The sequence below is a fragment of the Pseudonaja textilis genome, chromosome Z, assembly GCF_049901715.1.
Source record: "Pseudonaja textilis isolate UNSWEBS1 chromosome Z, rPseTex1.2, whole genome shotgun sequence".
Taxonomy (NCBI): Eukaryota; Metazoa; Chordata; class Lepidosauria; order Squamata; family Elapidae; genus Pseudonaja; species Pseudonaja textilis.
In genome coordinates this window covers 28,199,460-28,343,638 of record NC_142008.1, presented here as the reverse complement: position 1 = coordinate 28,343,638, position 144,179 = coordinate 28,199,460, and the positions used below count along the sequence as shown (strand labels likewise).

Genomic DNA, 144,179 nt, shown 5'->3' with positions numbered 1-144,179 from the left:
CCCAGCAAAACTATTATCTTCCCAGTCAAAATCAGTGTGAAATGCATTTCTGTCAGCACTGTAACTTACTGCATAGACAGGGTGTAACAGCTCAGAATTGTTTTTGATTAAATTTTCAAAAAGCATTTTGACATGTTTGAAAGCGTGAAAGAGGCACCTATTTGTAACCATTTATAGCAGTGGTATCTTTTTTCTGGAATTGCACTACCGTTTGCAGATGCTGCACAATCTTGAGAAAGTACATGGGTGTTTTAAGGACCTGTTATGGCAGATGCTACATTTATAGCTTATGTGCTTCAGTTTTGGACATGAAAACTGAAGTATTGCATGGCCATAATATCTTGTTCTGACTCATAACTCAAACAAACTGCAACCCTTCCCTCCAGAGGTGGTATTCAGCAGGTTCTGACCAGTTCTGGAGAACCGGTAGAAGAAATTTTGAGTAGTTCAGAGAACCGGCAAATCCCACCTCTGGCTGGAGATTTTACAGTATCCTTCACCTGCCACACCCACCAAGCCACTCCCACAGAACAGGTAGTAAAAAAATTTGAATCCCACCACTCATAATTCAGAATGTTTAAGATGTAAAATTTTGTTTTTAAGAGATATAAATACCATACCATACCACTTTTCCAAGACAGCTGCATTATTGGCTATATTAACAATGTAGATATTCCAATTTATCTTTCTGTACTTAAAAACTGTATCTTTGCAACAACACTGATTTTGTTCTTTATATGTATGGACACATCATGGCATCTGAATATCTTTTTCCAAGGTCTCCAAATGCTAATCTAATTGAAAACTGGTGTCTTTACTATTGATAGTTGAATCTAAAAAAGAAGAAACTACCCACCACTTCAACATTTCAATTCTCATTTTCCCTTCTGCACCATTTTTTAAAGGCACATGCATAGTCAGTCTTGCTTCTGGTCACGACCAAATCAGGTTGAGACCAAAGTTATGGAATGAATTATGGTTCTGAATGGATGTTCCATTGAATCTGCTTCCATGGAACCAGGACACTCTTTATTGGTGACAGACTTTTCCATCTCATCACTTTTCATCTTGCAACCACCAATCCAATGTCATACACTTAAAATAACATAATACAATTTTTGTGATTATATGGGTTTATCTTTCCAGGAAGAAGAAGAAAAAAGTTTATATTAGAGATCTGGAGTCAAGTACTTTAAAACTCAGATAACTAGTAATTCACATGGATTATTCACAAAGGAGACAAGAGCCATGGTGACACAGTGGTTAGAATGCAGTATTGCAGGCTACTTCTGATGATCACCAGCTGCCAGCAGTTTGGCAGTTTGGCTCTCCCCAGCTGATGATTGACTCAGCCTTCTATCCTTCCGAGGTCAGAAAAATGAGGACCCAGATTGTTGGGGGAAATATGCTGACTCTATAAACCTCTTAGAGAGGGCTGTAAAGCGGTATATACATCTAAGTGCTATTGCTTTTATCCCAAAATTTATAGAAAGGTGTTGTAAGGTAGTTTTCACAACAGAAAACAAGACTGAGCATAAGACAGAAGTTTGAAGTCCAGTTTTATAAACACACTCCTATATCTCTGGAGAGGACCTCAGAGATAGACTGACTGACTCAGAATTGAGGAGAACCTTATGTGCAAAGTGCAATTTGATGCTTGGAAACAGAATTCATCCTCCTGAAAAAGTTACTGCAGAAAGTCCACTAAGAAGCAGTATAATTCACTGCACAGGTAAAAAATAACAGTCCAGTCCCCGCAGTACTAGGTAGTTTGCCAGGGAGTCCTACTTGCAATCCTAGAGAGTCAACTAGCAATAGCAATAACACTTAGACTTGTATACAGCTTCATAGTGCTTTACAGCCCTCTCTAAATGGTTTACAGAGTCAGCATATTGTTCCCAACAATTTGGATCCTCATTTTAGTGACTTCAGAAGGATAGAAGGCTGAATCAACCTTGAGCCAATCAAGATGAAAGGAACTGGCAGTCTGGCAGTCAGCCTACAATACTGCATTCTAACCACTGTACCACCATATTTCCTGAGCCATAATGATCTGCATGGACTTCTGATCTAATTAGGTATGAGTTTTCTCGTATAGCTGGGTTTCTTCATATTGTGAATACATACACAAAAATACACACTTTGTATTCTGCAACTTGCTAAAAGAAGTCAAAGTATTGAAATGGCTTGATTCCACAATTTCTCCTTAGTATTTGCTCTCTATTCTAACTTTATAATTTCTAAAACAAGTCTAAGTATTCCTTAGGTTTATGTTGCAAATTGCCAGGCTCTGCATCGACCAAAATAAAGGAGAAAAAGAAGAATTCTGACAGAAAATTAGATCTCTGCCTCAAAGTAATTGTTTTGGAAAATTGATTTCAAGAGACTTGTAGATATGCAATTTTATTGCTATTATCCCGAAAGAAAGAGCATAACGGCACATTTAAGTTAACCTCAACTCTTAGTGGTTGGGGAGAGATACTCATGCATTTCCTTAGTGAAAAAAAGTAGAATGTGTTTTTTTAGTTTGCTTTGGTTTTTTTCTACTTCTCTCATGAGCCTCCAGCTTTAGCTAGTGGGTTTTCACCAACCAAATCTGGTTAGTTTCCAAGCTCAGAACAAGTCAGCCAGGTGTTTGTTTAATTATTTATGGAGATTATAGAACCATGCATCTGAAATATATAATCTTTGGTGGCTAATAACATTGTACAAAAATACTTACTAAACCTCAAACCACACTGATGCTAGCTAAGATCATAATCTAGCGGGAGAAATAAAAAAATGTTAACGTAGACATCATATTCCAAAATGGCAACAAGTAACTATATAAACCCTTAGAATTTACAGGCAGAAATATATAAATATTCTTATCTATTTGTCCTGCCTCCAATTTTTCCTATTATTGTTGCTGCTTGTGATGGAATGTGCATCTAGAGAAGGAGTCTGTGTATGGAGGAGGGAGGAAAGGGAATTCTTGGTAATCGCACTATGACTTCTCAGGGAGAAAGCAGCCTATTACAGAGAAAGGCCCAAAATAGGAAACTGCACAGTCCTGAAGTGGACATGGTGACTGAGTAACCATATCCTGAAATCTCTCAGGGTAAATCTGTAAGATTAGAAGATTATAGCTTTAGATTAGCAAGATTCTACCTATTAAATGTAACCCAGTAAAAAAAACTGGACTCAGTTGAAATTCACAGTGTTGTCCTTGGGTTGACTCTGTTTCACTTCTGGTTACCATTCTTCTCCAGCTTAGGTTTCTGATTGACTGCGCTGAAACATTGAATAATATTCCACAGTTGCCATTCCTATTTATTTCCCAGAATGTGAAGGAGATAATAACTTTCTTTAGATTAATGCATAATGCATGCAGATACATTTTGCTTACTTGAATTTAAGAAACTTTTCTCAAATAAAAGTGATTATTAATAATTAATCCTGTTGTATCATGGGTGAAAGAAACGCAGGAGATTCCGGTCAAGTAACTTCTTTATTTGGTTATATTGCAGACTGACCAATGGAAGCTGCGGCAGCTCCTTTTATAGCCGAGCTGTTCGCGGCTTCAGCCGCTGCTGGCTGATTCGAACTCTCCGCCACTATTGACCAACCAATCAGAGGTAAGTATCATAAACCTAACAGCCCTCCCCTCCTGGTTCGATCCACCCAATACTGAGTCTAACTAACTCATATAATCACGTAAGTAGGCAGGGCTTTTGAGGGTGCAACTGGACCTGCGCAGCTCAGTCACAGGTTGGTTTTTGAACTGTTCAGATGGATTTACTGTCTTTCCTGTTTCTTCCCTTGGAACCTCCTGGAACGTTCTGGTTGGGGCAGCCATTTTGTCTCCACTAGAGGTCGCCCTTTTGACTTCTGCAGGAATCTGTTCCTGCCTGGCTATGCTGCCCTGCTCTTGGGATTCGGGTATGTGCCTGCTTGTCTCATTCAGTGCTAGTTTTAAGTGTTGAGGTTGTGTCTTGCTAGTTGTTAGGGTCTGTCTTTGTTTGTTCTTGTTTGTGAGGGGTCTCCCCCTCCTCTCTGATTGTGTTTCACCTGATTGAGAGGTCTCCCCACTCCCCTCTGCTTACGTCTTGGCCACCCGTTGTCCCTCGGTCTCTGAGTTGATCTATGTACATTCTCCAACTTCACCCATCTGTTGTATCCACTCTGTAAGAGTGGAGCCCAGTTACTTGGGCCACTTTTGTGAGTATCCATAGGGGTTCCCCCATTAGATTTTTGGTGTAAACTGGGTCCCCTGTTTGAAATGTCCAGCATTTGCTGAACAAATTTATTGGTTTGTCTGGGTTATATATGAGGTGAAGTCTGTTAGCTTCCTTCCCATGAGTAACTCCTTGGGACTTTTATTAGTTTTTATGCAAGGCATTATGTGCTGTATACTTAACAGCTTGTCTATTTTGGCTTGTGTGTCCCTGGGCCCTAGCTTTTGGAGAGTTTCCTTGGTGTAGCGTATCATGCATTCTACTTGTCCATTCACAGACGGGTGCCCTGGTGCTGTTAAGGCATGCCTTATCCCGTTCTGTGCTAGGAACCCCTCAAATTCGGTGGCCATGAACTGGGGCCCATTGTTGGATACAATTATGTCCAGCAGGTTGTGTGTTGCAAATAGTTTTCTCAAATTTCTAATAATTGCCTCTGTTGTGGTGGACTGCATTATGCTGACTTCTAGCCATTTAGAATAAGTGTCCATTATTATTAAAAATGTGTGTCCCTTAACTAGTCCTGCGAAATCGATATGAACCCTAAACCAGGTTCCCCTGGGGGTTTCCCACTCGTGAGTGGGTGCTATGGGCGGTGAAGACTTGGATCCCTGGCAGGCCTTGCAGGGATGGACAAACAAACCCTATTTGTTTGTCCATCCCTGGCCACCACACATAGCTCCTTCCCAGGGATTTCATTTTTACTATCCCTGGGTGTCCCGCATGCAACATCCCCATTATGTCGTCCCTTAGGCTCTCTGGAATTATCACCTGGTCCCCCTACAGTACGCACCCTTTCAGTATGGATAGTTCTTTTTGCCTGAACCTCAATGATTTAGTCTCTTCGGCTGTTTCTGTCTTGGCCATCCCCTCACTACTCAGTTCAGTATTCGTGCCAGGGTTCTGTCCTTAATGGTTGCTCTTGCAATGTCTGTTGCAGTCAACGGGCATTCCTCCATAGTCTCAATCAGGAAAATGGATGTGGCTGGCACTGGGTCCTCATCCAGGTTTGGTAGGGGCATCGACTGAGTGCATCGGCATGGTCAATGTCTTTTCCGGGTCTGTAGATTAAGTTGTAATCGTAGGCGGCTAGGAACTCTGTCCATCATGTCATTCTGGGTGACAGGATATTCAGTGTTGCTCTATCTCCTGCAATGATTCCCAGTAAAGATTTGTGGACATCCAGAAGTATGTGACTGATGATTGCACCAACCCCAAAAAGTGATGTGTCGCAGGTTAGGATTAGGGGTAAGGTCTTCCTGTACTGGATTAGTACAGTCTGATGTGATTATCTTTTTTATTGTTTGGAATTCTGTTTCTTCCTTTTTCCCCCAGGCCCAGGCTGCCTTCTTGTCAAGGAGACCGTGGAGTCTGTTGCCTTCTGTGGTAAAAATATATTGTAAAAGTTAATGAGACCAAGGAAGGCTTGCAAGTCTGTTTTGTTTGTTGGCCTGGGGGCTTCTGTGATTGCTTCGTTTTTACTGTCTGTGGGGTGGATCCCTTTGCTGTCTATTAATTAGTCCAGGAATTCTATTTTGTCAGCTGCCAGTTGGCATTTTTCTTTTTTTTAGTCCCACCTCTTTGAATCGGCTTAGGATTTCCCTTAAGTGTTTTTGTAATTATTCCTTGTCCTCTGCTAATATGAGGACATGGTTGAAATAAGGGACCACCCCTTGTAATAGATGTTCCATGAGGCTCTGGAATAACCCCAGGGCAATGCTCACCTCAAATTGCAGGCGCTTACATTTGAAAGCCCCTCGGTGTGTTACGATTGTCTGAGCTTCTGCTGTCTCAGCGTCTACCAGTAATTGTTGGTAAGCTTGTGCGAGATCAAGCTTTGCGAAGATCTTCCCCTGCCCCAGGGAATGTAAAAGGTGTTGCACCACTGGGACAGGTAACAGACTCTGTTGTAGGGCGTGGTTCAGGGTGGTCTTGTAGTCTGCACAGATGCGCTGAATTGATTCAGGTTGGGTTGGCTCTCGGGTTGGCTTTCTCGGCTTCGTGGAAGTGTGCTCTCTTTATTTTCTGGTGCTGGGTTTGGATGCCCGGCAGGCCCTTGCAATGTGGCCTTGTTGCTTGCATTGTTAGCATATAGCGTCGCGGAAATGGAATTCTGATTGAGGGTGGTTTCCTTTGCATCCTGCACGCTGGAAATCTTTTCTCTTCCATTCTTGGCTTCTTTGGCACCTTTCTGATCAGAGTTGGTTCACTTCCTCCTCCTCATCTGATCCTGAATCAGACTCAAGGTCCTCATGGTGAATGGCTGCTGCGGCTTCTTTCTGTAGGGGTTGTGGTGTCTTATTCATTTTTCTCATGGCTGCGGCGTACTTCTGGAATGCTTCTATGGCTGATGCTTCTTCAATTGCCTCTTTTAGTGTTATTTTCGTTTTGTCAGGAGTCGGCTCTGTAGTGTCAGGTCCCTGAGTCCCAGGACTATGTGATCTCTCATTGCCTCATCCACGTTCAGAAATTCACAAGCCCTGGCAAGGCCCCTTTAGGCTCGCAATGAAATTGTTGATGCTCTCTCCATCCTTCTGGTCTCTCCAGTAGAAATCATGTCTCTTGATGAGACAGGACACGTATGGAGTGGAGTGAGTCCTCAGGATTCCCTCTAAGTCCGGCCAGGCCATCGTTTTTACATTGTTGGTACCAAGAGAGCTTTGGCCATTTTGAAAATGGTGGGGCCACAATGTGTGAGGAAGACAGCTCTCTTCCTTTGCTCTGAAATGTTCATCAGGTTGCCTCCTTCCAGGAACATATGGAATCAGTCGATGTACAATTCCCAATCCTCAGTTGTTGGATCGAACGGTGTGGGTGGCGTGTTGGTCCTGACCATTTTGGTTCTTGTCTGGTCTGTTGCCATGTGCTTGCTGGTCCCATTTGCTTCAGAATCCCACCTTTGTTGCCAGTGTTGTATCGTGAGAGAAATGCGGGAGACTCCGGTCAAGTAACTTCTTTATTTGGTTATATTGCAGACTGACTAATGGAAACTGCGGCAGCTCCTTTTATAGCTGAGCTGTTTGCGGCTTCAGCCATTGCCGGCTGATTCGAACATCCCACCATCGTTGACCAACCAATCAGAGGTAAGTATGCTAATACCTAACAAATCCTGGATCTATTAATAGAATAATATATTTAACACATTCTACACGAACAGCTTACATACTTTTTCCCCATTCAATTCTCTGTTCTTGAAAAGAACATGGTAATTACTGGATTAATATAGGAATATCTTATATTGTGATACTTCTAATGAGAACACCTTCCTGGGAGAATTCCATGGGGAGAATGTCTCAGCATAAATATGATCTTCTGAAGTGCTGAATACAAAATTCAAATAATAGGTAATAATATCTGGGCAATCTTGTCTAGATTAAAAAGCTAAGCAGAGTTTGGCCTGGCTAATAATTCAATAAGGGGCTTTGAGGAAATACAAGACAAGGAAAAAATTCTTCCAAAGAAGGTAACAGCAAGCAGCTCTTATAATGTCAAGTAAAGAATTCAGTTATGTCCATCAACAACTAGGAATCAAACTCAAATTGAAAGAGTATTTACTTTATATCAGAGTCTTGTTGGCACAGTGGTTAGAGTGCTTTTATTGCTGACTTTCGGCTGTTCAAATCCCACCAGGCTCAAGGTTGACTCAGCCTTCCATTCTTCCAAAGTGGGTAAAATGTAAACCGCTTAGAGAGGGCTGTAAAGCAGTATATAAGTCTAAGTGCTAATTGCTATTACCTTCATCACATTTCCCCGTTTTTATTTTATTTTTATCCTATCTTAATTACTTTATAAGTAACTCAAGGTGGCAAAGATATACCATACTCCTTCCTACTCTTATTTTCCCAACAAATACCCTAAGTATTGTGTTTCTAATAGAAAACCAATAAAACAATAAAAATAATAAATCACAAAAGACATAAAAATGTTCTGTTTTATCGAAGATAGAATAAAGACCAGAACATAAAGAACCTACATCAACCAATAATCTTCAAAAACTTCTCAATATGTGAACGCTTTCACTAATAACATTTGTACAAGGAAGCTGGCAAAACAAAGCATCATTTGCAAATTCCCCATCTCAATTTCCTTTGTTGTTGTTTTAATGATGAAATGAGCAGCAACTTGTCATGTTGAGCCATTCTAGTTAAATACCGATAACAAATTTCATTGCATTTAAACATCCATTTTAAGCTCATTTTGGGACAACCCCATTAATAAAATTAGGATAAATTCCTCATTGATATGGAGCTATGTAAATAACCATACTTAGTGGAAAATTTTTAAAAAGCCATCAGACTAAAAATGCATATTTATATGAATAAATGATCAGTGATGCAGGATCTTTGTGACAGATCTAATTCCTAGAAACAGGAATATGTTAGAAATTATCATAATGATCTAGAAATTCAATGCTCTTTTTCAAACAGACAGGAAGACATAGACAAGAGAGCTACATAAGGATCTCAACAAGAAGCTTTGACCTTTTTTTCTGGGAATGATTCTGAGTGTTGTCTTTTCTCAGCTTCATATATAAATAAGCACAGAACGGACAGTATGAAACTACAGTAAGAAGCCTTCTTAAGCATTTTCAGGGAAATAGAATTAACAGTGTTCTCTTGGGGAATTGTCTTTAAAAGAAGCAACCCTATATGGGGATTTCTTATGAGGTTAAGCTTAGTAAAAAGGTGAAGATGAGCTATTATTTCAGATTGACTCTTATCAGTCAAGTCCTGAACATGATCCTGAAGTTCATAAATTATTGTTTGGAACTTAAACTGAACTGGTTTCAGCATCTTGAAAACTGAAAATATTTGATCATCAGTTTATTCAGAGCATGAGCAAAATGAGGTTATGAAACTCTCTGCCACCAAATATTGCATTTGCTGCTAGCATAAATGTTTTTAAAGATGATTTGATAAAGTTAAATCAAAATGTTATTAAGTAGTGGTAGAGAAAATGAAGACGTTTCACATAATATTCCTATTGATTTTTCTTTAACATTAACGGTGGGATTCAAATGTTTTTACTAATGGTTCTGTGGGCGTGGCTTGATGGGCGTGGCAGGGGAAGGATGCTGTAAAATCTCCAGTCAGAGGTGGGATTTGCCCATTCTCCGAACTACTCAAAATTTCCGCTACCGGTTCTCCAGAACTGGTCAGAACCTCTGATAAAATGGAAAAACAAATTGCTGTAGAAATTCTTCCAAAGAAGAAAAGAACTTCAGAAAAACTGTTGGATTGTATTTTTACATTTATTTAATTAGAAGGTGACCAAGATACCCTATCTTATAGTGGTCAATTATCTCTGCAATGGTCAGCAGCTTCCTATCTTATTTGTCTGCCCATGACTCTGGTGCAATGTTTTTCAGCCTTGGCAACTTTAAGATCTGTGTGCTTCAACTCCCAGGATTCCCCACCCAACATGTTCATATGCTCTAGTGCAGGGCTGTCAAACTCCGGTCCATGGGCTGGATGCATTGCGCACTGGACACGCCTACGCCTGGTTTAGCAAAGGGGAAAAAAGTCCCGATATATGATACCACTGTGACAACATGAGTTTGACACCCTTGCTCTAGTGGAGTCTTCCTGAAGAATTTATGTGTTTTGCTTATCAGCCATTGCAGCAGCCTGATTTCTCTGGCTTCAAAAACAATACGTTTCTGAAATTGAGCTCTGAAGTGATAATAGAAGAAATCATTCTTGATTGGATAATACTCTGGGATATTGAGGAAACTTATTTATTAGATAAAATGTTCTTATGGTTACTATTTACCTGTGCATTAAAAGATAGGCAGGCAGGTAAACCATTAAAATGCACTATAAAGGATTAAAACAATAAATATGGATCTTAAATGAAAATTCAATTAAAATAAAACTGACCAGGAAGGACAGGGAGGGAGCAAAGTGCATACAGGGAGGGTGTGAGGTGTTACCTAATCCATCGTCTACCTCAAAAATGCCACACTCTCATTGGAGCCTCATGGTTGTTTGAAAAAGCTACATTTTTCAAGGCCTTTTGGGAGACCCGAAAGGTAAATTCAGAACTCCCCTTGCAGAGCATACTGCTCCAAAGTGTGAGAGCCACAATAGAAGAGGATCTTTTCTGACTTTTACCATTCAAAATTCCATGGCTGATAGGGTCTGCGGAATGCATCAGTGCTGAATTTTTGCTGCTTCAGTGGAGAATTGCTTTGGTTTTTCAGCTTCAGCTACAGGATATGAAAAGGTCCATCTGTCCTTTATAGATCCCTTTAGATCTCTGGAAGAACTTGCATTTAATAGTAGTGTAGGAAAGCTTTTCCTGATTCATTTCAAAAATGAATTTATATACCCCTTTCCCCCCATGACAGTATATGTGTTCATTGCATTATGAGGAGGTGTTTTTTTTTACACCTTCTCTTGTTTTTCTGTTTTTGTTTGTCTTCAAAATGCAATAATCTGGAGATGTGCTCCTCAACACGTATCTATAATCCCAACTAAGAATATCAGAGAAGTAAAACAGAAATCTGAATCTTGCATTCCTATTCAATCAATAGCCTGCTGTTGTTAGGTAGTGGAAGACCATGGGAAGGAAACGGCTACAGTCACCTGCAAGATTCTTGAGTCATTCAGACCTCTCTTCTGCATTAAAACCAGCAACACATTCTCTGTAGGATGATGGCACAGCAGCAAATTCCTGTTGGAGACTCACTCTAGTTTCCTACAAGTGATAGTTATGAACAGGAAAGATTATGGGCATGTGAATGTGTTTCCAAGTAACCAATTTATGTCATTTTCTATCACAAAGACCTCAACAAAGCTAGGAAGAATGATTAATTCATGACAGGAGAGAGGAGAAAACAGGCTAGAACAGTGGACAGAAGCAGATAGAAATTGTATAGGAGCAAAGCAAAGCAAAGCAAAGCAAAGCAAAAGCAAAAGCATCTAAGTAAGAACAACAGGAAATGTACAGAATGGGGGAAATTTGGCTCAAGACCTGTGACGAGAACTTGGGGGTACTAATAAATCACAGGCTCAACATGCTCCAGTAACGTAATGCAGCTGCAAAAAAGGTCAGTGACATCTAAAGGAGCATCAAGGTGGCTGTAGAGCCCAGATTGCAAGAAGTAATTATTCTGCTCTACTCAGCCATATTCATGCCTCACCTGGAGTATTGCATTCAGTCATGCCTATCACACTTAAGTCAGTGAGAGCTGTCAGTCAGGTTGCCATGTGAAATGGTTTCTTCCCCTTTATTGGAAGTTTTCAAACAGAGGCTGGATTGTCTCCTGTCAGGTATGGTATAGTGAATCCAGCAGGAAGTTAGACTTGTGACCTCTTTAAACTGTATGATTTTATGAATTCAGAAATACTGTGACACAGTGAAATGTTAATAGAATTTTTTTTTTGGTAAGAGGTTCTACTTGTTACTTTCCCCTTTTGTTGTTAGCATCCTTTTCTTAACTATTTTTGTTCTTTCAAATTGAAAGAATAAAAGCAAGAGGAACTCTGGGAGAGTTCCACAGGATCACCTTGTCTTACTATGGCTTTTTAAACTTCTGTCGCTCCCTTCTTGGTGCCTTACAAACCCACTTCTCTTCTTTCCAGAGTCTCCTTACTGCATCTCCTCTTGTCTTCCTCCTCTAATATAAATCCCTCCACAGAGTAAGTATCAGAGCTTTCAAATGTCAACTGTCAGAGCTTTCCATAGAAATTTCATGTTCTCCATGCAAATTGTTAAAAGCAAACAACAAAAAAGAGCACCCAGCTTCATAAAGGTTCTGGAGTTTGGGATTCAGCTTACTATACATACAGCTTTATCCTATCATCCTAACATCCTATCCTAGGCACCATGGCAGAATCATCTGCAGTCATTTTTTTCATAGTAACAACTCAAGTTAATTACCTTGAGAATTATGTAATAATTCACACCCAAAAGGAACAGAGTGGTATGAAACTCATCTATCTAGTCAGATACTTCAGCAGTAGAAAGCTAAAATATTTTTCATGTAACTTCTTATAAAAGAGAGTATAATAAAACCTAGCTATTGTTTCGATTCCCTTTGTTTCTCACATGAATTAACACTCTGACAAATGCATCTTTTCTTTTATGTACACTGAAAGCATTTGCACCAAGACAATTCCTTGTGTGTCCAATCACCCTTGGCCAATAAAGAATTCTATTCTATTCTATTCTATTCTATTCTATTCTATTCTATTCTATTCTATTCTATTCTATTCTATGAATAAACAGCTTTATCCATATGAGTTTTGGAGTATTTATCATTTTAAAACCTGGATGGAAGAATGTTATATCTGGTCCCCAAGCATTCTCTTGGCAGCTTTACAGTTTATTTTTGCATTAGCTTGTCAGCCTCCTTTGAAAGACTCATAAGTAAAACCCTCTGGACATCTTCCATCCTTTGTCTCATGACCACTTTCCAGAAATGTTGTTCTAAGGCTTTCAAAATGGCATAAAAGTACATAGATTGATTTACAGATTGCTGTATGTAGCTAAATGAATTGTATATATTTCAAAGAAAGGGAAATATTGTCCATCTGTGATGGTGGTTTTAACTCTTTGTGCTTGTCAATCAATGATTGTTTACTGCTACCCATCCATAATTATCTCACCACTACACCTCAGCATATACAGATAATAGAAGTAAATGCATATTTCTGGGAAAAATAGTCATAAATTACGGTCAAGTGACCATGATACACTGCCAGAAATGCAGGCCAGTTTTTCAGTGCCCAAAATGCACTCATGGGACTGCAAGGGGAACAGATACCATAACTCTGAAATAAGTTCTTAAGTCCCATTTTTTTTTACTTTTAATGGCCACTAAGGGGGTGGTTATAAATCAAAGACTACTTGTATCCTCATTTTGATTATCAGGGGAAAATATAGAGAAGGATACAAAAATACAAGGCTGCATATTGAGCAATAGGGCATCATTTGGTAGTAAAACTAAGACATTCTGGTAGCACAGTAAGTGATTGTCCAAAAATCCTCATGTGTATTTGAGTGAATAGAAGCACCAAATATTAAGATGCAGAGAGATATAGCTTTAGCACACCTGGAACAATCCTGATTGAGGAAGGATGATTTAATTCAAGCAGATTCTTTCATAGTCAAGGGTATACACTATTAATTGCTATTATTTTTGTTCTCTGTGGTAGTCATCAGATGTTCTTGGCACTTCAGCTTTCTGTTAGACTAATCTTGTTGAACATTTTTTCTCCCATGAGCTGTTCAGAGCATCCAGAAGTGGGAGGTGCTTCAGTCTCTTCTGGAAAGGCTGGGCTTAAAACTCCGGGACGCTCCTCCTCCTCCATAGGACACCTCCCCAGCATCCCCAAGTTTTAGCTCAGCCTTCGTGGTAACAGGTTGTGCACTCCCTGACTGGAACGGTTTTCTGATTCAGCTAGTCAAAATTCAGGTTTGCTCTTGGGTTAATTTGGCTTGTAAATTTTTCCCCAATTAATTTGGCGATTTCAAGGCTTGTGGCTCTATTAGATCATCCCCCTGATCAGTTTGAGAGCAGTTCTTTGTGGCTGGCAGAGCCTGCCACTCTGCAGGCAGCCTGAGACGGCTGCTTCAGGCAATTAGCTTATCTAATCCCCTGATTGTCTTATCTCTGCGATCTTGGCAGCCGCGGCTCACTTTTCCTTGCCATTTTGACTGACAGGATCATTTATTTGACAATTTAGAGAGTCAGCAGCAGCGGCTCGTTAAACTGCTCAGGCAATTAACATAGGAGATTCTGCCTTCCCGCCATTTTCAATGGCTAGCTTCAAGTTTGCGCCTAAATATCACAGGCGCCATATCCCCACTGGTTTCCCTTCTTGGGGACCATGGCAGGTACCTTCCCACTCCACTTTCCTGGCATTATTTCTCTTTTATCTTGTTGGCGTTGGATAAGCAGGCTACTCCTTAAACAGGAATTTTTTTCTTTTTGCAATTGCTTTTGGATCATTACATTGGAGTGAAGCCGCAAGTGCCATTTCAAACAGCAGAATGTTTTTGACAGGAAAGGATCCATCCAGGCCCTGTATAGCTCGTTTCCCTTGTTGGGGACCAGGGATCCAGAATATTTCTGGCTTGGAGCGCTTGGGGGTTTCCCTTGTTGGGGACCCTTAGATACTGTTTCCGATATACACAGTTTTACATGTAGATAGAGGTACATATATGTATATGTGTGTGTGTGTGTGTGTGTGTGTGTGTGTGTTTTTCTTAAGTTTCCATGGTACTTACATGTATGTTATTCAGCTTTGTTGGGTATTTTCCCACATCATTGTAGTTGTGCTTTTAAAGTTGCAGCAAGCGTTTCAGCAGAATCTCATCTGCCATCATCAGGCTTCTGTATTGTGTTCATCTGTTAGTCAGATGAACACAATACAGAAGCCTGATGATGGCAGATGAGATTCTCCAAAACGCTGCTACAACTTTAAAAGCACAACTACAATGACGTGGAAAATACCCGAACAAAGCTGAATTACATACATACATACATACGTGTGTGTGTGTGTGTGTGTGTATTTGTGTGTGTATATAGATATATATATAGAGAGAGACTTACACTCCTGGAGAAGTGTTCTACTTTCAACTACAGGGGTAGGCATCACCCCTAAGTTCTACTACTACTACTACTACTAATAATAATTTTTTAAAAAATTAAAGTTAGAGGCACGAGAATCAGTCCTCCACAATGGAAGGTGACAACGTCTTCCGCTCCAAGACAAATAAGTCCCGAGATAAGTCAGTGGGTCCCAAAAAGGCCTCTACGGCAGCGGATAAGGATGCCCATTGATGGCACCAAGCCTTGGAAAGGCAGTTGCAGAAACGGGCCAGGGAGGCAGACAAGTTGGCTATGACACAACAATCGAATCAGGGCCCAAGTACATTGTTGGGGCCCTTGGACTTATCCACCCAGCCCAGACAGGCTATTTCTGGACAGCCTCCCATAGGCATATCTCCTCCAATGAGTACTGCCTGGCGAATCCCAGAGGCAACCTACGGCCGCCAGTTTAAGACAGGAGGAGGGATTACCTGAGACTATTGCCATTGAAATGAGGCACTGGATGGAGATGGCCATACAAAAGGACATTGCGGCTGGAGTTCAGCAATCCATCCAGACAGACACTTTTCGGATACTTCGGAAGCGGTATCCCTGTCTGCTTGATCCTTTGTGCATATGGGACATCATCAAACTCAGGTATTCCCCAATATTCCTGACATACCAGTCCAGGGTGTTTGGAAGGAGGTGGAATTAGATGACCAGGATGTTCCCATGGAGGTGGGGTCGATCCATCAGATAGACTTGGGGTTGTCAGAGGCTGACCCACTAGAACGAGGAATTTCAGATGACGAAGGCCTCATTCTGGACCAACCTACCTTTTCTGGCCTTTTTCGTCCCCACCTCTTTAAATCTTTACTGTTCAAAGCAAAGAACACTGCTAAACTAGGCACATCAAGCCCTCATCCATTGTCAACATTGTCACAGGACGAATCCGAGGATCTAATATTCTCACAACTGGCCAATGAGGCAGAAACTATTCCTGTCCCTTGTATGTTTGCTGAATTAGTACAAAATCAATGGGCATCAGCAGCATCCTACCCAGCCCCAACAGGATATGATAAACAATATTATAATTTGACACCAGATTTTTCAAATTTTCTCAAAACACTGGAGGTGGATGAGCCCATTGTGGCACTGGCCTCTTCTTCAACCTTTCCCAATGAGGCCGAGGAAGCCCTGAGACCGGAGGAAAAGAGAGCAGCGTTGGCACTCCGTAGGGCACATGTTTCTGATGCTTGGGCCATTAGGGCAGCTACAGCTGCATCCTTTTTTACACGGTCCTCCCTATGATTGCTCTTCCACTTGAGGGATATATTGCCGGCGTCAAATGTCAGAGCCCACCAGGACATTGCTAAGATTATTGCAACAGCAGAATTCTCCACCAACGCCACATTTAATGCAGTCAAATTCTCATCTAGAGCCATAGCATCTTACGTATCAGCACGGAGACTGCTATGGCTCAGATATTGGCAGGCAAATACCAAGCATAAATGTAAGCTGGCATCAACCCCAATATTGGGAGATAAATTATTTGGCAGTGTGTTGGAGCCCCTGCTTATTAAGAATAGAAACAAGAAAAAAGTGCTTCCCCCTCTTTTTTCAGAGGTCTGAAAACAGAATGCCCCAGTCATTTCGAAGGGGTTCCTTTTGGCCCTACTATCAAGGCCCATACGTTCCCAGATCGCAGAGAACACCAGGCTACAGGCCCAGTTTTAGACAGGATAGGTCGGAATCTTCCGATAGAGGTCAGAGGGGAGGCCAAAACAGAAGAAAACCCAGAGGTACCGGAGGCCAATTTTTTTGTCACCCCAAGTGAGTCCTTGACAGCAGCTCCCATTGGAGGGCGGCTAAAATTGTTTGCTGATCAATGGGACAGCTCCACCTCTGATGCATGGGTCAGGGGGACTGTTAGGTTTGGTTTGGCATTAGAGTTTCAATCCTCCCCTCCCCAAACTTTTTCATTAGGAGCCCTAGGTCCACGGACCCCATGAAGAGAGCATTGATGCAGGAGGCTATCAATCATCTTCTGCATATTCGGGCCATTAGAGAGGTCCCATCTGAACAATGGGGTCAAGGCTGTTACTCTCTATTGTTTGTGGTCCCAAAGAGTTCGGGGAGCTGGAGGGCAATTCTGGACCTCAAACATCTGAACAGATCATTGGTTTATCGAAAATTCAAGATGACTACTCTCCAGTCCATTCTGCTCAGCATCAGAGAAAACAATGTCCTGACCTCTATAGATCTGACAGAGGCTTATCTACATATACCAATTAGACCTGCTCACTACAAATGTCTTAGATTTTGCTATTGTGATTGGCACTACAAATATATCGCCCTACCATTCAGTCTGGCTTCAGCCCCTAGGACTTTTACCAAGGTCCTAGCAACTTTGGTTGCCTCCCTCAGGATCAAATCTATTCGTTTACAATGTTATCTGGATGATATTTTAATTTTGTCATCTTCCAGACATCAAGCAAATTTGGATACCAAGATTACTCTGGAGACCATTCAAAGTCATGGCTTTTCCATAAATTAGGATAAAAGCCATTTGATCCCTTCAACTAGGTTAGTTCATTTAGGTGCAGTGATATATACCATGAAGGGCAAGTTTTTCTCTCTCAGGACAGGTTGAATAGTATCCAGTCTTTGGCCAGAGAGATCAGAGCCTTAAAGAGGGTTTCCCTGGCAGTTCTGTCTCAACTGTTAGGGAAACTGATTTCTTGTATTTCCATTGTGCCTTGGGCTCGATTCCATTCTAGAGATCTGCAATGGTTCCTGCTACCTTTCCAGCAATCCAGAAGAGCCACTTCCAATGTCTGGATAAAGGTACCGCACAATGTTCTCCGATCGCTCCACTGGTGGTCGGAAACATGATAAACAAGGGGTGTCCTTTCAAGGAACCTTGCAGGGCAATGATCACAACCGATGCCGGCCTGGTAGGATGGGGAGCTCACTTCCAATCCCACACTGCACAGGGAAGTTGGACTATTTCCGAACAACCACAAAGCATCAACCTGTTGGAGCTGCAAACAGTTCATCTGGCATTATGCAGTTTTCTACCCCTTTTCCAATCATGCCACTTTCTGGTCTTGACAGACAATATCACAACCAAGGCCCACATAAACAGACAGGGGGGTACCCACTCCAAACTTCTGATGCTGGAGATGGCCAGTTGTTCAAGTGGGCCAAGGCAAATATGTTTTCGCTCAAGGCAGAGCACATAGCAGGGGCCTTAAACACACAAGCGGACTGGCTCAGTAGATAGATCAGACAGAGTGGCGCCTACACCCGTCTTTCTTCCAGGAAGCAGTGCAGAGTTTTGGGCAACCGGTGATCGATCTATTTGCCTCTCCCCTCAATGCCCAATTGCCCCGGTATATTTCAAGGTACCCGACTCAGGGGGTGGAGGCCGTCAACGCCCTGCAATGTCAGTGGCCTCCCGGACCTGTGCGTGTTTCATGCAGACAGAGTGGTTCTCAGATTGGATCCATCGTTCACCCCTAAAGTAAATTCAGTCTTCCACAGAGCGCAGGAGTTTGTGCTTCCAAATTTTTGTCCGAAACCATCTCATAGACTGGAGCATCAATGGCATCGACTTGACGTTCGAAGGGCGTTAAGCATCTATCTAGACCGCACGGCGGCATTTCAAAAATCTGAGGGTCTATTCCTATCCTTCAACCCAAACAACTTAGGACACAAGGTGTCGACGACGACCATTGGTAGATGGTTGAGAGCCACCATAGCTAAAAGTTACGAATGCCAGTCCATCTCAGTTCCTAAGGGCATTACAGCCCACTCAACAAGGAGTGCGGCAACATCAGCAGCATGGGCCACACGGGCTTCCATAGACGAATTTTGCAGAGCGGCAACTTGGGCTTCACCATCGCCTTTTGTCAGAAATTATAAAATTGATGTCTATGCCTCAGCGGACGCTTCATTTGGCAGAAGAGTCCTGCAGAGGGTCCACAGAGCTTAGGAGTGGATTTCAATCCAGACGGAGTCCCTCCCTAAGGACAGGCCAAGCTTTGGTATGTCCCACTTCTGGATGCTCTGAATAGCTCATGGGAGAAAGGGCATCGGTACTTACCTGATACGCCCATTCTCTGTGAGCTGTGAAGAGCATCCAGCCCCACCCATTTCTTTCCATCTGGTGGGATTCCGTTCCAGTCAGGGATCTAGATTAGGTGAACAGTCTTCGCAAAACTAGGGGACGCTGGGGAGGTGTCCTGTGGAGGAGGAGGAGCGTCCCGGAGTTTTAAGCCCAGCCTTTCCAGAAGAGACTGAAGCACCTCCCACTTCTGGATGCTCTTCACAGCTCACAGAGAACGGGCAAGTACCAATGCCCATTCTATTTAGCACTTGGAGCAATCGGCCCTTGACGCATGTACACTTCATCCAGCTTTTCCTATGTCATTTATACATACAGTTTCAGGAAGTATATTAAGAGAGATTATTACCCTTGCTGAATTCAGTAATGATGTTATCTCTTTCACTAAGCAACAGGAATCCAAATGTATGATGTAAAACAAGATTGAAAACTTGATTTGATTTTAGAAATTGCAACTTTATTGTGATTTAGCATGACTCTTGAAAATCACAGTGAATTTAAAAGATTTAAATATTTATTTAAATGATTTAAATGGTTGTTCATCTTAATTCAAGGTAGTTTATAGCAAGTTGCAAGTTGTGGTTTTCAGAAGATAAGTTAAATAGCAATAGTAATAGCAGACTTATATATTGCTCCATAGTATTTTACAGCACACTCTCAGTGTATTGCCCCCAACAATCTGGGTCCTCATTGTACTGACTTTAGAAGGATGGAAGGCTGAGTCTCCAAGTTGTGACCAGTATTTGCCTGCAATACTGTATTCTATCCACTGTGCCATCAGGGCTCCTAGGTGACTGTTCAGATTTATTGTGTAAATGAATAAGGTAGGACAGGACAAAATAGTTTCATAGACTGGTTAATCCACATATGTTTCCAGAGCCTTCCTCCAGTACAGTAATACTAGGGAAAGAAACAGAAAAGGAATCTGAGGGGTCCAGCATAAATAACATCACTACCATTCAGGATCAGCCACACTTCCTTGTTCCCGTAGCATCATCTGTCTTCAGAAGCACTTCTGCAGCTCAGCCATTAACTGGTTGAACTCCAGCATTAGTAAAACACAGTTTGGTAGCCATTAACACTGAGTTGTGGAAAGCAGGATCCACACTGGAAGACCTCCTGTCAAATGCCTTTTCCTGCTGCCTCTGCATGATGTGTCCTGCCTCCATATCACTGGACTTAATTAAACTGCTGAAATCAAGAACATCATTCTATCCTCCTCTTCATAGTGAGATTGGCCTCTTTTGTTTTTTAGCATGATGGAAACATAGTGCAGTAAAGAATGGAGGCAACACTGAATAGATACCAATTCCTATGCTTCACCTGAAGGGAAAGCTGATTGTGTTGTAAGAAGGCCTAAGTGCTGTGATTGTGTCAACACAAACATGTGTCTGAGGATGTGGAGACTGAAGCCAGTATGGAATACTAATGTCTCATAGTTTATTTACACAGTGTATACTCATATTGTAATTTTATTTTTGAATATCCAAAATATTTCCATACCATGTGACATTAACATTGATCTTTTAAGTATCAAGTATCAGTATGATAGTTAATATTGATATTGATAGCTTTTCTTTATTTCTATCTTTAATGGTCTATATTTTCCAAACATTATAGAGTGTTTGTAATTTCCTGTTGATAACTATACAAATACTACTGAATCCAAATAAACCATGTATGATCCATGTTTTCCAACAACAAACATAAAAGAAAAAGAGTCAAGGATATATTCATTTCCTTGTTTTTAGAAAAATCAAATTTAAATAAAACAGTAAGATATATTAATACATTTATACATATTTTGCCTTCTTCCCCATGTTTTTAATTTATTTTTTTTAAACAAATTTTATTGATTTTACAAAACAATACTCAAACAAACAAAACATAAAATATAATGACATAGGAAATATTTTTCTAAAAAAACCAATACAACATCTTATTTAAAGACAGAATTATTCCAAGTTATCACATTTCCAAACAAACACAATTTAATATATATATTTACCTTATCTATTCATCTTCATATCTTATCCTGAACTTCTCTTTATTACTTCCTTTCCTTCTATTTATTCAAATGATATCTCTTTAACTTTAGATTGTATACATTTTTATCTCCATCTGTCTTATACATTTTCATTATTCTCTTCCAATACAAAAACAAACAAGACATAAAACATAAAAACATAAAACATCTTTTCTGAAAGTTGCTTGATCCCGGGTTAAAACTCATCGTACAGACATCACTTCAAAAATCATGTTCCTTTTATATATCTTTCCATATCTTATTACTGTTTTCCATTTTCTATATAGCTTCTTCCTTTTTTTAACTGTCTTAGTTTTATTCTACTTATCCCAGTTCAAGTCATAATACTTATCATTCTTCGTCTGTTCTCAACTATCCATTCATTTTTTCTCTTTAAACAAAACCTCTCCTGTACACTAATTGGAGTATGACACCTTTAACTCTTTCCCCTAACCTAATAATACTTAATATCACACATAACTTGTATTGGGATTCTGTTTAGCACATCCTAAAGTCACACAATATATTATAGAGAGAGAAAAAGAAAAAAGAAAGAAAGAACAACAATAACAAAGAAACAAATTTATAAATATATAATATAGCTAGTACCCCTGTCAAAACCATTTTAATCATACATATTAATACTCATTTATATCTTAAACATTTTATTCTAAAAATGCCTATAATAACACAATCTTATGTACCTTACAGAATCCCTTTTTCAATTAGATTTACCCATTGTCTCTAAATAAATTTTGTTTCTTTAAATCTTGCTTCCCATCGTTGAGACTTCTCACCCCTTCCTTTCTCCCTTGCTTATTCTTTTCTTTACCCCTTTTACCCCTTTGTCTCTCCACCTCCCTTTCACCTCCCTTTTCTTCTTCTGCTTTCCCCCTTCCTGTTGTTTTCTAACCTTATATCCACCTTTAAACTCATTTTTATCTTTTTTGGTTGTTTTTTTAGGTTTTAAAATCCCTTTTTCCTTTTCCTCTTTCTTCTTCTCCCCAAATAGGATCACATGTTCATCAAAAATAGTTTCTTCTTTGTCCCAATTATCCTGCTGCGCAATCAATTCTCCATAGGAATGCACCGCCATTTCTAGAGATTGAAAAAGAATGTCCAAAGTATCTTTCCAGTCTTGTTCTTCCTTTTTATATTTTGGATATTCAGTTTTAGATTCATCCAAGGATGATGCCATTATAAAGAGGAAAAATTTTTCCCAAAACAACCACCCGAGTGTTTTTAAACAAAGAAAAAAAATTTCCCAAAAGATCCAAAGTCACCAAACAATCCAGATAGACTTTCTTTTAGCACTTTTTCCCTTCTTCCATTTCTTTTTCTGGGGTTGCTATTAAATCACAAAATTCCAATTAAAATATGTCTTTTTGAAGTCTTATTAATGTTCAAATGGCTCTTTAAATTCTAGGCAGTCTGCTCCTTATTTTCAACTTCAATTTTTTTCCTCTCCCTTCCCACTCACAGCAAAAGAAAAAATTTTCTTTAAATATTTAGAAATCCATATAACACAGGCAGAGACAGTGCACAGTCACAGATTCCTGCCTGCACCGAAGCACCACAAGCCGGAAGTTTTTCCCCACGTTTTTAATTTAAATGTAAATTTTAAAAAGAGCTCAAAAATATTTAATTGCATGTAGCCTTCTTAATGGAGTGATTAAGTGCTATTTCATGGTTATAGTGTGTTGTTTGTTCATTTTCCTTTCTTCAAGCAGAAAAAATGGGAGGAGAGGAAAGAGAAATTTTTTATGTAACTGTTGGTTAAAATATGATATTTTTGTAATGATGGGGAATCAGCCACAGAAGGAGGAAAATTGGATGTAATTGCTCTGTATGAAAAATTAGCTCTGTAGAATAGCAAAAACCATTGCTGCTAATACAAGCACATAACATAACTATTATTTTTAATTAAAATCCATGGATAATCTATAGGAAAAGAATATTGCTCTCATTTAAACAGCTTTGAATAATCATTAATCATTAATCCATCCTATATTCAGGGAGTCAATGATAAATATTTCAATTCTTATGGCATTTCATATATTTCAATTATTGGCAAAATGAAATCTATCAGAACTGATTTGGTCATATCTGATCAATCATTTCTTTTCTGTTACTTCTTAAGGCACTACTCGACGGCAGTTGAAACAGAAAACAAATACAAGAAAACATATGGCTTTTTATATCAGCCCTGTTAAAATCTGATTTATTTGCAGCTTATCTCATGAGAAGTCATCAGCAAAACTCATTTTGGAAAGCAATAATGCATGGACATACTCATTACTAACATTACTCACTTGCATCAAAATAAGTCCCTTACATATAAAAACAGTAGAAAGCGATTAGCAAATTTCATTTACCTAACTATAGAGCAAATAATATAATGTTCAATGATCAATTATAACTATTTGTTCATTGTCAAATCAGACTGTAGTTCACCCTGGACAAAAAACTGATCCCTTTTCTGCATATAGGGCAATGGTGGAATTCAATTTTTTTACTACCTGTTCTGTGGGTGTGGTTTGGTGGGAGTGGCAGGGGAAGGATATTGTAAAATCTCCAATCAGAGGTGGTATTTACTGGTTCTCTGAATTACTCAAAATTTCCACTACCGGTTCTCCAGAACTGTTCAGAACCTGCTGAATACTGACTCTGATATAGGGTAAGTATATTATACATCAGCTATGAATTATTTTCTTTCCAATTACCAAGACAAATATTCAGTATTCAATAATAGCAATATTCAAAAGTTAAAAGATAAGCTTATACTTTCTTGCATTTGTGGAAAAAAAAAACCTCTTACAGACCATATTTTTAAAATATTATTGTGTAATGGTATCTCTTCATTGTGATAGTATTAACAAAATATTATATTGTGTTATTATGTAACAAGATAATGTTCCCAAGCATATTAAAATTCCAGTAAACTTCCATTACTGCAGGAGTATTTCTAGATTACAGCCAAAAAAATTCAAGGTCTTGGCTGTGATGAGATGGCGAGATCCATTCCTCCTTGTTGAAGCTACTGGAAACGGCATTCCCACAAAGATGGTGCTGAACTGAACACAGATCAACAGTTGTCAGTCTTGGATGATAAGCTGGTTGTAAATTTTCATTATAACTAACAGATTAGAGGTGGTATTCAGCAGGTTCTGGCCAGTTCTGGAGAACCGGTAGCGGAAAGTTTGAGTTGTCTGGAGAACCGACAAATACCACCTTTGACTGGAGATTTTACAGTATCCTACCCTGCCATGCCCGCCAAGCCACGCCTACAGAACCGGTAATAAAAAAAAATTGAATCCCACCACTGTAACAGATGCAACTAATGGTACATTGTTGATCTGTCCCAGAAGGATGTACTTTCTGTTCAAGACTTCCAGAGCTTGGGGTATGAACTTAGTCGTATGGGCTGTAGGCTTATCTTTTCAGAGATATGATATACCGTAGTTGGAATATCAGAAACTTGGTGGAATGAAACCCATGATTGGAACATACTGGTAGGATACAAACTGTTCAAAAAAACCAGACCCCATAAAAGAGGAAGTGGAGTCGCACTGTATGTAAAGGACCATTATATTGTTATAGAAATCCATGAAAACAAAGATGAAAACCACCTAGAATGCATATGGGTTGATATAAAAGAAAAAAAAAGAATGACATGGCCATAGGTGTATATAGGCTACCAAATCAAGCAGAAAAAATAGATGTCCTTTTTGCCAACCAACTAACAAACATATGCAGGAAACACACAGCAATAGTAATAGGGGACTTCAATTATCCTGATATCAATTGGAAAACTAATTCTGTACCAAGTGAGAAATCAAATAAGTTCCTAACCAACCTAGCTGACAACTTTGTTGTCCAAAAGGTAGAGGATGGAACAAGAGGGACAGCCATACTGGACTTAATTCTTACAAACAGAGAAGAAGTGATAGAGGGAGTTGAAACTACAGGAACCTTGGGTGAGAGTGACAATGTCATACTAGAATTCAACATAATACAAGCAACAGAACATAATGACACCAGAATCTTGGATTTTAAAAGAGCTGATTTTAATAAACTCAGAAAATTGGAAAGATTTTCTTTCTTAGGAAAGATTCCATGGATGAAAATCCTAAAGGGAAAAACAACTCAAGAATCTTGGGAAATTCTGAAAACTACGACCATAGAAGCCCAGACCAGCACAATACCACTGAGAAAGAAAAACAAGAAATCCAAGGAGAAACCAGCATGGCTGCACAAAGATCTCTCTGGCAAATTGAAAGAAAAAAAGGACAAGTACAAAAAATGGAAAGAAGGACATACAACAAAGGCAGAATATCAGCAGATAGCCAGAATCTACAAAGATAAAGTCAGGAAAGCAAAGGCTCAGAACAAACAAAGACTTGCAACAAAAGTCAAAGATAATAAAAAAAGTTTCTTCCAACATATAAATAATAAGAAAAAAATCAAGGAAACAGTTGGTCCACTAAAGAAAGAACATGGCAAGGAAGTAACAGGCAACAGAGAGAAAGCAGAACTGCTTAACTCATTCTTTGCATTGGTCTTCATGCAAAAAGAAACTATAGCTCAACCCACCAAAAATTTAATTGTAAATGACAGACCAGAAATAAAAGTTAAAATAAGCAAAAAAATAGTAAGAGAACACCTGTCTGATCTTGATGAACACAATCACCAGGACCTGATGGATTACATCCCAGAGTTTTAAAAGAGCTGGCAGAGGTCATCTCAGAACCATTGCACCATATCTTTCAAAAATCCTGGAGCACCAGGGAACTATCAGAGGACTGGAAAAGAGCTGATGTGGTTCCCATCTTCAAAAAAGGAGAGAGAAAAAACAGACCCAGGAAACTATAGATCAATCAGCCTAACATCAATACCTGGGAAGATACTGGAAAAGATAATAAAAAAACAGATCTGCCAACAACTAGAAACTAGTAAAGTAATAACTAGCAGTCAGTACTGGTTTGTTGAAAACAGATTATGCCAAACCAATCTTACTTCATACTTCAACACAGTGACTAAATTAGTAGACCAGAGAAATATTATTTCAGCAAGGCATTCGACAAAGTAGACCACAATCTACTTCTTAGTAAGCTAGAAAAAAGTGGAATAGATAGCATCACCACTAGATGGACTCACAACTGGCTGACAAACCATACTCAATGAGTAGTCTTTAATGGGTCTAAGTCTACATGGAGGGAAGTAAGCAGTGGGGTACCACAAGGCTCTGTCTTAGGCCTAGTACTCTTCAATATCTTCATTAATGACTGAGATGAGGGAATAGAAAAGGAACTCACCAAATTTGCAGATGATACTAAACTGGCAGGAATAGCTAACACCCAAGAAGATAGGCTCAAGATTCAAATTGATCTTGACAGACTAGAACACTGGGCAGTATCTAACAAAAGAAAAACCAAAAGTACACGTACAGACTGGGTGAAACCAGGCTCAACAGCAGTAACTGTGGGAGGAATCTTGAAGTCTTATTGGAGAACCAGCTAAATATGAACCAACAGTGTACAGCAGCAGCCAAAAAAGCTAACACAATCCTAAATTTAATTAACAGAGGGATACAATCAAGATTAAGTGACCATTCTATAAAGTCTTAGTAAAACCACACCTAGAGTACTGCATCCAGTTTTGGTTACCACATTATACAAAAGATGTTGAGACTCTAGAAAAAGTACAGAGAAGAGCAACTAGGATGATTAGGGGACTGGAGACTAAAACATATGAAGAACGGTTACAGGAACTGGGCTTGGCTAGTCTAGTAAAGAGAAGGACCAGGGGAGACATGATAGCAGTCTTCCAATAATTGAGGAACTGCCACAGGGAGGAAGGGGTCAATCTATTTTCTAAAGCGCCTGTAGGCCAGATAAGGAATAATGGATGGAAACTGAACAAGGACTTAACCTGGAAATAAGGAGAAACTTTCTGACAGTGAGAACAATCAACCAATGCAACACCTTGCCCTCAGAAGTTGTGGGAGCACCATTACTTGAGACTTTCAAGAAGAGATTGGACTGCCATTTATCAGAAATGATGCAGGGTCTCCCGCTTGGGTGTGGGGTGGGGTTTAGACTAGATGACCTATAAGGTTCCTTCCAACTCCGATGTCTGTTATCTGAACAATGCACATAAAAACAGGAAAAATCTCAATGGTACCATCACAGCTGCATCTTAACTTTTTTAACCATCCTTGTTGAGTGGAATAATATTAATAATTATTAATAATTAATGGCATTCATATTAGGATGATGATTGATATAAAGAATATATATGTGTGCTAAGTTACAGTTTTAATCAATTTTTTATTTGATCACAGACCAGCTTTGCTGAATTATAATTTACATATATACATGATACATGCGTGCACACAGACACAGACACCATAGGCTATCCATTTTAACAAGATAATTGAAAAGGATAAGTTAACACTAGCTATCCTTTTCAATTAATTAAATTTAGATTAAATAGCAATCCAAATTTCTAAAAACTAAGGGAAATCTGAAACACACCGGACAGGGAAATTCTACCTTGAATAAGGTCCAGAAATGAAATCCTACATCATATTTTGTTTGCTTACTTTTCATCAAGGTGAATGGCATTGTCAATCAAATATTTAACACAATATTCTATGTCAATTTTGTTTTGCTTCACTGTGACTCAGTGTTAAGCATCTAGGCTAAGAGGTAAACACATGACAAAAAAGTTGAAGCACTCAGGGATTTAATTATAATATATCAACCTTTTGTATGCTTTCCATAATGTTCTTAACCTGAAAGAGAATAAAGTGATGGATCTGTCTATGTGTATGGACTTCTGACTACAACAAAATAAAACAAACTGACAAATAAATTTCTAAATATTCCTTTTGTGGCCGTTTCGATAATTTAATACAAGAAAAAAATACTGTGACCTAATCAAAATAAAAGGATAAATACAATAATGAAATATGCAAATAATTTGGAAGCAATATCAAGATTCATGAGGATCTTTGCACTTTGGAATAAGAAGCCAATAATACAAAGTAAAAAAGATATGAGTATAGAATAAAAAGAACCTTAATATGCAGCAGTACTTATGAAAAGATCTGGATATCTTGAAGAATTATACTGAATATAAGACAACCATGCACTGTAGATACTAAACAAATGAACAAATAAATAGCATTTTAGATTGCATCAACAGTAGTATTGTTTTAAGACTGAAAAAATACATTTTTCCTGTCCTTTCTGTACTAGTCAGACCATACCTAGCTGGAGAATTCTGGCCCTGAAGTCCACAAGTCTTAAAATTGCCAAGTTTAGACATCTCTGAACCAGATCATACTAAGAAGAAAACAAGATAAGAGCATGGATGGTAAGGTGACCAACTTTTTTACAATGAAAAGGAGGACACAAATAAATTGAAGAAAAAACCCAAAGCTTCTTACGTGTGGCACAATCTCTCAAAACAATTCCCCTGTGCCTAGCGCATGCATCTCATAATCGCGTCTCGCCACACTGTACCAAGCCTTGACGAATCATCATGTCAAATACAAATACATCACATCACACACAACGGATCGGATCAGCATCGATCAAATACAGAGATTTACAGATTAGTCTTCAAATAACAAAAAGGAAGACATGTAGGAGGACACTTTTCGAGACAGAACTTACAAAAGGAGGACTGTCCTCCCTAAAGGAGGATGGTTGGTCACCTTATGGATGGAAAGCCTCAAGTATGAAAAATAATAAGAGTCCTTAGGCATGTCAAATTTAGAGAAGAGAAGATTATAAGGACACGTGATAGCTGTCTTTAACATTAAAAAAAAGCTGTTACATAGAAGCTGAGGATAAACATTCCAAATCATTCCAGAAGATAAAAATAAATGGCTTAAATTAAGAGGAAGTAAATTTCAGGAAGAAAAATTTCCTAACTGTGTAAGCTGTTAAACAATGGAAAGAACTGTCTGGGTGGTTGTGTCTGTAGTGGATTCTCCTTTTATAGAGGTATTTAAAAAGAAGTTCCCAAGATTGATCTTTTGTGATATATTAAAGGAGGATCTGGTTGAAAGATCCAACCTTCCTTATACTACTTGGAGGACTCTGAATAGGTTGAGAGTTGAAATGAGACTTGTTTGATAACAGCATGCTGTGTGAATATGGTAAGACACAGAGCCTCCCCCCACCATCTGTTGGTATGTTGGCTATTACCCAAAACGTGTATCAATAATGATTTATTTTTAGCCAACAACGCAGCCAAGAAAATGGCTTCATTCTGGCAGTTTAAAGTTTGATCAACATATGGAAGAAGAAGAAATAGAAGTTGGACAGCCATCTGTTATATATGCTGCAGTGCAATAATATATTTCTACACTTGGTAGGAGATTTTGTTAGATATCCTCTTAGCTACCTTCCAATCCTATATAGTTTTTTGACAGTGTTTCTCAATCATAGCAACTTTAAAAGCGTGGACTTAAGTTCTCCAGAATGCTAAGTGGGAAATTCTGGGAGAGAAAATTCACATATCTTAAAGATGTTAAGATTGAGAAATGCTGCCATCAGATGATAATTGAAAGGTTAGGTTTTCTTTTCACTCTCTTCCAATGTTTAAAAGAAGAGATCGGGCTATCACACAGTTCATGACAAAAGTATTTGTTATGTGAAGAGAAATCTGAACACAGTGTATTGTATTTATTGATGTGAGGCGGATAACTAAGAGATATTTATATACTTACACATTTAAGGTAAGAGTTTCTGCTTTTGTCTTTCACCTTGATGAATACTTTCATTGCAAAGTGATTTAATAGTCATAATGGCCCAAACTGAAGCCTTGAATGTATTTCTTGGAATAAAAATCACCTTGGAACAGCTGTCTTTATTTGAAGAAAACATTAATATAAAGCAATCTGCTCTTACGGAGCTCTATATAGTCAAAACAGTACCATCCAAGCATATCACATCTGCTATAGAAGTATTTATCCCTAGAAAATTAGCAGGCTGTTAGTTGCAAGAAATTGGGATTAGTTACAAAATGAGTACTAGTTTATTGCATGCTAGCCAGAGGTGTGATTCAGATTTTTTAACAACAGGTTCTGTGGGCATGGCTTAGGTGGTGGACGTGGCTTGGTGGTCATGTGACTGGGTGGGTATGGCTTGGTGGTCATGTTATTGGCTGGGTGTATCTAACTCAATATCACTCACATCGAGGCCTCTCATGACTGTGGGGATGTTGCAACAGTCGTAAGTTTGAGAAATGGTCATAAGTCACTTTTTTCAGTACCATTGTAACTTTGAATGGTCACTCCACACAAGCAAAGTACCAGCAAAGGAGAGGGAAAAAACTCCAGAGAAGTTCCTGAGACAGGAAGTCTAGTCCTGCCAAGAATGTAATAAGGATTAACAGAGAGACAGTTTCTGTAAGCAACACCAGAATGTTTCCTTCCTGCCTTCCTTACAAGATTAGGCCAGTAATTTCTTCTAACAACCAGTTCTCCGAACTGCTTAGAACGTTAACAACCGGTTCTAGCGAATAGGTGCGAACTGGTAGAATCTCACCCCTGATGCTAGCTCTAAACAAGGATCTGAATTACTAATTATCAAGACTAACTGGCAGTAGATCAGAGTTGATGGAATTTAAGGAGAGCTGAACTTAGATCTTATAGGAAGGATTCCAAACTGATGATATATTTGACCACTCCCTTGGGCTCAGCCTGGTCATCTCCTACACAGGCCTATGGAACTCCAAACTTTAAAGCAGCACAATCCTTTTAATTGGGGGGGAGGGGGAGAGATGGAAAGACTCTTTAAGGGGAGGCGGAAACTCGCTAAAGCTCTTCAGTAGTCACAGAAATGATGTTTTCAATGGGGTCTTTTTTTGTATTTTTGCTTGTGGTTAGACACTTTTAGTGCTTTTAAACTCTAACTGATGCACAATTAGAATTCATTATTTTTATTCTTTTTACTGCTCTTATTGCTTTTATTGTCCTGTGTGTACTGGTCTTATACCAAAGTAAAATCACTGCTACTGCTGGTTATAGAAAGTTTATTAGTAAATAGTGGGATTTGTTAATAGTGGGAGTTGTGAAAACTGTGTTGTGACTAAGAATGTAATGCAGAATTCTAAAAATGACTAAATTCTTAATGGAGTCCATACTACAATTTGCTTGTAAATTCCATTTCTCCAGTTTAAGCCCCAGTTACTCTCTCTCATTAGCTGAAGGAAATATGGTAAATATATTTATAGAAGCTAATCACATTTAGGCTTACAGATGTTGCCCTGAACTAACTAATGACTACTCAGGCTCTGGCTGGTTTTTATTGTGCACATTAAAAAAACCCCGAGGATTGTATTTATATTTACAGGCATTTCAAATGGTTGTGTTGGGAATTACAAGGAAAGACTGTCTATTAAAGCACTCAGTATAATCTATAAAAAGAAAGGAAAAAACACCACTTGCTTTTGTTGTTGTTTTTGAAAGTGAACTATCACTTAAAATTATGGCAGAGATTCACAATATTCTTTCCAGCAAAATTAATCATGCTCAGTGACTGTAAATAATGTCAAAAGATTTCCTCTAGTTTAAAAACATTTTAGATGTAAAAAAAAAAGTCATCCTGAATTTCAAAGCAGCTGATTATATTTCTGAAAAAAATTACTTGCCATTTTGTAAAAGAAAGAGTGGCTTGGTGGTCATGTGACTGGGTGGGCATGGCCAATTTGACATCATTCACGACAAAGGGTGCTTCTCCTCACCTGGCTCTCATGACAGTGGGGATGCTGCAATGGTCGTAAGTGTGAAAAACAGTGATAAGTCACTTTTTTCAGTGCCATTGTAACTTTGAATGGTCACTAAATGAACTGTTGTAAGTCAAGGATTACCGGTACAAAAATATAAAAAGCTTCTTTGCTTGCAAAAAGCTGCCCTAAATACCAATCATTAGATTAAAATACCTGCAAGCTGGAGTTACAAATCAGGCAGGGTACAAGAGCACTTTGAGGAATTAAAATAGTTAAAATGCAATGATAACTATCACAGCCAACTCTTGCTCATAAAGTGAAAACCTTTAGCAGACAGATCATTTAAGCTCTCCAGAAAAAGCACACCCACGAAAAGCAATCCTTAGATCCATTTGCACCACTTAAAGATACCAGCCAGTCTCACCCACCTCACAAGATATCCTAAGGAAATCAGCCAGATTTAAGAAAAGGTCACATGCCCCCCAGAAAGGCAGTAAAAAAATCAGTGCCAAGCTTGTATCCTGCCTCTTGGAAGTACACCCCAAAAGGACAGTGTCAGATATGCAAAAGCAGTGAAGGAAGACCCCCTCGCCAAATAGAAAAAGAAACTATGAGCCAGGAAAAAATTCAAACACAATACAAATAATTAAATCACAACAGTTAGCTGTTGCTTGTTAAGCCAATTACCAGAACAAATAAACACAGGAACTAGCCAGATTTCTCAACCCAGTTTCTTTTCAGGAACAGATATTAACCTTTTTCCTTCCAAATAAAGCTGAATAGGAAAAATTATCCCATCAATAAACACAGAATTAAATGTCACCAAGGACAGAATTAAACTTCACCAAAAACCAGTTTTAGACCAAAACTCAGAAAGAGTATGTAAACTCATGTTTAAATGTCAAACTTTCTAGTTAGCCAAGAAGCCTTGCTGAATGTCACTCATCTTGTTTCCTTGTCATTAGCTTCTTTCTGCAGCTCTGCTTTGTTATTCAATTATTTCTTCAAAGTGCTGATCATTGTATGCCGTCTGGAAGTATTTCCAGGGGAGTACTTTCTCCCAACAGCACAACAGCAATGTAAAAAGCTTTAAACAACCCTTCCCCTTTAAGAAAGTACCAGGAAAGAAAAAAAACCAAAAGGAGATTTCTTCTAACAACTGGTTCTCCAAACTGCTTAGAAAGTTAACAAGGGGTTCTATAGAACTGGTAGAATCCCACCCCTGGGCATACCATATTATTTATCAGCTATGTTTGTGGAATGAGTCTCAGTATGTTTACAGGTGCAGTTTAAGACACCGCTTATCAGTTTTAAAGCCCTGAATGGCTCAAATTGTCAAATTGTCTCTACCCAAAGGTTTCTACCCATTGCACCAGATCTGAAGAGATAGATTTTCTCTATTGAACAGTGTCACTGATGAGACTGAGGAAATATTCCTTCACTATCATGATGTCTGCCTGTGGATCCGGGTTTCCTAAGATCTGGAAGGCTCATCCTCTTGGCCTTTCAGAAGGCTATGAAGATCTAATTGTTCCCGCAGGTAGTGGCTGTGATGTTTGTTGGGCCAACAGAGGTGTAGTTGTATTAGTAAAATGTTATGATGCCTCAGACACTATGATTTTCATATGGTACAGATGTAACTACCTTGCAGAGGTTAAATGACCTACTTAGACGAATGAGAGGAAAATCTATCTGTACTACCTTGAGTAGCTTGATCTTCTCAGGGTGGGTGGCTGAAAGATTCTGACTAAAAGAAGAAAACAAGATGGTGGAGCAAAGTATTAGAGATATATTTGAAAGGTCTCTAAATAAAATACGCCAATATGTGGAGTCCTGCATAGATTTACTAAAACTAGATCACGTTGTCTATTGAACATCATAAAAAAGTTTTATCAAAGATAATGGAGTAAGGAGGAGATAAAATGACAACATAAAAGAAAATCTGACAAAGAAATTCTAAATATCCAGAAATGATGAGGTCTTAATTTTAAAGAAAGACATTTTTTACAACACTTTTTCTAGTAATCCATAAAAAACCTGCTAAAAAAAATGAGTTTTTGCTCAAAACTCAGCCTTGTTTTGCAAATGATTTTTATGGTATTTAACAATTTATTTTTATATTATTTAAGACTAATGATAGAGCTTCAAAGCAGAGCTTTTCTCAGAAATGTGATGTAACTAGTTAGTTGCATTTCCAAGAAAAAGGAACACCTCTAATGGAAAGATAATACTATGATTACTTGCTGTTTATCCTTTTTGTATGCATTAAACTGATTAAGAGTGTTACGTACATCTTGGTTTTATCTTTTAAAAAGCTGATTGGAAAAAGTCTTTTTGGTAATTCTATCAAAATAGGGGAGGGAGAGAGCTTAGTGTCAAGAAAATTGTTAAAGAGGAAAAAGAGACAAGTGATTGGGTATCATATGTTGCACTGCATCTGTCCATCTTCCATTAATCCAGATGGCTGTAGAGTCCCACCGGGACAGAAAATTATTAAGTAATAATAACTGAAGGTGGCTTTTTGGGGAGGTCTCTAATATCTTGGGTTTGGCCTTCTAAATCTTCTTCTGGATCTCCAATTTGATGATGGTCATCTTTTGAATAAGACTAGCTCTGCTTCCCTTTACTTGTCATGCTATTCAGCAGACATTTAACTAGCACAGAAATCACTATGACTATGTGTACATATTATTACCACTATCTATCCCCAGAATTCCCCAACCAACATGACTATGGTTGCATGTCTTCTCACTTTAGAGTCTCCATCCAAATAGAAGAGTATCTTCAAGAGTCTTCTTCAATCATCCTTCCTTTATAGAGTTCTTTCCATTTTTACCAAATTAGGGCTGACTGTGAAAGAATGCCTTAAAGCAGAGTAGAACAGGACCCATTTCTGTTCTCTTGATGCATTTCATTTGCATTCATTTGCAGATTTGGAAGCAAATGGTAAACTAACCCAGATTGGCTTCCTGCAATATGTTGGCTTTTGGTTTAGCATCTTTTGTGAAACTTAATATATGTGGTTTATAAATCATGACAGATGGCTTAGTAAATTGAAGGACCAAATCAAATATGATTTATCACCAAACCACAGCAAAGTAAATATAGCTAAACATAATGTATAAATACAGCCTGCTACCTTTCTTTTTTACTAATTCAAAAAGCACTTTGACTCTTGACCAACAAGTGATAGGTAATTTATAGTTGCTCGCAGGAACTTAAGATGATAAGCTGTTATAAGTGCAGCAGAGTTCTGTGACTGCCCAATCAGTAGGATCATCTTATCCATTATTTTACTTACTTTGTACAGCAATTCTAGGATTCCTTTACTTCTTTTTGGTAATAGTAATACATCAAGATATAATAAGATCTTCCATTCCAACAAGCTGAGTGTACTTTGGCAACTCACCCACCTTCATAGACTGTTCCTGTCTCTCTCTTATGGTCCAATTTCAATTAAAGATACATCAACCAGTGGGGTCCAGATTAACAGAGTTGGAAGGGACCTTGTAGGTCATCTAGTCCAACCCCCCCACCCAAGCAGGAGACCCTACACCAATTCTGACAAATGGCAGTCCAGTCTCTTCTTGAAAGCCTCCAGTGATGAAGCTCCCACAACTTCCAAAGGTGTTCCATTGGTTGATTATTCTCAATGTTAGAAACGTTTTCATTATTCCCAAGTTGAATCTCTCTTTGTTCATTTTCCATCCATTATTCCTTTTCTGGCCTTCAGTTGCTTTGAAAAATATCTTGACCCCTTCCTCTCTCTGGCAGCTCCTCAAATATTGGAAGACTGCAATCATGTCTTCCCTGGTCCTTCTCTTCACTAGATAAGCCATGCCCAGTTCTTGTAATTGTTCTTCATATGTTTAGTTTCATATAAGGCCCAAATCATTTCTGCTCACCAAGAGGCAGCAGACTCTAAAATCTGCCAGCTGACTCCAAAATCCACTGATAGAGAGGTACATCAGCACAAAGCTGAAATCTATCAGCAGGAATGGTGAAAGTCAAGGCAAGGAAAGGCTGATTTGCTCACATCTAGCAGGAAATCAAGCTAGCTGAAGATAGCCTTTAGCTGATTCCAACTACTAAATACAATTGGAAATTCAAGTGTACATTCCTCACTGAGATGAGTTTGGATTTAGTATTGATTCTGCCAGCAAATATCAGATTGGCTAGATCTTGGATGTTTTTCTTAAAGACAGTCCTGTGCATCTACCTTCCGAGGTAAAACAAGTCTAAGCAAGCTTTTAATATACTGAATAATGTTGCAAAAGAAATCCTGTAGCATTACTGTAATATACTTTTTAAGAAATGTGGCTAAGAAGAAAAACGTGATCAAGTTGAAAATGCTTCATATACCATTTATTGCAGAATATTATAAGGATAAAATAAGGATGATGCATTTAATTTTTCTAACTCCAAAGAAAATTTTCATTTACACTAAATAATTCTCTTTTCAAATCTTTTTCTAACAATACCAATGTAATTGAGGTCAGTTATTTTGCCCTATTGCACTAGTTTAAGGGGGAGGGCATTTGTGTGTTTGTTAAGAGTTTGATATGGTTTGCCTTGTCTCTAACCAAACATTCCATCAAGATTTAGCAATTGCAATTAGATAGAAGGTAGAGTGGAAATATGATAGATTTTTTTTATTTCTGAGCTATACATGCTAGCAGGTAGTTTATGGTACATCAGAGTATGAAACATCCTATGCATGCTTACTAAGTTAGACTGTGCTTGTAAAGATGCACAGGATTGCAACCTAAACATGGAGGTGAGTTAAATGGCAGAAAATTAATATGAAAAAGCTAATGTTGCATAGCAAATAAAAATGATTTTAATTCTGTATTTGTTATTTATAAAAATAACCCAATAATAAATATATAATCTATACTCCTCCTTTTGAAATGACACTGAATAAGACTGGGAACAATACCCCAAACATGTCAGAGAATTATTGGAAACTGTCAATAAAATTAGATGGACCTATCGAATTAGCATTTCTTCCAAAGATTCAGAAAAGAAAACAGAAGATCAGATAGCTATTAGCAATTGGAGTTTGGAAGACTGGGCAAAAGTATACAAGTGGGGTGCCAGATGTTTCACCTCATATGAAAGGTTGAAAGTACCCTCCTGCTTTTCCCACATCTCTTTTTTTCTTAAGATTTCTCCCAATGCAGAAAAATGAAAGAAAATTATGCAGATGAATCTTTTGCTTAGTAACTGGCTACAGAGCTCCCTAATATGTGTACCTGCGAAGATCTAGACACACTCCGATAAGGATGACCTTGGCACTTGGCCCAGGGACAAGCTTATGGTCAGAACAAAATGGGGGCTAAGTTATAAAAGGCAACGAAAGACAATTGGACTTTTGGAGGCTTCAATTGCTGCCCAGTGTGAAGGTGCTATGTTCCACTGTACTGGCTAGATCCTCTGGCAGGAGAACAGGCATGTGCTTCCTATTGTGCTTCTCTCTGTACTATAAATCTCATAACAAATAAACTTCAGTTGCATCTGAATCCTAAAAGAATCTCTTGGCTTTACTGGCCATAGGTGCCAAGACAATGAAATAGAACTGTGTCAAGAACAGCAACATTATCTGAAGTAAAAAAACTTGTTTTTCCTCCTCAGAGCTATAACTGAATTGTCTTTCGATAGTCATGAATTGTGCATAGTCAAACTTATTCAATTAGTCAATTCCTTAAGACTAATTTACTATCTCAAACAACTTACAAATAAGGGGGATTTATCTTTAAGGGCATATAAACAGCATTGCATGGTCCTTCCTTCCTTCCTCCCTCCCTCCCTCCCTTCCTTCCCATTGAGAAATGTGAAAGAGCAAGTTGGAGATTGACCATCATGAAGAAAATTTATTTATGTGATTACTAGAAGTTGAAAATGACTTGATGGCACCATCTCATATATATGACTCTGGGAAGTTTACAAGCAGTTAAAAGAAATGTGAAACAGTAAAAATAAAAAACAAAAATGACTGTGGGGATTTTTTTGAAGCCAAAACAATTGTTCACTATGCTGCCATTCTCAGTTTATATGAGTTTTATGTCACAATTGACTGGGTATGATTCTTTGCTCATGTATATTTACTCCATCATTATATTTCATAGGAGTCAGCAGGGGAAATGGTGGGTAGACAATTGATGAAATGTTGTGAAGTTGTGACATGAATTCTAGCCCTCACATATCAATACAAGCATTGTGATGTAAGTATGAAAGAGCAGAGCTTTCACAGTGATGTGTTTATTCTATCAATCTAGTCTGGTATCATCACAAAGAGAAACAGATGTTAGTGGTGAACATGGAATACGTCCCACTAAATACTGTGAGGATTTTCCAAAAGTGCATATAAGAATGGACTGCAGATCAGTTCAAGACTGAATAATGTAATAATGTGCCTTGATTCCCACAGATCCACCGTTCAGGAAGAAATACCATTGTGTCCTACTGTCATGTAATGGTTGAAAATTGTATTAAAGTGATTTAGCTGTGGTTATTCACATTTAGTCATATCTCATTTTTGAAGCACACGCTACCTTGAATGGAAATGCGGTTGAGAAGTTCTCGGCAGCTACAGTTGGGACAAAATTGAGCCATCTGGCTGGGAACAAGAGAATGATATATTTACTGTACATATTATAAAGCTTCTGTTCTGATCCGTATGTGATGTGACCATCACTTCTGCACAAGTGAATATTGGAGGTTAATATGAGAAAATAGTAATAACTTGTATTGGGATCAGGCATTGGGCTAAACCACACATTCCTTTAACCAGGGGTTGTTGTATGGATCAACAATTGCCTGAGATTGAGCAACCATCAGGTTACAGAACACTGAAGTGAGAACGTAAAGATATTGTTTCCATTATGGGAAAAGGTGTTAGGCAAAATGCTGGTAGGCATGGAATGATTGTATATATCTTCCTATGAATCTCAGAGCACATATATCCATGGTGGATAGATTGATTTTATTTATACATACTTCGTTTAACCATGATTTATTAAAAAAGAACAACTGACTAGATTTGCCCGACACCCTTAGCCATAAACCATGCTATACCAACTGTCTCAATTCATACATCTTGCATGAATAAGGAACAAAAGGGAAGTGTCAGTCTCTTTAAGTAAACTTACAATGTGTAAATTTTGAATTTTAAATACAAGAAAATTTAATGGAAAAATTACCAAGGCCCAATATTCCTTCTAGTAGCACTATAGGCAAGCATATCAGTTACAGAATGTTGAATGTCTGTAGGGAAAGGGTGGAAACAGGAAATAATGAACTAGAGCAGTGGTCCCCAACCTTTTTTGAACCAGGGACCAGTTTCACGATTATTTATTCTTCCACGGACCGGTACCTGAGTAATGCGAGACTCTACCGCCATTGGGACAGCTCTTCATTCGAAGCCACCACCCCCTTCGACGAAACTAAGGTGCGAGCACCCAAACGCCGCTTTCCAACTGAAAACCCGGAAGCTACCGAAAAACCGGAAGTGCTGTCGAAACAAGATGGCGGCGCCCAAGCTTTGCAGCCCGGTAAAAAATGATCCACGGACTGGTACCGGTCCGGGGACCGGTGGTTGGGGACCCCTGAACTAGAGGATCCCGGGAATACTCCCCATTGTCACATTCTGTCACTTCTATTTGTACGTAGTCACAAATGTTAATTATATTATATATATGGACATCGAACATGAGAACAATCATTAAAAAGGCATAATAAAGAATGTTATTCCTGCATCAACTTAGAAAGTTCAGACTGCCCCTGGAGCTGTTGATCTACACAGGAATTTATTGAGTCTGTCATTTGTACTTCTATCTACGTCTAGTTTGGTATAGCAACAAACTGGACAGGTACAGACTTCAACTGATAGTTAGGACTCCAGAAAAAACCAATAGCAGCCAGCCCTGCCTTCCATTGATCACCTGTACATTGCACGGGTCAGAAGGAGGGTTGAGAAAATATTTACACACCCTTCACATCCTGGACATACTATTTCAACTCCTCTACTCAGAACACCACTCCAGGGCACTGCATGCCAAAACAACTACACACAGAGACAGTTTTTTTTCCCCCTTCATGCCATTCCATTTCAACCTCCACTTCATTACTGAGATGGGAAAAGTAGAATCTGTCTGTTTAAATCAGGTACATGCTCGATTGCCAATTCTACTTGCTGGTTCATTTCTTATATTTATAATAGCAACTGAAATTTTAAACATTAAATGAATGAAGGTTTTTTTCATTTGGCTGGAGAATCCATAGCTGAGCAATTTTTTTTCCCATATATTTAACTGCTTGTGTTCTTAACTTGTCTTAACTCTCACAAACATCATTACTTTCAATTTTAATTCCTTGAATTAAAGGAATTAAAAATTAAATTAAACAAGGATATGCAGCTAAAAAAAATATGCCTGGAACACAAAACTTTCTCTTCAAATGCTGTAATCACCAGACAATTGATTACTATTCTTTTACTAAATAGCTACAGAGCCTCTAACATTCATGTGCTGGGGGAAAAAAATCAGCTTTCTTCCTTTCAGTATTTCCATGCCAGGATCTGAACTCATGGGATTCATTATATTTGTCATACAAGGTATTAGAACAATACAATATTAGGTCTGAGTGTCAGAGCTGATGCCATTCCAAGATTGGTAGGAAAAAACATTCCAGTTACCCTTTGAAGAAAAAAAGCACTTTTAAGACTAGTGGCAACTACTATTATGAGAACAATAGAGTTTTATGGAGTCATGCCAAAGGGAAAAAATGGGTAAAGAATGGGAGCACTGTAGAATATTTATTAAATCTTTGTTGATTTGGTACAAATCTGCAGAGACCCAATATGTTTTGACCATTTGATTAATTTTCTAAAGTTAACTTAGTCTGGAAAAAAAATCAGGTTAAATGGGATGGTGGCTTACTGCAAAGGACTATGCCAATTTCCATCATTTTTAATTACGACAAAGATAATTCTTAGATTCCACATGCATTCTTGGAGAATAAGGTATTGGCATGCCACAACTTACTGATTTCTTTGGACGTGTTCTCACTTGCCCAGAAAAAGAGGCAATGGTAAACTGTGAATAAGGGCATTCATACAGTTCTTCATACCTGAATGAGTTATTCTATCTTAGCTGGGGAAAGAAATAAATGTAATGGCTCCATATCAATCCTTTTCTCTGAAATTGCAATTTATAACTTCAGTTTATATTCACTTCATTGGGACTACTAGTAGTGAATATTAACTGATAATGTGGGCTTATCTGTTTCTTTAATCAGTCATGTCATCAAAGTAAATAACAAAACTATGTGATGCTGACATTATCAGGCCATGACACCTACCAGATATGGCATGTTTAATTTAACCCAGTGTTCCTCAAACATGAACTTTAAGAGTATGGATTTCAATTCCCAGAATTCCCCATCCAGTTGGGAGATTCTGGAAGCTGAAATCCATGCATTATAGAGTTCCAAATTTGAAAAACACTGATCTAATCCCATCAAGAAAATAAAACCCCTGGCAGTTAGTCAACTCTAGAGTAAATGATAAACATAACCCAAACCTCAATATTATGTAGATTCAAATCAGATCTAACCAATGGTGGGATTCAAAAAAATTTACTAATGTTTCTATGGGTTTGGCAGGGGAAGGTTACTGTAAAATCTCCAATCAGAGGTGGTATTTGCTAGTTCTCCAAACTACTCAAAATTTCCACTACCGGTTCTCCAGAACTGGTCAGAACCAGCTGAATACCACCTCTGGATCTAACCAAAATGAATAATTAATAGAACCTTGTAGTTGCATCAAAGTTGCATTAACAGAGGGATACAATTAAGATCAAGTGATGTACTAATACTACTCTATAAACCTTAGCAAGGCCACACCTAGAATACTGCATCCAGTTTTGGTCACCATACTGTAAAAAAGATGTTGAGACTTTAGAAAAAGTGCAGAGACAAGCAACCACGATGATTAAGGGACTGGAGGCTAAAATATACAATGAACGTTTGCAGGAACTGGGCTTGGCTAGGCTAGTAAACAGAAGGATCAGGAGAGACATGATAGCGGTCTTCCAATATTTGAGGGGCTGCCACAGAAAGGTTGCTATTTTTCAAAGCAAGGCCAGACAAGGAATAATGGATGGAAACTGACCAAGGAGAGATTCAACCTAGAAATAAGGAGAAATTTTCTGACAGTGAGAACGATCAACCAATGGAACAGCTTGCCTTGGAAGTTGTGGGAGCTTCATCGCTGGAAGCTTTCAAGAAGAGATTGGACTGCCATTTGTCAAAAATGGTGTAGGGCTTGGGTAGGGAGTTGGACTAGAAGACCTACAAGATCCCTTGCAACTCTGTTAATCTGTTTCACTGTACTTTTGAAGCAAACCCTATTTTGTGCATTTTGAAATAAATAATATATGCTACTAATATTGATGGGCAAGTTAGTCCTACAAAATCACATATACCTTCACCCTTGTTTAGGCCTTAGAACATCCACCACTACCTCTCAACATCACATTGCTTTTGTAATTCAGCCACAAGTTCCCAGGTAATAGCAATAAAATCTTGAACAGTTTTCCTCCAGATTTGAAAGTAACTATGTACACTAATCACCCAGGAGGAAAAATGCTATAATTTTATCCTTCCTCTCCAGTGATCTCAGTGCCTTACCATATTTGTTTCCAGGAACCCTGGGGGAAAAATGGCAAAAGATTTGTTAGGACCAAAGAGGGATGAGAATCCAGCCATAAGCTTTAGGTGTTCACATCAAGAAACAAGTCCTTTGGGACTATCTGTAATGTTCTTCTGAAGGCAGATTTAAGAGAGCAAAAAAAAAAAGCTGTCTTCTCTTTTTTTTTCTTTTTAAACATAAGATATGCCAAGTTGAAATATGAAGAAAGCAAAATGAGAATCTGGGCAAAAGCTCAATTCTGGGGAAGCTGCAGATCATTCTGAAAAAGAACATAGAACAGATTTGCCAAGATCTGCAAATGATGCTTAAAATTTAAACCATTGAAAAATACATGTAATTCTGTGCATGCTTCCCATGTGCATTTTCTTGTTTGAAATGGAGGACAATTAGAATGCCTTAAAAAGTGACACATCCATTGTGCACAAAAAAGGGAAATCCTATCGAATATAGTAGAAAACTTCAATACCACTAACATTAGGACAGCTTTCAACATCTGAAAGATTCTGCTGCCACAAGGTCAATTTAAGTGAAGAGCAGCCCAGCAGGCATTCAAATGTAAAGGTTATTATGGTTCCAATGGCCAACCAATTTACACATTTGCAATTACTAGAGTCTATTCATATGGCTGTCAAGTGTTGAATGAATAGCTGGAGAGCCAAACTTGCCTTACTTGCTCTTGGAAACGCTAAGTGCTTCTTTCACAAGGGTGAACACTTTCTTTTATGTGGCTGATGCAGCAGATTGTGCTCACAAAATCCCTGTAAGACATTAACTCATTAAAGTGATGGATCACCCTTAAGAGGAAACCGTCTTTAAGGGAAGGAGGGAAGCCAGGGGAAAGCAATTCCTGATTCAAAAACCAAGCCAACTGCAAATTTAGATTCAAAGATGTAAAAAGCCACAATAGCAGCTTGGTAGCTTGGTATGTAATGATGCCAAGCAAAACTATCAAAGAGAGAAGACTTAGAAAAAAAAATATTATGTAGGCTGTGGTACTCTGGGATCTGGAAAAAGAACAATACGTGCATACACTTACTGCTGTGCTTTATTCTATGGAAGACATAAATGGTCAATATATGCTATGATATCATGTAGAAAGTTAGCACCCACCTCTCTCCTAGAAGAATTAAATATTCTAGGAAATATTAAAAAGGCAGAATATTATTTTTCACTGGATGAGAAAAGGAGAAATATGTTTTTAAAGACAAAGCAGCTCACTTCAGCTCCAGGGTAATGGGATCAAGACATGATAGGATTAGCCCTCTACCCATCTCACCACATGACAGCTGGGAAGATTACAACACCCAGCAAGATTCAACCCAGCCTAGGACTCAGGACTGTTAAGGTAAAATGTCAAACTGCTTTATTACATAAGGAAACATTGATATTGCCGTCCCTCATGTTAAGCATACAAGCTCCATGATGCATCACTGCACATTCCCTTCCCACCAGGTATAAAAAGTACTTACTTTTGGTTTTTGAACCTCTCTCTCGTCTTCCCCCTGGAAGAATGATATACCTAAGAGAGAACACAGAAATAATGTAAGTTTACATTTCTACAATAAAAGAATTACTCTGACCATAAACATTTTTTAAAGTTCATTTTGGCTAGATCCATTAAAGGTTATTAACAAAGACAACCTAGAAAGTCATCCCTGCATGGCCTCATGGGAGTCTGACAACCAATCAGAATATATTTCTTGCCACAGGAACACGAAGCAAGTTCAAGGCCCAACAGAGAGTATAAATCGGTCTCCCTCTCTCACCCATGTGCTCAATTTTGCCCAGGGCTTCAAACCCCATGTGGTTCTGCTGTTCACCATTAAACCATCCTTCCAAGCAGTCTCCATGTTTCCAGTGTCTTTCTTCACACTTAGAACTGAACATAGATAGACATTTCTTCCAACAATCATATGCATGATATCAGCTGATTGGTAGAAACCACTATTCTTATGTTAAAATCCCCAATTGACCCTAAATAATTGCTTTAATAAATCAGAGAAAAGAATGATACCAATATTATTTCTTTTAAGAATACAATAGCCATTCAGAGAGATGTTGTTTACTACACAAGACAAAGTCTGCCATCTTGTTGGAGTTTGTCTGTGTTTGGCTTAGCATATTATATAATCCTGGCTAATTATTGTTTATCGATGGCTATTTATACAGCTTTACCTTGTTTCTGAATTTTACCAATGTCATTTTTCAATAAACTATAATTTAAACAAACTGTGGCTTAATATAATACATGACACTAAAATTAAACTTCCTACATACTCCAGGATTGTTCAGGTTTTTCTAGCTTGGCTCCTCAAAGTTTAAGAATTTTACAATTCCTTTAATAATATTTTTATTTAAATGATAGTTAGATAAAAACAAACTATTATTGGTGAAGATTCATGGTAGACTATATGTCTCTGAAGGAGCAGAGATGGCAAGATTGGCAGTCAGAAAGTAAATTCCAGTTGACAAAATCTCTCTGGAAAAGGAAAAGGCTGTGAGATCATCCTATTCTCCTCCAGACAACTGCTATTCATAAGTGATCTGCAGGAACAATTGGCAATTGGCAATTTCTGCAATTGGCTCATGAGCTAAATAGTTGGCAATTATAAGATTTCCACCAAGTTCACAGTCACAATGTATATGTTATTATATTACTAAGTTCTCCCAAACCTTATTCTTAATTATATTTGGAAATTGTTTTTCAAATATTTTTCACATATTAAGAATCTTCCAATCAGCAATATATTTTACATGTATTAATTTAGGAAACAAACCTGACATTTGATTGATGCAAAAAGTTGATGTATGCATGCATATATAACAGATAAAACAAATACAAACTACTCTTGTTGTTTTCTCTGTGTAATGTTTTACCAAGACACACCTTTGAAATTGAGGCACAATTTAAGTAAAGAGAAAGTCCAAGAAACTCTGTTCCAATTCTACAATTATTTTTCAGAATGTCCTTGATTAAATTTATCCACAATATTATAAAATTTAAGAACTATGTTACTTCTTTCTGCCTAAAGAAAAGCAATAAACAGATATGATGGGAGACATTACTCATCTTTATACTTTTTCAAGCAAAAGCTCCTGTGTTTTCACTTTTATTGTAATGATATCCTTTTTTTCTGTAGTAAGATTCAGTAATATGGGATAATAGAAAGATATACAAAATGATAGAGGAGTTCTGTAATAGTTTTGACAATGAAGAAAAGAAAAATAAATGAAGCACTTGTTATCTTGTATGTTTTACAAACAAATTAAAAAAATAAAAAAATAAAAAAGTTGTATACTTGAATGATTCAGAGTTGCCAAGCAGTTTATTTTTCTGTTCAAATTATTTTGGGGGAAATAATCTTTAAACCAGTGGTGAATGTGTGGAAAGGGAACTTCACGAGGACAGTGGTGTCACCCAAGCAGGAAAAGCCCAAAGGGAACATCAAGCCAGCCATAAAACAAACTTGCATAGGAAAAGGAATCAAATAAAAGGTATTAAAGAAGCCCCTTAGATAAAAGCCCAAATAGTTAAGAAAACTTAGGAAACAAGAAAAGAAAACCCTTACAAACACAAGACATGCCAAATCAGCAAAACAAACAGACAAAAGACACAATATATATTGCAAAGAAGACAGACAGGAGATTGCCACAAAACAAATATAAGAAACCATTAAGCAAAAAAAAAAAAAAGATTAGGACGAAACCGATAATGCAATCAAACCACCCTGCAAAGTTTGCCAAAGTTTGCACCCCGCGGAGTTTACCCTCCGGCAGAAATGAAGACATCCCCTGACAGGATTTAAAACATTAAGAAATACAAACACAAGCACACACACACACACACAAAAGGAGAAAAGGTATAAAAAATCAGGGACTTATCATACAAAGCTAGCTAGCCCAGGAACGCAGACTTCTTGCTATATCTCGCCTTCCTGAAAAATAAAAAGATCCAGCTTTCAAGCAGTTGTCTGTATCCTTGCACCAGAGCTCTCCCAGCAGGAAAATCGAATCCTCAGAAGAAAGGCATTTTGACAGCCTTTAACAAATGGCATGAGTCATATCTGTAATATAAAAAGATAAAAGCCCATTTCTGCTTAAATGTTCAAGTTGAAGTAAATGAATTAGCTTGCAAATTAATTTTAAATAATATTGTAGAACATTAAATGTAACAAAATTACCTAGGAAAGATCCAATAATAAAAATATTTAGCTTAAATATTGATATGGTGCTGTGTCATGCAAAACTTTGTCTCTTTACGCAGATAAGTTTGGTTATTGATGGATTTAATAAAAACAACTAAAGTTCCATTTATTTCATTGGGGCTCACTTCTAAGTAGACATACATTGTACTGCACCATTTAAATGTCTAGACAGAGACTAAAAGACAGAAAAAAATGGATTGCTTTTGCTTTTTTCTAAAAAAAAAAGAGTTTGCATAGGCAAGGCAATTGGGTTTTAATTCTAAAATCATTTCTTTCATTAGAAATATTTAGGCTTAAGTACTGTGTACCATCCAATTTAATTCTAAAAAGATTTTTCATGTTGTAGCTTTATTGAAAAAACCTGGCAGATGGAGTCAAACAATACAGAAATACATTTTTTTTCCCTGGATGTACACCACTGCTCCTCCCTTCCAAAATATGAAATTCCTCCATAAGGGAGAGAAATAGCTAGAACTGCTCTCCTTCCCAGTCCACTTCACTACCCATTCTGTGTGAACACATTATATTTTTGTTGCTTCTACAGAAAGTAAAAATGGTAAAAGCGCAAATACTTAGGACTTATCTTGGGTAGTGTTGTGGAGCGAAGGAATAGACGAGGCTTAGACCAGAGCATACAACTAACAGTCTTTATTCAGGGAATAAAGGGTTGTCGCGTCTGCTAGCTAACAAGGCAGACTGCAAGCGAACAACGGCTGGCTCTGCTCGACAGCCGGTTTTTATAGCCGACTGTCAAACGGAGCCAACCAATGGGAGCTGCTGATGCTCCCGCTCAAACAGCGGACCTGGTTGGGAACTCCAACCAGTCCTAAAGACATAACACTCCTCCCCCCTAGCTGGGCACATGCATAGTCTTTGAGGTATGAGGGTGGACTTCGCTGGCGACCGGAACGTCGTAGCTCAGGGAGACTGCTGGTGGGCATCGAGTCCCTGGAGCAAGACTCCGAGGTCGCTGGGATGTCATCTTGGTTTGGCGTTGGATCCTGGGAATGAGATGTCTCCCCTCGTTCGGGCTGGCTCAGCAGAACGTCTCGGTCTGGGTGGTTGGTGTTCCTGCTGGGTGGATGTGATGGAGATTCGGGTCGGCAGTCTGGGTCCGTCCTCGGCTCACTCAGTTTGAATGGGGATGTCTGGTCCCTCAGGAAACTCCCTTCTGAAACCTGGGCGAGGACTTGAGGGTTGGCTGGTGGATTCGGCTCACCGCTGGTCCGGTCGATCCGCCGCCTGCGTAGTTGGTCCAGGTGCCTCCGCCACACGCGACCGTCCTCTAATTGGACCGGTAGGATCTTGGACTGGTGATAGCCACGATCTGACCTGGCACCCACAATGGATCCCCTGCGTAGTTCCTTGCAAAAACTGGGTCCTGCAAGGCAAAGTCTCGTACCTGGCTGTCAGATCCCAAGGGGGTATCAGGGCAGTAATGAGGTGCAGCCTGTCAAGAGTAGTCCTTAAACGTCTCCCCATTAAGAGTTCAGCCGGGATTTGTTAGTGCTTGTGCATGGAGTTGTATGCTGGCTGAGGAGAAAGCGGGATAACTTGGAATGCCAGTTTTCCTGACCGAATCTGGCTAGTGCCTCCTTAGCCGTCCTGACTGCTCTCTCCGCCATCCCATTACTAGCAGGGTGAAAGGGGGCCGTGAGGACATGTCTGATGCCCAGATTCGTGACATACATGCTAAATTCACAGGACGTGAACTGTGGCCCGTTGTCGGAGACTATCGTGTCTGGAAGCCCATGAGTTACAAAAAGTCGGGTCAGGGCTTTAACAACTGCCTGTGTGGTGGTCATGGGGAGCAAGGCAACGTCTATCCATTTAGAATACGAATCCACAACCACCAGGAAAGTTTTGCCATGCACAGGCCCGGCCAGGTCGATGTGTAACTGTGACCATGGGGCATTGGCGCTTTCCCACTTAGTGGGTGAGGCTGTTGGTGGGGCTGCCCTAGATTCTTGCCTTCATTCGCATGATACCCGGATGGCCCTCGTGCAGCACCTTCAATATGGGCATGCGAACAGTGGTTGGAATAACGACTCTGGTACCCCACAGCAGGCATCCCTGGAGTTTTGATAATTCCTGTTGACGTGTTTTAAATGGGACAAAGTCAACTGAACACTTTGTTTCCGGCCACCCTCTCCCACCCAGTCCAGAACCTGGGCGATTATTTTATCTTTCTTGGAGTGCGCCGCGATGTCATCTGCAGTCACAGGTAGCTTAAGTTCGTTGACTTCGAAGATTGCGTGCACCGGAGCTGGGTCCTCAACTGGGGTCGGCAAGGGGCAGCGGCTGAGAGCATCTGCGTGGCTTAGAGTCTTACCGGGGCGATAGACCAGCTTGAACGAATAGGCCGCCAGGAACAATGTCCATCTAGTCATCCTGGGGGACAGTACTTGTGGAGTTTGCCTGTCCCCCGATAAAAGTCCCAAAAGTGGCTTGTGATCGGTAATGAGTTCAAAATGGTGGCCAAAAAGGAATTCGTGGAATTTTTTGACTGCCGCTACTGCAGCCAGAGCCTCCTTATCAATCTGGCTGTAGTTTCTTTCAGTCATGGAAAAGGTCCTGGAAAAAAAAGCAATTGGCGCCTCGGTGCCATTGGGAAGTCTGTGACTTAGGACAGCTCCTATCCCGAAAGGGGATGCGTCAGCGGCCAAGACCAAGGGAAGGCGTTGCTTGAACTGAATTAAAACGGCATCAGAGGTGAGCAGAGATTTGATCGCTTTAAATGCATGGGATTCTTTGGGGCCCCAGTGCCACGGAGTGTCTTTATCTAATAACCTGTGTAAAGGTTCAGCGACTGAAGCCTTGTGTGGTAAGAATGAAGCGTAGAAATTTAATAAACCCAGGAAGGCTTGTAGTTCCGTTTTATTGGTAGGTGTGGGTGCCTCGTGGATGGCTTTTACTTTTGACTCCACTGGGTGGATGCCTGAGGCATCTAGTCTATATCCTAAAAAGTCCACCTGTCTAGTGGCGATGGTGCACTTCTCCCGTTTGAGTTTGAGACCATGCTGTCTAAACTTCTCCAATACTGCCCTAACCCTCTGGAGGAGCTGGGGCCTGTCCATAGCTGAGACCAAAATATCGTCAAAGTAGGGGACTACTCCTGGAAGACCTTGGAGAATTCTCTCCATTAGTGACTGAAATATACCTGGGGCTACGCTAACGCCGAATTGGAGGCGTTTACACCTGAATGCCCCTCTGTAAGTTACTATGGTTTGTAAGTCTGCTGTGTGGCTGTCGACAGGGAACTGCTGATATGCCTGTGACATGTCTAGCTTGGCAAAAATGGTGCCGGGTTCGAAAGTGTGCAACAGGTGCTGGATGACTGGGACGGGGTATGCCCTAACCTGGAGATAACGGTTAAGGGTCGTCTTGTAGTCAGCACAAATTCTCAAACTACCATCCTTTTTAGTGGGGTGACTATGGGGGTCTCCCACTTGGCGAAATCTGTGGGTTCAATTACCCCTTGTTTGAGAAGTTTGTCTAGTTCAGCGTCTAATTTGGGGCGGATAGCGAAAGGTACTCTCTACGGAATTTCAGGCGGACAGGAACTGCCTGGGGTCTACGGAGAAGGAGATGGGTGTGCCATTGTAGCAACCCAGCTCGCTACTGGAAACATCGGAATAGTCAGAGAACAATGTGTCTACATTAGAAGTTGAGACAGCATGAATCCCTGTTACACTAAGGCCAAGAGAGGGGAACCAATCTAACCCCAAAAGACTAGGGAGGGTACCATTAACCACCACTAAAGGCAAATGGCCTTTGAAGGTTTGGAATTTCCCGAGGACAGGGATGTTCTTGCCTTGATAGTCTCTCAGGGTGAGGTGGCACTTTTGCAGCTGCTTCCTGGTCAGTCTGGGTTGAATCTTTTTTAGCGTATCCCAGGAGATGATTGAGAGCGCTGAGCCGGTGTCCACCTCCATGGTGCAAGGTTTACCTTCTAGGGAGAGAGAGAGTTTAATTTTATTTGGAGTTTGGGAAGTGTGGTTGGCGTGGTAACACGTGTAACAGTCTTCTACTTGCCTTTGGAGTCTAGAAGATGAAGGAAACTTCTGGGGAGGAGTGCGTGCTGCCTGGCAGACTCTTGCAAGGTGACCTTTCTTGTGGCAGTTTAGGCAACTGGCGTTTCTAAACCTGCAAAATGCCCGGGAATGGGAACCCCCGCAGGTTAGGCACAAAGGGATCTGTTGTGGGCCACTGCTGTTTCTCTGCCTCGCTCCTACCTGTGGCTGATTCAGTTGCTTGAGGCGATGGACATCTGAAATTTCAGAGGGGTCAGTTTTGCTCATCACCTCCTCTGAGTGGACGGTGGAAGTACCAGGTTTTGGTGCGGTGCCCTGAATCTCAGCTGCTGACTGGACGGACAGTTCAGCAGCTAGGGCTTCATCCACCACTTGGGAAAGATTTAGATCTTTCCTGGCCAGCAGACGTCGTTGGAGCCTCTGATCTCTTACCCCGCAGACGAGTTGGTCGAGAAGCATGTCGTCTAAGTAATTCTTGAATTCGCATTGAAGAGCGGCTGTCCTCAGGGCGGCCATGTACTGGTTGATGGATTCTCCCTCGGCTTGCTTCCTCATCCTGAACGCGTAGCGTCTTGCGATCTGGGAAGGTTTAGGGGAGTAGTGGTTTGAGACTGTTTCTTGTAGCTCACTCCATGGAACGTTCTTGATGTCACGTGGTGCGAAAAGTGCCGTGGCAGTGTTGAAAACTGCAGCCCCGCAGTAGCTAAGGAAGTACGATTTCTTCCTATGCTCCGCAGCATCGCTAACCCAATGGCATCGATGTAATGGCTAAAGCGATTTTTATAGGAGTCCCACGTCTCCTCGTTGGGTTTGAATGGTTGAAACGCCAGATTGGCGTTCATCTTGGGCCCCTCGGTGTCGTCGGTAGACCAGGCTATCTCTCTGGTTGGTCGTGGCCCTGGGCTGCGCTATCGTGAGTGCTGGCGGTTGTGGCTACAACGCCCTCGACTCGCTCCGTGACTCGGCCCTTGCAAGGGCAGCCTGCGTTGCGCTCTCTGCGCTCGTTGGCGGCGGCAGCTAACAGCGCCGTAACTGACTTCAGCTTAGTGATAACAGTTTGGATTTCGCGCTCTCTGGGGAGCGTTGGCGACTGTGGCTACAGTGCCGTACTTTGCTTGAGTAACTAATTCAAACGACAGCGGTTTGAATTTCGCGCCCTCTTGGGGGGGCGTGGGTGGCTGAGATCTCAGCGCCGTGACTTCAGCTCTTTTCACAGCGGATGAGCTTGAGCTTTCAGTGCGAAGCGACTGCGGCTCAGCTCCGAGGCTTCGCTGGCATGATTTTCAGCTTTTTTGAATTTGAGAGCTTCTGGCTAGCCTGCGGTCATATCCCATCCTCGTCGCCAGTGTTGTGGAGCGAAGGAATAGACGAGGCTTAGACCAGGGCATACAACTAACAGTCTTTATTCAGGGAATAAAGGGTTGTCGCGTCTGCTAGCTAACAAGGCAGACTGCAAGCGAACAACGGCTGGCTCTGCTCGACAGCCGGCTTTTATAGCCGACTGTCAAACGGAGCCAACCAATGGGAGCTGCTGATGCTCCCACTCAAACAGCGGACCTGGTTGGGAACTCCAACCAGTCCTAAAGACATAACAGGTAGCACCTTTTCCAATAAACAAGTTTAATTAAAAACCAGAAGCTTTTTAAAATGCTAACATTGATAGTTGGAAAAGATGCTAGTCTCTTTTTTGCCATCAGACTAACATGGCTTTCCTCCTGCAACATCTTCAGCAGAATAACATATTTCTCTTCCTAACGTTTTGGTAGAAATCATGACAGGAAGAGGTATAAAACTTTTCTGGGGTCAAAAACCATACTTGAGGAAACCTCTCATTCACAAGCCATATGTGTCATTTTAAAGGGGTACTAAACTTTAAATAAAAAGATTAAATTTCTATGATTATTACCTGCATGTTTAATGATTGTCCCCTTTGTCCAAATGATGGTTAAGCCTATTCTATAAATTCTATGCCAGGGATGTCAAACTTGTGACCCTTTAGCTGGATGCATCACATGTTGGCCATGCCCACACCCGGTTTAGCAAAGGGGAAAAAGCTGTGATACCTCATGTGACGCCACCATTGACGACATGAGATTGACACCCCTGTTCTATGCGATTATTTTATGAAAGAATGGGTTGTCTTCTCCTTCTCCTTCTTTTTGATTTTTATTTTTTTTAAATATAATAATTCCATCTTCAGTTAAACAGTAAGTTGCCTGGGTAGAATGTCTTGTAGATGTCCTAGTCAGAAGGGGTTATTTCTTTTCAGAAAGAATTAAAATTGTCATTTCCCATATTTGTCCTTTACAAATTAAGCCTAGATTTGAGTCAGGCATTCTGATGCAACTATATAATTGCATTATCACTGCAATTTGCTGCAGATATCAACTAATGGCACCACAGGCCTGCCCAGTCATTTCCTTGGATACCCATTTGTCTCATCTGTTTTTTAAAGATTCTTTTAAAATTTCATACAATACTATGGGTTGTCCTCGACTCATAACCACAACTGAGCCCAACATTTCTGTTGCTCAGTGAAACATTTGTTCAGTGAATTTTGCCCCTTTTTATGGCCTTTCTTGCCACTGTGGTTGTGAATCACTGCAGCTGTTAAATTAGTAAAGCAATTAAGTGAATCTGGCTTCCCCATTGATTTTACTTGTCAGAAGGTCACAAAAACTGATCACATGACCCCAGGACACAGAAACCGACTTAAATATGAGTCAGTTGCCGAGTGTCTGAATTTTGATCATATGAACATGGAGATGCTGCAAGAGTTGTAAATGTGTGTGAAAAACAGCCTAAGTTACTTTTTTTCTGTGCCGTTGGAACTTTAACAGTTATTAAATGAACTGTTCTAAATCGAGGACTACCTGTAAATGTTTCCATCTCCTTATGGGACCTTGGGTGAAAGAGAGAAGGGCGTCAGTGCCACTTTTGTCAGCTTTGTTGACTCTCTTTGGGTGTCCTGCCCGGCTCGAAGATGCTGCTGCTGCCACTGAAAGGGGCTCTCAGCCTTCCTTCTCCTGCCAGCTATTGTCTAGCCTGAAAAGCTGCAGAAGGAAGGAAGCAAAATGATGGTTCCCCTCTTGGGATCTGCCTTTATCCAATTGTCCGCTTTCTCTTCCACATATAAAAGTGACAGCGTTGGTCCTCGTTTAAAAAAAAAGAAGCAGCAATTATGATTCTCGACTTCATCCCCGAACTTTCTAACCAGCCCTTGATGCGCAGAAAGTCAGTAGGCTTATAAAACTACATTATCCCGAAATCTCCGGGAGTACTACGGGGAAACTACGTTACCCAGAAGGCCTCGCGAGGGCAAAAAATAATAATAATAATCATAGCGAAACTGCGAGGGCAAAAAATAATAATAATCATAGCGAAACTGCGAGGGCAAAAAAATAATAATAATCTTAGCGAAACTGCGAGGGCAAAAAATAATAATAAGCATAGCGAAACTGCGAGTGCAAAAAATAATAATAATCATAACGAAACTGCGAGAGCAAAAAATAATCATCATCATAGCGAAACTACATTCCCCGGAAGCCTTTTCGGGAACTTAACGCTGTCGTGGCGTTTCGGGGTTTCAGTGGGAATGCCTGAAAGGGTGTCCGGTTTTCTCCTTGCCGCTGAGTGTCTGAACGCCGCTTTTCCGCGGTGCCCGTGAGTCTTAGGGGAACGGCTGATCTCTCCTCTCCTGTGACTAATAAAGATGAGGAGGGCTGGGCTGGGTAAGTGGGGATCAACAACGAGAAGTTTGTGGTGGGGAGGAGCTGGGCTCTGCGGAGGAAACCCGTGTTCAGAGGTTCACAGATCCCTTGCCTTTGCCACAGCTTAGTCCCGGCCCTCGTCCTCGGGAAAAGATCCAAGCCGACCCCTTCTTTTAGTCTTCCTCTTATTTATCAAGGCGAATAGCAGAGGCGTGGCAATACCCTTCTTCCTATCGAGGTCTTCAGTTCTCCCCCCTCCCCGGTCAATGGGATTTACACTTAATGTGCCGGAGAGTTCGAAACATTCAATTGCAGGTGTGAATACAGATAGATTTATCTGTGGGGCTGTTGTCTCCTACCAGGAGTTAAGCCATATAGTTGGCTATTAGAACAGATGGTAGAGATGCAAAGAGCAAGTGGGGTGTAGGAGAGGGACTGGCAATCGGGGCATCCTATAGGTTAGGCTTAGACCGGGTGTTTTGGGGCCAGATACACTCAACTCAGTCTATTCTGCTGTGCTGTGGTTGGTGAAAAATATAGAAGGAACTTTATGCACACCTTTTGATGGTGTTCTATCAAAAGTCGGTATATAAATCTAGCAAATAAGAGCCAGAAAGAGTGCTGCGAGAATATCTACAGATCCTTTGCATCCTGGACATAAAGTGTTCCAACTTCTACCCTCAAAATGATACTATGCAGAACAACTAGACACAAGAACAGTTTCTTCCCATTTTTCTGCTAAATAACTAATTCCCACAACATTGTCAAAGGCAGTATTACCTTCATTATTCTCATCTTCCCTATTACCTATCTCCTTATGACTATAACTTTGTTGCTTGTATATTCCGATTTATATTTACTTAGTATCTTAGTATAATTTATGTTGCTTATTTAGTATCCACGACTATCACTAAGAGTTGTATCTAATGTTTTATAATGAATACAATGACTGATAATAGTCTATCACTATTGTTGTATGTACACTGAGAGCTAATACACAGGAGACATGTTCCTTGTGATCATACCTGGCCAATAAAAAATTCTAATTCTAATAAATACAGGTGGTGTATCAGATATACTGATTCAGTCATCCTATTATAATTGGATGGACACATATCTCAGATTCTTAAAGGCCAGCTGTACTTTGAGGGTGTATTTATGGGGTGCTTTCATCATGTATCTACAGAAACCATTGTATTACTGAATAAAATTGAAGCCAACTGTTGACTATGATGAGAGTGATAAAATACTATCTGTAACTTGTTTGTTCTATATATCTTCCCACATATGCTACAAAGATATCTATCAGTCTCTTTCCCAGAATATGTGGGAGGAGTTTTATAGAGGGATGGGCTGATAGATTAGACACAACCAAGGAATTGTATCAGGAAGTTCAAGACTGTGTGAGTAATGAAAACATGGGGCAATGAACAATGAATATTATGGCATTAATATTGAGCTCCTGTGGATGCTTAATATTCAGCCCAGTTTTCACTGCGTTAATGAGAATGAAAAATGGCATTAACTTTTAAAAGAGGTTTGTAACCCTGTCATCAAAACCTCCCATTCCCTGTCCTATGACATCTAGGAATAACCATTTATCAGAAATCTTTTATTGAATGCTAATTGTAGACCTAAGACTAGAAATATCATTTACTATGACAAAGATAACACTATACATTATGCAGATAGCTTGCAAATTTTAATCAGCTTTCAAGAAATTCCTAGGAACCTGGTATATTCTGAAAGCATTTGGGCCCTGTAAAATAATGAGAAATTTAAAATATAAATTAATTATCTGCAAAGTAATTCAATGGAATTCTATTAAAGTATATTCTACTTAATAATAACTCACTTTCTCCTATTTATGAACTCTTTTTGACTCTTGTCAAAAATGTTTTCCATTTTATATGGATAAGCTGTGTCTCATTTAGTCAGCTAACTCTGTAGATATATGTGCATTTCGACTGATTAATAGCTTCATCATATTTTTATGTTTTACCTAAAAAACTTGGAGAAAATAGAGAAAGATAGTGTATGCCACTTTTTTAAAAAAAATTCAGAAGTGGTTGACAGTCTCCAACCCCAATCCAAATGGTGAGCAATTTATTCACATCTTGAGCATTGAATAAACAATAACATCCAATAGGTCCAGTAATTATCAATTATATGTGTAAAAATAAGAACATAGATTTCCAGCATTCATGTGAGACCAGAAGGACCTTAAATTAGATCTTATGGCAATATTCCACGAGTAGATTTTTTCTAGGGCACATTTCTGGTTTTAAAGACAGAATTTCTGAGATGATTATAATCTATGTGATTATGATGATTATAATTTATAATTTATGTGTGTTGGAGGGGCCTCAAGCAGAAAAGAAGTTAATCCTGATTTTATCTATAGTCCAATTTATTACCAACTATAAGTAATCTTCACCAATTTGAAGACTATTCAGAAACTGGCACATTCTTAATTTTTTAATTGTGCTAAGTAATTTATTGGCTTGGTAACTGAAATTTTAAGAAAAAGTAAAAAGGCAAACCTACCATATGCTAGTATTCTAAACAATAGGCATTGAAATAGTCTCACTTTGGAAAAGTGTGACCTACTTCGTAAGTTTATTGCATGCCAGTTGCCACTTGGCCCTCCAATGACAATATACAGTATATCAACACTATAAGCTATAGCTGTGCTCTTTAAGACAAATTTGCTTAGGTATGTGGCTTTCCAAGTCTTGTGTGAAGCCTCCAGTTCCACCCTCAAATTGCTGCTGCATCATTACTTTATTAATGCTGCAGGTTATTAAAAAGAGCACCTGAATAGCATTCATTAGTTGCAGTTAATAAAATCAAAATTAGTTTTTGCCCTTTTCCTGTAAACCTGTCAGGAGGGCTTTTCATGGATTACGAATAAAACATTGCATATCTTTATTTCGGAAAATTAAATCCCATTGACAATGGTTTGTCTCCTGACCTGTTAAACTTGATTTGCCTTCAGTCTCTCCATTAGTGTTCTACATTTCAAGACTGGTTCCACTGCTTTGCCTGTCTGATGAAAAGGTAGAACGGGGGTCACCAACCTTTTGGACCTCAGGGACCACCAAACTCATAATTTTAAATCCCAGGGATCACTAACTGGTTCTGTGGGCATGGCCTAATTTGTGGGAGTGGGTTGGTGGTCATGTGATTGGCTGGGCATGGCTGAATAATAGAACCTTCAGTCTTAAGGGAAGTTCTGCTGTGCTTAAATGCAGAGCCGAAGATCTAAAGACTAGCTAGAAACAAGAAATCTAACCATTTCCTGCTTCCTAGCTAATCTAAATCTCCCGACACAGCAGAACACCTGATGGTTGGAAAAAGGAAAAATAGCAATTTAGCAGGCAAGTTTGCCAGGTAGGCAGTGAGTGGGTGGGGAGGGTTCCCGTGGGCCATCTGGGCGGCGCAGCCTTGTGTTTTTGCACAACCTGGATTAATTGCTTTGGGAGGGTGCTCTGGGAGTGAGATTTCTCTGTGGACCACTAAAATTTTCTCATGGCCCACCGGTTGGCGACCACTGGAGTAGAACAAGGTTTCATTAGCGCATACTTTATAGGACTTGAACCCAAATATCCTTGAAGAAAAGGATAGTAGCTTTTCTCCTATGGTAGTGTTGTAAATGGATTTTTGAATAATCTTAAGGTGCATCATTGACTAAAACTGATTAATAGGATTCTGGAAATAACTAGCTGTATTTCTGTGTTTATCATCATTTATGAAATAGATACCGGGGCATTTGGAATTGCAAGAAACATTTCCAGCCTGTGATGTATAACTTTTGAATTCTGTCCATATAAAATGGTCACTGTACAACTTTTAGATATCCAAGATATGTGAAGACATAGTTCCATCATTACTTTATTATTCTAACTATTTGGAAGTAAAGATCCTGGCTTCCTATGAAAATTATAAATCCATTTTCCTATTAGAAATATTGAGGCTGTTTATATGCCATATTTTCAATAAAATAATTTGTAATTGTTGATTTTTTTAGGTTATCAACATATCTGACTCTTACTTGATTCTCATCTTCCTTCTCTTGTCTAGCCACTACTTTTTCATCTGCCAAATTTATCATGAATTTGGTATATCTGTGGGCTGTTGGGTAAGAGGGATGTATGTATTAATTATGTGTGTACGAGATGCTATATGCATGCATGTAGTTAAACATAACCACTTCAACTTGTCCCACCCTTGTGCAACATGTTCTAAAATGGCCCTGTATCTAAAATAGTTGCATATCTTGCAAATAGTTTGTAATTCATTTTGTCATTTTATAGATATGCAAGATTTTTTTTTTTAAAAAAATTAAGCAATCAAAACCTTATGTTGTAGTTTCAGAGAAATGGGATATAATCATGACCTATTGATGTTGATAGGATTCTGGCTGCAAAAATTCCTACTTTAAACTTAAAGAGTTGTCTTTGAATATATGCTGTATATCTACAATTTATTAAAATTAACTGTACAATAATTGATTTCAGCAAATGGCCTGGCCTATTTTCTTATTATAGGCCAGTTGTTAAAATTTACATTCCTGCTAATGATGGAAAAGCTTAATTTTGTTTGTGAAATTAGTACTGATATGCTTGGAAAACCATTACATTTTTCAAAGAAGAAACAATGGGATACAATTATAAGGAGCATTTGTAATGATTTAGTTGCAACAAAATATAATCTTCATTTCTAACAGCCTAATTATATTTTTCGTTCTAAAAGTTGACCTATTATTTTTGTTTCCAAAGGAGCTATTAGGGGAGAGAATGAAAAAAAGTTTTGTAGCCTTTTAGAAACATAACAAATTTATATCCACAAGTTTTGTGGATCGTGTCCACTTAATCAAAGTGGGGTTTAATAGTGCAGTTATTATTACATCTTTGTGAGTTAGTGCAGTTCTCTAAAATAAATTTAATGACAAATGACTTTATGTGTGTGTAAATAAATTATGAAATAGTATATTTCTTAAGTTATCACTAAATGGCAGTACATTATTAGCAGGGGTGGGATTCAATTTTTTTAATAACCAGTTCTGTGGGCGTGGCTTAGTTAGTGGGTATGGCTTGGTGGTCATGTGACTGGGTGGGCATGGTCAACTTGACACCACTCACGAGGGGTGCTTCTCCTCACCTGGCCTTTCATGACAGTGATGCTGCAACAGTTGTAAGTGTGAAAAACGGTCATAAGTCATTTTTTCAGTGCCACTGTAACTTTGAATGGTCACCAATTTTAGACCAAACTCAGAAAGGATATGTAAACTCACGTTTGAATGTCAATGTTTCTAGCTAGCCAAGAAGCCTTGCTGAATGTCACTCATCTTAGATCCTTGTCATTAAAAGCTTCTTTCCAGCAGCTCTGCTTCATTATTCAATTATTTCTTCAAAATGCTGATCATTGCATGCGGCTGGAAGTATTTCCAGGGGAGTATTTCCTCCCAACAGCAGTGTAAAAAGCTTAAAACAACCCTTCTCCTTTAAGAAAGTACCAGGAAAGAAAAGAAAACCTCCTTCAGAGAAAGTAAGTCTAGGGATACTGCCAAGAATCTAATAAGGGTGGAAAAAAACAAAAGATTTACTTCCAACAATAGCTTCCCTGAACTGCTTAGAAAGTTAACAACTGGTTCTAGCAAATAGGTGAGAACTGGTAGAATCCCACCCCTGATTATTAGGTTTCTGTATCCCATAGCAATCATCCAGATGTATGATAGGCCTAATAAGGGTAAATTTTGCAGGGTAAATTTTTTACTGAATTTGCAACATAAATTGGGATGCTGTGTTAGCTCAGTGATTTAAGTCAGCAGCCTGGGTTTGAGACCTGAGCATCACACAATAGGGTGAGCTCCTGTCCTTGTTCTAGCTATTGGCAATCAAGCAGTTTGAAAGCATGCAAATGCAAGTAGATAAATAGGTAGCTCTTTGATGGGGAGGTAACAGTGCTCTATGACTTCATGCTGGCCACATGATGATGGAAATATCTTCAAACAACACGAGCTCAATGGCCTTAAAGGGAGATGAGCATTCCCCTTTAGAGTTGCAACAACTAATGGAATAAAATCCTCAAGGACTACATTATCTTACCTGTTATCTCATAACATATTATAATTGAATTTTATTTAAAACACTACAGTTATAAAGCAGTTATGAGCATCTTTAGATCTGTTAAAAGTATTAAGAGAGAGAGTGTATGTAAAAATATAAAAAAACTACACAAGGCTAATTTTAAAAAGGAAAGGGAAAAAAATATCAGGAAAAGCAGTTCAGGGGGAGGAGTTCAGGGAAAGGAGCAGAAAATAATATTTAAACAGTAACTGGAAGGGAAAAGAGTAAAAATTAAATAGTAAAATGCAAAAATGCAAAGTGCAAAATTTTCCACAAATTTCAATGTATAGAAAACAATTTCAAATCTTTATTTTGTATTTATACAAATAATTACAGATATTTTATATTTATACAAATAATTGCAGATAATTGCAGTAAATTAAATCCAATTCTACTTATCTGTGGAAACAAAGCAATTCAAAGAAAAAAGCTAACACGTTCTTAAATCAACTATTAGTATCTGAAAGATTATTTTTTATTCAAGAATAAAAAGTTACTTTCTTTGCAATAGTCCAAGAAAAATGTATTGGAAATTTCTTCATAAATTGACAAGTTCCAGTTTTTTAGAATATAATTTTACATTGTTTTAGCCTATAGCTCTCTTCTAAGAACATGCTTACTTTGCTATCAATAGTTTAAAAAAAGCACTTCCAAAAGTGCTTTTAATACTAGATTTTAAATTAATGTTTTATTAAACGTGCATCATAAAATCAAAAACTTATTTAGCAATTGCATATTCTGAGTGTTTTGTTTGGCTTCTGACTTTAAACAACTTACATTCCCAATTTACAATAAAAAGATGTAAACAGTACAATATAATATTACGTCATCAACACACACTAAAGGACAATCTAAAAGTCCCTATACATTCAATTATTTCAACAAGCCTTTTCCAAAAGCTGTCTCTTAATGGTTCTTCCTAAGTACCTGAAGAATGGATGTTAGCCTGCAGTAATTGCATAACCTTTAGATTTACATTTAAGTTCATTTAAATTTAATTATTTTCTTGGTTTTATTCTTAAATTTTTCTTTGTAAAAATTGCAAAGAGGCAGAGAGCCAGTTTAATCTTATGGTTAAGGAGACTACTTCTAGAAACCAGGAGACCATGAATTTTGGTCCCACTTTAGACATGAAAGATAGTTGTTTGACTTTGTGCCAGTCTCACTTTCTTAGCCACTTCTCTGGGTTGTTATGGGAAATAAAGCGGGAGGAAGATAATTTGATGCCTTCAGTTATTTATAAAAATAATACCGATATTGCTTGGATTGTGATCACAATTGGGACTGGAACCTTAGCCCCAATTGTGAACTAAAGTGATACAAAATATTATCATTGCATTCTAACCTAATCTCAGGATGTTCCAAAAGTGATGTTGGCACAGAGAAATGGTCCCTGATGCTAAATAGGAGTCTGAAAGGAGCTCCCCCTTGCAAAATTTTATCAAACAGTTAAGATACCACTCGAGCAAAATTACCCAATTATGAAGGTTTTTAATTGCTAGTCTTCAAGACTAACACAGCCTATTCTTACTAAAAGGACAAGGGACAATTTCTAAGACCAGTTTTAAAGAGTAGAACTTAACAGTTGAGGAAGGTGATGTCTTTGATTTTGTGTTGGCATGAAGTACAAGGAGAAAGAAAAGACAGATCCCATTTAATTGATGATCCAAATATGTACACCCCACTAAGAAAATCAAAGAAGGGGAAAAAAGATGGATCTTAATATATTTTCTTTGGAAAAACGTTAACAGTATAAAAAAACATTGGACTATCCAGTTCAGGATTTTTTTTTAAGATGATGGATTTGGATCCTGAATTCTCTTTGCAATCCATTGGATTGGATTATAGACTGAAAGGCCCTGAGTGTAACATGAATTAATCACCTTTGTATATATTCCTTCTTTCCTTATTCATTACTTTGACCCTGTCCATTTTTAGATTATGAAAGGTTTAGGTTGTTCCTGTTGTATGATGACAACTTGCCTGTTCTTTTAAAACAGGTGATGATTTAAAAAAACTAAACTGTTCTTTCCCTGCAGAAACTATACTGTTCAAAAAATAAAGGGAACGCTTAAAAAACACAATGTAACTCCAAGTCAATCACACTTCTGTGAAATCAAACTGTCCACTTAGGTAGTAACACTGATTGACAATCAATTTCACATGCTGTTGTGCAAGTGGAATAGGCAACAGGTAGAAAGCATAGGCAGTTAGCAAGACATCCCCAATAAAGGAGTGGTTCTGCAGGTGGTGACCACAGACCATTTCTCAGTTCCTATGCTTTCCGGCTGATGGTTTGGTCACTTTTGAATGCTGGCGGTGCTTTCACTCTAGTGGTAGCATGAGACGGAGTCTACAACCCACACAAGTGGCTCAGGTAGTGCAGCTCATCTAGGATGGCACATCAATGTGAGCTGTGGCAAGATTTGCTGCGTCTGTCAGTGTAGTGTCCAGAGCATGGAAGCGCTACCAGGAGACAGGCCAGTACATCAGGAGACATGGAGGAGGATGTAGGAGGGCAACAACCCAGCATCAGGATCGCTACCTCTGCCTTTGTGCAAGGAGGAACAGGAGCACTGCCAGAGCCCTGCAAAATAACCTCCATCAGGCCACAAATGTGCATGTGGCTGCTCAGTCAGAAACAGACTCCATGAGGGTGGTATAAGGGCCCGACGTCCACAGGTGGGGGTTGTGCTTACAGCCCAACACCGTGCAGGACATTTGGCATTTGCCAGAGAACCCCAAGATTGGCAAATTCACCACTGGCACCCTTCTTCACAGATGAAAGCAGGTTCACACTGAGCACATGGGACAGACGTGACAGGGTCTGGAGACGCCGTGGAGAGTGTTCTGCTGCCTGCAACATCCTCCAGCATAACTGGTTTGGCAGTGGGTCAGTAATGGTGTGGGGTGGCATTTCTTTCGGGGGCCGCACAGCCCTCCATGTGCTCACCAGAGGTAGCCTGACTGCCATTCGGTACCAAGATTAGATCCTCAGACCCCTTGTGAGACCATATGCTGGTGCAGTTGGCCCTGGGTTCCTCCTAATGCAAGACGATGCTAGACCTCATGTGGCTGGAGTGTGTCAGCAGTTCCTGCAAGACGGAGGCATTGATGCTATGGACTGGCCCTCCCGTTCCCTAGACCTGCATCCAATTGAGCACATCTGGGACATCATGCCTCGCTCCATCCACCAACACCACGTTGCACCACAGACTGTCCAGGAGTTGGGGGATCTCTCAGGAGACCATCTGCCACCTCATCAGGAGCATGCCCAGGCATTGTAGGGAGGTCATACAGGCACGTGGAGGCCACACACACTACTGAGTCTCATTTTGACTTGTTTTAAAGACATTACATCAAAGTTGGATCAGCCTGTAGTGTTTTTTTCCACTTTAATTTTGAGTGTAACTCCAAATCCAGACCTCCATGGGTTGCTAAATTTGATTTCCATTGATAATTTTTGTGTGATTTTGTTGTCAGGACATTCATGTAATAAACAAAGTATTTAATAAGAATATTTCATTCATTCAGATCTAGGATGTCTTATTTTTGTGTTCCCTTTATTTTTTTGAGCAGTGTATATTTTCCCATCTGAATTTCTGATGCTTTAATTTGATTTTTTTTTTCAGGTGAAGGAGCTGCTGGCAGCAACTATGGTTATACCAATAGCGGCTATAGTGTATATGAGGAAGAAAATGAGAAGTTAACAGAAAGTTTGCGTTCAAAAGTCACTGCCATAAAATCTGTAAGTATGTTGTTTTACTATCAGCATCTTAACTGATTTGAGTACATAATGGTTGGATTATCAGTGTGTAGCAACAGTTTAATTGAATTGAAGCACAATGTTGCCCATCAGAAAACATGGTACATTTGTTCATAGAATAGATTCTACCTATACTTGGATTTGAGTTTCAGCTGCCCTTTTTGGCTAATCAACATATTAGTTACAAGCTGGAACAGGCAGATGATTTTGTTTTTTTAGCAGTGTGACTAAGAATTGTGTTCCTAAGGGAATGATAGCAAATATTAGTAAGTCGGTCTATTTATAAGACAAAGTTAAATTATTCTGTTAAATAAATAATTATAACTGAAAATCGAACTAAACCAGCCCAGTTGCCTAGTCTGGTCCCTATAAGTAAAGTTGGCATATCCTCATTTGCCAATTCATTTGCTATGTCTTTATGGTTTAGACCTCGGTGTGGCAAAAAAAGATCAGGTTTGCTTTAAAAAGAAACACATCCAGGATTAACACTGGAAAACAACCAGAAAACAATGCCTTAATCAAGGAACTATATCAAGAAGAAAAATCCATCCCACCAATTTTGGCAAATCAAGCTACTGAATATAAGCAGGGAGCAAATCCCACTAGCACTGATGATGTTATTTAATGGGTAATGAAACGCTTCAAAGCAAACAACCAAGATGAAAAGCACCGAAGACTCCACCTATCTGTATTTTTATTGATTCTGGCTTTATTCCACGGTTTATGATTGCATTCATTTGTGACATAACAAGAAGTTTTGAAATACATTCTCTTGGGGACAAAACAAAGCCCAAAAATCAGAAGACACTCTTATTTATCTAGAGAAAGCCTTTAAAAAAAGACTTTAAAAAAAAGTAAGAGTTGTCCTAGTCACATGTTTTAGTAACTATGATTCACTTAACAACCATGGGAAAAGCTATCAAACATCTGTTGCATCATGTGATGTCTTGCTTACTGATGAAGTATAACAATTAACAACTGGATATTTTATAATTCCTTCCTAATAATTCCAAGTATTGTTTTTATAATTTTGTATTTTTAAACAGCAGCCAAATTACATGATTTTTTTTTGTCAGCTACCTAACTTCACTCTGACATCGTTTTCAGATGAGTCCTACCTGTTCATTTCCTATGAATGATCTGATGACTTCATTACTGATCAAACTCAGAAAGATTGTGGTTTTTTTTGGGGGGGGGGGAACAACGCAGATTGTCATAAGATGGAAGATGCACAACTGGAAAAGATCAGGAAACAATGGTAGCCCTGGAGGACTTCTTTATTTGTAAAGCATGAAATGACACAGTTGGTTATAATATCTTATAAGTAGTGTGTAGCTCATTTAAACTACATGAGCCCAACTCATTCTATTCTACTCTACTCTACTCTACTCTACTCTACTCTACTCTACTCTACTCTACTCTACTCTACACTACTCTACAGGATTCAATGCCAAATGTTATGGATTTTTAAAATGAGAAAAACTGTATAGCTAACATTCAATCTGACTTTAAAGCATATTATCAATGGGCTGCAAAAATGGGGCTGAGCTATTAAATCTACTGGCTTTCTGTCAATTCTATACTTTTAAAGTATTGACAACATTCTCCCCTGCTCTTAACTCTATTTTGTTGTAACATATCCGGTAGATACATGCTTGTATATCCATATCAAAGTCTGTGAGATGAAAGCACTTGAAGGACTAAAGAAAGTATAGTAATTACTACCCAAACTAGCTAGTATCCTATTAATCATGTTATGTAATTTCATCTACCATGTGTTTTTTGCTCAACATGAGTGATCTGAAGTGTAGCATATAAAATACTGAAACATAAAAAGCTGAAAAAAAATAAATTATGTAAGCATGTTATAAGCAGAAAAGAAATGAATTAAAACAGATTTAAAGGTATACAACATGTTTTTAGTTAAAGGCTTTGGATAGCAGAGCAAACTGTAGCAATACCATGTTTTTTTCCCTGCTGCATAAGAAAAAGAATTAACAGAAGAAGGGAGAGATTTCCTATTTGAAAATGAAAAAATAAGGCTATCTTACTCAATGCTATTTTCTACCTGGGATCTTATAGGATCATCTGGAAAATACTTTAAAGAAGCTGTTATCTCACTATTTACTATTATGCATTGTAATATACCACGTATGTATTTTTTCTCATAGCTTTCCATTGAAATTGGAACAGAAGTTAAACAACATAATAAATTATTAACAGAAATGGTATGTATTTACTTAAGCAGTTTATTTTAGATGTATCAGTTTAGTTTTAAAACCACTCAAGTAAATTCTAACATACTAATCCCTTTGATCATGCTTAGATTACATCACTAAATTCAATAAAATAAGTGAATACAGATAGTCCTCAACTTACAAGAATTCATTTAATGACTGTTCAAAGTTACAACAGCACTGAAAAATAGGACTTATGACCATTTTCCAAAGTTACAACTTTGCAAACTCCCCATGTTCATGTGATCAAAATCCAGATGCTTGTCAACTTGTTCATGCTTATGACCGTTGCTGTGTCCCAAGATCATGTAACCTTTTGACAAGCAAAGTTAATGGGAAAGCTGGATTCACTTAACAACCAGGTTACTAACTTATCAACTGCAGTGATTCACTTAACAACTATGGCAAGAAAAGTCATAAAATGGGCAAAACTCACTTAACAAATGTATCACTAAACAACAGACATTTTGAACTCAATTGTGGTTAATTCAAGGACTAACTGTAATGATATTTAGGTTTGTTATTTCAGTAGGTTTATTTTATATACAAGTTTGGATTTCTTTAGCCCTATACATAACATCAAAAGTGTCACATTTTAAAACGTTTTTGTTCCAAATCGCAGAGATGGGCGACTATAGAAATCAAATAATAAATATAATAAACGTTACAGAATTTTGCATTTTTCTACAGAAAAAAATTCTATAGAAATAATTGCAGAAAAATTCCTTTCCCCCCAAAAAAACTCAAATTTTGTATAGGATATTAAAATAAATGAGGTTAGATGCATGGTACATTTTCTCAAAAGGCAAAGATATCCATTGTCACCTTTTTGGGGAAGAGAAACTAGACACTGAAGTACAATAATTTCCACACAATGAAAATAATTACGTTTCTTTAACATTTTGCACTCTCTAAAGAGTGCAACTGTTTAAATTTAGTATTTTAAAACGAAGCAAAGGAATTATTTAACTTATTTTCTCTTAAGTTTCAAGCAGTATTTTCACAATTTAATAAACAACATTATACCCCAAAAAAGGCCTAAATAAATTCAGTTGAGGATTATGGCCAAGAGATAATTTGAACTCAGTATTCTGGCTAAAACTCTGACGTAGCTTTCTACAATTGGAGTATAGTCAGTCTTATGACCATAACAGAGCCCAAAATTTTCATTGCTAAGCAAGACAGTTAAGTGAGTTATGTTCCATTTTATGTTTTCTTTTACCACAATTAAGCAGACCACTGTTGTTATTAAGTGAATCATACTTCCCTCATTAATTTTGCTTGGCGGACGCCGGCTGGGAAATGATGCAATTTTGATGAGCCTGGGACAGTGCAACTGTCATAAATACATGCCAGTTGTCCGGTGCCCAAATTTTGATCATGTGACAATGGGGATGCTACAATGGTTTTAAGTGTGAAAAAAGTTGTGTCACTTTTTTCAATGCCATTGTGACTTCAAATGGTCACTAAATGAATGGTTGTAACTCAAGGACTACCCATACTGCTTGAATACATGAACAGATGCTCTTCAGCAAAATCCAAGATGATTAAGTAATTCTGAGAGTTGGAAGTCTATACATCTGATGGGAGCCCAAATTGAGGAAAAATATTCTAATGCATCGGAAGCTGGGGCTTGAAGTCAATTCAGAGAGTTGGAAGTCTTTCCATCTTAAAAGCTGCTAATAGCAATAGTACTTAGACTTAGATACCGCTTTATAGTGCTTTACAGCCCTCTGAGCGGTTTCCAGAGTCAGCATATTGCCCCCAACCTCTGAAGAATGAAAGGCTGAGTCTTTAGCCAATCTTTAGCTGGTCAGGATCGAACTGCTGGAGTGAACAGTGAATTTAGCCTGCAGTACTGCATTCTAACTACTGTGCCACCGAGGCTCTCAATGTTGAAAAAACACTGTATATGCTTTGCTGATCCATAAGCAGAGAAAATACAACTAAAGTTCTGTCTTTATGAATTAAAAATTAATAGGTAATATTCAAACAGTAAAATAATTCTGCATGTTTTTAATAACAGGACAATGATTTTGATTCAACAAGTGGATTCCTTGGTGCAACAATGGGCAGACTGAAAATCCTCTCCAGAGGAAGCCAGACAAAACTGTTATGCTACATGATGTTGTTCTCATTGTTTGTCTTTTTTGTGATCTATTGGATTATTAAATTGAGGTGATGCAGATCTCTATTATGAGATTATTCATACCATCTTGAAAGCTTTTTTTGAGAAAATTGATAATTTTTGTAACTGGATTTAGTATTGAATGCATCGAATCTCTTCTGTAATTCTTAAAAGCTTATCAAGCCAGAAGCAGTGTCACTTTTTTAAAAAAAACAATCTTATTTTATAGATTTTTCTGAACTGAATTTTGTTCAAAAGTGAACTCTTTGTAAACAAAACAGAAGTTTACTAAGTAGTTCCACTATTGAAACAGGCATTTTCCTATTTAGAAATTACACTATATAACAACAGCTTTTTTTCCTAGTAATAAAAATAATATTGGTAATTTTGTATTGAATATTTTAAAAAGCCAAAACGCTTCTGTTCAATGCTAAGTTATTTGAAGGGCTATTGTTTTAGTAAAGTATTTAACCAAGTTCTGAATTTGGCTTGAGTTAAGTGTTTATTTTAAGCTATTTAATAGTTTTGAGATACAGTTGTGTGAGGGAAAAGAAAAGACATGATTCTTTACTCACATGTCTGTGCTGGGATTGCATTACTACTATGTTTAGGGTTAATAGACCGGAATTGTCAGTTTTAATTTTACTACACTATCTTACTGTAGGCAGTTTACAATATTCTAGGTAGGCAAAGCAGTAGCACAACTTGCTGTTATAATGTCTGAAGTTTCATCTAATGTAATAGATGAAATGAATTACTAATGTAATAGTGAATTACTAACGTAATAGTGAAACAGTTGTTTTTAAATAAAGAATGTATGAGTTAGAGTTCCCTTTAATTAAAAGATGAAAGGGATCCACAAATATTAAATCCCCATTAACTAAATGGCTTGTTTTATTAGAAATTGGTATATCCCTAGTAGCAATATCACTGTTTAATTTGGTAGCAGAGTATGTGACATTTAAAATAGAGGTGACATTTATAAACTTCCTGGAAGAGAGATAAATTTTGGTGGAGAATAGAGCCTCATTATTTATTCTTTGAAAAAAAAAGTATACCGTATCTATAAGGAATACCTATCTCTTTTTTTCCGGTTTAACATTCTATTGAGTTATAAAATAAAATAAAGATACAAAAGTAAATGGGAAAACAGTGGGGAGGGAGAAGGAGAAGAGTGAGGAAGGGTGAGAAAAAAAAAGAAAAAGAAACTGACTGAAGACTCTCTCTGTTGCAGTAAAATAAGGCATTAACATCAAATCACAACTTTATTTTTTCATAATATGAACAAGCCATTTCTATAAAGTATAAAGAATACCTATCTCATATGAAGATTTCTTCACAGCAGGGGTTTCCATTAATCTTTTAGCTTGTAATTCAGCAGCAATAGCAACAGTACTTAAGACTTATACATCGCTCCATTGTGTTTTACAGTACTCTGAGAGGTTTACAAATATCAGCATCTTGCCCACCCCCGCACCCCCAGTCTGAGTCCTTATTTTACCAACCTTGAAAGTATGAAAGGCTGAGTCAATCTTGAGCTGGACAGGACTGAATTCTTGGCTTGGGCACTTTAACCACTACATTGCCACAGCTTTTAAAATTCAGTAGTTAAGATGTTGGAATAGTGGGGAAACCTGAATTTTAGGTCTGCTTTACACATGGTAGCCATCTGGGTGATTTTAAGCCAGTCACACTAACTTTCAGCCCTAGGAAGATGGCCTGGAAAACCACTTCTGAAAAGTTTCCAAGAAAAGTCAGTGGATTTATAGGTGACATGCCAGTAGTCAAATCTGATTTGGGAGCAATCTTTATTTAATTCTCAATATTAATATACTATTTTTTCTAGGTTCATAGAAGTTGAGATTTTGAACTGGAAGACATAATAGTGGATTTTTTCCCACGGTGTTCAACATATTAACTTGCTAGAATTAGTAGACCTACAAAGACCTACATATTAACAAAATGACCTTGCATGTTAAATTAAGCTTCTTTTGCATATAGAAAGTTTTTTGAGAAGATTGGTAAATAATTTTTACTAAGTTAAAGTCTAAATCTCTACTGGGAATCTTCAGCATTTATGTTGAGAAGTTTGATAATGCAAATCTAGTCACTATGTGGCTAGGTTCCCATTAAAAAATGTTAAAGCGGGGATGTCAAACTTGTGTCATCACAGTGGTGTCATGTGACATATCAGGATTTTTTCCCCCTTCGCTAAACCGGGCAGGGATGTGGCCAGTTTATAACATATCCGGTCAGGATGCCACGGGTTTGGCAGCCCTGTGTTAAAGGGAGGATTCTACTCACCAACACAATTTGTCATTTCAACAGCTGTGATATTTTCCATCCATTTTCCAATTGCAAAATATAGTGTCACACTTATATGAGTAAGGATATCATGTTTCATGTATATGTATTTTATATTGGCAAACTGTTCAGTTGAAATGATTTTTTAAATATAATAGAACAATTCATAATTATAGTTTATTCTAATCATATATAAATGCTTTGATTATAAAAATCATATCCTATTTTATTATATAATCAAAATACTGAGGAATATCTTTGATTTTATTAACAGTAAGGCTTATATATATACATATTTATCAAATAATATAGAGAAGTACAAGAAGAATGTCCTTTTTCCAATATCATCTCATTTCCTCTCAGTATTATTTTTTATTAAATTTATTTGCTGCTTATCTTGCTGGGGGTTACTTTAGGCAACTTACTATAATAAAAAGAAAAATTAAAAATTAAAATTGTTAACATTAAAACTTTAAACCAGGGGTGACAAACTTGCTTTCATTGAGGCCTCATAAGGGTTGTGCTTGGGAAGAGGGGGTGTGGCCAGGGGCATGACCAGCTCATCACTAATGTTGGAAGCAACTGTGGTGGGCTGGGGGGGATCTATTGTATCCAGCAGAGGAAGGCAAGACCAAGGAGGGGGCCAGACCCTTGTCCTTCAGAGGTGCCTCACTGTCCCTCTCTGGCCATGAGGAGGACCCCTGGATGGTAGCTCAGGCTGTCCAGAGCCCTAGACAGCAGAGGGCAAACACCCAGCCGAGCACTTGAGCTCCCAGGGTACTGGGACCTCACAACCCAGCCACGCCCAGCCCTGCTTCCCGCAGGGGGTGCCTGGCTGCACTTACCTCCTCCTCAAGGCGGCTGCTGCTGTTCTTGCTCTCTTTGGCCAGTTTTCTCATGATGTATACAGGAGGGCAAAATGTGTGGGTCAAAGGAAAGCCCACTCCCTCTCCATGCAAAAAGACTTGGCGTTGTAACCAAAGCATCCTCAGTGATAGGATAGAAGACAACCAGGAGAGGTCAGGGGGAGACAAGGAACAGCAAAAGAGCAACAGGGCTACTAGTGGCTAAGTGCTAAGGCAAGATGTCCCTCAGACCCTCCCTCCCTCATTATTTTACCTTACACAGTTTAGACAAAACTTATTTCCTTCCTTTCTTTTTCCCTTTTCTTCTTTTTCCTTCCCTCTTCCTTCTCCTTTTTTTTTCTTCCCCTCTTTCCTTATTTTTCTTTCCTTGTTCTCTTCCCATCTTTTCTTCCTTTTCTTTGTCTTTCCTCTTTACCTTTCTCCTTTTCTGTCCCTTCTTGGATGCTCAAATGCAAAAGGGGAAACGTTTCTCAATGCGTTGTGATCAAATGCGACTTTTGCTAGTAGTTTGTTTTGGTGGAACTCTGCAAGCAAAAACAGAGTTCAGGAGGGTGGTTCATTTTTTACTATGACGGCCTCCTACAACCCTCTGCCAGTGAAAACTGTTTAACATCCCTGCTTTAAACCATTTGAAGAGTACGATTAGGCTGACTGAGGTTAAGATCATTTTCATCATAATTGTGTTATAGAGTTCTGAAAATCCTAGGGCTCATTCTTTTTCCTATAAAAGAAGAGAATACAGATTAATGCTTCAATTTAAAATAGCTTTTCCATATCTAACTGCAAGGCTACTGTTTACTGATACCATACTGATATTATATCTGAATTTGCTAATCTCATAAAATTCAGCTGGAGGAAAATGGTTCCCTTTCACAATTACTTCCCAATAGCCTATAATTGAGTATACAGCCAATGACCCAAGGGGTAGTAAAAACCTTCAGTGTTAGCAACCATTGATAGCTTGATTCTGAATGAACCCATTCAGTTCTCTTTGAAAGCTATCCATATTGCTTGCTGTTATCACCATGCTGGCAGTAAATTCCCCAAATTAGCTGCGTATGGCGTGAAAAAAATATTTCTTTCTTGCCATCTTTAATCTCCCTGCATTTAGTTTGCACCTACTCTTTTTCAGGCACAATATTCAATTAAACTAGTCAACTACAGGTAGATTTTTCCACATCTTTTGAAAAGGTAATGGTGGCTTTAAAACATTGTGTATTATACATACATATAGAATGCATGCTATATATTACTCAATTGTTACCAACAGAGTTGAACAAACAATACATTTAAATAATTTAGATTAACATAATTATATGGTATACATTATTATATGCAATATTAATGCATATATTAATAACTATGAGATGCATGGAATAATAATATAAACTGGTAGGTATGACAGTTCTGGTTAATATTTGAAGATGTTGATTATAAAATAGGTGAGATAAGAATTCTAAGTTAATCCTATCATTACATTTTTTTTATATTACATCACTACCTTACATCGTTCAGAAGCAAACGATGAATGGATTCATTTTTTAGTAATTAAAAGAAACCCCCCAAAAATGCTCTAGGTATGAGCATGCAGGCATTCACCCATTCAAAGCAGAAAAGTGGATTCAGTTCTGGCCTAGGTGTTCTCACTATGCATGTGCTCAGGAAAAAAAATACAGCTTCTTTCAAGTGCCAGAGAAAGATAGTGTGAGTATAACCACATCAGATCAGAATCACTTTTTTTTGCTTTATATTCAAATACTATGTTATCAGTGGTTCTTGAAAAACATCATACAAATTTGCACATTTTAATTTACATGCAAAAAAATCATTATGAAAATTAGAAATTTGGTCATTCCTTTGGATATATTTATTCCACCTACATTTTAAAAAAAAAAGCTCTAATACAGATTATTAAAACAGTAGCAAAAAATCTATGGTTATTCACAAAACTTACGTTTGGGGCAAGATACCCATGTATTTGCATATAATGTACAGCATGATTTCATCAGCACCTCCTCCTATTGATACCAATCTTAAATCTCTGCCATGACAGAAAAGGCAAACAAAAGTATCAATAAAATGAAATTTGTTCTGCTTCGCCTTTCACTTAATACAATTAATATTAAACTTGATATTGTTTAATGTACTTGTTTAACTAAGTCAATGTGAATTGTGAATTACTTTAATATACTAATCATCATCATCACTTAAAATGTATTAGATTTGTTAGTATAACATTTTAGTTTGAGTCATCAATCTAAGGATTCTTGGCAAGTATAACTAAGTATGGCTGCATATATAGCACCCAAAGCCTCCTAGGGAAATCTTGTCAACATTTCTATGTTGTCAAGCTGAATAGCCATCAGTTGGAAAACAAGATTCCTACTCTAGTGCTGCTCTTCAGAAAATGGAGACCATGATCTTGAATCACAGTAGGGTTTAATCTTCTGCATTAATACCTGTGACTTTGATTGTGGTGGGAGTTAAGGTTAGGGCTTCCACAGAATTGTTCTGATGCACATTATCTCTGTGTGTTTATCAGACAAAATGCATTCCATAAAATTTTTCCAGAATCCCAGTCAGTCCTCTATCTCAGAAAAGCTTGCTAATTCCTTGTGGGGGGAGAGGCGCGTTACTTCAATTCTATTTTGGCATGCCTCTTTGAATTAGAAATGAATGCTCTTCATTTGCAAATATGTGTAGTCCTTAGTTTACAAGCAATTGGGACTGGAATTACCATAATTAAGCCATAGTGACAGCGGTTCTGGCAGTCCTAGTTGCCATTGTTAAGCAAATCATTGAGGGTCATTAAGTGAAGACATTGCATGATCACTATTTGTGATCTCTTGGGTCGCATGATTGTGGGATGCTGCAACAGTTAGAATGCTAAGGATTGTCCATAAGTACAGGTAGCCCTATGACCATAATTGAGCCCAAATTTTGAGAAATTTGTTAAGTGAGTTTTGCTCTATTTTACAACTTTTCTTATCGTGTATGTTAAGTGAATCATTGCAGTTGTTAAATTAGTAACATGTAACAATGTTGTTAAGTGGATTTGGCTTCTCTATTGACTTTGTATGTCAGAAGGTCACAAAAGGGGAATCACATGATCCCGGGACATTGCAACTGTCATAAGTATGAATCACCACATGTCAAGCATCCAAGTGTAAATACGTGCTCATGGGGATGGTGCAGTGGTCATAAAGTGAGAAAAATGGTCATTTCAGTGCCGTCGAACTGAACTTCGACGTGTAACTTCGAACAGTTGTTAAACAAACTGTTAAGTCGAGTGCTACCTGTACCAATTGTTCAGTGAACTGCAATTTTGAAAAGATGCTGAGTGAGTGGCCATTAACCAAAGACTCCCTGTAGAATTATAGATTAGAGTATTTTTTAATCAGTGAATAAGATGTTACATTCAGAAAAAAAGGTGCTTTCAATGTGATCATGCAGAATAAAATAGGGCTATGCAAGAATTTCAGATCTCATATTTATAGAACATAGAATAACAGGATTGTTATTCTATATTCTACATAAGGAATCTTGGACGTCATCTAGTCCAACCTCCTGGTCAAGAAGAGACCCTATACCATTCTGGACTAATGGCTGTCCAGTCTCTTCTTGAAAATCTCTAGTGATGGAGCAACCACAACTTTCAGAGGTAAGACATTCCACTTATTAATTGTTCTCACTGTTCTCTCCTTAGTTCTAGGCTGGATCTCTCTTTAATGGTTTTCCACCTCAGCATACCTAGTTCTCTCAACATTTCATTGTATAATGTAGCCTCCTGACCCCTTATCACTTTGTTGCTCTTCTCTGATCAATTCTAGAGTATCAATATCTTTTTCTGCTGTGCTGACCAAAACTGGATGCAGTATTCTAGGTGTGTGTGTGTGTGAACGTATGCACATGCATGCATATATATGTATATTACAAACATACATTTATTGAAAATATGTTCATTGTTTGAAATAGTTCCTGTTTTCAAAAAGGCTGGATTTCCAACTTACTTTTCTTATTGTACTTAATGGTTTGGTTTAATTTTACATTGAATATAAATGTTGTTGGTCAATGATGGAAATAAAAGTTTACTATCACTTCTTCAGCTGTTCTCCCTGTGAATTTGTAAGGGTTTTGGGGGGGCGGGGGAGGGGGTGGATTTGAGTGCATTTGAGCTGAAACATGAGGTTTGGGGAATTTTAGAAGAAACCTGTACTGTAATTATCCCATAGGATACATAGTACTCACAAAGTTTCCTGGATTATAAAATGTATATTTTCTAAAAAATTAACATTAACGACATGTATCCAGTACCATACTTCAATTACAATGCATCAACTATTAATACCTGATTGATAATTTGAATGCTTGTGACATTACAGACTTATACAGATAGACGAAAGGGTTAATCCTTCTTACCTGTAGATTCTACTCACTAGCACTTCATTAGTGTACCCCATTCCTCCCCAGAACTGGAGACAACTATCCGAAATCTCTCGACAAAGGCGACCACACTTTAACTTGGCCATGGATATAAGTTTGGTCACATCATTTCCGCGTAAGTAGAGACCTCAAATAAAAATACAAACTTTCCTGTCAAGTTAACCATGTATATAAAAAATAATGTAACTTATAGGTAGATTATTGCAAATAAATTTTTACTGCACTTACCTACTGCCTCATATAGCAATGCACGAAGGAGTTCCAATTCCATAGCTAGTTCAGCCAGGCGAAAATGCACTATTTGATTATGAAGTATTGGCTGGCCAAATGTTTTCCTTTGAGAAGTATAATCAATAGTTTTTTTTATCAGGATTTCTAAAGCTGACAGTGCTAAATATGCAATGTAATAAAAGATGAAAGTAAATATATTTAATTCCTTTCCATTGGAGATTAAGTTATCCTTCCCCTCCCTCTCTCCCTCCAGATTTTTCTGAATTTTTGCATATCTTTGCCATAGGACATGATCAAGAGTTTCCCTTGGATATTATTGTTACTTAAAGGGAATCAAAGTGAGTAACAGCAATTCTGTGTTTGTTTCATGGGCAATATGCAATGTGTGTGGTCATCAACCTCCTTAAAATTCAATAAGTGGTTGCACCATCTTGAACTTCAGTAATGCTTCCTAATAATTATACAGGAATTTTACCTGTTTCTTTCCTTTCTTTGCTCAGTAAAATTTGACATTTTTCTAACTTAAACTGCTTGCATCAAGACTTGCTACAATATTTCAGCTTTTAGGTCTAGAGAGGAAAGGTGTCAAACTCAAGGCCCAGATACAGGCCATGGGGTGCTTACATCTGGCCCATGGGGCTATGCTAGAAACAGCAAAGGACTGGCCCACGGTGCCTCTGCCAGAGAAAATGGAGTTCACGAGGACCTCCCCAGCTCCATTTTCAGCTGTGATGCCATCCTCTGCTAGTGAAAATGGAGATCAGGGAGGCCGCAATTGGCCCCTCCAAGCTCTGTCTTCAGTGGCAAAGGGAGGCAGGAGGCTGTCGCAGCTGAAAATGGAGCTTGCTGGCAAAGCCCTTGGGCCACCACAGAAGCCCCCGACATGAGTGATGTCAAGATGGCCAGGCCTACCCCATCCCCAAGTTCAAATAACCGTGATGTGTCCCTCAATGAAATTGAGTTTGAGTATCTAAACCCAGATTTAGTTCTTCATCCAATCTCTCACAGATCTATTTGTTTATTTGGCAATACTGCTTTGGTTTAAAACTCATCTGCGATTCAGTTTCAACAGATACAGCTTGATATTCTGTAGAATTGTTTCACATGTTTTGTATGATAGCAAGCAGCCTATATCCTGAGACCGAAGAGCATCTCCAAACTGTGAACTTATGCTCTCTCTGATGACTGATATGAGATTTGGAATTAATTTATTTAATTAAAACCAATCTGGAATTCTTTATTTATTTATTGAATTTATATTGCTGCCTATTCGCCCATGGCGACTCAAGGCAGCTTACAGAATATAAAACCTCATTTAAAGCAATAAAAATAATCAAATAATATAATAAAATAAAATCACCCCCTGCCCCGGTGACAGCAGATCATATGAGCCACTTAATGGGTTCCATCCCACTCTGGGTTCCCAAGGCCCGCAGGCAGAACCAGGTCTTCAGCATCTTCCAGAAGAAGAGGGGGCTGTTCTAATCTCTGGGGAAATGATGTTCCAAAGAGAGGGAGCCACCACAGAGAAGGCCCTTCTTCTGGGTCCCACCAAGTGTATCTCCCTCGGGGATGGGATCCGCAGCATTGCCTGCCTCCCTGCTCTGGTGGTTGGGTAGATATGACCAGCAAGAGATGGTCCCTCAGATAACTTGGTCCCAAACCATGAATGGCTTTAAAAGTGATAACCAACACCTTGAATTGCACCCGGGAACAAATAAGCAGCCAATGCAGCTCCCGCAGGAGAGGTGATACATATGCACCTCAGAGTCTGCACAAAACCATGCAGGCTGCTGCATTTTCCACCAACTGGAGTTTCTGGATGCTCTTCAAGGGCAGCCCCATTGCAATAGTCAAGACGGGAAGTGACTAGGGCATGAGTGACTGTAAGTCGGGATTGTTGGCCTAAGAAAAGATGTAACTGGTGCACAACCCCCAATTGCGCATCAGACATAATAGCACCTGAAAAGGCTCTGGAAGGTCATCTGGGTGCTTCAACTTCAAACAGTGGCTATCTCTCAAGAATATTCCCAAATATAGGATAAAATTTCCAGGAATCTCATGACATTATCAGGCCTTTCTTGATCTGGCTAGAGTCAATTTTTGTGGTTTCGTTGTTTTTAAAACGGTGAAACAAGAAGCTTGTCTATTGTTCCAGACTTTCACTACTACAGGACTATTTTTCTAACTTTAGAGTAATGAAGCCCCAACGGTTCCACATGGCCTTGTAATATTATCCAGACTGATAGACATCAATGACTTTATTATGGAGGTTGTCATATGTTCTCTGGGGGGGCCAGTTCACTGTGATAAGGAGAAACTTAGTGAAATGGATAAAGGAAAGAGCTGGCCCAAATTAATCCTGATTGTTCAATGAAGCATTCAAACAACTGTTGTAATTATTATTTTTTAGTTGTATTGATTTTTTTAAAAAAATAAAGTTGTATGCTGCTCACTTTGCCAAAGCAAATAAAAATAGACAACTTGGTTTATAAAAAATATAAATGTTTGGTGTTTTTCATCAGAACTGTTATACAGCAGAGAGACCCATATAAAGTTTTGGTAACATTTAGTGGCAAAAATATCCAAAATTCTGGAAAACTGAATGGGAACAAATGCTTTTTTGTAGATTTGTATATAGAAGGAATCTGCAGCTATGGAAATGCATACAATATTGTCTTGAACAAGAATTTGGATACCATGTTCATAATTGAGAGGGTTGCTATATTTTACTGCCAAAGTCAACTTTCCACATTGTTTTGTAAGAAAAACCCATCTTAGTAGCTAGACAGTGTGGCTTATTACTTACATGAGGCTACTATCCATATTCGTTCTTCTTGGAACTGCAACATCTGGTATTTAAACCCCATTCCTTCTTCTCCAATGAGGTATTTGCTGGGAATTCTGACATTTTCAAAGAAGATATCTGCTGTGTCAGATGCTCTCATACCAAGCTTGTCAATTTTCTTAGCAAGGTGAATACCTGAAAACCAGTGTTTATAGATCAAGGGAAATGATTAATACAAATGAGTAAGATGAATTGCATATGTGGGACATTCAGTGACAACTAGATTATGGCCTTTTATAACCTCATTAAAATTTATCATTAAAAATGTGCAAGTGTTAGTAAAATTAATGCTTCTGTTTATGTGTGTGTGTGGAAACTATTACTGTCCATAAAAAAAATTGGAATACTAAAAATTGTGAGTAGATATTCTAGTCACAAGCCTGAAAAAAATATCTTTTCTGATTTGAGAAAGACAAAAAATAAAGAACCACTCTGAGACCGAATGGGCAATCTCTGTATTTGATAAGTAAATAAACAAGTGAATGGTTGCTGTTTTTACTATGGAATATGCCTATTCTTTTCCGGAAGAATAATTTTTTTAAATCCTTCAAAAAAAATAGTTTGTTTATTGGCTTGTCAAGAAAGTCATTTGATAGTATCCTTTATTTACACAGGGAATAATAAACGCTCATAATATACTGTGGTGCTTCTGTATGTGTTTAGAGACTTTTCATACAGTGTTGTCACCTGAACAAGATTCGAATTCCAAATTATTTTTGGGGGGGAGGGGAACATGCCTAAAAGAGTCAGGGACTTTTGACTGGCTAGTCTAAGTTCCATCTGTATCAATGAATTTACAAATTTACAGATTTGAAGAAAAAAGAAAGGAGGAGGAGTACAACATGGATAAATGCTGTATTCTGAAAAGTCAAAAGCTTAGCTAAATAATTTAAAGCAAAACAACACTCTAAATCAGGGGTGTCAAACTAGTGGCCCACAGGCCAGATGCATCATGCGCAGGCCGTGCCCACCCATGCTCCGTGAAGGAGGAAAATGTCACGAAATGTCACGTGATGGCAACGTGACACCGCAAGTATGACACCTGTGCTCTAAATTAACTTAGCTTTCTTTCTCTAAATAGACAAGTGATTGATGTATCAAGAATAAGTAACTGAGGGGCAGAGGATATTTTATCCAGGAAAATCATGTCATCTGATGATATTACCTAATTTTGGTAATGAAACACCTACAAGACAAGCAAGTTCAGAGAGCACAAAGGACCCCTCATTTCAACCCTGAGCTACAAATATTCTCCTTTATTAGAATCATGCCACTTCTTCCAATGTATTTTATTGTCTTCTAAGCAGTTTAAGACTAGCTTGTACATTCTTGAACAAGGCCCAAGTTTCAGATATTTGGTAATTTTGTCTGAATAGTAGTTTTTGAACTCACAGACCTATAATTTCCTGGATCTCCACAGGCTCTTTTTAAAAGTTGAAAATACTTCGGTCATTTTCCATACCGAAGAAGGCAGCCTGAAGACAGGGGGTCATAATGTCATTCTGGGTCACAATTTTATTTTATTTTATTTTATTGCCAAAAAAAGGGTAAGTTGAAAAAGGTAATTGCTGAAAACCAGAGTATTGTGATAACTGTATAAATTTGATCACTTTGGCTTATAATCACCACTTACCAGGAACATAAGCTATTTCATATTGAGAAGACAGTTGAATGAATCATCTGCAGCTTGTGAAGATTATTTACTTTTTTTAGTTTAAACAAATTCAAGTGAGGATCCCTGAATAATGCTTTTCAAGTATCCTTGGACAAACTTTCTGGAAAAACTGGATTATCTGGACCCTTTCGATGAGTTTCAGGGCTAGACACTGGGCCGGAACAGCCTTGGTATTTCATGGATGTTCCCTGGTGGGAACAGCATGGAGGTGTGCATCTCTCACGTGGTTTTTAATACTATTATTTATATTTTTATAATATTTTACTTGTATTGTGTATAGGTTTTATAGAGTTTTACACTTTTAATATTGTAAACCACCCAGTTATCCTGTTATAAGATAGGCATAAAATAAAAATAATAAAAATAAAATAAATAATAAAATAAATAAATAATAAAATTATTAAATAAAATAAATATAGTCTTTTGGGCCAACTAAGGGAAGTATGGTTCTGTGCTGGTTCACCTCCTCCTTCAGAGAGGTTGGTCTCAACTAGTGTTGATAGAAAGTAAGAGATCTATTTCATGGCTGCTGCTCAAAGAATAGGTAGAATTTGTGAGCTAGAGGGCCTTTGCTCCACTTCATATTGTGTGCCAGTTACACCCTTTCCTGTAAAGGGAGGCTCTCTACCAGGTAATTCATGCCCTGGTCATCTCCTGTTTGGACTACTGCAATGTGCTCTACATGGGGCTCCTCTTGAAAAGTATCCAAAAATTTCACCACTATACAATGCAGCTGGGGCACCCAAAGAATAGTGCATGTAACATCTCTGCTGCATGAGTTGCATTGGGTACTAGCTTGCTTCTCAGTCCAAGATGTTGGCAATGATTTTTAAAGCCCTATGTGGTACAGGGCCATGTTACCTATGGAGCTGTCTTCGTGTTGTTACATCAGCCCGTCCCACCCATCAGGAATGGAAGATGTGTTATAGACTCTCCCAACCAAAGAGTTCCAACTAGCAGGGTCCAAGATGAAAACTTTCTCTGCCATTGTTCCTGGAATGTGGAGCATTCTCTGCCTGAGGTGAGGTGGGCACCTCACTCTCTTGGCCTTCCATGAATGTTTAAAATCATGGCTCTGTGGCCTTGCTCAGGGTGTGCAAAGGAGCACACAACCATGGGGCTGATTAGTGCCCTGAAAGCCCTGCCCCCACCTTTTAGTTATTATTTTTTAAAAAACATTCATCGCCTCTTTTACATTTTATGTATTGTTTTTATGTTTTTAATATTTTATTATACTCTGCCCAGAGTCCTTCTATGAGGGAGATGGATGGTTCTTCTTAAAGTTGATAAATAATAGGCTTAAGTGATATTTCCTGGATTCCAGTGGTCCTCAACCTTTCTGGGATCGGTTCTGTAGAGAAATTTTTTTCTGCAGACAGGAGGGTTTTCCAAGCTGCCTGCATATACCATGGATGAGCTTTGCTTGTTTGTGCAGACCAGTTTGCTGGTATGCCATGGACTGGTGCCAGTCCATGGACTGGGGTTTGGGGATCTCTGATATACACTATTATATATAAAGAATGCTGTTTCATATCAGTAACATGGGCAGTCTCTGTTCTACCTGTTTTTGTAAATTAGTACAAACAGTTTTATCAAATCTTAATCACTAATAAATTGAGAAGCCAACAAGCTTCACCAACTCTTCACTGACAAGTGTCTCATTCTTCTGCACTAGAATAACATAGAAAAATGGTATATATCAGAATTACTGACTTTACTAAAGCAAAAGGCATGACCCAGTATTACAGCACATTTTGTTTTTTAAAAAAATTATTCAATAAAAGTATTGTCTTTATGTTGGAAAATCAGAAAAATCACTCATAGCTTAATCAGTGCAATTTATTTGAAAAACTTTTCAGTTCTATTTCTTTCTTTAGAATTACTCATCAGTGAATTACTTCTTTAGAATTAGTCATCAGTGAGCTTAGAAACATTTTAATAATAATATAATCCTTTGATAGTTTTTAAGTAAGTTCACTAATCCAAAAATTTCATTTATATTTTTAACCACTAACAGACCACAATTAAGGTTGAGTGGTACCTAGCATTAGTTCTTTTTTAGCTAGAGAACATTCTCAATTGTGCTTTTGTTCTTTCTATGTTAGTTGAACCCCACTTGTTTTTATTATTATTATTTATTAGATTTATATTGCTGCCTATTCGTCATGGTGACTCAAGTTAGAAACAACTACCCTAATATTGAACTTAATAACACAGAGAACCACTTCTTGTGATATCTCCCATTTATCAACTTATCCACTTTCAAGCAGCTATAAAACTTTTCCATTTAAAGGGGACTATAGTATTTTTAACCTTTCTTCCTTCACCGGGTTCAGTGCACCAGACACATTGGGAAAACTGACTTCACAATTTCTTCATTATTAATGGTATTTCTGAGTGATATTCATCTGGGTACTTAGTGTGGAAAAAAATTGATAGTTATCATTGAGACATAGTCCTTGCTGAAGAATATCCAACATGATCAACAAAGGGAAGGCCATGTTTAAGTAATCTACATGAATATTTTAGGGTATTAATAAACATGTAATAAGCATGAGCCAGTAGATATTATCTACTAAGGTTTTCAAAAAAAAAACCACCCAAACATTTGATTACTCATTCTTCAAATATTTCTCAGTGAATTTAAGAACCATGGAATAAAAGGGTAGGTTGTCTTGTGTGTAAGAGTCAGGCTAAATAATATAAGTTTATAAAACATGGAAGAATAAATGGATATTTCTCACAATGGAGGATATAACTAGTAGAGTCCCACAGGTTCTATCCGAGGAATGATGCCTTTAAAAATATTTATATATGTTTTATAACATATTTATAAAATAATTGAATGTAACTTGTAGAATAGTGAAGTTGGTCAAAACACCAAATTGTTCAGAGTGATGTAAAAACCTTAATGAATTGCAAAGAACTCAATAATAATATCTACAGATTAGAAAAATGGATGTCAAAATAGTAGCTGCCATTCTACAGGAGCAAATACTATGAAGTGATAAACATTGATGCCAAGGAACCTAACTATTCATGCAAACTGATGGGAATAGAGCTAGCAGTAACATGATATGTTAAAGAGATCTGTGAGTAATGAAAAACAGTTAGATGAAGATATTAACCCAGTGTCCAACCACAGTGGGGGGAAAAAACAGCATATTAAAAATACTTTTAAAAAATTGTAATGAAAACAGAGATTATAATTTCAAAATGCCCTAATATCAATCAATGATACGACATTTGGAATATTGTAAGTGATAGCCTTAATCAGTTTTTGTTTGGATGTTTCCACTGATATTTTTACAAGTAATATTTTATAATCAGTAACAGTTTCTAATTTATCTGTTCCTACAGCAGACTACAACTAATGAGAGATATTGTGCAAAATGCATGGAACAGGAGTGTTCCTCCTAATTTCTTCTTCTTTTTTGACCCTGCTCTTAATTATGGATATCTCAATTAACAAAGAAATAGTGATGCAATAATTTTGTAGCACGCACCAAAAAAAACCATAAGTATGTCATAAGTTTGAGTAAATAACTATCAATTATATCAAATTGTTGTGGAGGCTTTTTCAATTTTAAGTACTTATTTGCTTGGTTGCTTCAACTTTTAAGATAGCAAAAAAACTGTGAATTCTGTTTCTAATTTGGAAAGCCTGACAGCTATTTGAAGGTTTTGTGTTAGTCTAAAACAGGCACAGTCACAATATACATTTTTCAAATTCTAACAGTCAATACTATTTTGCTTTAAAAAGGTTGTCATCATTTGGAAGAGGTATTTCTCAACATGATTTATGAGATTCAAATGAACTTCCACTCCGCTAACTTATTAAGTTATACATTTTTTCTGAGAATAATTTATCTTAACTTTGTTACCAGGCAACTTCATTGGCAGACATAGGAGAGATTTATTTTTGTGGGCTGGTCCATCCTTTGTGTTTGCCAAGAGGCACATCCAGTCTGCCTGAAATCCAGAAGTGATCCACATTTTGCTACCATTTATCACATAATCATCGCCTTTTCTTACAGCTTTGGTCTTGATATCTGTGCACAAGGGGGAAAAGTGATATGGAATGTGAAGAGTCCAACTGTATGATGGTGCTAAATGAGTAATCTTTATGAATGGTCTTTAAAGCTCCAGGCGTCATAGTGCCACAATGGTCCTGTAATTCAGATTGGAGTGCTTGGCAATTGGCTCCCACTTATGAAATTGCAGTGTTCTATGGTCATGTGATTGCAATCTCTGCCGACTTCCCACATGCATTTGACAACTGGCTGGCACTTGACAGCTGGCACTTGGAAATGGCTCACATTTACCACAGAGGCAGCATCATGTGACCATGTGATTGCCATTTCCACAAGCAAAGTCAAAATGGAAGCTAGCCGGAAAGATCATAGGTTCCTTTAAAGATTCCCCTCTCATTCCCAGTCTTCCTTTGATCCCTCTGCACCACCCACCAATCACCCTATCAGTTCTCACACCCTGCTGTGCCATCCACTCTCCACCTTCTTGCATTTGTGTGCAGCTTGTGTCTCAACTCCCAAGCTCTCTCCTAGTTTCCCCCATGTTGCGTATCAGCCTGCCCCAGGCTTCTCAGGGCTTCCCTCATGAGCCTGCATTCCATACTTTACTGCAGCAGGCTGTCCGGCACTCCTTCCTGTGACTCCTGCCACTTCCCAGTTAGCAATAGCAATTAGACATATATACTGCTTTATAGCCTTGCCTGTGGTTTACAGAGTCAACATGTTGCCCCTGACAATCTGGGTTCTCATTTTATCCACCTGAGAAGGATGGAAGACTTCCTGAGTTGGTGACACTCAAACTGCTGGCTGTCAGCAGTCAGCAGAATGAGCCTGCAATACTGTATTCTAACCACTGCACCACCACAGCTCATGGTAATCCAAGTTAGTTGACAGCAACCAGGAATGCTGGGATTGTTGTCACTTGATGCGTTGCGGGTCCCAGTGCCGGGATGAATCAGCTGACGACCTGCACCCAGGCAGACTGTCTGGGCGGGCTCCTCTTGATGGCAAAGATGACAGCGACACAAAGGTTTCTTTTTGTGAGAGGAAGCCCAGATAGTACTATGCACCTCTCTTTTATTGTGCAGCAAGCGGGGGGGTTAGGTTACACATGAGGTTAGACAGGAATAGGGAATATTGCCATATATGGCTAATCCTTATGCTATAGCCAACTCAGGTTTTACATGTTGCTGTTCCTATAGTGTTGCCCTATATGTGTATTGGGTTTTCTGAGTACGTGACTTCCTACTGATGTGTCATGATATTGCAACATCTCCTCTGTTTTTTATTATTTTGAGGCCACTCTGTTCTTTATGCTGCAGGATCTAGTCCTCTTCCGAGTCCAAGTCCTGCCGGCATATTAGAATCAGGGCCGTCTCCTTTCTGGGTATTCATCTTCGTTCTCCTCCGAGTCCGAAGTGAATGCCAGTAAGACCTTTTTTCTGCTGGAGTGTTGATCTCGGACCTTATTTTTACAAGCATGTTTATGTTGGTAATCTCAGTATCAATAATGGCCAGTCGTTTTTTTTTTTTTGAGGAATTGCATTATTTTCCCAAATACACAAGGGCCCATGGCACACAGCAATAGGAGCAATATTAATGGTCCGGCAATTGAAGAAAGAAGTGTTGTGAGCCATGGGGAGAAATTAAACATATTATGATACCAAGTGTTACCTGCTTCCCTTTCCTTTTTGGGTATTTCCAACCGCTCTTTTAGTTTATCTAATGAATCTTAAGACACAGCCAACAATCATTGGTAATTGCAGGGTTGCTGGCATTGAGGAGGAGGTAACTAGAGTTTATTAACCGTAGCAAAGGTTGGGGAACTGTATGGCCTGGACGATATTCTACCAGGGATATGTTTCTATTGGGACCTACTTGGATAGCGGGCCGCTCAATGATGAGTTTTATAGTAAAGGTATTGCCATAGTCGTACCCATCAGCATAAATCCGGATTCCCCAGGTAAGACCCGCCTCCCACCGTGTAGTCAGCCTTTTCCCTCCCACTGAAAACAGAATATACATGGGATTACATGGAGTCCATATGCCCCCTGAGGGGCAATCAGCTTGATGCCAAGAACCATTTTGAAAGGCAAAGATATAATCGTCTTTGATCGGTGGCGACCAGGAGATAGAACCAGTGGAGAGACATGACCAAGCGGCACAGAAGGCGTCTGCGGGGCCTCCGCAAACGCGAATGTTCTCGCGAGTCTGCTTATGTCCAGGGCAAATATAAAATCGATAGCAATGGACGAATCCCGGAGAAGGTGTGGGTGTCTCAGTCGTGCTGGTGTAGATTGAGGGGGTTTACAGGCAATGTTTGTAGGAAAAAGGAAGAAAATAATGCAGTGAAGAAGAGGAGGCAGTTATTCATCATGGAGCTTCAGCCAGTGGAGATCCAGAGGGTCTGTGTTGGGTTGTGGCTGATCAGGTGGGGAGGTGTGGCAAGGGCGCACACAGCGACCAGGAAACCAGAGAACTTTTTCAGGTAACTGAATTGCAGCGTAGCCTCGCCCCCAGGTGATAAGTTCAGCAGGACCCTTCCAAGCTGGATCTGGGAGTTGCCAGTAATAGACAAGTGGTCTTGCAGTGGGGAGAGAGGGTTTAGTGAAATGACGAGACACAGCAGATGAGGGAGGGTTTCCAGTGAAGTTAAGGAAATTAAGAGTATACAAACAGACATTTAACAGATTTTGCAGTGTCGGGAGGTTGGGGGCTAATCCCTTTTGACCCCGTGTACCGATCAAGGGCTTGTTTAAGCGTTTGGTTTGCCCTTTCTACAATAGCTTGCCCTTGGCTATTGAAAGGATTCCAAATTTGTGGTTAATGGACCAATGATGGCAAAACTCCGAAAAAGCAGAGCTTGTGTAGGCAGGTCCATTATCTGTTTTTAGTATTTTTGGACATCCCAACACTGAAAAGGTTCGAATACAGTGGTTGATTACCTGTTTTGCATTTCGCCCCTTTGGGGCGTGGCCAATATGAATCCTGAATAAGTATCAATGGTAACATGAAGATATTTCCATGGGGCAAAAGGAGGGTATTGAGTAACATCCATTTGCCACGTATCACATGCCTGAAGTCCCCTGGGGTTAACCCCTTGAGGATAGCTTTCGCTTGGAGACTGCATGTGGGGCATTGTTGGATGATAGCAATTGCTTCAGCCATGGTAATGCCAAATTGTTTGACCAGAGCCTTTTTATTTTGGTGAAAATAAGCATGACTTTCTCCTGCTGTTAAGGGGGCAGGTTGTGTTTGAGCAGCAAAAACCTATTGGCAAGCAGTATCAGCTCTGACATTTCCCTCGGAGAGGTAACCCGGGAGGTGCTAAAAGGGAAGTCTCCATGGAGGGGGAAAGATAAGAGCCATATATGTGAAATACTACTTGAGTGACATACAAGCTGTCAGAGATAAGATTGATTGGAATGTGAGGAAATTTTTCCAAGGCTAAGATGACGGCCACTAGTTCTGCTTTTTGGGCTGAGGTCTGAAGAGTTGTACGACAGGAATGCCATACTTAGAAGCAGCAGTTTTTAATTCCTTTAGCAAAGCCCACTCCAATGGAGTATAATGAGGGACAGGATTACCCCCAGCAGCGGGGGTTTGAAGAATCATAGGGAAACAAGAAAGATCATCTGCAGATAGCTTTCCTTCCGCCAAAGCCGATTGAAAGGCATTACGGACAGGAGGATCTGTCACCGTGGAGGAAGGAGGCAACAGAGAAGAGTCAAGGGTTGTGGGGGAGTAGGGTGGAGGTGCCGAGGCAGCAACAGGACAGAGTTCAGCAGAAGGTGGGTCTGAGGAAGACTGGATAGAATCATTGGGAAAGAGAATATTAAGGGCAGCCATAATGGCACGCCAAGAACAAATAATCTAAGGCGGAGCCCTAGGTGGTTCATGCATCCATTTCCCCATCCGTTCCCAAGAGGAACGTTTAAGAGTGCCTTCCGCGGCATACGCGGGGCAGTGTTGTTGAACATAACTCAAAAAATCATTCAAATACTTTTTTGATAGAGGATATACATTTGTGCCGTTAGCCTTTTGCAAATAATTTGCCTTCTTCACTAAAGAGAGAAGTTCAACCCTATGCTTAAGCTGAACTTGAGAAAGTGAGGAGCCCATACTTACTATGCGCGAGCCTATTCCAGGTGCGTAGTACAGAAGTGAAGGAAGCGCATTCCTAGACAAGAATCACGCTTTGTCGGGGATGTATCGTTGAGACGATCACGTCGGGGTCACCAGTTGATGCGTTGCGGGTCCCATTGCCGGGATGAATCAGCTGACGACCTGCACCCAGGCAGACTGTCTGGGCGGGCTCCTCTTGATGGCAAAGATGACAGCGACACAAAGGTTTCTTTTTGTGAGAGGAAGCCCAGATAGTACTATGCACCTCTCTTTTATTGTGCAGCAAGCGGGGGGGGGGGGTTAGGTTACACATGAGGTTAGACAGGAATAGGGAATATTGCCATATATGGCTAATCCTTATGCTATAGCCAACTCAGGTTTTACATGTTGCTGTTCCTATAGTGTCGCCCTATATGTGTATTGGGTTTTCTGAGTACGTGACTTCCTACTGATGTGTCATGATATTGCAACAGTCACTAAGCAATGAAATCATATGACTGCATGCTTTATGACAGCAATGCTCATCTATAACATCCCTAATTCAATTGCTGTCTTAACACATGTATTTTATATATATTGGAAATTATGGATTTAACCTTTAATGTGAACCCGATTCTTCTACAATGTTCCAATCCCAAACTAGGCTGAATGTTAACTAATTAAGTAAATAAGCTTGTAGATAAATAAAAATAAGGAGTGTAATCTTTTATTTTATACCCTTCTGAATCACTTGAAAATACCTATTGGCCTTTACTGCTAACTGAAATCTATAATCCTTATAGATTCTTTTTTTGCATAAAACAGAAAAAGATGAGCTTACAGTTTATAGATTTGATAATTAGACAGGATATTATAAAAATAGGAGTCACATGGAAACCTTAGATTATCAAATAAAGAATCTTGTTCTCTAAAAGTTGTAAAACAACAATAAAGAAATTGTAGCATCCCCGGAGTCACATTTTCAAAATTCTGACTCTTGGCAATTGAGTGATACTTATGATGGTTGCAATGTCAGAGCAGAGGGGACAACGATAGTTATATCATCACTTTTTGTGACCTTCTAAGAAGCCAAGTCAGTGGAGAAGCCAGATTCACTTAACAATTGCAGTGATAGGAACTGTGGCAAAGATTGTAAAATGGGGCAAAACTCATTTAACAATTGTCTCCCTTAGAAACAGAAATTTTGGGGTCAGTTGTGGTTGTAAGTTGAGGACTACCTGCAATTTATTCTTGTGTTTAATTTATTAAACATTAATATATGCTAGTCTCTCTCTCTCCCTCCCTCCCTTTTTACTATTTTTTCTTATACATAAGTGTTTTCCAGAGGCATTTCTACTTCTTTTAATATATAATATTTTTAATACACAGTATGATCTTAGTTTTTTTAGCCAGAGCATCTTATGAACATAGAAACATTTGAAATGATCTGATATCAATTCAGGGCAATTGGTCAGTTCAATTTAATAGTTCTTTTGCCTGATCCAACTTCTTTTAAACCCTTTAATCCAATCCCATGCTTTCTTTCTCCCTACTGCCCTATTTTCATTCACTAAACATTGTGTTTTATGCAGACAATTAGCATTATATTTAAGCCACCTTAGATTTTCACTGCTTCACAAAGAAACAAAGACATTAGTTCTGAAGTTCCACAAATATTTAAGGGAACTGTGGTCCATAAAGAAAGAGGAAAGTGTTATCTTAAATGTTTGATTTGAATAGTTGTCAAGGTGGAAATGATACACCCTATAAATTACTAAGATGAGGGATGTATAGGAAGAAAAAGTAAATTTGGCCTTATTAAAATATTTTAATAGCATATTGTAATTTTCCTAATTATTTAAGCTAGTGGAGAGGAGAGGAATTTCCATAGAAAAGAATATCTGTATTTGAACTATGATTGAATTATGAAGTCCTTGATGCTCTCTGAGTTTGGTTGTTTCCTTGCAGATGTTTTGTTACAAGACTAGATACAACTTCACTGAATTGTCCGTATTTGTCTAATAACAAAACATCTGTAACCTCAGACAGCACTAAGGACTCCATACGAAAAAAGTTAATTATAACACACAAATTCAATCAAACTGTAAAAATAACAATGATTCTTTTTCCTCCATTTGTTTTAACAGGGCTTTCACAAAGCATTTTCTCCTAGTTGCTGTTGATCAATGGAGATCTAAGAACATTTTCTTTAACCCTCTGAATCAGTACTTTAATTTCACTTCTAGCAATTGTTTTGTAATAGATTTACAGAGCAACAAGGATCTCTATTTCAATCCTGAGCTACAAATATTATCCATTATTAGTATGGTTATTATTGCAAAACAAAACAAAAGGTGTGGGGAAGGAGAAGGGACATCATCTATGTATTCTTGAATTATTTAGAAGAATAGCAAAATGTACATGGGATAAGATATTAATGGAGCTTAGCATGATTGGGTGTGGTTTATAGGTATGAGTTTTTAACTGAGACCTTGACATTGCCCTCCCTCTCTCCCTCCCTCCCTTTTTCTAATTTAATAGTTGTATTATGGTTTTATTCTTGTTCAAGAATAAAGAACTTATTCTTATTCTAGAGCTTAATGTGCTACATAAATAGCCTAATAAATTTGTACAATAGTCAATAATCATTTGTAAATAGGTTACAAATGTTATATGAATGATTTATACTTACTTGCAGCATCTGAACCTGCCTCAGATTCACTTATTCCTAGGCAAGCCACAATGTCTCCAGCTATTGTTGGAGCAAGAAATTCTTTCTTCAGCTCATCTGAACCAAATCTGAAATGATGACAACACTTTTTCCATTGCCCTTTTGTTTAATTTCTGAAAGCAAGATCTACTACAATCTACTACTACATCCTTTTTTATTTGGCAGCAAAAGCTAGCGAGACAAATGATCAAATGTCAACAGTTTCTAAGAAACTGTTCAATAATCAGATGTTTAGGGCAAGAACATTTCTCTATTACTGCTGTTTGTATAAGCAAAACAAAGACACCACAAACAAAAACCCATGTTTTTGGTCCAACATTTTGAAGAAGACAGATTGGGGAAAGTCTGTGGAGATTTCTGTCATCCAGGTGATGGCTGTACCAAAGGTGCTTCTCCCACCACCACCTTCTCCCCCACCCCCCCAAAACGCTGAAGAAGCTTCTTGGATGAGAAGCAAAATATCTTTAAAGAAAAATAAAGTCCAGTTGCCTCCTGAAAAAGCACCTTTGGGACAGATTGTAGAATGTTTAAATTGTACCTATATAGAATGTTCATAACTGAATCCCAGTTTTCCTCTTTCTATGTATAGTAGATACTGTAGAAAATAGATCTTATCTGCTTAAAATTGGGGTGATTCTTTGCTTGCTCCTCTTTTTGTTTGGGCCTTGTCTTACATGACATTTTTCATCCTAAATATAACACATTTCTCTCAAGAAAAAGATGAACTGACCATGAAGTTATTCTAGAAACTGAGCATTTACCTATTCTTCAGCATGGAACTCCCAAATCCTAGCATTGCATCTTCCAGTGATAACATCATTGCAAAATTTCTTTCTTTTTTTTTAAACAAGTTTTATTCAATTTTTCCAAAACAAAGGAAAAAAAAAGCTCTTTTCAGTGTACAACATAATTCCAGTTCACCACTTCTACATGCAAATATGACAATAATTATATATTCATTTTCTACATTCAACTTCCTATCTTTTAATTTTACATAAGAAAAGGAACAAATAAATTAATCCTGTTCACTGATCATTACTTTCATTCTAAACATCTATCTCAGTTCATTTCAATTCATTTCAAATATATTTCTTAAACATTAATGTTTGTTTTAAGAGTGACCTTTTCCAATATACTCTTTTCTCATTTAAATCACTAATAATTCCCATATCTTCATACTTATTACCTTTTAATTCTTTTGTCAGATTTGCAATTCCATCGCATATTCTTTCCATAGATTCTACATTAATACAAGCTTTTACACACAAGATAGAACATAAATTTCCCCTCCCCTTTTACTAATTTGGGAGTGTCACTTCAGTGGTTTAGATATACCTTAATTCCTTCATCTTAATTCCCAATAAACATTTATTTTAATTAGTTATTATAATAATCATTCCCTAAAAAAGAACTACATAACATTATACTTTTCAGTCAGAGTCTACAGTATATTTTCCCCCCTTACTTCCATAGAGTTTTATTTATAATACCAAAAAAGATAGACAAAAAGAAACAATCCATTTAACTAGTCCTGGTCACGGATATTAATCTCATTTTTAAACATCCTTACAATTCATTTCAATTATTTCAGTATATATATAATAAACATTAACCTTTCTTGTAACAATAAATATAAGAACATACATTCATCTACTAAAAAATATCAGTGCCCCTCCCTCCTCTCAATGGTCTATATTCCCCTATTTTCTAGATAATTTGTAATTGCAAATACATTCTTATTACTCCTTATATCAGTGCGGAATCCCCTTTCTTAATTCATTAACCATTATCCCTATGCATTCTAAATAAACATTTTTTCCCATTATTTTACAATTCCCATATTTCTTTCCTGTTCCTGTTCCTCATTACCTCTCTTTCCTTTTATTTTTCCAATTCTTTTCTCCCTCTGATTCGTGTCCCTCTCCCTCTTTGTATCTTCCTTCCCCCTTTTACTTTTCTGTTGTTTCTTTCTGTCTTTCTTGTTTTTACAGGTATTGCCCTTTTTAGTTACTCTCTTGAATCTCCTATTTTTAACCCCCTTTCTTTTCCGTCTTCTTTGTGGTGTTCTTTGTGTTGATTGTCTATTTAAGATGGCTTCTTCTTGAACTAACTCCTCCTTCTCTGAGGTTTCTTCTTCATGTTCTTCAATTGCCATTTCCATAGCTTTTAACATAGAGCCAAGTGGTTCACCTCTTGCATGTAGTAGTTCTTTCATATTTTTAAGTTTCATTTTTACTTCCCGCAGAGATATGATCGTTACATACTCTTATATCTTATAGTCTTTAAAATCCAAAATCAACTTCTCTTTTTGTTTTTTCTTCTTCAGGCTTTCTAGATTCACAATTATTCCAACACTGGGTTTATACCAAAGTCACCAATTAGTCCAACAATCCATCTTTTGTTCCTTTTTCTTTTATTCTAGTTCAACTTTCACTTTCTAGGGTACTTGTTTTATTGTTTCAATATTTCATTTCATTGTATCAAGTCAGATTCATACAGAAACAGGAACTTTTTTTTTCTTTTTCAGTTTAAATTTTTGCCACAAGATGACACTCTCCATTATACAAAGTCCGCACTCCGCACCACCACCACCCAGCACCCCGTTTTATTGTTCAGGGCTTTCTGAGCTCAATATTGCAAAACAATCAAGTTTCCAATTTGTATATTTTCCTCCTCTTTTTAATACTCTTAAGTCCAGCTTTAATTTATGCCTGTTTGTTGCCAATATATTTTAATTCAACTTATTCAAATATATTGTTCCAGATTCTTCCTTTCCCAGTTCAAAGCCCAATTCAGCTGTCAAAATTATTTTCTCTTTTTTTCCCCCTTCCCTTTATAATTCTGCCACTTTCTTTTTCTTTCTTAAAGATTCTTATAACATCAATTCCGGGGTACCTTTTATTTAGTTGTTGTGCCAAATTGTTCTGATTCTTACGATGTCCACCTCTTTCTTCACTCCTGCACAAATCTTAATCCAGCTAAGTCCTCCTCTTCAGGGTGGCCGCTCGGTCATCTTTATGGGGGGATTGCTAAGTCCAGGGGGGGGAGATGCGGCTTCCCTTGACCTAGCTGGCAGCTTTCCCTTACTCCACTGCCCCTCCAAGGCAGCATCAGTCCCTAATCACAATGACTGGGGCTCTCCAACGAAAAAGCACGGACCAAAGCTGCAGACAGTCACGATCCCTGGTACGTCAGTGAGGAGGGCTTAACCCGGAAGTGCCTTTTTTCAAATGCTCTGTTTTTGTTTCTGGGTTGTTGTTTTGTTTGTTTGTTTTAGTTTCTACCACCAACACCATTTAACCTTAAAACTAATTCTTAATTATATTGTTCTTTAATTTTAAAAAAACTGGTTAAGACAGGATAGACAACCAGCATTGTTTTGAGAAATGAACAGGTAGACTTCATTGATACAGGTAGTCCTTGATTTATGACTATTTGTTCAGTGACCATTCAAAGTCATAATGGTGTTAAACAAAGGTTTGCTGTTGTAGCATTCCTGCAAGTCATGTGATCAAAATTTAGGTGCTTGGCAGCCCACATAGACTTATAACCACAGGGATGCTGCAACTCCAAGATATCTCCTCCTTCCCATCTATGTCCTTTTGACCTCCTGTGCTCTGCTTCTTCAGAGGGTCTTCCTGTCCTCTTACTCCCTGCTGACAGGGCAGGTCTAGCTTGGCTGCTGGTCTAAGGCAGGCGGGCAGGCGAGAGGGAGGGAGGGAGGAAGAAAAGAAAGAAAGAAAGAAAGAAAGGAAGGAAGGAAGGAAGGAAGGAAGGAAGGAAGGAAGGAAGGAAGGAAGGAAGGGAAAAAGTAGCCCCTGAGTCGCAGTGCCCCATACTTGTGGGCTCAGACTGCCTACGTGTTGCAAAAAAGAAAACAAACAAGGGAAAATACCGTATTTCCCCATGTATAAGCACCCCCTTTGTATAAGCCACCCCCCCAATTTTTGGACTGTGAAGTTTTGAAAAAAATATTTTATTAGAGAAACAAGTTATGAAGAAAGAAAATTTACAAAGAAACAAAATTCAAGATTCATAATAATCACTCATACACTCATCATCACTATCTGCTCCATCACATTCCACGTCTTCTTCAATATTATTGGCATCTAATTTAGCTAACATTTCTTCTTCCTCTGTGTCATCTTCATCGTCATCTTCATATATCAAATGATCTTCTGAACCATCAAGAGAATTAGATATTCCACATTTTTAAAGGCTTTGACAATGATCTCGATCTTCACACTGTCCCAAGCCTTCTTTACCCACTTCGAAACTTCTCCAATTGATGGTTTCTTCAGTCGACCAGTTTTGGTAAGATTGTCTCCTGCTGTCGTCGTCATGTAGTGGTTCCATTCTTCTCGTAGTGCCACCTTAAAAGCTTTATTAATGGAAACATCAAGGGGCTGAAGCTGACAAGTCAGGCCACCTGGAATAACCGCAAGTTGGGTTTCATAGTCTCGGCAATCTTCTTAACATCCTCAGTCAAGTGTCCCTGAAGGAATCGAAGACAAGCAAAGCGGTTTCTTAAGCAGAGCTCCTGGTCGGCATCCAAATATCTTCTTGAACCAAATTTGCATACCATCAGTATCCATCCAGCCTTTCTCATGCATGTGAAGAAGTATTCCGTTGTGAATTTTTTCTTTAGGGAAAGTCTTCCTCTTAAAAATCAACATTGGATTTAGCTTGGTTCCATCAGCAGCACAACCCAAGGCGACAGTGTATCTGTTCTTCTCATTTCCAGTTGTCTTTATGGAAACTGTCTTGGCACCTTTCAGATCGACTGTTCTGTTGCTCGGACAGTCAAATGTGACTGGAGTTTCATCCATATTATAAATTTGAGAAACATCGTAATTCCAGTGCTTTCTAAGGTTGATGATGAACTTATGAAACTCCACTATTTTTGCTTCATAATCTTCAGGCATTCTTTGAGCAAGTCTGGTGCGAGTCCTCATTGACAGCTTCTCTCTCTTCATGAAGCGATAACACCACTTTGCTGAACCAGTAAAGTTTTCAACTTCTTTTTCTCTTGCTATTCTTTTGGCTTCTTGCAAAATCATCTTGGTTGTAATAACTACACCATGTTGACGTTGCTCAACTATCCATGTCTTCAATTCCTTCTCCAAATGTGGCCACTTGGCAGACTTTCCACGACATGCCTTTTGCATCCTTGGCATTTTTCGAAGTTTCTCTTCCTGATTTCTCCATCTGATGATTGCCCTCCGATCTGGTGGAGGTCCAAATTCCCGCTCAGCTGCATGATTACCAAATTCTTTGGCAAACTTAATGACTTTTAACTTAAAGCTTGCAGTGTAGGCTTGTCTCTTCATTTTTCAGCCATTTTAGAATTTCAAAATAACACAGTAATGAATACTGTGTACAATCTTGCAAGTCGCACGAAAAAAAACGACGGTGCTGCAACACCGTCTGCCCCGCGATCGCCGGCAGGTCAACTGGACGGTCACCGCCAAGCCCGGGCGGCGTCCGTACGGGTGGCGACAGATGAAAAAGCTTCAGATGAAAGTCGTCCGCGACGTCTAGATCTACAACTTCGGTCATGACGTCGAAAGCGGTGCGGGCGACGCTTGCAATCTACGCATCGGAACGAGAGTACGGTAGGAACGAAGCATTCAGGCCGATTCAGGCCGATCATCACTTACAATTTTTACAAAAAAGTATAGCATACTGCTGGAAAACCAGTTCATTCCTACTTTATTATTTTATGCATTTTTCATGTATAAAAAGTGTACCTGCTTTGTATATGCCACCCCCCTACTTTTTGGGCTTGAAAATTTTGGAAAAAAGGGGTGGCTTATACATGGGGAAATACGGTAAACAACTGAGAACAGGGCTGTCTTAACAGCATTATGGACCCCAGGCAAAGCAGTGTACTGGGGCCCCTATGATAACTATTCACAGGAATAAAAATGTAAATGGTTTATCTAATTAAACATATATTTATTTTATTGGCACTTCCAACAAAATTTTTAATAAAATAACACTGATTAATTTAAAAAATGCAGTAAAATGTAATAAATATATTGCTGTATTTATATGATACAAGATGCATTGGAGAGTTAACATACACAGATTAGTGTGGGGCCCCTATGCTTGTGGGGCCCACAGGCAAGTGACCATCAGGCCCATGTGTTAAGACAGCCCTGACTGAGAACACACCAAAACATCCCTTTGCAAACAACTCCTGGGGAATGGAGGGAGGATAGATGGGTGGGAAAGCAGGAGGCCTTACCCAACTGCCTTACCCTATTGAGGTTGAGGGTGGTGACAGATTAAGCCTAGATTCGGCTGCAGTGGGTCCTCGGCAACGACCAACAAAATTCACTTAATGACAGAAACAGGGATTGCTGGGGTTGCTAAGCAATACATAACTCACTTTACAACCACACAGCTTAGCAACCAAAATCCAGCCCTAATTGTGGTCATAAGTTGAAGACTACCTGTACAAGGCCTGAGTAAACAGTATGATGAAAACTCCACTTAATACTACGTTGAGAAATAAGAAGTGATTTCAACTTATTTAGACTTGGAGATCAAATTTCTGTATTTGATTCTGTAACTAAAATGGTGTACAGTCTTTTGTGTGTGCAACTTTGAGTTGCAAACTGTGTGTATGCTTAATGACACAGTTTGCATGAAACAGCTATTGGAAGCTTAAGTCACCATGGGGGTAGGGGGAATTTGATTTTTGTTGTTCTTATATTGTATTTGTATCCATGTAAGCTGCCCAGAGTCACTGAGAGGTTATCTCCCAGGATATATCTATTACATAAGGAAGTTATAGCTTTAGTCTGGTAAGATTTTGTCTATTAAGTGTAATCAAATATAAAGATCTAGGTTCATTTGGATCTTACTGTGCTCTTTGGGCTTGGTCCTGTCAGAATTTGAAGACTATTAGAATGAGTATTGATGCACTTGAACTTTAGTGTTGAAGAAGATGCCTTGAGAAACATCATGGACAGCCAAGAAAACAAACAAATAAATCATAGAACAAATCAATCCAGAGTTCCCATTCTAAGCACAAATTACTGGGCATCGACTTGATGGCACATAATAAATCAGCCAAATCTCTTTAGCTCACAGATTGGCATGGTTAGAATATTAAAGGCTGTTAGGAATATAAGTCACCTAACAGGTATTTGGGTTAGAAATATATAAACCAGGATAGACATTTTAATACTGTCTCTTTAAGGGAATGCAAGAGCATGCAATTGGGTGTGGTTTCTTAAACAGCCATAAGATGGAGCCAGAAACCTGGGTTGTTTTAGTCTGAGTCTCAGAAGAGAGTGAATCTCTATTTCCTTTTGTTGGAAGAGGATTTATGTTCGTGACAGTGTAGGTGCACACATACATCTTACACGTAAACTGTTTAGAGCATGTCTTCTGAAAGGTGGAGATATGTTAGCTCATTTAAACTTAAACTTCATGAGAAGAACTTTTCAAGAGCTACATGAAAAGGAACTGATATTTTCAGAGCTGCATCAAGTTTACATCATTCTTTCCTCATTGGATGAAAGTTATGATGATTATGTATCTTCACTAGAAGTCCTGCCCAGAGATAAACTGACATTGACTGACATAACCGGAAGGTTGCTGGAAGAAGCAAGAAGACGCTGGATAGGGACCAACTGAGGAAGGAACAACCACAAGAAGATAATTTGTCTCCAACTGCCTATACTGTTAGGAAATGTTTCTCTTGTGGGGCTAGGGGACATATAGCTAGATTCTGTAAGAAGGGAAAACAACAGAATGCTAGTAAACACCAGAAGACTAAGAAGAATGTTAGCAATTAAACTGTAAACCATGATTTGTGAGTTGTTGATAGGGGAGCATCACAATGCATTTCTAAAGATAGAAAGAGGTTTGTAAAGATGTCCATGAGTAAGCAACATGTATCATTGGCAAATGGATGGAAGATTTAATGCATCAGGTGAAGGTACTGCATATTGTTCTTGTATAAACGAACATTTAACTATGTTATATGTACCTAAACTGAAATTTAATTTGCTATCAGTAAGGGCTTTGGTTAATATTGGTTATGTAGTAACCTTTTGGGGAGATAAATGTATACTAGAGAAAGAGGGTAAAAGTGTTACTGCTAATTTAAAGGATGATTTATATGTGATACATGATGACCAGTTGAAGATGGCTAACTCAGTTTATAACAATGTTAAGCCACATGATGAATATATACATTTACTGCATAAACGTCTAGAACACATTAATTTCAAAATGCTCAAACAAACTGTTGAATTGTCAGAGGGAGTAAAATTGAAACCCTGTAGCAAGTATTTAAATTGTAATGCTTGTAGCCAGGAGAAGAGCAAGGTTACTCCTGCAAACAGACTAAATGGGTTTAAGACCAAAGAACCTTTAGAGGTTGTGTTTGCTGACATAATTGGTCCTAAGAAACCAAGTTTAGGAGGTGCCTGTTATATTTTGAGTATTATGGACTCACAATACGGTTTCTGCTATCTTATGAAAAACAAAACAGAAACATTCCAACATTTCTTTAACTGGCTAAGGTTTGCAGAAAGAAAAATGAAAAGTAAAGTAATTACATTAGTAACTGATAATGGGACTGAGTTTCTTAACAAGAGATTCCAAACTATGTTGAAATTGGCTGGTGTCGAGCATAAATGTTCTGCACCTTACAGACCACAACATAACTTGTCTGTAGAACGAAGAGGGCAAACATTACAAGCCATGGCTTGCACTATGTTATCTGACTCAGGTTTACCTGAAACACTGTGGGGTGAGGCCATAATGTGTAGTAACCATGTTCTAAACAATGTAGTTAATACAACACCTGGAGAATTGCCATTCACTTGTTGGCATGGCAGAAAGCCAAATTTAAGTTACCTACACTCATTTGGAGCTCCAGCATGGGTGCATATTCCCTCACAAGTAAGACTGAAAGGGCAACATAGAGCTAAGAAGTTATTTTTTGTGGGTTATGAGGCCAACCATAGATCATTTAGATTCTGGAATCAAGGCACAGCTCATGTTTATTGTAGTGCTAATGCAACATTTCTTGAGCACATTGGGTGGGATAAACTGGAACAGGAATCCAGCAATGATATTATTATTGACACCCAAATAGTCCCTAAAGATGATATCAGTAAACAACAAATAGCCATTAAAGAGGAAGAACAGGAGGAAGTAGTAGAACAGGCACAGGAGGAAGTAGAAGAACAGGAGCAGGTGGCACAAGAAAGTCCACCAGTAAGCCCTGTATTACCAAGACGTTCAACCCAAGTAACATGACCACCTGATAGATATCAGGCTAGTGTTGTATGCCAAGTGAATACAGTCCCAAGTAATTATAATGAACTGAAACTGTATCCTGCTAAGGATCAGTCTGCTTGGCAGAAAGCAATGGGTAAGGAACTGGAATCATTAAAAAAGTTGGAGGTATATAAAAATGTTTAGTTACTACCAGGTAAACATGCCATAGGATGTAAATGGATATATAAGCTAAAGACAGGTGTAGATGGGACTGTTACTCATAAAGCCAGGTTAGTAGCACAAGGGTTCAATCAGACAGCAAATGACTATGATGAGGTGTTTGCACCTAGTCTGAAGGCTACTACATTAAGGGCAGCATTAGTGTGGGCAGCTAAGGAGAAATACATTGTAAATCATTTAGATGTAGAGACGGCTTATCTGCCTGCACCATTGCAACACACTATATATTTAAAGAAACCTTTAGGTATCAAAAAGGATAATACAACTGATTGCTGGAGATTGAAAAAGAGTCTTATAGCTTAAAGCAATCAGGATATGAGTGGAACCAATGTATAGTTAAAGAAGTAACTAAATAGGTTTTGTAGCTGGCATGGCTGATCCATGTTTTTTTAAAAGAGAAAATAATGGTGTAATTTAATTATTGCTATTATTTACTGATGACATAGCATTAATCACCAAAATTGAACAAGAAGCTACTAAAATAATCTCACAGTTAGAGAGGAAATTTAACATAAAACAGTTAGGAGAAATCAAACAATATCTTGGTTTAAAGATAGATAGAACCAAGGGAGGATACAAGATCTCATGGGCAGATAAAATTAACCAATTACTAAAAAGTTATAAAATGGAACTTTGTAAGCCGGCTAAAGCACCAATGAGCCAGGAGTTTAGCTATAGTGATGTTCAAAGTCCTGTTTTTGATAAGAACATTTATCAGTCCTTGATTGGTAGTTTATCTTATCTCAGTAAATGGTCAAGGCCAGATATTTCATACAGTGTTAAACAATTAGCGAGATTTAATGCTGAGCCAACTAAAAGGCACTGGCAAGCTGCTAAACATGTGTTAAGATATCTGAAACAGACAATGCATTATGCATTGTATTTGGAGCCAAAAGATGAACTGAATTTGACTGCATATGCTGATGCAAGTTTTGCTACAGACATAAACACACAAAAATCTACATCGGGAATTGTAGTATTATTGGGAAAAGCGTTGATTGGATGGAGGCCTATTAGACAGAAACATCTAAGTTTGTCAACAATGGAGGCTGAATTCTCATGTTTGTCTTTACTATGTACAGATTTAGTTTTGTATAAACAATTAATGATTGATATGGGAATTGATGTAACAGATTCTATTGTTGTTTATGAAGACAACCAATCAGCAATACAGATGGCTTCAAATATTGCTGTTAAGACAAGAACGAAACACACAGATTTAAGATATTTAAATGTGAGACAATGTGTGCAAAGTAAAATGATTAAGCTAGAATACTGTATGTCAGAAAACAATATAGCAGATCATTTTACAAAGGCCCAAGGCTCTATAAAACATAAAGCTTTCTGTGAAGATTATGGACTTAGAATGTAAGGTTGTATATATTGTCTTCCCGAAAGGGGAGAGTGTTAGGAATATAAGTCATCTAACAGCTATTTGGGTTAGAAATATATAAACTAGGATAGACATTTTAATACTCTTTAAGGGAATGCAAGAGCATGCAATTGGGTGTGGTTTCTCAAACAGCCATAAAATGGAGCCAGAAACCTGGGTTGTTTTAGTCTGAGTCTCTTCTGAGTGAATCTCTGAGTGAATCTCTGTTTCCTTTTGTTGGAAAGTATTGCCCTTCCTCCATTTCTTCTAATTGACTGATATTCATGGATTTGATGGAAGTCTGATACTGAACTGTTTTTGACACTGGAATTTGTTTTTGGATTATCCCTGGATTGAAAACTGACTGATTTAACATGTGAATGACTTTGCACTGCCTATTTTGAACTTTGCTTAAACCTTTATTGAAAATAAAACCCTACATTTACTGTACAGTGTATCTGTGTGCTGTATGTGTATTATTCAAACACTACTCTCAAATACATCTCCCTGTATGCGCTCATTCTCCTAACGGGGAATTACCTCAACAAAGGCTACTATGGCCACACTTGGGTTAAAAAAATCTAATGGTGAATAAAATACTGGCACTTTTGGCTATTATTTATATATTTAGAAATTATTTATTTATATAGCTACCCAATTCAAACATGAGTCTAAATAGTGTCCAAAATCATAAAACAAAAATAGAAAGAAAAATTAGTATTATTGAATAGGAAACCGTTTGATTCACATATAAGCTATATCAAAGTATAGTTAATTTAGCTAAGGGGCTGTCCTACAGGAGTTGGCAAATGGAACATTTTTGTCATATTCAACTTCTTACATAGTTTAGACAAAACTTACTTACTTTACTTACTTAATTCCTCCCTCTCTCCCTCCCGTCCTCCCTCCCTCTCAAATAGTCCTAAAGTTACCATGGGACTGGAATTTCTATCACAGAGTGATAATGGTCATAAAATGCAACAGTAACCTTGAAAACATATATATACAAAGCTGAATGCTATATATATATATATGGCATTCAGCTTTGTTGTGCTCAGTTCGTATTTCTCATCATTGTAGTTGTGCTTTTGTTGTAGCAAGCTTTGAGGCATCATCTGCCATCATCGTTCTGTATTGTGTCTGTCTGTTGACACAGAGATGGACACAATACAGAAGCCTGATGATGGCAGATGAGATTCTGCCGAAACGTTGCTACAACTTTAAAAGCACAACTACAATGATGTGGGAAAATACCCGAACAAAGCTGAATACCATACATACATATGTACATACATATGTATGTACGTATGTATGTAATAAACAGTAAAACCAATACCAGAAAAAATGGCCCATAGCTACATTTCCATGGAAAAATATTACAGAGCAGAGCAGCTAAATTTGGAACATCCCAGCAATCCATTGGTTTATAAGTACAGTTTTTAAAGTACCACTTTTACCAAGCAGACCAAACATAATAATAAAAAAGGTTCAAATCTGTTAGAAGCTCATTAACCTGTGCAATGAAGCAGTGTCAACTACTAGGCATGAATATCTGAGTATCCTACCTGGAAATGCTAAAGATGGAACTGAGAGCTTTTGAATGCACAGCATCTGTTCTTTCACTGAATCATGTCTTTATTCCAAAGTAGAAAAGTGCATAGGTTCTCAGATGATCTTTCATAGAATACATTATTGGTAAAGGATCACTGCACTCATGATTTATTTGTGGATTATCATAACCTTGCTGGACACAGAATGTTCAGCTACATAATAAGCTTTTCATCTGATGAAGTACATCTCTCCTTATATCTTTACTGTTTCCCAAAAATGCTTATTATAAACAAATTTCCAGTGTTTTCCATTTTAGTACATGGATGGTAGGTATTTTCTTCCCAGGTTTTTGATAGGAGCTCTTTAAAAAAAACAACAGTTTGCTCAACTTTAGGCGATTTGTTTGTAGTCAGGTCTCTTTTGCCACTTGTTCATTTATGTCACTAACTTATTGGTAAAGTTTGCAACCATCTCTGTCTCTGTGTGTGGTTGTGTCTGCTTGTCCTAAGATAGGACTAGAGTGGGATGCAAATATTTTTACTACCGGTTCTGTGGGCATGGCTAGGTGGGCGTGGCCATTTGACTGGGTGGGTTGTTGTTGTTGTTCTTCTTCTTCTTCTTCTTCTTCTTCTCACATCCCCCCCCCCCACGGTCCTTTTTTTTTTTTTTTGCCTTCCTGGGCCTTGGGGAAGCCTCCTGGAGTGGGGGGGATTTTTGCTCCCAGGAGGCTTCCCTGAGGCCAAAAATGGAGCACAGGGGGATGTGCAGCACTTATTGTCTCCTGGCCTCAGGGAAGCCTTCTTTCCGAAGCAGTAAGACAGCGAAGGGGAACCCAGAAAAGATGATCGTCAGAACAGCTGATTGTCGGGAGGGAAAAAATAAATACCTTAAGGAGTGACTGGGCAGGGGAGAATGCAGTCAGCGATGTCAGGTATGTGCCGATATCGCGTGTGTGTAATAAGGACTGACTGGAAGGGGAGGGATGGGTGGAGAGGGGAGGGCCCAGCCAGGGGCATGATTTGCCAGTTCTCCAAACTGCCAATAATCGTTCCAACTGGTTCGATAGAACCAGTCCGAACCAGTAGAATCTCACCCTTGGATAGAATGCTACTTCTTCTCAATTGACACTACAGCAGTTTATTGCAACGTAAGTAAGTAAGTAAGTAAGTAAGTAAGTAAGTAAGTAAGTAAACATACAAGTAAGTAAGTAAATAACAAACACCCATAGAAGCACCACTTCCAAAATTACAACTTTGTTACACTTCAATCCTTAGATCAAATGTGGAATAATGAAATTAGTCTGTAGACTTGTCTTTTAAAAAATCACTGCTGCGCAGAGCTAGATTTCAAACTGTTTCACTTCTGTTGTCTTTTTCAAAGATTATGGAAATTAATAGGAAAGGACATTTGACATGAATTAATCTAACCTTTGCTCTTTGCATCTGTTAAAGAGGGTTCTTGTCCTACTGTGTTTCTCCAACAATACGGCCTCCACCAATAGGAAGGCCCAGCATGTTTTATTGGCATAAAATCAAATTAAGCCCCACCCCTCAAATTTAGGCCTATTTTAAAACATGCAAAATAAGGGGGAAGGGCGGGGGGACTTGCCGTTAGGAGCGCCCCGCGGGCAGCAATTCCTCGCCACCAGCTGCTCCTAATGGGCGATCATGGCAGAGTGTAGAGAGCTCCCTACTCCTGCCAAGCACATTTGCTGCAGACCCAAGACCTTCAGTGCTTGCCGCTGTTGGTTTCCCTTCTGCCCATACCACCACCACGTTTGGAGCTGCCACTTCTACATTTGGAGCACCGCTGCCGTTTGGAGCTGCCGCTTCTGCATTTGGAGCTGCTGCCACATTTGGAGCTGCTGCCACATTTGGAGCTGCCGCTTCTGCATTTGGAGCTGCCGCTTCTGTGCTTCGCCATGATCACCCGTTAGGAGCGGCTGGTGGCGAGGTGCCCGCAGGGCAGAGATGAGGATGCAAGGGGGAAAATTAAGTCACCCCTGAAAAGACGGCCTAGCCGTTTTTTCGGGGCTCAAAAAAATAATAATGCCTGGCCTTATTTTATGAGAAACATGGTATTTTGCTAAGGATGGGAATCATTTGTTAGGAATTCATTCTGGAAGAGAAGTGTATCCTTTTCTATCTGGTTTCTCGTCTCTGCAATTTGCTTCAGAGCTAGACACATCCTTGGAGACAATTCCCAGGAACATCCTGCTCCATAGATAAGGGGAGGGGGCTGCCTAGGAAGACAAACACGCAACGACAAGGGATATTGTGTACAATAACAAAGTATGGAGACAGCACGGACAAAGAACGCTCCATGGATAAGGTAGGGGAGGGCATGGGCAAGACATTGCCCACATTAATAATGAACCTTTGTCTCTGATTGGATAAACTTTGTTTCTATCAGTGTAAAATGTATATAATACTCTGAGCCACTCTCGCAGTGTATGGCTATTCCTTACATGCATTTTGTCTGTACGTTTTGGACATAGTATTCAAACATTTTGCTTTGGCAAAAGAATAAAAAAGCGGTTATTTTTGCATGCCTCGTCCCGAGTCTCACTCTTTGGCATCTCAATGGCTCAAGGAAACTTCTGGAACCTTGCATTAGTATTACCTAAAAAACTCACAAACTAGATAAGAAATTGGACTTGGTATCCTGAATGGCCTTTAATTCTGTGGTTCAATGGGGGAAAAAAAGAGAGGATCCAGCAAGCTTTTCTTCACAAATTTACCTTGCAAGAGCTGGTGTAGCCATACTACTCTGTACCCCAATAGCCATGGGAATAGCCCCACAGTGAACAAATCCAAGTTCTTCTGCCACTGCACTGATGTAGGAAAAATCCAAATTTAGGCCACCATATTCTGAAAATAAAAAAAACACATTACCATTACAAACTGATTTAAAGTTATAAATTCTAGAGTCATTATATAGCTGCTTTGCATAATGTAATAAAGCCACACGGGCCCGATATTTCCTCTTTGCATTGGGTAGACTGGGCCAAAGCCACCCGGACTGGCCCCTTATATTTTCCAGGGCAGTCCTATGGGCCAGATCTGACCATATCATGGGCCAGATCCGGCCTGCAGGCCTTGTATTTGACACTCCTGTTTTAAAGAATATATAAGGAAAAAGGATGCACAAGAGAATAGCTAGGTATGCTGCCACTACTTCCCACACTATGCCATCCTACTGTCTAAGGCAACTACCTTACTATAATTCCTATCCTTGGAGGATACAAACAGGTTACTTTGACTGGACTATGAGGCTTTTATTCTATCTGCTGATTGAGAGTCCCAGAATAATAATATGGGTTGCAGGATATCTCTCTCTGCAATCATTTTACAGTAGTTAATAAAACAACTTTATTAACAAAAAGAGTATATTATTCCAATCCATTATATATACAGAATAAGTTATTTTTATTTCAGGTTGATCAGTTACCTAAATTTCTGCCCTAGGTTAATGAATACAGAAATATTTTCTCACATACTCCAGGAGAGTAAATCTAGATCCAAAAGGTACTTGTTGATATAGCAGAGGACATATATGAATAAGTGAATCAAACTGATGCTTGAATAATGAAACAGGACTTTAATCTCTACCACTAAATGTAGAGAATCAATAATTTCCAGCAAATAATTTATTATGCTTGCTTAATAAATGAGGGAATGAAAAATTGGAAGAGCCCATGTATAATTGGTATTATATCTTTTAAGAGACCAGAGACTTATTATCTTGCCATATTTTGCTACCAACTAAACTAAATTACCTCTTCTGTATCCCCATAGCTTAAAAGTGCCCACTGGAAACTAGGAAAAATAAATGCTATTGAGTCCTGGATGCTTTCTAAGCCTGATTGTTTGCTTCATCACCCAACTAGGAAATGTCATCAGAAAATATATTATAAAGTAAATCTAGAGTCTTGTTTGCCCATATTCTAATCAAAACACTAGAAAAACTATTTCAAGAAATGTATGAAATAGGCATAACTGTATTTGGAAGTTCAGAGAAAACTAGTATTCAAACTGCAGCATTTCTCCTTCATAAAGAAAGCAATTTAAGGATGCTAATGGATGAAATTAGATATATGTGTAATATTAATGCAGTATTGAGTGAGCCAGTTTGTAAGATGCTATATATCTCCGAATAGGGAATAAAGTTGGCTATTATCACTAGCTTAGGTTGTTGGGGGGCAGGAAGATTCTGTTCTCAATCAAATAGAAACCAAATCTAAATTGTATTAATGCTTATGAGAAAATTAAAAGCATGCTTATTTCTTTTAAATTATATCCATAGTGTTCCATTTTAGAAAGATTTATGGTTTATAAATCACTCTTGACCAACAATATCTTCAAAATAATTTATTTGCACTGTTCATTTAATATTTTATTTAAAATTATTTATTAATGCTAGCAATGACACAATGAAATTTCTATTTCAATCTATAGTTTCTACACATCTGAAAAATGATGTCAAGTACAGCTCTTCTTTATACCATATTGTATATTTCTTGCAGAGCAAATATTTTCAAAAAGAAGAGGCTTTGTACTCTGTTCCTATCTTGCATAAAACTTGTATAGCAAAGTATAAATGCCTTTGCAAATGTTTATAGATACACCTAATATGAACTAGCACTTTGTCACTACCTGGGAACACTTATAAGCATATATTATCTTTTATTGCCTTAAAATCCTGAAGTAGAAAATCAATCAATTATTTGCTATTGGAATAATGGCCATAGTTTATATGCATTTTATTAGAAGGTTCTCAAACAGGTGGTTGGACTAGAATAACTCCAAGGTCTCTTCCAGTTCTATTCTGAATTGAATTGAAGGTTGCAATAGCAGATTTTTCCTACAGAGAACTTCAAAGCAATTCTTGACATAACTACAGTTGAAAGCATTTAAATTAGATTTAGGCAAAAAGAGCAGCATACAGTGTATCACAAAAATGATTGCAAAGGCAAAAATAAGAAAACTTGAATGTTAACTTCACAGTGACAAAAATCAACACATCTCAGAGTAGGATCTAAGCAGTAAAAGGACTGACAGTTTCTCACATCACAAGAATGGGGCAGGGGAAAGGGAGAAGTGTTAGTTGCTATTTTAGAATTGTTTCAAAGAATGATAGTATCCAACTGAAGCTTCCCTTTGTGACACAGACATACATACTAGTGGTGGTGCAGTGGTTACAATGCAGTACTGCAGGCTACTTCTGCTGACTGTTGACTTCCAGCAGTTCAGCAGTTTGATTCTGACCAACTCAAGATTGACTCAGCCTTCTATTCTTCTGAGGTCAGTAAAATGAGCATTCCGATTGTTGTGGGCAATATGCTGACTCTAAAACCGCTTAGAGGGCTGTAAAGCACTGTGAATCGGTATATAAGTCTAAGTGCTATTGCTATCTGTGGTTAGGGGTATCAGACTATATTGGATCCTTCTGGGCCTTCTGGATCCTTTAAACCAGAGGTGGGGAACAATTGTAGACTTCAATTCCCAGAATTCCTGAATCTGCCAATTCTGGGAGTTGAAGTCCACAAATCATAAAGGGGCCATCATTCCCATTTCTGTTTTAAAACCATGAGATTTTGAGTGACACAGAAGATGTATTTACTGAGTTGTAGCTCTTTCCCTCTGAAAAGATATATCCCTGGAGATTCATGCATGTTGTAAGGGAAGCTTCTTCCCTTACAACATTCTAAAAATTATCAAAACCTGGCTGTTCTCTCAAGCCATGGATTAAGGTAGTTGTTGTGTACAGGGGTGGGCTGCTGGGGGTTCGGGAGAGCCCCTAGCTAAGATTCTGCGCAGTTCGGAGAACCCACAAATCCCACTCCTGGCCCCTCCCCTCCCCTCCCAGGAGTCCCCACACAGCCCGTTTTGGAGGCAGATAAGTGCAGGGCACATGCAGAGGCTTGGAGAGGGTGAAAACGGGCCTCCCAGAAGTTCAGGAAGGCTGAAAATGGGCCCATTTCCGGTTTCCAGAGAGCCTCTAGAGCCCAGGGAGGCAATTTTTAAAATTACCTTTATTGTCAGGGTACAACATGCGTACAATGAGATTGGTTCCCTTTGTGCACCCCCCCAACACAACTCACAGTGAGGACAGAAGTCCGTAATCAAGTGCCAATCTTATTACATTATGTGACTTTGTTGCACAACGCACCGGCCCCACAAGCCTATCATACTACGTTGACATGAAGTTATTTTCTGTTCAGAAGTCTGGCAGCCCATGTGTCAACTCATAAACATTTTTGTATACACATTTTATAGTTGACAACAGAAAGAAGGCGGGGGAGTTTTAAAGAGCATGTAGCAGTGTGGAATCGAATCCATTCATGTTTTCTTCAAAGACTGATTAGATGACTGAAGCTTCTGCCACGCAAAAATCTAATTGAAGAGCTTGGCAATGGACGTTTTTCATTGGATGATACACCCAGAGGAGTGGGAGGAAAAGCAGGATCAAGGGTGACAGTGAATTATGTATCACAGAGTTAGCTACGCCCAGGTTAATGCCGGACATAGAATGTTAACTTCAAATAAATCCTTTTTAGTTTGGGGAGTGCGTCTCAAAGTTCATGATTTAATTGGAGTAACTGCCAGAATCCTGACACTACGGGTTCTTCAGCCTGGTGCGGCTGGCTATGCTTCTATATCTTCTACTCAGGAAAGCCTCTGGAGCCCAGGGAGGGCAAAAATGCCCCCCCCCCGCCATGGTGCAGGAGGCCAACTAGGCCACGCCCACCCAGCAACTGGACAAAGAACCCATTGCTAAAAATTTTAAAGCCCACCCCTGGTTGTGTAGCCCTTTTAGTTACTTTAGTTTTGTTCTATATTCTGGTCAACTGTATCCTTTTTTATACAATTGTTTCTTTGCATATTTATTTGTAAGTGTTGAGTAATCAGGCAGCCTTAAAATACTGATGAATAAAGACAATAAAAAAAGAAAATATAAATTACAACAGAAGCTATCAGAAAGCCGCCATGTCCTTGCTTATAAACTAATTCATTCTGTTTGCATAACATTAGATAAAACAAATTTTATTGCCTACTGTAGGACAGACAGACACGAGACCAGATACACACACAGAGCACGCACAAAACAAAGTAGAAACAGTATATGTGTCAAGTCTATGTAGAGATAGACAAAAATGAACAAAATAAATAATCTTACAAAACAGAATAAAAAAACTTGTAAAATAAATATCTTTAATTTAGTAAATGGGCTCTAGCAGAAATGAATTCAATGTACAAAACTAATAGGAGGAAATAACATTGGGTTCCTTCTTTAATTTGTGGGAGGAAGTTAGGAAGGACAGGCTGAAACTTTTTTTCCTTCCTTAAACGAAATGTATTTCTTCTAATCCCCACTATATTTATGCCACGGTCTTCTTGATCATTAAAAAATATTATTTTAAAAAGCACTTGATGAACTCATTTCTTAACTCCCAGAAAAACAAACATATACTTAGAAAGACCAGATCTGAAAGAAACTACAGAGTTCACCTTGGCTTGCCTATATTACACAAAATTCCTGGTAATAGGAAAAAACATTGGCTGTTTTTCTTTAAAAAAAAGAACAATGTGTATATACTGACTTCATTTTATTTGGAACAGTGGATGCTGAGTCAAACAAATTTCCCTGACTTTTTATTAAAAAGATTAGAGATAAATGTAAAATATAAGGAAAGAGAAAAGGCAAGCTAGAATATAAGAAGTTCATTGAAACATATTTATTGCAAAAGAATCTATAATCCGCCTTTTTAGATATATGTCCCTAGCAGTAAGTTCTCTCTAGGGCATTTTTGCTGAAAACCAAAAGTAAATGTCAGGTTTTGGCAAAACATTATAGTGACAACGGAATGCTGAAAACAGCCATAAATGTGGGCTGGTTGCCAAGGGCCCAAAATGCAGTTATGAGATTGTGGGCGCCTGTCTCAACTGGGTCATTAGTACCTTCGGGGTACTTAACTTCAAACAGTGGCTAAGTGACCAGTTGTAAGTCAAAGAATATCTTAATGAATGCTCATATAACTAAGCTTATAAATACACACTTTAAATATATATAAAATTTTAATTAATACATGTGTGTTTGTACAATTTGTACACAAGTGTGTGTATATGTCCGTATGTAGAGTGAATATTAAACAATATTTTAAATCTCATGTCACCAACAGATTGCAGTACTGATATGCTAGAAACTATGACGCATTCTTGAGTATCTGTTCTTTCATTTCAGTTGGTATGAAGTTACTGTGAGAAAAGATTGTACTGCTGTTGATGAATGGAATAAAGTGCATCCAGCACTTTAAGCAACATGTAGTGGTTGAATTTTTGCATGTCAAAAGAGTTCCTCCAACTGAAATTCCTCGTGTTCAGCCTGAATGCAGGTTGTTTATGGTTATGATTGTGTTGATGTGAGTATTGTGCATGGCTAGGCTGATAAATATAAAAATGATAAGTAGGGAAAGTTTATCTGAGTAATAATCAAGAAAAGAACTAACTATGATAGCAGATGTTAAGTTTCACATGAGAAGGGTTGAGAAATTAAAGACAATTAGATCATTCAGAGGAATATTGTTCCAGATTTTTGGAATCAGAAGTTGCTATTCATATGGATTTCCCTGAATCCTACTGTTATCAACTCAAAGTGCTATATTAAAATATTCAAAAGTTTGGAACAATGATTAAGCAGAGTTCAGAAGCACAAAAAAGGAAAAATTTGTGGTAATGTGCTAAATCCTGGTCTCACACTTTTCAGGCTAACCAAATGACAATTACAAAGTTGGATTGCATCATCTTATTCCATCTGCCATACAGTTAAAACTTGACACAAAGCAATTTTCATCTTTTCCAAAAGCTGAAGAAAAACTTTTTTGAACATATGTTTAACTCAAATGCAGGGGTAGACAGAATCCGGCTGAAAAGACAAATATAGGTTTCACAACAACTTTAAGAAGTTTGCCCGTTGTTGCATGAAGTGAATGTTGTGATTATGAGGAAAAGCAAATACACATAATGAAAAACCTGTTGACAAGCATTAAGCTACTCAAAATGTAGAGTATTTTTATACTGCCGAATGAATTAAACTGGTGGAGAAGATGTGCAGAATCATTTTAAGACACATGAATTCTATGAAAAGATGTATAAACATATTTCTAGAAATTAACTAAAGCCTTTTGAAATACTAATTTATATATAGTATATTTAATTTAATATTAAAATATATTCCAGATTATAATAAAACTTGAATTAAAAAAGCAATACATTTTATTAAAAATACTTCTGAAAATAAATGAAAAAGTAGATTGTACTAGGTACCTGTATAAAGCACACAGCAAAAAGGTAGTAATAAAAATTAAAATATGGAAGACTGGTCTAACAGCACTTAGAAACATTTTACACTAATGTATGTTGCTTTAGGAAAGCACTGTTTTATATATTCACCCCTCCTCTTATAGTCATTGTTCAAATATTTCATCAGTATTTTTGCTCAGAAATAAAAACTTACATCTATCTATCTATCTATCTATCTATCTATCTATCTATCTATCTATCTATCTATCTATGGTTGGTTGGTTGGTTGGTTGGTTGGTTGGTTGGTTTGTTGAATGTTCAAAATACTTTTAAATACCAGTGTAATTTTATGTGTGTTGGGGAGGGACTTCCAAACTGTTAAATTGGTGGAAAATTAAACTTGGTGGAAACTGGTGGAAAAATTGTATTTTTTTAAAAAATATATATATAGTATTTAGAACAAAATTATTTTGACTGATAGGTTAATAATGCTGCTTTGGAAAGAGCCATTTCTAATGCATCTCTGTTGAATCTCAAGCTGCTTTCCATGCACAAGTACTTCCTTGAAAACTGTCTATCATAGTCCACATGCCGAGAGACAATTATGAATAAATAAAACGTTGAAAACTTGATTAATAACATTTTACCTAAAAAAATAAATACTTGAAGATGCAGAAGAGGAATAAAAATAGCAGTTCAGAAGCAGAAAGAGGGGGGAGGAGGAGGAGAAGATAGGAAAAAAACTTAATTAAAGAAATGATATATCAGAATGTTTTCACATCCAAGAGTGGAAGTAAATAAGGTTAAGGACTAAACCAGAACAAACATCTGAATTCAAGAGCTGGTTGGATCAAGACTTTTCCGGCTGAGCAAATGTACAATTCCTAAAGAGCACATTAAGATCTGCAGATACATCGTATGCCTACAATTTACCTTCAGTGATGCCTACAATTGAAACTCAGAGTCTTGTGAAAACTGCCTTTGTATTCAAATCTGTGAACCATGAGTCTAAAATTAACTTATGACTTCTTGTTGACTTCTGGTTTATTGACTGAGACCAGAGAAAACCTAGCTACAAGCAACAGACAATAATATCTGTAAATTGCTTCCCTTGGCTTTCCCTTAGTAAAAATTTGTTCTGCCAATTTACACAGAATGATAAAACTGTGGCTGTAAAACAAAATAATATCCAAGGAAATGAACTAAAGCTTGCATTTCAATATTACATAGTTTGGTTCAAATCTTTGGGTAAAACCACACCACATCAAACCCAACTCAACCCAACCCTTTATATATTATTTCTGACAAATTGAAGAAAAAATATTTTAAAAGTGTTTATTCCAAGTTATTTGATTCATAACACGTCAGCATTCTAAAGTTTATTTTTACCAGTAAAACATATTCTAAGTACAATGGGGAAAAAAATAAAAAGGAAAAGATTTTGAACTGAGAATTAAACTCCTGGGCATCTGGGAATTTTTAAATTTCTTCCCTACTTTTCTTTTCCTAGCAAGAAATAATAGAACAGGTTTTGAAGAAATGAGAATGTGACAGAAGGTTAATGGATTTTTAAGTGAGATGCTAAATCCTAAAGGATTTTATGATAAACTCTCGCATATATTCCTGCTGAGAATTATTAAGGGTTAGCCTATGGACTATGAATAAAAGCAGAGAAAGGAAAAGAAAGGATATCAACATAGCAATTCATTGAATAGCTATATGAATATACAGGTAACCTAGGATTTGGATTTTAACTCTCACAGAATGCTATTACCATGCAGCCCAGTAATCCAGATTCAAACCTAACCTGGATGACTATAAATTAAACTGGGTATTTCCACAAAGGAGTTTCAATGAATGAAGCTCATTGAAAGAAAAATCACGTCATCCTCAACTTACAACCAGGGGTGCCTTGTAAAGGGAATCGGGGCCCATTCCTTCCTCATAAGCCACCCAACCCACACTGCTCTTCTCCATTCTTCCCTGCATGCCCTAGGATGACATTGCCTTGGTCTTCATCTGAACCCTCTCTCCCTTGTTCTACCTCTCCCCTCCCCTGCTCTGCCCAGCCTGACTTTGCCCTTCCCCAGTTTCATTCACAGCCAATGGAGCCATTCTCCCATTCTATGTCAGTTATTCATCTTCCCCTCAGAGTCAGACTCTGACCGGGGCATAATAGAGACATGTGTTAAGTGAGTTTTGTCCCATTTAATAACTTTTCTTGCCAGTTTCTAAGTGAACTACTGCAGTTAATAAGTTAGTAACTCTGTTGTTAAGTGAATCTGGATTCCTCATTCACTTTGCTTGTCAAGTCACAAAAAGTGATCTCCCTCACCTTGGGACATGGCAAGAGTCATAAATATGAACCAGCTGCCAAGCATCTTAATTTTGATTGCACGATGATATGGATACTGCAAAGATTGAAACTTAGAAAAAGGGCATAAGTCCTTGTTTTCAGTGCCGTAGTAACTTTGAACAGACACTATATGAACTGTTGTAAGTTGAAGATTGCCTGTTCAAAGATGTTGCATACATTTGTTATCTTGTCTCTGTCTCTGAATAATAAAAGCAAAGAGGTAAGTAAGGAGCAATTACTGAGGACTCGTTCGACCCAAACAATGCACTGCAGTCATATGGTGCAAAAAAGCATTTTAGAAACCTGCCCTTATGTGAAGATGGTGGTTTATGGACATTGCTATGTCCTCTTCTACAGTGTGTATTTATAAAAGGTTATCTTTGATCCAACAATCACTCAAATTTATATTCTTTTTTCTCAAATTAAAAGGATGCATACACCTGATTTTACATTTGGAGAGAAAAACATGAATCCCAAGATTAGTTCTGTATTGTTCTGTATTCTCTACTATTATTAAGTAGTCACAGGTATATGATATTTATCATGGAACGGGCCATTCTTGCGTGGGGCTAGAGCAGACAACCGAAGTCCGAAAATTAAAGCAGCTTGTTTAGTGGCTGAAAAAAGTGACTTATGGCCAGTTTTCACACTTAGAACCACTGCAGCATCCCCATGGTCACATGATCCAAATTCCAGTGCTAGGCAATTGGCATGTATTTAGGATAGTTGCATGACCTCAAGGTCATAGAATCATCAATTATAACCTTCCCAGCTGGCTTACAATTCACTTAACAGCTATGGCAAAAGTGTTGTAAAATGAAGTGAACTCACAACTGCCTCATTAACCATGGAAATTTTGAGCTCAATTGTAGTCAGTCATAACCTGAGAACTATTTGTATTTAGTTTCCAAGTTTCTTTATTCCAATCCCTTGTATTAGCAGATATATATACTGAATATAATTAATGAAACTTGATGTGAATTTTGTTTTCTTGGTCATGGTTCGTTTTCAAGGGCTTGACCTAAGAGTTTCTAGTTATTTCTGACCCTGCTTAGTTTCTTTTAAGGTTAACTGATGTCTATTAAGCATGCAGAACCTGAATATAAGAATAAAACGTTGAAATATACCACCCTGTGAATCGATACTATAATGGCAACTCAGTAAGATCTGAAATAGCTTCAAAATAAATTACACAAAACTTGAACATTTTTCTTGGCAGAAGAAAAGAGATAAAAATTCATTATTACTAAGCTTTTGTTCCATTATGTCCTATAATTTAATAATGTGCATTCATAAAAATTCTCACTTTTGACTATTCAAAGCATAGATTTGAAGTATGCAATTAACCCCTATTTGCTTTTCAAAGATGCTGCATCAATAAAGCATTAGATATAAGAAAAAACGAAATTTATGAAAAAGCCTAAAGTAAAGCTTTTTTAAATACTGTAAACAGTCCATGAGAAGAGATTTTAAAAGGGATTGGGGTGGGGCAAAAGATTCAAAATTATAAAAAACCTGAATCCAGCCCTCCATCCAAAACATCTTTCTTAAACTTCCTTAAAACTGACTATAAATATATAAATAAATAAAATTTGAAGACTGCTTCATGTCTTATTTCCTCACAATTCTCAGTGTTTTTCATAACTTCTACGTGACCAGAATTAGGCTACCTGGCTATTTTCAATGAGCTATGGTATTCAAAAATCTCAAAATTATTAGCTCTTTTCTGAATTTTAGCTGCAATTCCTATTTCAGACAGCAGCAATCGCAGAATATTTGACAGACAAAAAGTGAGTATCTAATATAATTAAACTTAATCATCAACAACACAACTACACATAAAAACTATTAGAACACACATTCAAAGCTTCTATTGAGGAAACCAAATGCTTAAGAAAGCTGGTTTCCTCAGTTAGCTGATTTTAAGTAGAAAAAGAACAATTTCATATGATAGCACATCCTATAATGCTTCAAGAGCTGCTCAACAATAAAATGGGCGTTACCTGACACGCCCCTTCTCAGCGAGCTGTGAGAAGCATCCAGAGTGGGAGGTGCTTCAGACTCCTCTCTCACAGGCTGAGCTTGAATTGAGGAACGCTCCTCCTCCTCCACGTGACTCCACGTAGCATTCCCCAGTTTTTGCAAGGACGAGAAGGTCGTGTTCTCATCCTAACCAACTAATGGATCATTGGCCGAAACAAGATTCAAGAAATTAGGGTGGGGCTGTATGCTCACCGAGAAGGGGTGTGTCAGGTAAGAACCAATGCCCATTCTCCATAGAACCGCTCGGAGCATCCAGAGTGGGACATACGAAAGCTTGGCAGTCCTACGAGAGGGACTCTGTCTGGGTCGGAAGCCCCTCTGGGTCATTAAGGACCCTCTGTAGGACTCGTCTGCCAAACGAGGCCTCCGCAGAGGCATATATGTCGATCTTGTAATGCCTAATGAAGGGAGACGGGGAAGCCCAGGTGGTGGCCTGGCATATGTCAGAGATTGGAGCCTGGGTGGCCCAAGCTGCCAAAGTAGCCGTGCTCCTGGTGGAATGTGCTGTTATTCCACTGGGTACTGGAAGAGCTTGTGACAGGTAAGATCTGGAGATAGTTGCTCTGATCCAGTGACCAATGGTTGAAGGGGATATTTTGTGACCCAGTGTCTTGGGCTGAAAGGAGAGGAATAGGGATTCAGACCTTCTAAAGGGTTGCGTGCACTTGATGTAGATGCGCAGGGCCCGTCTCACGTTGAGGGTGTGCCAAAGTATTTCCCTGTCCCGCAAGGGTCTGGGGCAAAAGTTTGGGAGAATTAGTTCCTGTGCCCTGTGGAAGGCTGAGTTGATCTTGGGCATGAAGGTAGGGTCGGGTCAAAGAACCACTCGGTTGGCGTGAAAAACGCAAAGGTCCTTCCTAACTGATAAGGCTGCGATTTCCAATATTCGCCGGGCCAATGTGATGGCCACCAAGAACACAACCTTGAAAGTTAAAAACTGGAGGGAGGACTCCCTCAGAGGTTCAAAGGGATGCTTAGTGAGTGAAGTAAGGACCATATTGAGGACCCAGGTAGGGTACCGGTGAACAGTCGGGGGGCACTTGGGGTGGAGGAGGATGCTAAGCTAACAATGGGCTCATCAACCTCGGGGGTATTCAGAAGGCTACAATAGTCTGAATCGAGGTTGAAAAATCTCTTATCCTGGCTGGGGCAGGAGGGCCCCCTGTGGAAGCCAGCTGCTTTGATACCAGGTTGGAAAAAATGGGCAGAGCCAGAATGACTTCAGCCTCCACAACGGGCTGCTTAAAAATAGAATCCTCTGGGCCTTCCAATGAGGAAGGGGGGCAGAGGAAGACTGGGTATATAGGCCAGAGATGTTTTTTGCCTTAAAGAGAAGGGATTTGTACAGGTGTGGCTTAAACAGTCTCACAAATGTGGGTTGGTCAGGGGTGAGACCCTCATCCTCAGACATCTCCCCCTCCATTGGCTCCGCCTCCGATAGGGGCTCACTGTAATGGGAAGATCCCAATTCGAATCCTTCTTCCTCCCTAAAAGGATCAAGGCCCCCTTCTTCCTCCTCCTGCTCCCTTTCTGGAAGAGGGCTGTCCCTCTGAGAGAGTACCTGACCGAGAGAGGGATCTGATCTCGGAAGGGATCTGACAGACAGATATTCATGTTCGGGGCCCCTCGGGGAGAAGCCGGCTTTGTTGGAGACCCTCTGCAATTCCTTGGCGGATAGCCAGTTCCATCCATGGTCTCATTTTTTCTGGAACCTCGACTGGGGAAGGTTCCTCTTGGCGCAGACCAGCAGCAGTAGGAGTAAAGGTGGCTTTGGGTGTCTGTCTGGTTGTTGTTCCAGGGGCCTGATGACCCCGGGGTGAGCTGCGCCTGGATAGGGAAGAATGGTCTGGAGGGGGGGTGAGTAGAGGTGGAAGGAGTGGAAGGTGGGAGGGCTGGAGGCACCGGACGTGACTCCCTGGATCGCCTGTCGAATTCCTTCTCCAACGCCTTAGGGCGCCTTAGGGCATCCCTCTGGGAGGCCTTGGAGGTTTCCTTAGCCTGCCTGTGCAAATGGTGAGATTTCGATTTGGCCTTCAGAGAAGGGCGATTAGAAGAATTGTCATCTGCCATTTTAAGAGGTAAAAAGCATATAAATGAGTGCTAGCGGCGGTTGGCTCGCCTAGGGTTCGGCCTGCAACAAAGGCCGGGTTTCCTTTGAACTGGTCTGCGCCCCCTTTTGGAATTTTAATACATACTATGATAGCAATATATGGAAATATATATTATTAGTAATAATATATGTATATATGTATATGTATTTGTAATTTTTTTAATGTTTTTTTTTATTAAAACTATATAGTTTGAACTGGTATAACTAGGAACTTAGCCCAAAGGAAGAGGGCAACAGATTGGAAGGTGGATAGCAGGAATTAGAAGGAGAAAGCTGATTAATTACTAAACATCTAATTTGCCGAATGAACGCCTGAGGCCAGAAGGGATAAGGCCTCCAGCAGTTGTCCTCCAGGTGAAAACTGGAGGGGGGGGGTGCTGCTGTACTTCACCCCGAGTGAGGCTGCAGGAAAGGCCAACAATATAAGACCAAAAGCCAGGTATCAACAGTAATTTGGTTAATATAAGCAATGCTCTTGACCTGCTGATGGGGCCTGTCGAGAGCTAGATCAACCGCAGCTAACAGCAAAGCAACAAGATGGCGCCCGACCACGAGGCGGCGCCCAAAATGGCAGCCGCGAGCTCAGCAAGTGTCAGGGCTTCTCGGGACGGAATATGCTCCTCCGGCTAGCTCAGCGTGCCGAGAGGGGCCACGCAGAAGAGATTCGGCTCTTCCTGAGCGATCGGCATTCGTGGTGGGGGGGAACCAGTGGCGCTTTAAGGTGCTAGAAGATCGAGCCACTAACGAAGGCGGCATGGAAAGCTGCAGGGAAAAACAATTAGATCAAGGATGGGGGGGGTAGTGCGAAGCGCTGCAAGCCCACCCACCCCCTTTTTTTTCCTTTTAGGGGCAAGAGAAAACGCTCCCCTGGGTTACCACCAATTGCGCAGGGGCTAAAAGAAAGAGAATTCTAACCTGTATAGCAGAAAGTAATAAGAAATCCTGAATCGGCCAAGGAGTTTGCACTACAACAGCCTGCCTCTCACGAGGCTGAGCAAAAACTGGGTAACACTACATGGAGTCACGTGGAGGAGGAGGAGCGTTCCTCAATTCAAGCTCAGCCTTGTGAGAGAGGAATCTGAAGCACCTCCCACTCTGGATGCTCTGAGCGGCTCTATGGAGAACCACTGAGCAAATGGACATGTTCCACTAAACCTGTGTATTATTAACCACACCATTCTTTTGTAGTACAACCAGTTCTATCCATCCCTAAGTGGAAGACAGTACTGTGCTTGGAACTTGGGATACTTTAAGATTTGCAGAAATTACTTGATTAAAGAGAAGTCTCCCCAGAACAGCCCAATAATGATTCAATATGCTCTTTGGCTACAAATATTATTATGCAAGTGATATAGTAAAGTCAGAAAATGGACATGAGTAGCTTGCAACAGTCATGTTAATATTTTGCTGCAGTTTAATTTTCAGGCTGTAAGACTTCTCAGTTTGTGTATCTTTAGGACTTTTATTTCTTGCATACTTTGCAAAGTTTCATAACAAATAGTCCTTAATCACTTTAAAAACATACTTCCATAACACAGAATATTGAACATGGAGGGATATTTAAAGTTAAAAACAAATACATTTAAATCAGCTAATTAAAACATCAAGTAGAATTATTTATTAAAGAAGTTTATGAAGATTTATAATTTGACAGCTCAAGTAAAAAACAAGTTCTAGTACCATATTCAAAACATGTTCCACATAATACCTGCTTTAGATTTTAGAAAAAAATGTTATTTGCTGGATTTTGTATTCCAGTTCATTCAACTTAAAATGTTATAATTAGGATGTATTTAGAAAGATCAGTCTCTAAATGCTTCAGCCAAATATTAAACATGTTTTCTAAATTACAGGCAATTATTAAAGTGTGTTCCTTTCTCACCGGTTGGCTTGTCTACTCCAAGAAATCCAGCCTCTCCAAGTGATTTAAAAACTTGGTGTGCTGGAAATTGTCCCTCTTCTTCCCATTTGTCCACAAATGGATTGATTTCTTTGTCAATAATCTGTATTTGGAAAGTAAGGGAAGGATGAAAATAGAAAAAGGTTACAGACTGAAATTACATCTACTGTATATGGCAAATATTATTATTACAGCATTGATTTATTCCATGCTTTCCTAAACAGAAACTCTCCAGCTCTGCTGAACTATAGTTCCCATTATCTCCAGCAAGTATAAGACAATCAAAATCTAAAATCATAGGGTAGAATGCTGCTTTAATGCAGAAATTGGTTTACTAATTCCAGTTAGGTTTGATGGACTTAAAACTGGCTCAAAACCAGTTTAAACTTGAGTTAACTGGATGGAAGATTTGGTTACCAACCCTATATATAGTTTAACTATAATGTTTTAGTTTTCTGAGTTCTTTATTCAAATCTAAATGGATACTTAGTGACATGAAGGTTAAAATTTCTTTAATATTTTATCTTTAAATAATACACAAAATTGTACAAGATGCAAAAAAAAGGGGGCAGTAGTTTATTTCAGAAGATGCTGGCACAAAATCAAGGAATAATTTATACCATCAGTTGGTAAAATGTCTATTATCCATGGTTTAATCCTGGATGAAAGTGCTGAAATATTGTGGAGACAAACTAAAGGAAAGGGTAATTTCTCCTAGCTGTGTCTATTGTGCTACTTTATGATGCAGTTGATAGGGTCTTGTAGGTGAGCAAGAGTGATATCCATAGGTAAGTCTGTAGGAATTCCATCTCACTAATCAGAATTTCCATTTAATCCTATCTCCATTTGGAGTGTTGATAACTGTATTTGTATAACTGACAATATAGGAAAAACATTAGTTTCTATTAGTGCATAATAATCACTTTTACTCAAGTCAACAGTTCAATGCTCATGTTGAAATTGGAACAGGTCCACTCTTGAGAAGTAACTAATGGTTAATAAAAGGAAGGATGTGTTCCTGCCTGCTTCAAAGAGGAAGTTATAAAACCATTACTGAAAATAAGGTTCTTCCCTTGTTCCAGAGATCTTGTTTAATTAGAGGTCAATCACAAATATTCCATTGCTGAGTAAGAAAGATCAAGAAAGCAGTAGCTTCACAACTCTAGATATATTTGGCTGGCCTGATTTTCAGAATCTATTTCAGAGGTTTTATCTAGGACATGATAACAAAACTGTTTTGTTTGCATGATTAGATGATGTATGGCAGATTGGGAAATAGAATACTGCTAATTTCTCTAAACCTCCTGTTAGCTTTTAATACTGAAAGGACATATTGACATGAATCAATCTAACCTTTGCTCTTTGCTTCTGTTAAAGAAGTTGCTTGTACTGTTTTGCTAAAGATGGGAATCATTTGTTAGGAATTCATTCTGGAAGAGAAGTGTATCCTTTTCTATCTGGTTTCTCGTCTCTGCAATTTGCTTCAGAGCTAGACACATCCTTGGAGACAATTCCCAGGAACATCCTGCTCCATAGATAAGGGAAGGGGGCTGCCTAGGAAGACGAACACGCAAGGACAAGGGATATTGTGTAAAATAACGAAGTATGGACACAGCGCGGACAAAGAACTCTCCATGGATAAAGAAGGGGAGGGCATGGGCAAGACATTGCCCACATTAATAACATTGTCTCTGATTGGATAAACTTTGTTTCTATCAGTGTAAAATGCATATAACATTCTGAGCCACTCTCGCAAGATGTGGCTATTCCTTACATGTATTTTGTCTGTATGTTTTGGACATAGTATTCACTCAGACTTTTTGCTTTGGTAAAAGAATAAAAAGGCTGTTATTTTTGCATGTCTCATCTCGAGTCTCACTCTTTGGCATCTCCGTGGCTCGGTGAAACTTCTGAGAGCTTACAATATTATTAACTATGGTATTCTTCTGTGCTATTTGCTAGGATCCAGTTTTGGAGATATTTCATAGTTCCTTTGACCCTCTCTGTAAGCCAACCGAGAGCTGACTTCAGGGAAGGCATGAAAAGGGCATAATAGGAGAAGGAAGGAACAATCTGTTAAGGAGAGATTTAGAGAAAAGATTATACACACAAAGAGTAGATTAATGTCTGACTTCCTTTTTCCTTAAGTCTAACAACATGGTTCCATGTCCTGGTGTCATTGTAATATGTACTTCCCATCACTGGCAGGCTGTGATATGAAACACAGACAGGAAAATACATAAAGTAATGATCTGAACACATTGAACAGGACGTGACTATGTAGAAAGCTGATAAGAATTCAATGATGTTTAGAGGCATCTCTAGTTAGCTACCTCAGCCTTTTCCAAGCTGAACTATATATCTGTCTCCAGATATATTGGAATTACAACTCTAGAATGTACAAAAAGTAAAGAAAATGGAAATGAGGAGATAAGATAAAAAGACACAAATTATAAGAAACTTGAATAATTCTCCTACCCAAACCACAATTAAATTACCCCCGTCCTCCCAAAATATGGAGTACTCCTCCTTTGAGGTTTTAAAATACATAATCTGAAACTAGTCCCTGATGTGTGGTCAGATTTTTGGCTAGAATTGAAATAGGGTTGTTTTTTTTAAATGAAAACATTTTCTTACAAATTTCACATTTTATTATTAATGCTTCCGATTGTAATCAATATTTATGCTTGCAGTTCAAACCCTGCATTCTCAGCAGCAATCTGCTAGGGTTTATTTAAAGACTGCATGATTGGGAATTTTGATTAAAGAATATCTCAAGAACTATTCACAGTTGAGAATAACACTTCAGCAACTATTTAGTAAGAGGCCAATGAATTTGTAAAATACAAGATTTTGTATCATTAAGTGTGTCTGAATGTTTTAGTATATCTGACTATTTGAAAAAAATAAGAGCTCATTTATGTTATATTACTACCAGAGTTCTTCTGTGTCTGGAAAGTTAATTTCTTTTTATGACAAAATAATCTGTGGAAGAAAACTATCAAAGAACATATCCTACTGGAGTTCTTTGAGAATAATGTAAAAAGCCTTGTAAAAACTAAAATTAAGATCAATGAATGATAATACAACAGGGGCAACAATACAAAATATCTTACTCATTATTTCATTACTTATACGAATAACCATTTTAAAAGATCTTTTATTAACATTTTCACTTTAAAATGTTCTATGTTTTATGAACTCAGGCAATGATCCTAAGTGCAATTATTGTGTTAATGTTTCTATTAGTGAATTCAATAAGCAGTTTAATGCTTAATGTCATGATGTGTTTCTGTAACTGAAGGTATGGGGGAACAGGTGAACTCGATTATGAAATCATCTGTATTAAAATAATACCCCATTAAAATAAAAAGGGGGGAAAATTGCTACTGAAAAGCTAGAGTGTTAAAGCCCCTTCCTTTAAAATCCACTAAAGCAACATTCACATAGGTAAAATGGTTAAAATAGAGTACTGGGGAAAAATTCTTCAACTCTGTAATGGACTATGAAACTCATTGGAAGACCTCCCAGACAATACCTAATTGAGACACCATGCTAAACTAGTTGGTTTAATTATGGTTTGCTTAGAATATTTTGCCAAATCATAAATCAGCTTTCAAGCCCATGCCCAGAGATGAGACAATGAGACACAATTGAATCGAACCCTTTATTTGCTTATACCTAATGGATAGAATTTTGCCAAACTAAAACTATAACTTTTTAACCTACTAGATATATTTTAAGAAATCTAGGGTGTGGCTACCGTGAACTTCTTTCTCTTCCTCCATGCAGCCTGGGACTGCACAGTCTCTTAATTTCAGCTTCTTCCTGGGAAATCTTTGAGTCAGCAAAATGCTTCTCTTCTGTTGCTGCTGCAGTGTACATTTCATCCTAGTTGTGCAACACCTGTTAGCTTTTGTGACACATCAAGGGTTATCCTTTAAACTAGGGCAAGATTAGGAGTTATTCTAGGAAAAAAGTTTCAGAAATGTTATGAGGAAAAATAGGTGCCTTAAGTAACCCGCAAGGCTTAAGGCAACCATTTTATCCTTTCGATCACATCATAATGTAAAATGCTCAAATGTTTACCCAAGCCACTTAGCAAGGCCATTGGGGATAATGTATCCATCAGCATAACTAATGAAATTTATGGGCTCTATTCTGGCCTGAAATCTATTTCTTGTAGGGCAGCGGTCCCCAACCTTTGTGGCTTGGCAGCCCAGGGGGGGGGTGTAGAAGGGGACTGGGCTGTGCGAGCAGTGAGCTATACACACGTAACTCAATTTGCACAAGCGTTGAGTCAGCATGGATATGCACAGCTTGACTTACTCAAATTGAGCTGCACATGCATGTGCACACACATTGTTCAGCCACTCACAGAAGTCGAGTTGCACGCATGCGATGGCCCACCGTTCATACAGCCCAGTTGTAAATGGCCATTGCCCAGTAGTGGGCCACGGCCCAGGGGTTGGTGACCCTTTTCTAGGGTTTCTGGCGTTTCAGAGCCATGATGAAAATAAAATTGGAGTCAGGTCGCAAACTATTCAAAATAGTTGGATTCTGAGCCTTACTGATGATGAACTGCAGCTCAGCATGCGTAAACGTAATGGGAATACCCATTTATGCAAATAAAGCATTTATTACTGCTCAGATCCAGCCTCCAACCAACTCCTGAAGGGTAGTCTTAAAAAAACATGAAAGTTAAGGGATCCAAGTCAGAAGGGGAAAAGCTGAAGTTATAGAAAGCCTATCTATTTCATAAGGAATCATAGATTCAAACTGATATAAAATATCACTCCATGGAATGAACCCCAGTCATCCTCACTGGCACTAGGATTCAACCCCATTTGAATCTGAGAAATTTTATTTACCATGTGCTGTAGGAATTTTTTATTGCACCTCTTCACATGTTTGTTTTTGTATACACCATTTTTCCCCAAAAGGGAAAAGGGAATGAGGCACTTTAAAAAAGAACCAACAGATACAATAGGAATGGCAAAATGTTTCCTCTGTGTAGGCTCAAACACGAATTCTTACCAGTGCCTAGGCAGTCTCAAGATAGATATTCATCAAGCTATGTTAAAGGCATCTCTGTTCATCTTCCTGAGCAACTCAATAAACCAATGAGATTCAGTGGATTTGCAAGAAGAAATAGGCTGCTCCACTGTAACCTGATCAAGTGCATTGATTCCGGTGGGTAATTTAATAAACTGCTTTCAGTTCTCACCAGATCCTCAGAAAACTTCCCAAGCACTTTCTGATTAAACCTTTAAATCAAGGGAGATTAAGAAAAGGCATCAAGGGGTATGTGTGTGCAGTCTTAGCACAGAAATAAAAGTGTTTGAAGTATGAGGTGAAATAACATACATAATCAGTTCCCAAGATTCTTTAATCTAATCCTCTTTCAATGTAATAAATCAAGATAAAGGAATTTTACTAAAATGTGGCTTTCTTAATTACTGCCACATATCCAAATCTAAACCCAAGCCACTAATAAATTTAAAGTCTTGTTCCTCATTGAAACAAAACCTATACACAGAGGGATGGTGCAAAGTATTCCAAGAATTTTGCTGGTTCTGAGGTTTATCAAAGTTGACATCCAAAAAAAGCTTGGGAAATTCAGGATTATCCCACCTCCTTCTCCTCCTCCTCCTCTCCTTCTTCCTTCCTCTGCACTTCCAGCTCCTCTCTCTCTTCCTCTCCCTGTTCCCCCCCATCTCCTCCCCTCCTCCTCTTCTGTCAAGGGAGATGCCTACCTTACTATGATAAGGGTTTCATTATTGCTTTATTTCCACAGGAGACAGTTATTTATTTGTTTAGAAAATTACATTTAAGAAACATGCTCTGCTTCTGGTATCCCCAGTGACACCATGAGCACTAGTGTTTATTTGCAGGCCATGTTTCTTGTATCATTTAATTATATTTCTTTTAAGATTATTTATTAAAAATAAATAAACCAAGGCTGGCCTACTCATAAGCGTAAGTATACTCATAAGATTGTTCCTGGACCAACAATCCCTACTCACGGTCACTCATGCCCTAGTCACTTCCCATCTTGACTACTGCAACATGCTCTACATGGGACTGACCTTAAGGACATTTGGTAGCTCCCGTTGGTGCAAAATCCTGCAGCCCGCATGGTTTTGTGTAGATCTTGGTATGTGCACATATATCACCTGTCCTGTGGGAGCTGCATTGGTTGCCGATTTGCTTCCATGTGCAATTCAAGGTGCTGGTTGTGACCTTTAAAGCTCTTCATGGCTTGGGAACCAGGTTATGAGCTCACATCTACCCAATCCACCAGAGCGCGTAAGCAAGGAATGTTGTGGGTCCCATCCCCTAGGGAGATTCACTTGGTGGGACCCAGAAGAAAGGACTTCTCCATGGTGACTCCCTCTCTCTGGAACATCATTCCCCCAGACATTAGAATGGCCCCCATTCTAACTCTCTTCTGGAAGGCTCTGAAGACCTGATTCTGCCAGCGGGCCTGGGGAACCCACAGCGGGATAGAGCCCATTAAATGACTCACATGATGTGTTGTCGCCGGGGGTTGGGGGTTACTTCATTTTATTATATATGATTCTTTTGTTAGTTTTATTATCATTTATATGATGTTTTATATATTTGTAAGCCACTTTGAGTCTCCACGTGAGAATAGGCGGCAATATAAATCTCCTAAATAAAAATAAAAATTAAAAAAACAGTAGCAGTGTTAACTTTTGTTACAGGAACATCCTTCTATGCCTCATAGGTCCTCCATAACAAAGGTTATATTTGATGTTACGATAACATAGTTTGTAAAAAAAAAAGATTAAATAAACTAGAGTGGTAGAGAATAAACAACCTGGAAATTTAGTGAAGGTGCAGTAGATTAACTTTACTAATATGGCTCCTGTAAAAAGATTTCCTGAGATTTCCCATGCTCGTCATGATACATACATTAGTGAATGGAAAAGACCTCCCAATAGCTACTATTATTCAGAGTGTTCTCTGTATAGGAGCAATACCAGTGAGGTTACAACATACATTCAAATATCAAAATTTCCCTACTGGCTCAAACATTCACTTCTCCATTCAATCCCAAGAAACTACAGATTAATTTTTTTTTCATTTGATTCCTGAAATCTTTTGTTGATTGAGATATTTCCATCAATTTCTAAATACCCTATTTTATTATTCACTGGAATTGTAGAATGAAGAACTGCATGTAGTATCCTTTAGATTACAGTGTATCATTACTGATATTTTATGAAAGCGAGGCAGATGCATAAATATCTCTATGTTCAGGGTAGATAACAAAAGAGGATAAGCAGTTCTGATTAATTGTAACAAGCCTTTGTTACTTTCCCTCCCAAGAAATTCTAAAACACCATCCCTAAAAAATATTGATCATGACAAATATACTTTAAAACAGAAATGGTTAAAGTTCAGACGTATGTTGGGTGACCTGCATCTGGAACAGATAAAATAGTTATCTAGTAATTAGCTTTTATCTTTCCCAACATTTCCCATAAAATATTGGGATTTATTTTAAGTGTGGTTTATTGGATAAGCTAAAATAAAATAACACACACTATGCCAAAATCAAACAATTTGTACTGATTCACCACAATACGAAAATCCAGTTTTCTAGAATTGTTTTTTTAAATTCACTGCATCCTCAATTTAATAGCAGCAACAATCCTGTATGTTTTTTACTTGATTTATCCCAATCTACCTTTTGCTAACCAGATTGTTAATGCCAGTATAGCTTCTATGAATATGTAATAGCAACATAACTTACATAATTGTGTAAAATTATTTAAGAAATAAAGAAAATTAAGAAAACAAATGGTTCTTTCCATGTCAATCAGTCAATCTGCAGAAGCTTTTTTTCCAGAAATCTTTACTAAGAGACAAAACAGATGAAGACAAGAGAATACTGTGAATGGGAGGAGAGAGATGCTAGAGTGTATTTTAAATATTTGCTTGATATAGCAGCCCATCTCACCTTTGTCACTTACTAAACTTATTCCTAAAAAAAAAAAAAGAGTAAAGGTAAAGATTCATCAGGCACATACGTGTTAGTCATTTCCGGCTCTAGGGGGCAGTGCTCATCTCCGTTACAAAGCCAAAGAGCCAGTGCTGTCCAAAGACGTCTCCGTGGTTATATGGCTGGCATGACTAAATGCTAAAGGCACACAGAACGCTGTTACTTTCCCACCAAAGGTGATCCCTATTTTTCTACTTGCATTTTTACATGCTTTTGAACCGCTAGGTTCATTACTTGCTGGGGCAAGTAATGGGAGTTCACTCCATTACGTAGTGCTAGGGATTTGAACCACCAAACAACTATTTTTTTTAGATACATTAAATATTTTAAGATTGTAATCATGTATTTCTTTACATAGGAAGAGGACCCATTTAACTCATCAAAGTTACTTCCAAATACAGATGCTGTATTACATTATTGTTTCTCAACTTCCAACATCTTAAAGATGCCAAGTTTGAAAAACACTAAATTATTCTATAAAACAATATTAGCTAACAGACAGACTTTTTCACACTTTGGCATTGGATGAATTAATATTGGTTGAAGATTAGTATTTTTAATTCTTGAGTCAAACTCAAGGCCCTTGGGCCAGATCTGGCTGCGAGGTGGTTAGATCTGGCCCATGAGGCCATCCGAGAAACAGCAAAGGACTGGCCTGTGGAGCCTCGACCTGACACAGGACCACCAGCCCCAATCTGCAACCTGGTGGTGGCCATCTGAGCCAGAACACGACCAGTTTTAGATCTGCATTGCCTCAGCCCCACATGCTCACAGGAGGTAGCAAGTATGTGGGGCCTGGTGTCCCTGACTGCATTCTGAGCATATCCCTTTCACCTAGGACACCAGCCCTCACATGCTTTCTGCCTCAGCAGTACTGCAGATCTAAGGCTGGCTGTGGTCTGGCCTAGATACCCACCACCAGGTTGCAGATCAGTGCCACGCCTGCACCAGCATCTCCATGTCTGGCTTGCTGGCCGTGTGTGTGTGTGTGTGTGTGTGTGTGTGTGTGTGTGTGTGTGTGTGCAGGGGGGAGTTGTCTGGCAGCAGTGTCTCTGCAACCTCCTGCAAACATCAAGCTGACCCTCCAAGAGGCAAGCATGGCAGTGGCAGCAACACAAGCAGCAGACAGAGTCAAGGGGGAGGATGTAATCCGGACCTCCGGAAATGGCTGCTCTATGGTCAGGGTGGGGCAGGCAGCTGCCCAGCACATCCAGCAGGCCAGACTGCATGCCTACTCCTGCACCTCTTCCTCTCTCACCACCATGGGCTAAGGCAAGATGGAGCAAGGGATGAGGCAGCCGCTGCTGGACACCATCAGCCTGCCTACTCCATCTGTTTTTGCATGTGGTTGGAGAGCAGGTTGCCACTGGTCATCTCCTCGGTCCCCTCATGGGTCTTGCTCTTGGCCCCCTTGTGGAGCGTGTTCCCCTTGCACACCCGACACATCTAGGCACTGCTGTGGGCTGCTGCCACCACCGAGCTCACACAAAACCATTAGGCCGCTGCCTCTCAGCAGACCCACCCAGCCCAAAGGAGGCAAAGCAGCCAGCTAGAAAGGCCTAATAGAGCACATACAGGCCCAGCAGGCAAATGACAGCCATCCCAATTGGGAAAAGCCAGATCCCTATCAGTGCCATGGCTGCCCAGGCCCCGCCAGGATTGCATGCCTCCTGTCTCTGCTGGCCCTAGGCAACCATGGCACCGTGGATCTGGCTTTTGCCCACTCAGGATGGCCTTCTTTTGCCTGCTGGGCCTGGATGTGCTCTATCACCTCACTAGGTCTTTCTAGCTGTCTACTTCACCTCTTTTGGGCTGGAGGGTCTGCTGAGAGGCAGCAATATGCACCGGACCCAAGGTGAATTGGGTACATGAGGGGAATGTGCTCCATGTGACCAGCAGCGACCTGCTCTCCAACCACAAGAAAAAATAGTGGGACAGAGTAAGCACATCTAAGCAGTCCGCATCGTGTGCCCCCTCTCTGCCTGCTGCTGATGCTGCCACCACACCTGCTGCTTGGACAGTAAATTTGGTGGTGGGAGTGGGCTCTGGATCCACAAATTGTACCAGCAGAAGGTCTGGTAGGCTTTAGCTGGAAACCATCATCCCCACACATAAAGGGCAGCAAGCGCACAGTGGCCAACAGTTTCTGGCAGCAGCCATTCCATCCCCTGCCTTGCCTCACCTTATCCCACAGGACAAGCCTACCGCCCATCGCTCTACCAGATGCCTGCATTCTTCCCCAACCCCATCCAGCCCCACAGGTACCCCCTATAGCAGGGGTCCCCAACCATCGGGCCGCAGACCAGTCCTGGTCCATGGAACATTTCCTACCGGGCCGCCAGTTTGCTGGGCGCCGCCATCTTGTTTGACGAGAAAGTGCTTCCGGGTGAGCTTTTCCGGTTGGAAAGCGGCGTTTGGGTCCTGAAGGAATCCTCGCGCCTTAGTTTCATCGAAGGGGGGGGCTTCAAATGAAACTAAGGCGCGAGGATTCGTTCAGCACCCAAGGCAAGGTGAGCCGAGCGACCGTCCCGAAGCCATCCTGAAGCGAAGTCCATCGACAAAGGTACAAAGGAGGAGTTGAAGGTGGCAGGGAGAAGCGGGGGACGGCTGGCTGGCCGGTCGCTCGGCTTGCCTTGCCTTGTCATGCGTGCTGATGCCGGTACCAGGCCGTGGATCATTTTGTGATGCTGGTACCGGGCCGTGGCACAAAAAAGGTTGGGGACCACTGCCCTATAGGATCAATATCAAGCTTGTCCCAGGCCATACCCAGTCAGCCACAACCACCTCAGCCACGCCCTCCTTGCCCCTACACAAGGACAACCACAATGCTAATCCAGCCTTCAATAAGGCTTTAAAGGTTTCCCCTATTTCTTATCCAGTAATGACTGAATCAAAGGGAGAGTGCTCATCACTGAGGGAGCCTTAATTGTCAGACAGATGCTTCCACCATTATATGGCCATCATGAAAATACCAAATGCAATAACCTTCCCACTGAAGCAATACCTATTTATCTACTTGCATTTGCATGATTTCAAACTGCTAGGTTGGCAATTTTGAGGTGAGTAATGGGAACTCCTCCCATCTCATGGCGCTCAGGTTTTCAAACCTAGGCTGTCAGCTTTCCAGGTGATAAGACTAGCGTCTTAAGCACTGAGCCACTGTGCTGCCCCAATTCTTCTAAAGCAGTCTGATTTTAATTCATAAAAATGTTTATTTAAAAAAATAAATTGTAACTAAATGTTTAACATCTATGGGCCTCTTTAAATTGATGTCACTACAACATCCTCTGTTCCAGATCCTCAGCACTGTCTGTTCCAGGAAGCAGGAGATCAGTTCCAATCAGAGGGTCTCTCTTTAGTCCAACCCCTGGTCAGAGATGCAGGTCAGGGGTCCCCAAACCCCCAGTCCATGGACCAGAACCAGCCCATTGCATGACATCCACCGATCTACGCAAACAAGTGAAGCCCCACTCTCAAGATGCAGGCAGCACACGAAACTACGCCCCCTCCATTCTATGGAAAAACCTCTCTCTACAGATCCAGGTCCAAAAGATTGAAGGCCACTGATGTAGAGCAGTGGTTGCCAACCAGTAGGCCGCAGCCCACTGGTGGGCCTTTAGAAAATTTTGGTGGGCCACAGAGAAATCTCACCCCCAGAGCACCCTCCCAAAGCAATTAATCCAGGCTGCAAAGAAACACAAGGCTGCGCCACCCACATAGCCTGCAGGAACCCTCCCCGCTCACTCCTTACCCGGTAAACTTGCCTGCTAAAATTGCTATTTTTCCTTTTTCTGACCATCATCTGTTCTGCTGTGCCAGGAGATTTAGATTAGCTAGGAAGCAGAAACTGGTTGGATTTCTTGCTTTCTAGCAAGTCTTTAGATCTTCAGCTCAGCACAGCTGAACCTCCCTTAGGACTGAAGGTTTGCTTGCAAGCAAATTCAGTGCAGACTCACAGCAAGCAAATTTGAGAGACTGAGCTAGCCAATGGCAGATAGATAGATCACTGAATGATTCTGTGAGCAACTCAATCTGTCTGCTTTGCCTGGTTTGGGGTAAAAATTGCTTTTTTAATAAAAAAATTCAATATTTACATACATGGTGTGTTGTGAGTTAATTTTGTGAGTTTGCTTGCTAGCAAAATTTATGTGACAGACTGAGCTAGCCAATGGCAGATAGATAGATCTCTGAATGAATCTGTGATTCTGTGAGCAACTCAATCTGCCTGTCCGCTTTGCCTGATTTTGAGTAAAAGTTGCTCTTTTTTATAAAAAAAATTCAATATTTATATAAATATTTATAATATTTACATACAAGTCATGCCCAGCCAGTCACATGACCACCAAGCCACACCCACAAATTAGGCCATGCCCACAGAACCAGTTAATGGTCCCTGGGATCTAAAATTATGAGTTTGGTGGTCCCTGAGGTCCAAAAGGTTGGCAACCCATGACGTAGAGGGTAGTTAAACAGTAAAGGAAGAGGAGCTGAATGATGAAGCAAGAGAGAGAGGCAGGAAGGGCCTATCATTTCTCTGCTGCAGAATACATTGGTGCATATCCCCTTTTGCTAGGCTGGCTTTGAATACAACTTTATCACTTTTAGAAGAGCAATAAAGCCATAAAGTATTTAAAAATAACTTGCAAACAGCAAACAATTATAGGGAGAAGCAATTGAAAGGTCAAATGGGATGTAACTCTTTTACTGTAAGCAATACTTGTGGCAAAATAGGAAACATCAATGGGGAAAGTAAACTTTAGGTGATTATCATTTTCTGCTACCTCAAATTTGGGTGGATTGCACTTTAATTTGGTTGTGGGAATGAGCCCTTAGAGCTAAAAGTAATTTTTCCAAAAGTCTAACAACTATGAAAAAGTCCGAAGCACCATTGACATTTGCTCAATCTGAATTACAAATGCTTATACACTGAGGTAGATTATTATTTATTTCTGCGAATATTTTAAAAGACGACTCAGAACAGAGATGTTTCATTTAACACTATTCTGCAGTATATAATAATATAATTTATAGTAAAGTATACAATATAATAAATATTTGTTAACAATCGTATGAAGCATTACTAAAACGAACTGTGATTCAACTAGTCTTTGCAGTGTTACAAGTAATTTCTGTACTTCAAAGTTTCCTGCAGGGGGAGGACGGAATAAAACGAACTGCCACACAGCACTAGAAGGTGTAGCACTTTTGGTCTTTTTAAATCTTAATCTCTTCATCTATATGAACAATAAAACTCCGAGTGAGTGAATCGGGAGATCTGTGTAATTCCAGACTTGACAAACTTTGTAACATAAACCCAACAGTGATCCAAACTTTTTTCCACCAAGCGATCTTGAGGCGCGCTGACCTCGGAGAAACCTAGTTCCAGGCTCTGTCCCCTGCCACTTCCCTATAACCAACGAAGTGAGTAAAAGGACAAAGGCTAGTTTTGCCTTCCACATAAGATCTAATAAACAAGTACCTTTCTCAGAGACGCTCTTAAAGCAAAATGGTCTTCCGTGTATAATAGGTGATCTCCGGACGGGGCGACACTACTATAAGAGCGGTGACTCGGATTAAGCGAACAACTTTCTGGAAAGCCTGCAATTGAGACTCCAACAAAACGTCGCAGGGGTGGTTTGAACAACTTCATTAGCTCTTTAGTATTGAAAAGAGATCTCCGAAAGATCGCCATGCTGTTGGATAGTGCACGACTCCCGCATGCGTGTCGTTCGAAAAGAGCAACTAGTTTCGGTTTATAATCCCCGCCTGCAAGATTTTTTTTTTTCTGCTACCAAGGAGTTGTATTGCGCTGGGTCTTTAAAATGCTCAATTGCTGATGTGGAGACATACAGAACAGTCACTGGCAGCGGAGGATTGCCCAATTATATAAGCATCTCTCAGAAAGACGTAAAATAGGATGCAAGTTTTCGAATTTCCCTGGAAAGATAATGGGGTGTTTCACGATTTTCAAAAATCGTGAAAAGTGGAGGATCGCTATGGTTGCTTATTCATCGTCCTGATGGTAACCAAAACTTGGAATATGATAGAGCACTGTGCTCATTTACTTTAAATAGGAAGTTTAATTTGCTTTAACCTTCTCCTCCCCCCCCATCCCCAAATGATCTTCATAATTGTTCTTAGTAAAAATTGTGAGTGAGCTAAGCCAAATACTCGGTTACAGTTGTATCCCTCTGAACAGAAAAAAAGATCATAGTTAGTATGAGAAGATGGGGTGGAGGATAGCAAATCTCTGCTTTCTGGTTAGATACTGTTCCTTTGCTAAAACTATTTCATGAAAACATGAACACTCCCTCAACAGGCAGTATGTCCTAATTAAAAGTTTTAACTCAGTTTGCTAATAAGTATTTCATTATAAACTTCGTGTTTATTATGTCATCACTTCATTGCAGAGGTTCAGAAAATATTTCTGAAACAAAAATCCTTTGGTTTCTTCATAATTCATATGTTTTGATAGTCTTCATTCTTAGAATTTTACAGGAGATCCGCTTTATTAACTATCTACCATCTTTGGATTCTACTAGAATTTTTTTAAATGTTCAAATTAAACACTTCAATTAATTACATGTGTAATGATTGATAAAAGGCTAAACAATGCTAATCCAGCTTGATGCCTTCCAGTTATGCTACAATGTCTATAAATTCTAACCAGTGTGTATATTATGGGAATGATGGACTCCTTCATCTCAAAAACATAAGTTTATTTTTATAGCTATAATTTTAATTTAGAAGCCTAAATATTATATTGGTATATATACTGGTTAGGTTACTAAATGAATAACAGAGTGTTGCACCTGGATAAGCTTTGCAACACTACCTGATTGAAATCCAGAGAGAGCATTTTGAGGGGTGGAAAAGTATGTTACAAGTTTCTCTTAATCAGAGGTTAAAGGGGTCTGACCTCCAAATTTTGGAACTGTAGCCCTATATTTCTATCCAATCCTTCCCTTTTGTATTTAAAAAAGCAGCCAAAATCACTGTATTCCACCAAGCTTTTAACACTAGGCCCTGCACTTAAAATATTTTAAAGCAAGATGATAACACATACATTGTATAAAACTGAGATCTCAGCCTGGTACTATAAGGTTATTGTCCAATTGGAAATACTCCAAAACAACTCCACTAGGTAGGTTTTTGATTAGAGTCTCCCCAGGTATACTTGCTGCTTATTTAAGAACAGAGTGAAGGCTGGTCTCCATCATGGTCAAAATACATCTTGAATTGTTGAGGCACTATGAGAAGTTTGAAAGTCTCAAGAATCCCATCTTCCAAAGTCTGTTTTCTCCATTGCTAAGTTGGGAACCAATTGACCAAACTACTATTCATCTTAAAAATGGACTTCAGATGTAAAACCGTAGCATTAATAAATAAGATACTTGTGCTCATTTAGATTTGGATAATACTACTTCTAGTTACTTTTCAACTTCCAACTGGGACTGGAATTTATTATGCTGGGCACAGTGATTGTTAAGTGAAGCATACGGTTTCTTTTTTTTTGTCATAGTTGTTAGATAAATCTCCACAGCTATTCAGTGAATCACTGCAATTGTTAAGTGAATCATGGGATTGCTAAGTGGAACCAGCTTCCCTCATTCCCTCTACTTGTCAGCTGAGAAAGTCACAAATGGTGGTCATACTATCCTGAGGTACTACCCACTGTTGTAAATATATGCTATTGGAATTTTGATCCAGTGACTAAGAAGAGGCTGCAAGGATTATAAGCAGAGGTGGTATTCATCTGGAGAACCAGTAGCGGAAATTTTGAGTAGTTCGGAGAACCGGCAAATACCACCTCTGACTGAAGATTTTACAGTATCCTTCCCCTGCCACGCCCACGAAGCCACACCCGCAGAACCAGTAGTAGAAAAAAAAATTGAATCCCACCACTGATTATAAGGATGGACCAGACTGGCTGTAAATCACATTTTTACTGTTGTTGCAATAGTTGCTAAACAATGGTTGTAAGTTGAGCACCTGTTTTTGCAATGGGGAAATCTATGAGCTTCCAAGTGTTGCCAAATTAGATTATGCAGGATGAATTGTGAAGGCTATTGAAAATTGGAGATTAACAACCTTTGACTTAGATTTAGAGACTTAGAATAACTTTATTGTAACTTTGAATGTATACTACAATCAGCATACATTAAAAAGAAATTACGTATACAATTGTTGCCATGAGGACATTTGAATTAAAATCCTATATTATGAAGGGGGGGGGGATGTCATAATGTTTCATTCGGTTTTTTTATTTTTACCAAAATTATACAGTAGTTAATAATAATTTCAGCCAGTGAATGCAAGAAATTAAGAATACAAAACAGCCTCTTGAAAGAAATATAACAATATGGTAAGCTAAAACTTGTTTCAGGAAATAATTGTTCTGTTATTTTTTTTAAAAAAAATTAATTTGTACAATAAGATTCCTGAGCTTTAAATTAAACTAGCTATACTATAGTAGGTTATTTTTCCCAGTTTCAAAATTATCTGCATTCTTCTAAGCAATTACACACCCTCCTTTCTCTTTGAAAGGGTTCCTGTCTTCAGGAATGCCTTTCACTAGGGGGTCTTCTCCCGATCTTTCTTCAATATAATTTTTAATTTCTTCAGAACACTTAGACACCTTAAGGGGGGAAAAGAGAAAAAAACATATTTAAATCTCTTTTATAAAGGTAGAAAATATCCCTTTGATATGCAGAGTTTATGAAACTGAGGAAGAGAAGAACTGTCACCTTGTTTTGTATCATAAGAAGCATAACATATGCATGCTGGGTATTATGAAATACAGCCTCCCAGAGTAACTTGCATAATGTTTATAATGAATTGTTGCATAATAAAATGAACGGCATTCTTTTTCCCATGTGCTGAATAAAACTCTCTTGCTGTTCTGTAAGGATGAAAGTAAGCAGTATTTTTCCATACAATCACAGCCTATAAGCTTTGTCACCAATTACCTTTATAGGAATTCAGGTGCCTGGAAATAACTGGTGGCACTGATAAAGTAAACAGAACCAAAATATAAATCAGCAATGGGGATACATTTCACACTGGTCATTTTTGCCAACTCAAAGATATATAGTATATATAGCATTATGATTTAGGAATGGTGAAAGTCATATGATATACAAAGATGTGGTAGGGTAGTCTAAGATATTAAAAGTCCAAGACTTGGAAACTGAAATATCATAAATTTGCAACCAGAATAGGGTAATACTCTCTGTAGAGGCATCCTGAGTTAAAATTCTAATTATGGTTATTTGGCATGTTGACAATATATGCTAATATAATATGTACATAATATGAATGATTCCGGTAGAAGTGCCATACAGAATTCAGGTCACTGAATCATGACATTTTCATTAAATATATAAATTAAGTAGAAATAAAATGGGAAAATACAAATTTTTGCCATAATATAATCATTATTATATAAACTATGGCTATTCTAAAATTATGACTATTATGACTGACTAAGATATCTATACACTGTATGAAGCTGCCTTAAACTTCATTCAATTGAGATCCACAATGGAAATGCTTGGATAATCCTTTATTTGAAAAACAAATTGAGAAGAATTGAGCAATGAGTTTGCTTGAGAAAGCATTTGAGAAAATTCGTTTGTTCAAAAAGGGAAAATAGTTATTTTATCAGGACTAGCAGAATTATATTTATTTTACAAAGGGTAACATTAATACATTTCAGGGTTTACCAAACATTTAAAGGAGATGTTTTATAATTGTTTATTGTATTAAGTATTTGTATATAGTTCTAGCTCTTCTTTTAAAATCCATAATTAACCAAAAAGCAAGTATTATCTGCTTTTGTATTTAAGTGTCAGGTTTCCTGCCCACCAGACTTTTGTTGTTGTTATAAGATATTTTGATTAAAAACATTTAGGAGAAGCTTTTCTGTTTCTCACAACTAAATTAGGTAGGTGCCCAATTCTAGTGATGGACATTTTAGTAATTAATCTGGGCACCGATAGATTATGCAGACATTCTTAGACTATAAAGCTACAGCTTAGCACTTTTGTTTGGAAATATGTTCACCTGTTTAGGAAAAAAAGAGAAATATAATTTGCCAATTAGTGCAACATTTTGGTGTCTATGTTATGTTGTTCCTTTTAGCCATCTGACTTAGCATGTTTTTGAATTTATGTAAAATACATTGCAGTATTCGAGTTGTGTCATTGTTAGGCCACCATATTCTGATCTGAACGAACCTTTGGGAATTATAAGCAGGGCTTCCCAGTTGACCTACTGAATAGCTGGATGATATCAGAAATAAAATCTCGAAAGTGCTTTATTCCAAAGCCAATTAAAACTCATCTCAATGAAAAAGTCTTCCCAATTAGAGGAGATCTATGCCCCAAACAATTTTTTAAGATATGCTTAAAGACATACTTTACTCAAGGCCCGGGGGCCAGATCTGGCCTGTGGGGCGCTTAGATCTGGCCCACAGGGCTACCCTGGAAATAGTGAAGGACTGGCCTGTGGTGCCTCTGCCAGCGAAAACAGGCTCCCAAGCTCTATTTTTGGCTGTGATGACTTCCCGCAACCCTCTGACAGCAAAAACAGGGTTGCAGGAGAAAGTTGCAGCCAAAAACGGAGCTTGGGAGCCTGTTGTCACTGGCAGAGTGCTCAGGTTACCACAGGTGCCCCTGACACAAGTGACATCGAGCTGGTCATGCCACACTGCCCCCGAGGCCAAACACAAACCTGATGCAGCCCTCAATGAAATTGAGTTTGACAAGCCTGTTCTTTGATTATTTATTTATTTATTATTAAATAATAAATTTCAGTTCACATATTCCAAGATCAAACAGCTGCTTTTAAAATGTTTATTGCTGTATGTTTATATGTTGTTTGTAGATATTTAAATTTTATTGTTGATGTTTTAACGATTTGGATATGGAGAAGAGGAGAGAAAGATAACATAAATATACATCAAAATCAAAATAATATTAAAAATAAATTTATAATACACTCTTAAGATAAATGTGTAACTTTAAATTTAAGAAATAGAATCTGTACTATCTGAATATAAAGCAGATTTTTTACTGAGAATTATGGCTAACTCTGTAAATATCAGCAATTGTATATCATTCAAAAACAGCACAAATATAAAACACAATGTTAACATATATTTAATACATCCTGGTACTTACACTGCCATTGGGTTAATTTTATAAATTTGTCATTTCTGCTAATGCACTAATGATGCTATACGTATCCACTTTACTATGTGTTCAGGAAATACACATTTGTCCAAATTTCTGGAAACAATTTTTGTAGTCAGGTAAATGCCTCATTTTTATGTCATGGAAATTATCTATCATAGCAATCATAATTCTGAATACTGCTCAGAATGCTTTTTTCTGCCTTTGACCATTCATTTCTTCCATGCTTTTCTATAACTTGGTCCCTTAAGTTGGTCCCTTATATTTAAGCTATAAAACACCCCAAAATTAGATCTCTGTTTGTACAACCCATAATTAGCCTGTTCACGCTTCTTTCCTTTCCTAAGAATTATGGGTTTTTTTAAGCTGTGTTTGTGTCATCTATTTTGCCATGAATGTTGAACAGACATTCTCCACAGTTAATCAGTCCCAGGCTGTGGTGGAGGATACATGTAGGGAGGAAAAGGCAGCGAGGATCAGTAGAAAGAGCTCAAAGCTTTTTGGTTCCCCCCCCCCCCAAAGGTCCCATTCTAGATTGTAAAATATAATGATAAATTAAATCAGCATTATGGCTAAACAAAACAGTTCTAAAAGGATGAAAATGTTATTGCCAGCAGAGCCAGTCCTAGACATTTTACTGCCCAAAGTAAGAAAATGCTTATGAAATATAATAATATATTAAATTGGTTCACCAGCTTGGCTAATTATATGCATGGCCTAATTTAAAAAAGAAAGGAAGGAAGGAAAAAGAACAACTCACAAAGAATAATCTCAGTGAAGGTTAATTGTACTCATTAGGCACAGATTGCTATCTGATATAGAGAATATAGTAAGAAATAGTTAGAAATAGAGTAAGTAAGAGAGGAAATGAATTAGGAAAGTAAAGATGAGCAATCCACTGGTTATGTCTTGCTACAAGATCCACTTAAGTAACAGATAACTTGTCAGGTGATTTTTTTAAAAAAATTATCAGAATGACATCAATAAAAATAAGATGACTAAAAACAACTTGTACATCATATGTAGCCCTGATATAAAAAAAAATTAACAAGAATGTTTCTAATACTTCTAAAAGCTGAACAAACTTGCCACTGTAAATTTTAAGAACTTTTGAGTGGCGTCAGGCTGGTCCTTTTAATAATGGAACACAAGACAAACTATAATTTCTACTCACTTTGCTTGAGAGAGATTGAGGGCAGGGGGAGAGGGAAACATTTTCTTAATCTTGAAGAACTGTTTGCAGTATTCTCAAAAGAAAATGTGCAATAAACCTACCAGGAGAAAATGTTTGCCTCCTTAAGTGAAGCAACTCAGTCCCCATGCATTAATAATTTACATGGAATACATTGCAATTTTTTTCAACACACACACACACACACACACACACACACACACATTGAAGAACACTGAATCCTGTTCTTAAAACATTCTTTAGAACTCAAGAGAGAAAATCATTAGGGTGAACTACTTACAGGTTGCCTTTCCAATTTGACTTCTTTTCGGAGTTGTTCTACTTCCATTTTCAGTTTATCCTTTTCACTTAGGTCCTCTATGTTGATTGCTGGCATTGCTGGTTTAAAGAAAAAAGAACGTGTGAGTGTGAGTTTGAGATCTCTCTCTCTCTCTCTCTCTCTCTCTCTCTCTCTCTGTGTGTGTGTGTGTGTGTGTGTGTAAAAAAGTAAAATAAAATTACAAGAATACAGCTGATGAAGGAAAATCCTTACTTTTTGTATGAATTCCTCCTGATTTCTCTAAAGTAAAGCAGCTGTTTCTTCAGCCAGCTCTCTAAAGCTCCTAGTAACTATTTGAAGGATTTTAATTCATCAGCAGTATTTATCCAAATATATACGCCACAAAAATTGCCCCCTCCCCTTCTAGTTTTTATTGCTTCAAACCAAAATGAGGCCTTCCACATTCATGGAAAGCCAGCCAACCTTCCTTCATGCCATGCCCAAATTGGCTAAAATAGCTCTAACAGAAAACACAGACACAAAAAGAATCCGTTCCTGCTACATGGAATCTTAAACTGCTCAGATATAGAAGAGTTATCACAGAAAAGAAAAATCCTCTTGAAAAGTTTAATCTGGTATTGGCACACCTGTTCACACTACACAAAGATGTTTGTGTGTAAAATGTCTTCCATCCATGAAGGGAGCATGAAATGAGTTGTGAGGAGTGGCAGAGTGAAGAGAAGAAACCTATTAGAGGCAGGATATGGGCCTCTCCTTTTGTTAAGATGGAAATACCAACCATGGTGAGAGTTCGACAGGAAACAGGTTTGCTAAGGAAACATCTGGCTGTTTTCCTGTGCCAAGCTGGAAAACAATGGGGGTGTTTGGAAAACTAACATGTGAAAATAGGGAAAGGCAAGTATACAGAAAAGCTTGTCCCTCTAGGCACATGTCCAGCATTACTCATTTAGATGGAAGTTCATTTAAGTGAAGGCCCTATGGAATGCCATTGGACTTACTTCCAAGAAGGCATGTATGGGATGGCTCCAGGGGTGGGATTCAATTTTGTTAACAACTGGTTCTATGGGCGTGGCTTAGTTGGTGGGCATGGCTTGGTCATGTGACTGGCTGGGTGTGGCCAACTCAATATCACTCACATCAAGGCAGATATCTCCTTGCCTGGCCTCTCATGACTGTGGGGATGCTTTAACAGTCATAAGTGTAAAAAATGGTCATAAGTCACTTTTTTCAGTGCCATTGTAACTTTGAATGGTCACTCCACACAAGCAAAGTACCAGAAAAGGAGGGGAAAAAACCTCCAGAGAACTTCCAGAGACAGGAAGTCTAGTCTTGCCAAGAATGTAATAAGGGTTAATGGAGAGGCAGTTTCTGTAAGTAACACCAGAATGTTTCCTTCCTGCCTTCCTTACAGGATTAGGCCAGTAATTTCTTCTAACGGTTCTCCAAACTGCTTAGAATGTTAACAACTGATTCTAGCGAATAGGTGTGAACTGGTAGAATCCCACCCCTGGATGGCTCTGCGTTTCCTATGTATGCTTCACTTTGACCAA

At 38.7% G+C, this 144,179-nt stretch overlaps 3 protein-coding genes and 1 long non-coding RNA gene across 5 annotated transcripts; 2 read left to right on the top strand and 2 right to left on the bottom strand.

Moving 5' to 3' along the window:
* Window positions 1–3,507: 3,507 nt before the first annotated feature.
* On the top strand, window positions 3,508–7,291 carry LOC148123955 (uncharacterized). Its single transcript, XR_015739922.1, has 3 exons — window positions 3,508–3,617; window positions 3,835–3,921; window positions 7,190–7,291. It is a non-coding gene; the product is annotated as an uncharacterized LOC148123955 (long non-coding RNA).
* A 46,878-nt stretch (window positions 7,292–54,169) lies between these two features.
* Window positions 54,170–69,060, top strand: BET1 (Bet1 golgi vesicular membrane trafficking protein). The gene is made up of 4 exons (XM_026706280.2): window positions 54,170–54,336; window positions 64,079–64,194; window positions 66,384–66,440; window positions 68,476–69,060. Exons 1-4 carry the CDS (start codon window positions 54,318–54,320, stop codon window positions 68,629–68,631), a joined length of 348 nt encoding a protein of 115 aa, XP_026562065.1. The 5' UTR covers window positions 54,170–54,317; the 3' UTR covers window positions 68,632–69,060.
* Window positions 69,061–69,823: 763 nt separating this feature from the next.
* LOC113440049 (putative acyl-CoA dehydrogenase 6) lies at window positions 69,824–135,705 on the bottom strand. Its single transcript, XM_087916289.1, has 10 exons — window positions 135,442–135,705; window positions 121,913–122,033; window positions 106,960–107,089; window positions 91,772–91,878; window positions 84,829–84,996; window positions 79,231–79,404; window positions 76,419–76,580; window positions 76,167–76,317; window positions 73,702–73,788; window positions 69,824–72,468 (listed from the first exon to the last, which is right to left on the bottom strand). Exons 1-10 carry the CDS (start codon window positions 135,652–135,654, stop codon window positions 72,450–72,452), a joined length of 1,332 nt encoding a protein of 443 aa, XP_087772415.1. The 5' UTR covers window positions 135,655–135,705; the 3' UTR covers window positions 69,824–72,449.
* Window positions 135,706–138,378: 2,673 nt separating this feature from the next.
* On the bottom strand, window positions 138,379–143,369 carry LOC113440066 (guanine nucleotide-binding protein G(I)/G(S)/G(O) subunit gamma-11). Of its 2 annotated transcripts, none has more exons than XM_026706220.2 (3): window positions 143,256–143,369; window positions 142,630–142,727; window positions 138,379–138,600 (listed from the first exon to the last, which is right to left on the bottom strand). In XM_026706220.2, the coding sequence occupies exons 2-3, from the start codon at window positions 142,723–142,725 to the stop codon at window positions 138,475–138,477; spliced, it is 222 nt and encodes a 73-aa protein (XP_026562005.1). In that variant the 5' UTR covers window positions 142,726–142,727; window positions 143,256–143,369; the 3' UTR covers window positions 138,379–138,474. The 2 variants fall into 2 exon arrangements, with proteins under 2 accessions (XP_026562005.1, XP_026562006.1); XM_026706221.2 differs by lacking the exon at window positions 143,256–143,369 and adding an exon at window positions 142,882–143,000.
* Window positions 143,370–144,179: the final 810 nt, after the last annotated feature.

Excerpts from the sequence above, each read along its gene's own strand:
- LOC113440066 (XM_026706220.2), bottom strand. The coding sequence starts at position 142,725 with ATGCCAGCAATCAACATAGAGGACCTAAGTGAAAAGGATAAACTGAAA. Across the intron at positions 138,601-142,629 it reads TCAAATTGGAAAGGCAACCT|GTGTCTAAGTGTTCTGAAGA; the intron begins GTAAGTAGTTCA and ends TCCCCCCTTAAG.
- BET1 (XM_026706280.2), top strand. Across the intron at positions 64,195-66,383 it reads AAGTCACTGCCATAAAATCT|CTTTCCATTGAAATTGGAAC; the intron begins GTAAGTATGTTG and ends TTTTTCTCATAG. Across the intron at positions 66,441-68,475 it reads ATAAATTATTAACAGAAATG|GACAATGATTTTGATTCAAC; the intron begins GTATGTATTTAC and ends TTTTAATAACAG.
- LOC113440049 (XM_087916289.1), bottom strand. The coding sequence starts at position 135,654 with ATGGCGATCTTTCGGAGATCTCTTTTCAATACTAAAGAGCTAATGAAG. Across the intron at positions 107,090-121,912 it reads TGGAGTAGACAAGCCAACCG|AATATGGTGGCCTAAATTTG; the intron begins GTGAGAAAGGAA and ends TTTTATTTTCAG. Across the intron at positions 76,318-76,418 it reads ATTGCTATATGAGGCAGTAG|GTCTCTACTTACGCGGAAAT; the intron begins GTAAGTGCAGTA and ends TTTTTATTTGAG.